Source organism: Nomascus leucogenys, chromosome 22a, assembly GCF_006542625.1.
Source record: "Nomascus leucogenys isolate Asia chromosome 22a, Asia_NLE_v1, whole genome shotgun sequence".
In the NCBI taxonomy this organism is placed as follows: domain Eukaryota; kingdom Metazoa; phylum Chordata; class Mammalia; order Primates; family Hylobatidae; genus Nomascus; species Nomascus leucogenys.
This window is the reverse complement of record NC_044402.1, coordinates 137,723,712-137,867,446: the sequence shown is the minus strand read 5'-3', so window position 1 is coordinate 137,867,446 and position 143,735 is coordinate 137,723,712. Positions and strand designations below refer to the sequence as shown.

The window sequence follows — 143,735 nt, the reverse complement described above, 5'->3', positions numbered from 1 at the left end:
GCCTTGATCTTGAATTTCCAGCCCCCAAAACTGGGATGCACGGATGTCTGTGGTCCAATTTATGGCATTTTGTTAGAGCAGCCTGAAATAAGGGCTCTGTTTGTACAACACTGTAAAGTGAAAGCAACTTGATAGCTAGGTTTGAATACTCCTTGGTGTTTTTGGCAATTAATGTGCATTGATGTTAAACTTTCTTCTACAAAAGTTGAATTCTACATTGTTAGCAAAAAAGATGGTTGCTTGACTCCATATGAAATCTCTTTGTCCCGCCTCTCTGATTAGGAAATGTTTTCATTTAGAAAGCCTAACACAGGCATGAAAATCACACCAGGTCCGTTCCTCCTTCAACAGGAGACTCTGGCTGGGGGACTTCCCTTCTTGGAACCGTGCTGGAATCTGAGGCTCCTCCAACCAGGTCCTCAGGACTGGGAGTTGCTCAATATGTGGAAAAAATGCAGTTTTCTTCTCAAAAAAAAGTGATCCACGTGGTGGTTACCTGTCAGCATTCACTGAAGCCATGGGGAGGGCAGGACTGGAGTCGGCGCTGGGGCCGACCAGGCTCTCTCCATCCTGCTCTGTCACTCTCCCTGTGCTAGTTTATCCCACGAAGACGCCATGCTCCCTGGCTTTCAAGCCTTTGCCGTGTGAGGCCCTCCCATGAACCCTACTGGGGCAGGGATGGCAATGCCCCAGGCCATGCGGGAGGGGTCAGGCAAGGCCACATTCCACAGGAAGCCTGGTGCCCAGAGAGCTGCCCGGCAAGGTGGGGCCAGCAGGAGCTGCCGCAGCTGGTAGGAACCCGGAAACCAAGTCCAGGGAGAGTGCCAGCCAGTTCTCACCCAGCCACACCTGCCTGCCATGGGGCCGTTGGGCCTGCCCAGGTCGAGAGGCTTTTGTAAGCCCACCCACCCCTCAGGAGCTCTTTCCTTCATCGGGCACCTGAGTCAGCGCTGCCCACGGCAAGCCTGGGTGGGAGGGCCCAGATCCAGCATTGCATTTATTGTTGGTGAGCGACCCTGGGGCTCTGTTGTTTATGGCCGCTTGTGCTTATGCCAGTGTCCCCGCCCTGGGGCTCCTGCACCCGAGCATGGCGCCAGGCGAGCTGGGGACTCTGCCCGGTGCCGGAGCCTGTGCCTCCCTGGGCTGAGAGGTCCTCCTTACCCAGACTCCTGGGGAGGTACACAGCTACTCTCACACAATAGCATAGATTTTGTTTCTCTGCAAAAAAGGAAAACCCCAATTGCTGGTGCTGGTGTGTGGAAAGAGATGAAAGTAAGGAGAGTTTAAAAAAAAAAGGCTAGTTCTTTGACAGAAAATTGCTTTATGAATCACTTTAATCTTGAATGCATTGATTATCATCTGAAGGCACCACTCAAATGTTCACTGAAATTGTGTTTCATGTGATGCAATGAATTATATGCTATATAATTACACGCAAATTTTTGGGATTTGAGAAAAGTATCAGATGCAACACTTTAAATGCCCAGGGTGGAAAGCATCTAACTTTTTATGTGTGTGTCTTCCTTTTCCCCAAGGGACCAAGGGCTCTCTTGAGGGGAGGAATTATTATTATTATTATTATTTTTTGAGACGGAGTCTCGCTCTGTCGCCCAGGCTGGAGTGCAACGGCGCAATCTCGGCTCACTGCAAGCTCTGCAAGGGGAGGAATTATTTTGTATGTCTTTGTGTCTTCACCCCGTGCCTGACCCAGTGCTGAATATTTAGAGGTGCTTAATAAATGCTTATTAAGCGATTAATTCAGAAGGTACATGAGCCTTGGTTTTTGCTCTGCCTTCAGCGTTCTGGGGGAGTGTTGGGATAGACAAAATGTACCCCCAGAAAACAAGATAAGAACATCTGGTACACAGCCACGTTAATAGTTGTAAAATATACCTGTGTTTCCTTACGCTATGGCATGTCCCAGCCGCAATGATTTTCTTCCCACTCCACCAGCTCTGCTTCCTCCCAACCCTTCTCTCCCAGGTGCCCCAGATCCCCCAAGGCTGCTGCTGTCTGTATACACTGGGATATGTGGGCTGGAGACTGAGCCAAGAGTCCAGGTGTCCTCTGGCTCCTTTGGTCTGTTCTCCAGGTGGGCATTGAGGCCTCCACTGGACACTGTCCCCTTCTTCACCAGCGTAGCCCTCTCCCATGGACACTGTCGTCATTGTTGACCACACTGGCTGCCTCTGGCTGGAGACCCAGAATAGCGCTGCCATCTCTGGAGTCCCCAGGTGCCCCAGCCAAGCGGCCTTTCTAAGAGAAAAGGGATGGCGCCTCCTTTTTGGCTTTGGTATCTGTGCTTTGTCAATGAATGGCTGATTGTTCCTGTGGGGTGTGGTGACCCAGCCTGAGGAGGTAGCCCCAAGATGGTGAGGGGCGGTGCAGAGGAAGGAGGAAGTGATGGGCGCAGGAGCCCCGAGGGGCCCGTGAAGGGGTGGAGCAGGAGAGCTGCTGGGAGGGAGGCAGGCTGGGCAGCAGGCTCAGGAAGGCCTGGGAGTTAAGAGTATTCTTCCCTGGGCAGTTCTGAGAGACACAGGCATGGACATTCCTGCTGCTTCCAATCATGTTTAGGCAGCTGGACTGTTTCTTTGGATGGGACTGTGTGTGGTATGGGGTGCAAGAGGAGGCTTCCAATACTGTTTCAGAGGCAGGAGGACAACTGACTTTGAGGATAGCCATGCCCCAGGGGCTGGATCTCCGGAGGGAGCCAAGGGCAGGGTCAAGAGGAAAGAGGTAGGAAGCAATGAGAAAAGATAACAATTTGTAAACTTCACTATTGCACAGTTTTAGAAATATAAACAATTTGGCTTGATTTCCAAAACACAATCTGAGAGGACTTAAGATAGCCATGCTCAAGCTTTAAGGCACAATGGTAAAGACTTCACATCAAGATGACAGATGGCTCAGTAGCTGTATCTAGTCTGTCTGCAGCTCCATTAAATGCAGTCAAGAAGTTTTTAAGTTATAAACCCACAAAAAATAAAGAGATGGGAGAGGATCCTTCAAACAATGAGTGGGCCAGGTGCAGGGGCTCACGCCTGTAAGTCCAGCACTTTGGGAGGCTGAGGTGGGAGGATCGCTTGAGCCCAGGAGTTCGAGACCAGCATAGGCAACATGGTGAGACCCTGTATCAACAAAAAATACAAAAATTAGCTGGGTGTGGTGGTGTGTGCCTGTGGTCCCAGCTACTCAGGAGGCTGAGACAGAAGGATTGCCTGAGCCCAGTAGTTTGAAGCTGCAGTGAGCTATGATAATGCCCCTGTACTCAGCCTGGATGACAGAGCAAGGTCCTGTCTCAAAACAAAAACAAAATAAAAACAAAGAAAAACCAACTCCCAACTCCCCATCTCCCCTCAAAAAAAAAAAAATAAGCAATTTCAACAGATGTTGGGAAAGTGGAGAGCAGAAGAGGGCGTTTGGTGGAGGTGCCTCATATGAACACTTGCAGGGGGCAGAGCCCTGCAGAGCCCAGAGACGCCCAGAATTCAGAGAGCCAGATGTGGAGAAGGCTGTGGGCCTGAAACAGGGGCACCACCCCATTCTCCTCTCCCTGGGGTACTTGGCATTTACCTATTCCTTCTCCGCAGCCCCTGACTATCCCACCTTCCCCTGCAAATTCAACCAACCAACCAATTAACCAACCAACTAGTCCAACCAACTAACTAAGCATTCTACTCTAAGGAAATTTAATGGGTTATTTTGGGAGGTCTAGAAGTTATTTTGGAAGGCACCGGTATTCCAGAGCCAAGCCCTGTGCAGTTGGACATTTCCTGACCCCTCCCCTGGACCCTGGTCCTGGGATCCTGAGCTGTTGTTTGCACTAGTGCCATCACCCGAAGTGAGATCTACCAGCTATTGGCCTCTCTCCCAGGCAGCTTCTATTACCTGCTCGAATAAATGAACAGACAGCCAGGGACTGCCAGACACTTAAACTGGCAATGTGGAGGAGAGCAGAAGAAAACACTCAGAAAGAAATGCAGAGGAAACGAGCATAAAGGCTGATGTGCCAGCCTTGGAGGTGGGCCACTCCGATCTCCTTCCAAGGGAGCCTGCAGCTCACAGGCAGCTCTGACTGAGTGCCTTCAGGTTCCGCCCTGCTTCTGAGCCAAGGCCACATGCTCTGCCAGCAGCCCCCAGCCAAAGATGGAGAACAGCAGTGGTACAAGGGCCACCCATCCCCAGCTCTGTGTGGCTTCTCTGAGGATATTGTTGCACCAGAGCTCCCTGATGGGCTGGCGGAGGCTCTTCCCACCATCACAGTCCTTCATCCCTCTCCTTACATAGGTGTTACACCTATACTAATGTCTAAAGATGTTGCTTTTGCTTTTGTTTGCAGAGGACCTAAGAATTGGGTTTAGGAGCTGGATTTCCCACTGCCTGGTTGGCAAGGGAGACTTTAGCCTAAGTGGTATGGGGCTATGGATTGTCCCCGGCACAAGACAGTGGCCCAGCAGTAACAATTTTAATGGCGGTGACTTGGACAAATGTCCCACTCAAGAGGGAAAGCCCTGAAGAGTGTGATGATTCGATCTTTTGAAACATACAGAGGCAACAGTGCACATGAGGAGAGTGAAAATGGCTGGCTATTACAGCATTGCATTTAATTCTGCATTCACTTCCCAGATATGTAATTGGGGTCAATATATTTGGCAGTGGGTTCGGCACCTGTGCTGGATCTTGGAGTATGGAATAAGAACAATTGTGATGAGGAAGACCAAGTAGAGTGCTCTGAAGTTCCACTCCCCACCCACCATGACAGTGAATCACAATTCCATACTCTGGAAGGGAGGAGGATACATCAGGCTCAGCCTTGGAGATTTTAAGAGTGCAGGATTGGTGGTCAGACCCACCACATCATATAGCTGAGTGTGCCTGGGGCAGTCCATTTTCACATGGAAATGGCACAGCTGGCATGGAGCCTGAACAGGACCAGAGGACATAAGTGAGCTATACAAGCAGTGGTCCCAGATGACCACGTCCCCTGCCACGCTGGGCCAGTGCCCTCCCCCAGCTAGCATCAACAGCCCTGTGGGTGGGTCTGATAGGCTCTGGCAGAGGAGAAACAAAAAGCTGAAGCCTGGTTTACAGATGGTTCAGCTCAGAATCTGGAGGCAGGCTGGAAAGGCTCCTTCTCCCTTTGATCTTAATCATCACAGGCTTTTCTGCCAACACATCTCATTCTCTCTGACTCTGTCTTCTTGTCTGCTTTGCAGATGACCCAACTCTCCCTCCCTCCTCGCACACATACACACAACCAGCAAGAACAATAATAAAAAAGAAATCAAACAAACCCTCAAACCCCATCTAAATAAGCAACTTAGATGAATTTTGTAAAAAGATAATTTATGAAGCATGAATAGAGGGCTGTGAAAATAGAACAGTCACCATGAGAAGGTGCAGGGAAATTAAAAGTGTGGGAAAAATATCAGTACAAGTATTGGAAGAGAAGTAGGAGAAATCTCCCAGAAAATAGTACAAAAAGACCAAGAAATAAAGAATATGGGAGAAAAGCCACAAAGGCTCAAGCCAGAAGCTCTGATGTTTGACTATCCGCAGTTTCAGAGACTACAATGGGGGACAGCCGCTCTCTCTCCCTGATGTGGCACTTGCACTTCCCTGCTCCTCTCCCAGATCTCTTTCCAGGAAGGGCCCTGTGACCCTTCTGATGGGTAAACGTTGGAAGGTTACTGGGCAGGGGCAGCCCTGTCTTTCTTCCTCTTCAGAGGGAACTGCCTCCTGCTAGGAGCATTTTCTGCTCTGTCCCCCGTCAGGAGGTCTGCTGTGACCACAGTGCCACTGAAACTGGGTGGATGAGTCAGCCCAGTTCTGGAGCTGTGTGATTTCTGAATCTGTCTTATTTCTGGAACCATAACATTTCTGGAGCTGTCTCATTTCTGGAGTTGTGTCATTTCTGGAGCTGTCCTGTTTGTGGAGCTGTGTCATTTCTGGAGCTGTCCTGTTTCTGGAGCTGTCCTGTTTCTGGAGCTGTCCTGTTTGTGGAGCTGTCCTGTTTCTGGAGCTGTCTTGTTTCTGGAGCCGTCCTGTTTCTGGAGCTGTCCTGTTTGTGGAGCTGTGTCATTTCTGGAGCTGTCCTGTTTCTGGAGCTGTCCTGTTTCTGGAGCTGTCCTGTTTGTGGAGCTGTCCTGTTTCTGGAGCTGTCTTGTTTCTGGAGCCGTCCTGTTTCTGGAGCTGTCCTGTTTCTGGAGCTGTCTTTTTTCTGGAGCTGTCTTGTTTCTGGAGCTGTCCAGTTTCTGGAGCTGTCCTGTTTCTGGAGCTGTGTCATTTCTGGAGCTGTCTTGTTTCTGGAGCTGTCCTGTTTCTGGAGCTGTCCTGTTTCTGGAGCTGTGTCATTTCTGGAGCTGTCTTGTTTCTGGAGCTGTCTTGTTTCTGGAACTGTCCTTTTTCTGGAGCTGTCCTGTTTCTGGAGCTGTCCTGTTTCTGGAGCTGTCTCATTTGGTTTTCGCCATGAGGCACATCCTCCATCTTGGCCTCCCCCGGTAATATAGATGATGTTTTCTATCTCCCATCTGGAACTTTCTTGTTTTTCAATTTGTTCTAAATTTGTCCTCCCATGCCTCAGAAAGACAACAAGCAAGACCAGGGAGAATGGAGGGGAAGGCATTTTAAATGACAGAAAGAGAGTGTGACAAAGATCACTCATGAATAAATAAATACTAGACTTCTCAGAATCCTCACCAGCAGCACTGGATGCCAGAAGCCAACAGAGCAAGTTCTAAAGGAAAAGTCCTTTAGTTTATGACACCCTTAAACTCAGTATTCAACACCCTTAAACTTTTGCTCAAGTGTGAGGAAATAACAAAGATTTTCTCACGCGTGGACGAGCTAAGCAAGTTTACCTCTCATGCATCTTTCCATGGGAGGTGAATGGAGGACATTCTCCCAAAAGAGAAGAAATTAAATCAAGAAAGAGCCAGACCTGACTTCTAGCAGTTGGTGCATTTGATTGTAAGAGCACAATACTCTCTGCAAGGATGGTGGCAGTGGGGCACAGGCTGGAGGGAAAGGCTGAGAGGAAGTCTCTGGGAAAGGAGGAAAGAGTAAAAGAGATAAAGCAATTGAGATGCTGGAGGGTCTTGAAAAGATATAAGGCAATTAGCGGAGTGCAAAAAGGACTCATGTCCAGAGACAATTCCTTTTTAGTTGCATTGTTGGCTTTCCGGAGAAGGAAATGCAACACCAGCACCCTACTCAGCTGTGCAGTGACACACATTTACATGGCGTGTGTGATATCTTTGTGTAGCAGTGACAGGTTTTTAACTTTTAGATCCAATTTTTGGGCAATTTACTCCATATGGAAACAGCATTGAATGTTAATATTACCAAATTTTTAAAAATAATAAAATAAGAGCAATGATTCCACAGAGTGGGGTGGTGGAAGGTGCTGAGGAGGGGCAGAGGGAAGATGAGGGCATCATGTCCTGTTATAACATGGGATTCAAGAGGCATAGCAAGAGTTAATGGTTGGTTGTTTTAGGCTCTTTTTCCTTATCTTTTCTTTTCCTTTTCTTTCTTTTCTTTTTTTTTTTTTTTTTTTTTTTTGAGACAGGCTCTTGCTCTATCATCCAAGCTGGAGTGCAGTGGTCCAATCAGGGCTTACTGCAGCCTTGACCTCCTGGGCTTAAGAGATCCTCCCACCTTGGCCTCCCAAAGTTCTGGAATTACAGGCGTGAGCCACCTTGCCTGGCCACACTTTCAATCTATTAATGCAAGTCATTCAATTCTGGGAAGTTTTCTTGTGTCATTTCTTTAATAATTTCTTCTCTCCATTTTGAGGCTTCTGGGATAGATCGATCCTTTAATAGTCTTATCTTTTCCCCTCCATTGTAAATTCCCTTTATTTTTGTTCAGCCTTCTTGGAGATTTTCTCAACATTATTGTTTATCTTTTTTGCTATTTTTTTTTTTTTGATATGGAGTCCTGCTGTGTTGCCCAGGGTAGAGTGCAGCGGAGTGATCTGGGCTCACTGCAACCTCTGCCTCCCAGGTTCAAGCAATTCTTCCTGCCTCAGCCTCCTAAATCGCTGGGATTACAGGCTCCCACCACCACACCTGGCTAATTTTTGTATTTTTCAGTAGAGACAGGGTTTCACCATTTTGGCCAGGCCGATTTTGAATTCCTGACCTCAGGTGATCCGCCCACCTTGGCTTCCCAAAGTGCTGGGGTTACAGGTGTGAGCCACTGTGCCCGGCCTATTTTTTTGCTTTCGATCCTTGTATTTTTAACTAAAGTGGCAGTTAAATATTCTGCCTTTAAAAAAATTTAAAATAACATCCTGCTCTTGTTTTAAGAATGCATTATTTTTCTTTCTTTGAGGTTATAAAATATAGTGTTTTTTGAAGGTTTATTCTCTCTTTATTGCTTACTTTAACTCCTCTCCCTCCCCATTTGTTGATTGTCCTTGGTCTTTGACTTCTATGGCAGGCACATATGTAAATTTGGGGCCTCAGGATGCTGGTGGGAGGGTTTCTAAACATGAGTAACTTGGGCTTTACTGCAGGGTGAGCTGCAGGCCAACTGGCTTGTTCGTTAGGAACCCCCAGTGGTCAATCTCTGTGGCTGTTTTCTCTGGAGCAGTTTGGTTTCTGTATAAAAGGACTCTCTGATTGCCAGCTGGGTTGGGGCAAGGGCTACTGGTGATCTGGGTGAGACGGCAGGACTGGGAATTTCCATGCTCGGCATGCACAGTTTCCTGGCCTGCTGGGTTTCAGTCCAGCCACTCTTTTCTCCCGATGTGCCTGCAGGTTTGGTTCCTTTGGTTCACTTTCCCCAGAGAATAAACCTCCTGTGTCAGCATCTCGGGGCTACCTGGGTGTGGAACCCAGGCCAGAGGGCTCCTTGTTCAGATGTTTACACCATGCGCTATTTCCAGCAACCCCTGCCCTCGCCGCCTGGGTGGAGGATCCACAGGCTACGTCACCTGCAGTTACCTGCACAGGTACCTGTCACCTGCAGTTCCCAAGCCTTCCTGGATTTGCTTCTCATTGTTCTCTCTCCCACTGGCCTTAAGTCCCACCCTCTCTGGCCCTGCTGTGAGTTTCCCATTCATTTACCTGCTTCCTGCTTTCATGTTGTGAACTGGGGTTGTAAATATCTTTTGTGTCCCTATTTCCCCGTTCTCCTTGCTAAAACGTGCTTTTCGAGAAAAGTTGGGAGTGGAAAAGCTTCTACTCCAGTATCTTAAAACTGGGACTCCCCTGTGTATTTTTTTAAATTAGAAATTTAAAAATAAAATGTAACAGCGCGTTCCTTCTCTGCAGTCATGCCTGCTTTGACGGGGTTTATCATGCAGCCTGGCCCCAGAGTTTAAGTACAGCAGCTCCTTTCTTCCTCAAATCCAGGCACAAAGTGGCCTGCGGGGCTGTGGGGCTGTCTCCCCAGGGTACCTGAACAGTTAGGTCTGAGAGGCTCAGAGTGGATGGGGGCCTTGATGGGCTCGCGTTGTGGATGGATGGTTGGCAGACACCATCTGGAGCTGGCAGCCTGTGGGTCACTCTGGCGATGACCGACGCCTTAGCAAGCTGTCCTGGATAGGCACAGCATCCACTGGGCTCCTGGGTCCCCCAAAGCTGTTCTGTGGAGTGACTTTTCTCTGGTCCACTGACCGTGGCTGACTCTGGGGCTGCCCACAGAAATGGGCTCAGGTGCTTAGCCCCCAGCCAGTGCTGCTTCTCTGACCCTCCCCATGGCCCATTTGAGTTCCTGTCCTCACTGGGCAAGGTGCCATGGGACCCCTTCTAAGGGTGACACCCTCTCTTAGTTTCCTGTGGCTGCCATAACAAATCACCATGAACGTGACGGTTTAGAAAAACAGAAATGTATTTTCTCACAGTTTTAGAGTCCCAAAGTCTGAGATCGAGGTGTGGGCAGGGCTGTGCTTCCTCCAGAGACTCTGGAGGAGAATCCTGCCTGCCTCTTCCGGCTCTGGTGGCTCTGGTGTTGCCTGGCTCCAATCTCTCCATTTTCACAGGGTCTTCCCCTCCTGCTGCCCTTGCAGGCCCTCTCTCTTCCCTTTCTCTAAGGACACTATTTGTGGATTTAGGGCCCACCCAGGCAGTCTAGGAAAATCTCATCTCAATTTTTTTTTTTTTTTTTTAAGATAAAGTCTCACTTTGTCGCCCAGGCTAGAGTGCAGTGGCGCAATCTTGGCTCACTGCAACCTCCTCCTCCCGGGTTCAAGCGAATCTCGTGCCTCAGCCTCCCAAGTGGCTGGGATTACAGGCGTGTGCCACCACGCCTGGCTAATTATTTGTGTTTTTAGTAGAGATGGGGTTTCACCACGTTGGCCAGGCTGGTCTCAAACTCCTGACCTCAGGCGATCCACCCGCCTCGGCCTCCCAAAGTGCTGGGATTACCCGCGTGAGCCACCGCGCCTGGCCTTGAAATTCTTAATTAAACATGCAAAGACCCATTTTCCAAATATGGCCATATTCTGCGGTTTAGGGATTAGAACATGGATATACCTTTCTGGGGCCACCATTCAACCCATGGCACCCTCTAAACTCCTAACACATCCTCCTTTTGGCCTAATCCCTGTGGAGTGAGTTTTCTGCAGAGTCTTACTGATGACTATGAAGGAAACAGCCACCTTGATGGATCTCCAGGGGACCGTTCTGTTCCTGGGCACTCACAGGTGGGATAGTCAACGGTAGGAAGGGGTGGCCTCTTCATTTGCCTTCATTTAGCAGACGTTTACCCTCCACGTGGCACAGAGCAGGTGCAGCGGTGGGGCAGCTTCTCTTCGAGGTGTATCTGTTTTTCCCTTAGGATGGCTCTGCTGCCTGAATCAATCTTCAGGCTCATAAACCCTCGGCTGGATCCTACACTGCTCTTGCTCCCTCCTGGGGCTGGCCTTCCTCCGGGGTTGACCAGCTGCCTGGCATGGCCACACCCCCCACCCCATGAACCACTCTTTGAACACCCAGTCCCTGGTGACAAAGCAGGAATTCGGTGCCCCTCCTGGGTGAGCATTTCAACAGGGCAGAGCTGTACTCCAAGGAAGAGGCCAGCATGATAATTTTCAGCCGTGTGTAAAGTGAGAAGGGAGCATTTTGGCGAGGGGGTATGTACTACTGAAGTTAAGGTAATAAAAATACACACGAACCCTTAAAAGGAATAGTAAAAATAAAACAGCAAAGAAAGAGCAGAAACTAGATAAAGGAAAGGGGTGGGGGGAGAGTGTACCAGAAACACTATATTTGTCCTCAAAAGTGCTAACATTTTCTGTTTGGAGCCTGTTGCCTAGTGAAATTCCACAACCGGGGCGTCATTCCTGCTGCGTGCAGGCTTCTCCAGAAGCCTCATGAGACCAAGGCCTTCTACTATTTTAATATATGGGTCAATGGAAAACAGTTGGAAATCAGGTAGTTGGTTAAAATTTCACTGGCCAGGCCCTTGTTTGAATAGACATATTTATAATTCAGTTAATGATCTAGTAAAATTACACCAAGAGGTGGTTAGAAAATTTAGGGATTTTTTTTATTTTGGAGAGGAGAAGAGGAGGGGTCAGAAATGTCCAGCTGGGAAGGCACTGAAAGACCCTGTAGCCCACCCCTCCCTTGTTGATGAGCCAGGGGACAGAATTGAGACCTGTCCTCAGGTCTTCTGGCTCCAGCTTCTGTCCCACTTCCCTGGCAGAGGTCTCAACTCTCCAAACGTGTTTTGCTTCAGAGAAAAAATTTGCTCCGACATTTAAAAATTCAAATCTCACAAAAAAGGTGGAATTTCTAGCTCCTCTGAAAATGCTGGAAGTTCTGCTGCCTGTGACACTCTCCCTGTAAGGGTGGGCCGGCACAGCCATGCAGAAGCCAGGGGACCACCGTCCGCCTGCCCTGCAGCCCCATGGGATTTGAGTCCTGTGGTGGCAGAGGAAAGCAGCTCACCCTTAGTTCAGCTGCACCTCACCCAGCAAAGACGGCCCCTACAGGTCCTAAAGGGGCGAGGGACGCAGCCAGGGAAGCTTCTCGCAGACTCTCTGAGGTCTCTGGTCATTGTTGACTCCCAGGGACCTGACCCCTTTGCACGCCTTCGTTTATTATCTCCTGGGGTGACGTGGGAGCACGTGGGGCATGAGGAAGGAGGGCTCGGGAGCACCCCTGAATATGGCCATTACTGGCATCGTGAGCCTCTCCCACCACTTCCTGCCACTCCCACTCGCTTTCTAGCTGCCCGGAAATGTTTGTGGTTCTCTGCATCTACCACAGGTTTCCAGGGCCCACGCCGTGGCTCTCACAGTCCCCTCTGCTGGGATGTCCTGCCCCCGCACGGCTGCTCCATTTGAATAACTCCTACACATCCTTCCAGACCCAGATTAGGTGTCTTCTTCTCCAGGGAGGCTTTTATGACCCCAGCTGACCAGACTGAATTAGACCTTCAGGGGTGGAGTTGGGGAAGGGGTGGGGGGTGGCGGTGGAGGGGAGCTAGTAGTTTTAATAAGCCCCCAGCTGGCTCTGATGGGCAGCCAGGCTTGCCAGCACTGCTGTGCTCAAAGCATCCCGCAAAGCCTGTGCTTATTTATTTACTTTTGTAAGCTTCATCAGTTCTTCCAATTTTCACCCGGAAAATGATCCTTCAAACTCAGCCTCTGGATAAGACACCCCGAAATGGACAGGCCTAATGTGAAACATAGGTGCTTGATTGGGTTGGGCTATGATCGTCTGTAGAAGGTTGAGTAAATGGGTGTCCAGTGTCTTATTTGTAGCTCAGAGAGACCACCTGCTGGCTACAGTGGTAAGAACTGATGTCTCCTCCAGGTGCTTTTGATGGGCCAGGTATGTTCCAATTACTTTAAGTGTTATGCATGCATGCACTCTGCACTGCACCCTTATGTGCAAGTGTGACTATTATCCTTATTTTACAGAGAAACACAGTGAGTCTGGGGAGGTTCAGTACTTGACCCCAGGTGACTTATCACACCTGGGATTTGATCCAGACCCTTTGGCTTACACCTGTCTTAGGTCTGGCTCCCTGGAAACAGTGCCTGAGACAAATTCTCAGTGCGAGTGACTGATCAAGGGATACGGATGCTGTGGGAGAAGCTGGTACAGGAGGGAGGGGAGCGGGAGAGGTTGGGGAGGAAGTGGGGTGAGGGGGTGCAGGGGAAGTGCAGCCGAGCCGGCGCTCATGGAGCACAGGAGCATTCATTAGATTCTCCCCATAGTGCTTGGCAGCCTTCCCTCTGCCAGTCTTTGGCTTTGAACCTTCCTTGGAGGGGGACATACTTCTTGGGACCTCTGGGGAGGGGCTGCTGTGGCTCAGGGATGATTCTCCAGGGAAGGCTACCTGTGCAAGTGCTTAGCAGCACCTGCAGCAGCTGGGAGATTGGCTCTCCCGTGGACAATGAATCCTAGGGGCTGGTGGGGGGGGGGCGGGTAGCCAATGACGTGGCCGTCACAGCCCTCATCCTTAGCCATGATACAGAGTGCAGAGCTGTAAGCCATCCCAGCAGCTCTCAGCCTGGCCCAGACAGTTCTGGAAAGGGAATGTTCCTGGGCTTTTTTTTCCTGTGCTCCAGAATCTCCACTGTGGTTGCCATCAATAGACACGATTACCAGGCACCTCTCTCTGGCGGCACCTGGATGGGCTTCCTTCCTTGGGAGTCTGAAGGTGGCAAAAGGGCGCAGAGGATGTCCTGAGAGGGTAAAGCCCTTCCCCTGCACTGAGAGTCACACGCAGGCGTCTGTGTTCTGCACCTTTACCCCATGGCACAGTCTGGCACACGGTAACTCTCAGGGACATCTTAGTGCCATGAATGAATGAGTAAAGCAATGATGCCATCAACCTTATTGCCACCAAGTTCCTGGCCATGCTGCTCTCCAGAACGCCTACTGGGCAAACTTGAGGCCTCGTTATCTTCTCCTTCACTGTCTCTCTAAGAAACAGGCTTGCAGCCCACTCACCACCCCTCCCAGAGTTTGGTTGGCAGATTTGATGCAGGTCTTGGGTGTCTGCACAAGTGATCATGTGTGTTTCCTGGGGATGCAGACTGCCAACGTGCAGGTGAGAAGCCACAGGCCAGTTTTCCAATGCCCAGTGACCCCGCTCGGGGCTGGAGAGGCGAGTCAAGGAGACAGCGAGGTAGGGATGCTCATGCATGGTTACAGTTACTGTTTACAGCTTCTCGGCCATTCGTGGCTGCAGCCAGTGGAAAAAGGACTTCACCATTGCTTATAAACCATGAATCAGTGTCCGCCTTTGCTAACGGCTTCCTTGGTGAGTATCTCATTCACTTTGCCCCTGAGGGAGGATGGGGGGTAGCTGGAACAAGGTGCGTCTGTGCCATTTCCTGTGAACGGCTGCCTGGCAGTTGTCTGCTCATCAACCCCAACGCAGTGCTCCGACCCCTCCCGGTCTGTGGCCGAGGTGGGCGGGTGGGAGGTGAGCCTGGCTCCTCTGCTTGCCTGCCTCCCCACTTACTCACTACCGTGTCATCTACCCGGGGCCTGTCCCCGCCCACTTGCCGATGGCATCCCAGACCTGGGACGGCCTGGCAGGGAGCCCATGTTCCTGTTCCTCCCTTCCCTTCCCCAGAACCTTCTTTATCTACCCCAGAGAGCCAGCATTCCTTCCTGCAGGGGCTCATCCTCCTGCAGTGCTGTGGTCAGCAGGGGGCTGGACACAGAGAGGTGAACGCTCATGTCCTGTCTGCGAGAGGCACATGGTCTTATCACAGTGTGCACAAGTGATGACACGGAGGTCGGGCACACTCCTGCTGGCAGCCCTGTTGCAGGAGGGCATCACTCTGTCTGGGGTGCCAAGGACGGCTGCACAGTGGAAGTGATAAGTGTCTAGGTGAAGAAGAGGGAGAGGATGTTCCAGGCAAAGAGAACAGTATGAATGGCTGTGAAGTTCCAAGGCTCTTTATTTGCTACATGTGCTAAGACATTCTGTGGCCTTCAATCTCTTCTGTTTACTCCTCTCAACCAATCTCCATGATAACCCTGGGAGGCCAGAAAGATGAGGGCATTATTGTCCTTTCACCACAGAGAAATTGGAGGTCAGATGGAGTAGCCAACAATCCACATCCTCTCCTTCAGACCAGTGACAGCCCCCAGCCTGCAGTCTGCCCCCCAATTCTCCATTGCTGGGTCAATGCACAAGACGCATGATTTCATTTCATTCCATTTCACTTCATCTCATCTCACTTTATTCCCCTTGCCTCCTGCTCCCCAGCTCTAGGCAACTACTGACCTTTCTGTCTTTACAGGTTTGCCTATTAGAACATTGCATAGGAATGGAATCATAGAACACATGATATTTTGTGACTGCCTTCTTTCACTTGGCATAATGTTTCCAAGGTTCATCCACATTGTAGTGTGTATCAATACTTCATTCTTTTTAATAGATGACTAATATTCCATTGCATGGATGTAACACATTTTGATCATTCATCACTTGATGGACATTTGGGTTGTTTCTACTTTTTGCCTATTGTGATAATGCTACTAAAATAAACATTTTTTTGTTTTGCTTTTGTGTGAACATTTGTTTTCAATGCTTTTGAGTGTATACCTAGGAGTGGAATTGCTGGGTCATAGGATAACTCTATGTTGATCCTCTGGAGGAAGTGCCATGAGGTGGCTGCAGCATTTTACATTCCCACCAGCAGTGTGTGGGAGTTCCAGTTTCTCTGTATTCTCATTAATACTTGTTATCTAAGTCATCCTAGTGAATTGGAAGTGGTAGTTCTTTGTGGTTTTGATTTGTCATTCTCTGATGACTAGTGACATTGGGCATCTTTTCATACACTTATTGGCCATTTGTACATCTCCTTTGGAGAAATGTCTATTTAGGCACTTTGCCCATTTTACAAATTGGGCTTTTTATTTTTTATTGAGTTGTGAGAAATCATGATTTATTCTAGATATAAATCTCTCATGAGATATGTGATTTGCAAGTATTTTTTCCCATTCTGTGAGGTGTCTTTTCACTTTCTTAAAAGTGTCTTTTGAAACACAATAGTTTTGAAATTTGATGAAGTCCAATTTTTCTATTTTTACATTTGTTGCTTTTTTTATGTGTCATATCTAAAAAAAAAAACCATTGGCTAATCTAAGGTTGTGAAGATTTACCCCTGTATCTGTTTCTAGGAGCTTTATAGTTTTAGCTCTTATGGATAGGTTTTTTTTCTTTTCGAGACAGGATCTTGCTCCGTGGTCCAGGCCGGAGTGCAGTGGTGCGATCACAGTGCAGCTTCAACCTCCTGGGCTCCAGCTTCTCCCACCTCAGCCTCCTGAGTAGCTGAAACTACATGTGTGTGCTACCATGCATGGCTAATTTTTTAATGCTTTTGTAGAGACATGGTCTCACCATGTTGCCCAGGCTGGTCTCGAACTTTTGGGCTCAAGTGATCCTCCCACCTTGGCCTCCAAAAGCATTAAGATTGTAGAAATGAGCCACTGCATCAAGCCACATTTAGGTCTTTGATTCATTTTGAGTTAATTTTTGTATATGACGTGAGGTAGGGATCAAAGTTCATTCTTTTGGATGTGGATATCTTGTTTTCCCAAGAATGATGGAAAAGACAACTGTTTCCCTTGGAGTTGTTTTAGTGCTCTTGTTGAACATAAATGTAAAGGTTTAGTTACCAATTAAACATAAATGTAAGAGTCTATTGCTGGATCTTTTTGGATTCATTAATCTATATGTCTATCTTTATGTAAGTCCCATATGCTCTTGATTCCTGTTGGTTTGTAGTAAGTTTTGGAATCAGGAAGAGTGAGTCCTTCAGCTCTGCTCTACTTTTACATGATATTCTGGGTACCTTGTGAATTTTAGAATCAGTTTGTCAAGTTCAATGAAGAACTTAGCTCTTTTCTTTCTTGTTATAGATCCAAATTTCTGACATCCTGATCATCTTAAGCCAAAGAAATAAGCTCAGAATGGCAATGGAAGAAGTGTTAAGAATGTCAGATGCTAGGTCGGGTATGGTGGCTCACACTTGTAATCCCAGCACTTTGGGAGGCCGAGGCGGGCGGATCATGAGGTCAGGAGATCGAGACCACGGTGAAACCCCATCTCTACTAAAAATACAAAAAAATTAGCCAGGCGTGGTGGCGGGCGCCTGTAGTCCCAGCTACTCAGAGAGGCTGAGGCAGGAGAATGGCGTGAACCCGGGAGACGGAGCTTGCAGTGAGCCGAGATTGCGCCACTGCACTCCAGCCTGGGCGACAGAGCGAGACTCCATCTCAAAAATAAATAAATAAATAAATAAATAAATAAATAAATAAATAAATAAAATAAAATAAAAAAGTCAGATGCTATAGAGACAGAGGCACAGGAAGCATAGTCAAGAGGTGAGGGAGTGGTGCAAGCTGAGGGACTCCAGTGAGCATGGGCCCTGCCTCCTGGCTGGGTGCCTTCTTTCTGGGTTATAAGTGGATTTGGGGCACCAACAATCCCCAGAGTCCCACAGGGCTGCTCAGCAGCCTTTGCAAAAAATTCTCACTAAGGTAGGGACACACTTATGTTTATTTTGGGGCTAATAGGATAAAAGAATTTTGCCTTCAACCCTGTCTTTATTCTGCCTGTAATTTTTGTATCTGAAACTTGAGTTTCATATGTGTTCAGTATCTTGGAGACTTGTGATCTCAAGCAATTGTATAGAAGCTTCAACTGTTTGCATCTTGGATATGGGCTGAGGGCTGGAAAGCCAACAAGGACAAAAGGGTGGAAGAAGCCTGTTTCTTTCCCCATGAACATTGCAGGGATGTGACTCAGTGTCACTTAGGTGATATGCATGACATGAGGGAAAAACCAAGGCTGATTTACAATACGGAAGAAGCATCATTATAGTGTGTCTTCTACCAAAGATCGAAATAGTAAAAAAAAAAAAAAAAAAAAAAAGTAAAAACATTTTGAGGCTGAAAATATAGAGAAAAAGTCAATGTTCTCCTCAGGAAGTTTGTGGTTGAGGGTTTGAGAGTATGCAGCAGCCCACACCGAGAACCACAGAAAGATGAGAAGGTCATCAATAGAGCCAGGACTGGCAGGGAGCTGGAGGCTGAGGCTCTGCAGTGGATCTGCAGCTAGACCTTCCTGTGCCAGTCATGGTCTCTTCTTGCCTCAGTTTCCTCATCTGTAGGATGAAGATTTGCACTAGATGCTTCTCAGGAGGCTTTCAATGATGAAATTTTTGAATTCTGTGGATTGACACATTTTGGTGTGAGATGAAGCTCTCCTATTGCACCAGTGATTCAAAGAGACTCATGGGAAAGTGGAGGCTCAAGACACTCATCAGAAGACTGAGTGGGGAACTCAGCACTTGCTTCCTTTACCACCTGCCAACATCCAATCAAATTGTGAGGAGAAATGGTTTTGGTTGGCAAAGCATTTGTTCAATGCTAGGAATTGAGGAAGCTTGATTTTCTCCAGCTCCTTTACAGAATAATCCCAGTAAACGCCCTGATATTTTAAGAGGAGGGAGAGGGCTGGAGAGTTGAGAAAGAGTTATGAATAGAGGAAGGATGCACAATGACTGCTTGGGGCTGTGGGGCTCTCTGCCCAGGCCCATCTAAATCTCAAGCAACTTTATGACTGAACTCTGGGTCTGTTTGAAGTCTGTCTTCATCTTCCCCCCCTTGGGAGTTTGTGCAGGGCTCAACTGTCTGGGTTCAAATCTCAGTTTTGTCACTTATTAGAACAGTGAGGTTGGGCAGATTTCTTAACTGCTCCAAGCCTCATTTTCCTCATCTGTAGATGTCAATGGTGACAAGAGTGTCTCATGGTGTTGTGGTGAGGTTAGAGAAGGCAAAGCATGTGATGTTCCCACCATTGAGCCTGCACTCTGCTGATCATTGCCACTTGATGGAGGTGGCAGGGTCCCCCACAGAATGCACAGAGCCTATAGCAGATGAGGCTTCCTGACCTTGGGGCCACTTTCCAGAGAGTAGGGCTCCCCCATGATGATGAGTCAGGGAGGCACCTGGTGGCAGAGAAGGAGTTGGCATTGTTGGGTAGTGAAGAACACCAACACCAAAACCGAACCTCAAACCAGAAACAAGACCTGAAACTCAGCTTGCCTGCTATCCTGCCATTAACCAAGCAGATCAGAGGGGACAGAACTGCATCTTTGCAGAGACTCACAGCCATGCAGGAACTTTAGGGACTGGGATGGATAGCCACCTTGCAGGAGATGAGGGTAGGACTTCACATCAAAGGGATGAACTGAAGCCACCCTAGAATGGCTGAGGGGCCACTGTGCTGCACTACATGGCCTTTCACAGCCAGAGTAGAGACATCATTGAACCCACTGGTAAGGCATGTGGGAAGGGCTGCTTGGCACAACCTCATAGACATCTGGAAGAACAAGTGTGGGAACTGACATTGACAATGATGAGGCATGAATTGGTGGTTTTCAGCTACTGAGTCCTAATTCCCTTGGAGCTGTGTAATGTCCGTGTCTGAGAAGTGGGAGTGAACAACAGTGATTCCTTGGCCTGCCCACCATTCAGGACTCATAAAGCTCATCCCAAATGTCCATCTTCAGGAGAATGAGGGCCAGTGAGGCATGACCTGGCCTCACATCTCTGAAGGCTGGTTCTTGGAGCAAGCATGGTCTTGCTCTCCTCCCCTTCCACAGGGATGGCTGTGACTTTTGTATACTCTAGCCCATTTCTGTTTTGAAATTGTTGAATTTTATCAACAGCTACCTACAGAAGATTTGTTCATTATGTCTTTTCTTGGCCACCATATTTTTTAATGGCAAGTTAAATCAAAAGAAGTCTTAAATGGTATTGTGATTTGTTCCCTCCCTCCCTCCCTCTCTCTCTTTCTCTTCCTTCCTTTCTTTTTTCTCTTCTTTTCTTTCTTCTTTCTTTCTTTTTTCTTTCTCTTTCCTTCCTTCCTTTCTTCCTTCCTTCCTTTCTTTCTCTCTCCTTCCTTCCTTCCTTCCCTCCCTCCTTCCTTTTCTTCTTTAGATGGAGTTTCGTTCTTGTTGCCTAGGCTGGAGTGCAATGGCACAATCTCTGCTCACTGCAACCTCTGCCTCCCGGGTTCAAGTGATTCTCCAGCTTCAGGCTCCCAAGTAGCTGGGATTACAGGCATGTGCCACCACATCTGGCTAATAATGTTTGTTTTTTAGTAGAGACCGTGTTTCACCATGTTAGTCAGGCTGGTCTCGAACTCCTGACCTCAGGTGATCCACCTGCCTTGGCCTCCCAAAGTGCTGGGATTACAGGGATGAGCCACTGCACCCGGCCCAAGTAGAATCATTTCTTTTAGAAAATAAGGGCTTTTACTAGACTTTTAGATTTAACTAGAAGTTTCAAAGAGCTCAATCCAGATTTTGGGGTACAGATTAAAAGTGAAGAGTAGAATTAGACCTGAAGAGGCACAAGACAATGTATTTTGGGAAAAGAGAGGATGTGGAAAGAGAAGATCCTTATGTTTTAGGAAACTGTCTTCCACCATCTTTGCAGTACACAGCTGTTGCCATGGTACTACTAACCTGGTCTGTTAGTGAGCTCTGCTGTGATAACAAACAACCCCCAAATCTCAATGACTTTGAATATTGAACATTTCTTTCTTCCTTATGTTACACAAAAAGTGGCCTTGGATTCGCCAACAGCTGGGCAGCTGCAGCTGGACTCCAGGAATCCAGTATCCTGGAAAAACAGCTCCTATTTCATATATGCTCATTCTGTAGCATGTAGAAAGGGGAGTTAGGGAGTTGCAGAAATTTGTGATGTGTTTCTCATATATCACATTTTCTCAAGTTCCATTGGCTCAAGCTAGTCACATGGTCAAGGCTGGCAGTGCGATAAAGAATTAAAATCTAGGCCGGGCACGGTGGCTCATGTCTGTAATCCCAGCACTTTGGTAGGCTGAGGTGGGTGGGGTGGTGGATCACCTGAGGTCAGGAGTTTGAGACCAAACTGACCAACATGGTGAAACCCCATCTCAGCTAAAAATACAAAATTAGCCGGGCGTGGTGGCACATGACTTTAATCCCAGATACTTGGGAGGCTGAGGCACAAGAATCGCTTGAACCTGGGAGGCGGAGGTTGCAATGAGCCAAGATCGCACCATTGCACTCCAGCTTGGGCAACAAGGCAACAAGAGCGAAACTCTGTCTCAAAAAAAAAAAAAAAAAGAATTAAAATCTGCATAAAGGTGGGTTCGGTAAATCAATGATGATTGGAGGGAATATATAATCTTCTACCAGGCAGGAGCACACATGGTAAAGGAACAATCATACCCTCCGCCACACTCAGCAGGTTGTCCTTTATTTCCTGTAAACAGGGGAAAAGTCACAGATACTGGAAATTTCAGATTGGCTTCACATGGTGGATGGGACGCTCACCAGACTGAATCCCTACAGTTAATATAGTGCCTACTGCGTAAAAGGTATGTTGAAAGAGTTAAAGAATGATGGAATGCAGACACAGTTGAGATGATCGTGTGTCCTGTTCTTTAGTAGTTGTTTTATTTGTGCTGTCTCAGATTTTAAAACACAAAAGCCACAGTTAATTTCATTCACAAAATATGGTACGTCTGGGGAGCAACTCTCCAAATTATCTTTTGGATTTCTTTCCTAAGTAGGAAAATTTTCTGGGAACACAGAATGGCTGTTCATTTAGGATTAATGGAAAGCAGATATTTAGTCTTCAGAACCTTCCCTAACTAAGCCCGTTTCTTAGAAGAATGATGAAAAACACCTTTGGAAGGCATATTGGCATGGCACAGCTAAAACTACCGGTACATGTAAATATCAGGAATGACCTGTGAACAGCATGGGTCTCCTTGGCAGGCAGTTCTAGTCCATAGGCAATGTCCCAAGCCACTTCACAGTCTCTTCAAATTACCAAGGATGGGATTTGGTTATAAGTTTGTAATGAGGTTGGAATCTGTTTCAGAAAACACAATCTATCTGTTTTACTTATGACTGAGGGACTCAGTAGAATAAGCACAGATGAGAAAAAGGCATTTTAAAATAAATTTCTTCTTGCTTCAGCTTCCTATAGGGCAAATCCTTAAAACCGAGACACCAAGGCAGAAAAATACGCCTTGGAGACTGCACCCAATTTCCTTCTACTGCTGTTTTGAAGGGTATGGTGGATTTCAAGAATGTGCCAATCCTTTGCTTTTTTTTCTTTCTGTTTTAAAATGGTAAAAAGGACACGTGTATATAAATTTATGTCAGAAAGTTTTAAACTTTAAGCCCAAAATTCCATCTCCCCAAATTGTAAAGTAGTGCTTGGGAACAAATAAACTTGATACTGTTTCTAGGACTCTTTTCCCCAATTTTTCCACCCTTTAATCATCTTCAGAAATTTTGAAAACGAATTATTTGACAGGGAGCTACATTTAAAAAAATCTTTGTCTTGATTTTCTTTTTAAAAAGGGATTTAAAAAATAAACCACAATCCAGCAACCCTCTGTCTTTCTTGAAGCCACTTTAACTCTTTTCACTTTTTCTGTCATTTTCCTCCCTGTGAAATGCTTATCCTGTTCATCTCAGCTTCTCCATTTATAAATATCTCTGACTTCCTTCTACGGGAATGAGCATTTCCTTGTCTTATGTCAGCCATTCCTCTCTCCCTGATAATTCTATCACAAGTGTTGTTTAAAGAATTCTTCAGTGTTTACATGATCACGAGAGCTAAAACGACCTCTTCTTTGGTTTGCTTGCTTGTGCATGTATATATATATATATATTTCCCCCAAACTCTTCAATAATCATTAAATGCAACACTGACCCGTCTGCTTTCTAAATTCACGGAGGCCTCCCTTTTGGGACCCCCCCATCCTCTCATTCTGGGCCTGGCTCATTGATCTTGACCTTGTGCCCACTGCATTAGCAGTTGTTCTTTCTCATGTATTGGAAATGCACTGTCTCTGCGTCTTCTCTGGGATCCCTCTCTTCTAGAATCTTTGTTTTCCTTTTTCCTGATTTCTCTCTCAACTTGGTTTTACACATCCTTGGTGTAACACAGCCTTTAGTGAACTTCTGAGCAAAGATAATGAACGGATAACAACTTTTGACATCTTACCTAGTAGTGAATTTGATTACTGGTTGGATGTAAAAGTTTTGGTTGGAAATACTTTCTTTCCAGGCTTTCAAAGGCATTGCTCCATGGGCTCTTTCCTTCCAGTGCTGCTGATGAGAATGTCTGATAGCTTTTCCGATTCCTGATGCTTTGTATAAACCCATGCAATCTTGTTTTTCTTTTTAACTTTCTGTAAGTTGTTAGGATTTTCTCTTTATTATCAGTGTTGTGAAATGTGACAGGGATGTTTCCTCATGAGAATTCTTCTTCATTCACTGTTTCACTGTTTGATCGGGAAACTTACACTGTCCAATCCTGGGAATTTTTCCATATTATTTATTTGATCATTTCCTTCTTGTTGTTTTCTGTTCTCTCATTCTATCACTTTTGTTTCTCAGATATTGGACCTCCTGGATGAGCCTGTAATTTTCTAGGCTTTCCTGATTTATTATCGCTCCTTGACTTTTTATTATACTTTCTCAGGGATTTTCTCAAGTTAATCTAAAAACTTCTATTGACTTTTAATTTTTGCTATGGTATTTTTGATTTCTAAAAGATTTCTTTTCTTTCTTTCTTTCTTTTTTTTTTTTTTTTTTTGAGATGGAGGCTCACTCTGTTGCCCAGGCTGGAGTGCAGTGGCTTGAGCTTGACTCACTGCAACTTCCACCTGCCAGGTTCAAGCGATTCTCCTGCCTCAGCCTCCAGAGTAGCTGGGATTACAGGTGCCTGCCACCACGCCGGGCACGGTGGCTCATGCCTGTAATCCCAGCACTTTAGGAGACTGAGGTCGGTGGATTGCTTGAGGTCAGTTCTAGACTACCCTGGCCAACATGGTGAAACCACATCTCTATTAAAACTACAAAAAAGATTTCTTATTCTGTAAATGTTCTCATTTCAAAAGTAACGTTCCTGTCTTGTTTCATGGATTAGTATTTTTTCTTTGATCCCTGTGAATATTGTTTCCCTGTAGAACAGTTTTCTCTTTTTTCTGTATTGTCTATTTCCTCCAAGTCTGTTGGCCCTCCCTCTCTCTCTCCCTCCCTTTCTCTCTCCCTTTCTTCCTCCCTTCCTCCTTTCCTTCCCTCTTTTCTTTTTTAGATGGAGTTTCACTCTTGCTGCCCAGGCTGGAGTGCAATGGTGTAATCGTGGCTCACAAACCTCCGCCTCCTGGATTCAAGCAATTCTCCTGCCTCAGCCTCCTGAGTAGCTCGGATTACAGGTGCCCACCACCATGCCCGGTTATTTTTTGTGTTTTTAGTAGAGATGGGGTCTCACCATGTTGGTCAAGCTGGTCTTGAACTCCTGACCTCAGGTGATCTGCCCCCCTCGCCCTCGCAAATTGTTGGGATTACAGGCATGAGCCACAGTGCCCGGACTTCTTTCCTTCTTTCATTTACATTTCTGCTGCTTATTTAGGGATATCCCTAGAGGGTGTGATTGGCTGTTCATATTTGAGAATGAGTCCCTGAAAAGCTAGTCAGAGCTCTGTATTTACGGGTGGGACTTGGTGGGTAGTGAGTTTCCCAATGGCTGAAGACTTACCTATTTTTTTCAGGGTGGTGGTTGGGGGGAGACCTTATATATTATCATCTTCTATCTTTTCTTTTGGTCCAGTCACTTTCTCCATGGAGGAACTTTCCCATTTCTGCTGGTAGAGTGGTACAGATTGAATTGTGTCCTCCCAGAAAGATGTGTTCAAGTCTTAGCCTCTAGTACCTCGGAATGTGACCTTATTTGGAAATGAGGTCATTGCAGATGTAATTATTTAGACGATGATGACGTCATGCTGGAGTAGGGGGGCTTAATCAAATATGACCGGCGTCCTTACAGACGGGGAGAGACAGACACAGAGGAGAACACTGTGGGAAGACAGACAAAGGGAGAAGCCTTATGGAGATGGAGGCTGAGATCAGAGTGACGTGGCCCCAAGCTAAGGGGCTCTGGGGGAAGCAGAGAGGGAGCCTCCCCTAGAAGCCTGGAGGGAGTGGGGCCCCGCCAACGCCTTGATTTCAGACTCCCAGCCTCCAGAACAGTAAGAAATAAGTTTCTATTGTTCTAGGTGACCCTGTTTGTAGCACGTTGTTACAGCAGCCCTAGCAAACTAACACAGAGAGTGTGTGTGCCCACTGCTGCCCAAGATGCTGGCCAATGGGACGGGAGCTTGGCGGGTAAGCACTTTCCCGAACCCCCTCCAGTTCCCGGGAAGCACTTTCCCGAACCTCCTCCACTTCTGGTGAAGCACTTTCCTGAACCCCGCCTCCGCTTCTGCGCCTGCTGTAGGTCTCCCCGGGCCCTGTTCTGTGCTTGTTGTCCCCGGGTCTGGAGCTTCTCTGGTTTAATTGCTCTTGAGATTAATCCCAGGGTGAGGAAGGAGGAGTGGTCAGCGTGGGGTGGGGACCTAGGGGCCTAAGTCCTCCCTACTGAAACTCCCCACTCATCCCTGTGCTTTCAGCCTCAGCTCAGTCTTGGAAAATAACGGGAGCCTCCAGTTCCTGAGCGATCTGTTATCACTGCAGATCGGATTTCCAGTTTACAGGTTCCTCAGGGCTTCCTCCCAGGTGGAAGTGAGGGCGCCCTCTTCTGGCGTCTCCAGCATCCGCCCGGCCCGTCTCGGCCGGCCCCTTAGCCCCGGTTCTCCGCGGGTCTGCAATGAGATCCTTGAGGTCCACGCCTGCTTCATCTTGGCGTCACCTCCACTTCCTAAGGCAGGGCTTCCCCCACACAATAGCCCCTCAGTGCACATTTGTTGAGTAAGTGAAGGAATGAAGGAGTTGAGATGACTTTGAAGCTAAAATGAGTAGACATCTGACTTTGTGCCTAAGAGAAAATTCTTCCTAAGGCTAAGATGGTTAAATAAAGGAACAGATCCACCCATCCTTTACACATGGAAATTTATATTTCAAACTGAAAAAGGCCAAATTGGCACTTTGGTGTCATCCTATAATTATAAAACCAAACATCTCCTTGCTAAAATTTTTGAATTCCAATCAACTGCAAAAAGTTTCTTGGATCGTCTCACATTTGGGCTTGACATCCTTAAAATTAATCAGCTGAGCGTGGTTTATAGCTCACAAAAATCTAGGGAAAATGTTTTTTTTTTTTTTTTTTTTTTTTTTTGAGGCAGAGTCTTGCTCTGTCACCCAGGCTGGAGTGCAGTGGTGCGATCTTGGCTCACTGCAACCTCCGCCTCCCGGGTTGAAGTGATTCTCCTCAGCCTTCCTGAGTAGCTGGGATTACAGGCACTCGCCACTACGCCCCGACTAATTTTTTTTGTATTTTTAGTAGAGACGGGGTTTCACCACGTTGGTCAGGCTGGTCTCGAACTCCTGACCTCATGATCTGCCCACCTCGGCCTCCCAAAGTGCTGGTATTACAGATGTGAGCCACCGCGCCCGGCCAGGAAAATGCTATGTTTTTAACTGGGCAATTTTACACCGATTTTTCCTAGAGCCAGCTAAAAGCTGGCACATTCTCTTTAATGCAATCTTCTCATCCTCCCCGAATGTCTGGGTTCACATGTCTCCCCAAAATTAATCATTCAAGATGAATGTAAAATTGTTTGTTAGACTTTTCTTTGCAAGAATGTTTATTTTCATAAGGTGTTTCCCATACACTCAAAGACTCACTTTAGGACCCCTGGTCCTCGCCCATGTCTCCCTGGGTTGACGCTTTAGGAAACATATTTGATATCTACTTTATATTTCAGGCTTTTGTGCTACTCAGAAACAAAGACTTCCCTTCCTGCCTGTTTTACTTATTTATTTATTTTTTTGAGACCGAGTTTTGCTCTTTTTGCCCAGGCTGGAGTGCAATGGCATGATCTCGGCTCACTGTAACCTCCACCTCCTGTGTTCAAGTGATTCTCCTGCCTCAGACTCCTGAGAAGCTGGGATTACAGGTGCCTGCCCCCACACCCAGCAAATTTTTGTATTTTTAGCTGAGATAGAGTTTCACCATGTTGGCTAGGCTGGTCTTGAACTCCTGACCTCAGGTGATCCACCCATCTCAGCCTCCCAATCCTGCCTGTTTTGATGAGAAAAGTGTTTTTAAGAAAAGTCAAGGAAAATCAAGAATAGCTACACTTTTACCACAGCAGCAGAAATCATGGAATTACAGTGGGAATTAGTGTAATGGCTTGACTGATCTGCTAGTCCAGGACTTATTTCAGAAATGTGTCTTCTTCGAACAGATTGTGTTAGTGCGTCAGGCAGGACTTCTTTGGTTGTAAGTGTTGGGAACTTAACTTGAACTAGTATAGAAAGGATGTCTGGAATCAGGGAGCCGATTGCATTCTCTTTCTCTCCTCTCCACTTCTCTCTGCTTTAATCTCCCTGGCTGGCTTCCTCCAAATGGTAGCAAATATGGCAGCTCCTGGTATTATCAGAGAGGGCTCAAGACTGGCTGGCTCTAAGATGTAAGCAGGCAGACCTGGGGATGAGCTTACCAACTCTGGATCACCTGGTAGAGGAGATGCTAGAAGGTTCTTCCAGAAGATGGCAGCTCTCATTTGAACCCCTGGTCAAAGTAGGGGATGGGCATTCCTGAAATAAGAGAAGTGTTGGTCTAAACACATGACCCAACAGCTCTCTGTGCATGGCTGGCACTACGTTTTCCTTCATAGCCTGGTGTGTTTTAGTAGCATAAAGTGAAGTGCTATTTGGTTTTAGACTCGAAAATCGCAGAAACAGCATCATTTGTGCAGTAGAATAGAGTAAGAAAGATTCACACCAACATGTCCATATGAAGCGCTTAGGGAATGGAGAGGGGCAGCTGGTCCATCCTTGTTCCCGAACCCGGGTCTCAGTGGGGCTGAATCTAAAGGTGGGAGCTTTGAAATGTGCAAATTGGGGCAGGGAAAGAAGTTGAGGCTAGAAATGAGAAAGAGACGAATATGGTTGATGCAGCCCAGATCCCTGGGGGGTTATTGCTGGATGATTCTGGACATTATTGAGCACAGCTACCACTCACTCTGCAGAAGAGAAAACCGAGTTGCAGGAAGCTTAGGTGACGTGCCCAAAACCTGTGGTGAGTTAGTAGCAAAGAAGGCACTAGGGCCTCATTCCCAGAGATCCGCTCAACTTTCCACTCTGACACTCGAGGAGGTTTAAAACAGGCACAGGGATGGAATGAGAAACCCCAGCTGCCCTCTGGCTGTGGGGTCAGTGGAAGCCTCAAGTCCTCTTCCTTGATTGGGCTTCTCATCCTTCTTGTCTTGAAACAGGCCTAGTTGCCTCAGTGGAGCATTTTACTTTAAGCTGATTTTGGAATCTCACATACCTCCTCTTCAATAAGAAGAAACTCCAGCCTCACTGCAGCAAGCAAATCTATTAACATGATTGCAGATCCATCACTGGGAGCTTGTTGGGAGGGTGAGAAGAGTGGACTTGAGCTGGCCCTTCAGGAATATCTCCCAGGATATCCCAGCATAAACCCTCTGGTCTATTCTGGGAGGCAGGGAAACAGGAGCCTGTATTGGAGAGACTGAACTTAGGAACGCACTGCACAGCAGCAATCCAGGGCTTAGAGGACAAAGATCGAGGCACCCTTCAGCAACTGTCTGGATGCTGGGATGCAGGGTGTGGCAGATGCTGCTGCTGTGGCCGCAACTTCCCTTTGAGTCCCGGAGACTGTGATGGAACTCGGATGCTGAGTCCGTTACACAGTCTGCCGCTGCCTCTCAACATTCAGGGAGCTGGAGTCTTCATATTGGCTTCTCTATGACTGTGTGTGTGTTCAAGTTCCTTCTAGCAGAGCCTGAGACTGGGTGCTGTGCAAGTGATTACTGAGGGAGAGCTCCCAAGGGAAACCTAGAAGGAAGGTAGGAAGAAGGATGAGGGCAGGAGAAGAAGCCAGGCAAGGAGTGGGTTCTGAGAAGTCAGGCTGGTCCCATGGGGGGTGCTCTGCAGTGGGAATCCTCTTGCCAAGTTTTTCTGGCCCAGAGGCAATGGACTGGAGTGTCATACCCCACATCAGACATCACTGGCTGTGGGCCACTCCAAGGGAGATGGGCTATAACCCTGTACTAGTTATCAACTGCTGTGTAACAAATTGTCACAAACTTAGCAATTTATGACAACATGCACTTAGTATCTTGGGTCAGGAGTTCGGATTGGCTTCACTGGGTCCTTTGCTGGGGTCTCGGAGGCTGAAACCTTGGTTTAGGAGACTACATTTCTTTCTGAAACACTGAGTCTTTTCAAAGCTCACGTAGATGTTGGCAGAAGTCAGGCCCTTGTGGTTGTCGAGTTGGGGTTCCTGCTTCCTTGCTTGTTAGGAGCTACTCTCAGCTCCCAGAGGCCCCCACATTTCCTTGCCATTGGCCCTCACAGGATGGCAGCTCACTTTGTCAAGGCCAGTGTCTTAGTCCATTTGGATGGTTGTAACAGAATGTCATAAACTTGGTGGCTTAAACAACAGAAATTGATTTCTCACATTTGGGAGTTTGAGAAGCCCAAGATCAAAGTGCCCGCAGATTCCGTGTCTGGAGAGGTCCTGCTTCCTGACTCAGGCACGGCCCCTTCCCTCTGTGTCCTCACGTGGTGGGAGAATGGAGCAGTCTCTCCATGTCCTCTTTTATAAGGCACTGATCCCATTCATCAAGGCTTCTCCTCTATGACCCAATAACCTCCCAAAGGCCCCATCTCCCAATATCATCACTTTGGGGGTTAGAATTTCAACATATGAATTTTTGGGGGACATGACATCCAGACCCCAGCAGCCAGCAAGATCATCTCTCCCTGCCATTTCCTAAGACAGAGTCTTCTGTGATCCCCGGGTGACTTCCCGCGACCCAACTGTAACCTAATTCAGGGAAGGACACCATTCATTTTTGTAGTGTTCAAAGGCTGGAATCAGAGCTCAGCTTCCATTTGCACTCAAGGAGGGAGGATTACACAAAGGCTTGACTCCTGGGGGTCATCTTAGAATTCCACCCACCTCACGCACCGCAACGTGTCCAGAAGAGACAGTTCCCAGCATCCATGAACAGTCCTCCAGGAAAGGGCGTGGGTGTGAACCACTAGCATTTGACTCTCATCTGAGGGGGGTCTTGCAGAGGCACCCATGGGACATTCCACACTGTCCTTGCCCACAGGAGAAAGGCCAGCCAAAGTCTCAGAAAATCACCATCCCTCAGGCCACCTTCCAATCCCACAGCCATGTATCTGGATGGGGAGGCCTCATCCCCATCAGGGCCACAGCTACAAGGGAGCTTGGAAAATGGAGTTCTGAACTTGCTAACTTGTGTAGTTAAGGGAAAGATAAAGGAAGAAAATGGGAAGAGGTGCCAAGAGCCAGTTCAAGCCTGCAGTGAAGGGGAAACAGAATTGAGAGATTCCATGACGTATGAGGTGAATTGAGAGATTCAGTGACTCACGAGGTCCCACCGATGGCCGGGCCTAGATCCAGGACTCAGGACGTTTAGGGCAGCTCGAACTTTTGAGGTTGTTTTCCTCCTGGGATCAGGTAGCAGAGAGGAACTGGAAATGTAAGTGGGAATCCACATACTCGTGATTAAGGAAGAAAGCTGCCATAGCACCCACATTCTCTCTTGTTAGCACAAGGGAGGTTTACCACGAGTTTCTGGAAGTTTCTAGAGCCACGGGCAGTGCTGAAGAGGATCTGGATCATCAATGATTAGGTGCAGCTAAATATTAAAGAGTATGGTTTCCTACTGAATGGGAGCTTTTATTTCTTTAAATCATGTTCTAAATGATTTCTTGCCCTTGCTATTTAAATATAGCCATCCATTGGTATCCATGGGGGATTGATTCCAGGATCCTCCATGGATACCCAAATCCACAGAGGCCCCAATCCCTGAAATAAGGTGGTGTGGTATTTGCACATAACCTACGCACATCCTTCTGTGTACTTCAAGCCATCTCTAGATTACTTATAATACCCAATACGGTGTAAATGCCATGTAAACAGTTGTTATACTGTGTCATTTAGAGAATGATGACAAGGAAAAACATCTGTACATGTTCAGTATAGATGCAATCATCTACTTTTAAAAAACATTTTTGGGCCGGGCGCGGTGGCTCACGCCTGTAATCTCAGCACTTTGGGAGGCCGAGACGGGCGGATCACGAGGTCAGGAGATCGAGACCATCTTGGCTAACACGGTGAAATCCCGTTTCTACTAAAAAATACAAAAAATTAGCCGGGCGTGTTGGCGGGCGCCTGTATTCCCAGCTACTCGGAAGGCTGAGGCAGGAGAATGGCGTGAACCCAGGAGGCGGAGCTTGCAGTGAGCTGAGATCGCGCCACTGCACTCCAACCTGGGGAACGGGACACAGCGAGACTCCGTCTCAAAAAACAAAAAAAATTTTTTTTTGAACCACAGTTGATTAAATCCATGGATGCAGAACCCATGGATACGAGGTCGACTGTAATAGAAACTTTTAATACCAAGGAATGCATGTGCCTAGCGATTTTGCGAAAAAGAGTGTATTTGTATTTGAAAGAAACTGTGGAGTGGAAACATCTAAAACGTGCTTGTTCAGTTAACCTCAGTTTGCTGAGCTGCTTGGAGCATGGGGTTTTAATCGAAGATTGTCTTCTTTGCAGCAGACAATGTTCTGGGAGAAATAGTCCTCCTTAGTGCTGAAGTTGCAGACTCTAAACAAGGGGGTGGCAGCAAGTATCCCCGGTCTCTGTAGCGGCTTGAGTCCATGCCTGCACTGTGCAGAGAGGATCAGGGCAGAGAACTGGATGTTCCTGGAGGGGCATATTGTCCTTCTACATGTCATGCAGGCAGCGCAGTTCTACACTCGGAGCCTCTGCTCAGCGTGTCTTGACCTACAAACCCCATAATTCGGGTTCCATCCTTGTTCCCTACCCCAGTGCTCTGCAAGTGAACCCTTTGGTGCAGAGATGGGTTGGGCCCCTTTATGGTAGAGGAAGGGAGCCCTGGAGCTGCAGAGGGGAGCAGGCATTCTCTCTGGGGTGCTGTCTCCTTTCTTCCCTAAATTGGAGGGAGATAATCCATGGAAAGGAGTTAATGATTTCTTCACTCTTCAAACTTGGTTCGGAAGGATCTCTTGGTCAAAAAGACCCTTTCGGATGTATCTTGATATTTCACATTAATGGACTTCTCATAAGGACCACATGATGGGAGAGCAGTGAAAAGTTTGGGGATGGCCAAGGCTGGGTTGTCATTTGAGCTCTGCTACTAACCCAGACCGGACATTGACGATGTCACTTACTCTCTCGGAACTTTTCTTTTCTTTTTCTTTTTTCTTTTCTTTTTTTCTCTTCTCTTCTCTTCTTTTCTTTCTTTCTTTCCTTTCTCTCTTTTTTGGAGTCTCACTCTGTTGCCCAGGCTGGAGTGTAGTGGTGCCATCTTGGCTCACTGCAACCTCTGCCTCCTGGGTTCAAGCGATTATCCTGCCTCAGCCTCCCAAATAGCTGGGACTACAACACCTGCCACCACGCCTGGCTATATACTTTTAGTAGAGACGGGGTTTCACCATGTTGGCCAGGCTGGTCTCCAACTCCTGACCTTGTGATCTGCCTGCCTCAGCCTCCCAAAGTGCTGGGATTACAGGCATAAGTCACCGTGCCCAGCCTGTTTCTTTCATCTATAAAATGGGACTACAATTTCACCTAATAAAAAAAAGACATCTTTCTATTTAAAAGGGCTTAGGGTGTTGATGTTTGTGATAAAGGAGAGAATGTATATTGAAGTGTTTTGAAATGTGCAAAGCTTTCTAGAAACTGAAGTTCTTACTCAAGAATTTTCCCGAATCTTTGGCAAGATAACCATTTTCATTACCCCTGTCTGTGCCTAGAATGGGCCTATAAGTGCCACAATCAGAATCATTAGATACAGAAATTAAAAGAAATGTGGCCTCCTTTTTTTTGCCTTTTCACTGGTGAACAGAGCTTTGGTTAACAGAAAACCAAGGCGATTTTAATTGCTGGTTTTTCTATTTGAAGGGGGAGGTTATTAGTAGAAGTCTCAATTCAGAAACTTCAAGAAGAAATGGGAGGGTGTGGTGAGGGTAAGGGGGGACTGCATTTCCTGTTTTCCTTTCAGATGGTGTTGGAAAACATTGCAGGAAAACCATGGATACCCACGAAGAAATTCCAAAATTTATTCTTTTTGACGCCAAGGGCCCAGCCCAAAAGGTGACGAGTAGGAGTGGTCAATTTTTTTTTTAAGAGTTGGGGCTTGCAGGAGTCCAGCTAAACGCTTGTAGGGTGAAGACAGAATTCAGAGGGTGACATCAGCCTGAGCGGGGGCCAGAAGAAACAGAGTGGAGGAGTCTGGTTTCATTTACAGTTTTGGGTCAGTTCTGCAGTGAGGAGGGGGAGAGGAGGGGTCGGGGAGGGAGGAGGAGGAGGAGCTGGAGGAAGCCCTGACTGGTATCCCTGGCCCCAGTCCAGTTTGGAGCTCAGTATTCCACCAAAGGCTGTTCAGTTCTCCTGGGCTCCAGCCTCCTGCAAGGACTGCAAGAGTTTTCCTCCGCAGCTCTGAGTCTCCACTTTTTTGGTGGAGAAAGGCTGCAAAAAGAGAAAGAGAAGCAGTGAGTGGGAAAAGTATGCATCCTATTCAAACCTAATTGAATCGAGGCGCCCAGGGACACACGCCTTCAGGTTTGCTCAGGGGTGAGTGTGATTTCTCTTCTGTTTTTCCAGGTTTGGGGCTAGAAGGAAATGCTCTCAACCTGAAGTGATCCTTTCTAGGTAGAGTTAGTGGCTCTTATGCTCATGCTGTTCGCCAGTTTTCTGTACATGTTTTAGTTCTTTGGAAGATTTCGCTGATTTTTCTTTCTCACTTTGTGGCAATGGGATTTCCTTAACTTGGTTAAGGTCATGGTTGCCTAAGAGCGTGAGCACTTTTCCACCGCGTGTCTGTGGCTGCTACACGCGCCCTGTGCATTCCGGGCGGCAGCGTGTTTCAGCCCATGATTTATTTAAGTTACCGCCGCCTTCTAAAACCCATCCGGGATCCACTTTGTTTGCAGAAGCGTCTTTGCTGAGACTAGAATAGCTCCCTGCCGAGCCTCCGCTGGGAGATGTTCTCTGAGCTCTCTGGGTGGTGACACTAGGTCAGGGTGCAACAACCTGAGTGGGTTTTCTGCCCAGGGCCGCCCATGGGAAGGTGCTGGTGGAGCACATTTGCTGCTTTCACGAGATTGGAGTAACTCTGGTGCCCAGGATCAGGGCCAAGTAAAGGGTCGCTTAGTCATTGCCATCAAGCTTTCGTCTTTTCAGGAACCTGAAGTCTCTGTTGGAGACTTTGTCCCTTGGGGTTGCTTAAAGGAGTTGCAGGGGTCAGAGGAGAAGAAGGAATTGGGCATTTGGGCGGCATGCTGAATGTCTGAGGCAGGTCCACTGGGCCCTGCTGGGGCCAGCCCATGCTGCACAGAGGTGAGGCCAGTGCCAAGCTGGGAGGCCCCGAGGGCTGTTTCCTGGCCCGGAGGATGCAGGGTGGGGCTCGGGTCCTCTCTTGCTGTGGATGGAACACGTTCACTGACAGTGGCCAGCCTGTTTGGGGAACCTGTTTCAAGGGGCCTATTATGTTAGATAATGAATGGGGATTGAAGTATGGGTGGGGTCACTGGGAGGGACTAGGGAGTGGTTGAAGAAAAATCTGCCTTCACAGGAAGCCCCAGGAGCCAGTTTCGAGGCCGGTGCAGACCCCAGGAGCAACCCCCTCTGAGCGCAGGGGAGTCTGCTGTGCCGGATGGGGAGGCAGGGCTGTGGCCCCGGCTGATCGGCTTCTCTCCCCGCATACAGCTCACCCCGATGAGGACCACAGGGTGCTAGAGCTGCAGGGTGCTCAGAGCTCACGGGGATGGTGGATGCTCAACCTGGGATACCCCAGCTCCCCAGGGTCCCATTCTTACCACTGTAAAAAACTGAACCGAAATGGCTTTAAAATCGAAGTTACATTGCACCTAAGCAAAACTATATTGAAAACTGAGTGGGTGGCCGTTGATGACATTACTGGGACTTCGGAGGTTTTTGTTGGGCTAAAGATAATGGAAGAGATTTTTGGTCAGAAGCCGCTGATGTAGTCGTTTCCTGGTTTTCAAAATGAGCAACCAGGAGCTCTGAGATGCCGAATTCCTTGCCCAGGCCAGGGAGCGAGTGTCTGAGATTGCCGTAAAATCCTTCCCCATTGCAGGAGAGCAGACGAGCCAGCGACGGAGGATCCCAGATAATTCACATCTAGTTGGGAAAACTGCTTTGGGCTCACTAAGACTCTACCAATGAACCGAGAAAGAAGGGAGGTGGACGGTGGGGCGGGGGCATCGGCTCTGTGACCGGAATACCGGGGCCAGCCGCCCTGCTCAGGCCACCTCCTGGGGGTGGAGGGCCCTGAAGGAGGGGATTTGAATGCTCTTCTTTCTGAAGTGGGCTTGTAGCTGAGGATGAAAGCCTGGGGTGGGGAAGCGGGGCTTTTACAAAGATCAGGATCTAGGAAGGGCTGCCTGTCTGGACTTCTTTGTTTAGGGGGTTTCTTGCTACCCAGAGGTTTAGTTCTCTCCTTTCCTCACTCATGGTTGAGAGAAGCCAGGAAACAGACACTGAGTGGAGGGGAGGGCTTGGGAAGGAATTCCATGTTGGGGTGAAGTGAGGCTGTCCTGGCTTTTCCTATCCAGGCACTGGAGGGTGTTGCCACAGCACCTTTCTGGGAGGTGGCTGGGGAAGCCTCTCTAGAATGTTAGCCCTTGGCCCCGCTCTCCCCCTGCTTGGCAGGGCGCGTGTTCCACCCCACCATGGTTGTGGCCCACAGGTGAGGGGACGTGTGGCGAATGTCCAAACCTGGGGTCTGAATGATATTTTTGATACAAGGTAGGCACCCTTCTGAAAAATTGTCTTTACTTCACACTTCATTTTATTTCTAAAGCGTTCAGGACTCAGCAAATTGCACTGACTTTATCATAAGTGCCTTTTGTGATTTCCTATCCTAGAACTTAATACGTCCCCGATGAGAAAGTAGGAAGAAGCTCCTCTCTTCAGTCGATTGTTGATTTGTGGTTCCAATGAGGCTGCTCATCCTGACCTTAGTTTCAGGAACGGAACCCACAGACGTGGATGCCTAAAGCCGGCTTGAAACAAGACCGCCTTCTTTGGAAGCTTCGGAAGCTGGCAGTGACTTTTTGCCAGCGAGGAGGCTTCATTTGTTTCCTTGCTCAGAGTGTTTAGACAACTGGATCAAGTGTAGTCTTCACCAGCGGTTGATATCACCTCCCACTTATATGTGAAATTCCATGTTTAGGATTTAAAATTCACCGCCAAGTCGTGAATACTATCGCGTGACACTTCCTTGCAGGCGCAGTAACAGCGTTAGCAAAAAATTTTATTTGAAAGTTCAGTTTTGTCACTGCTCTTTTTGGAAGAAGCTGAAAATCTGGTATCTCTTGAGGGAAGAATCGCAGGCGGTTTCCATCTGGTGGGTTTGTTGTGTACCAGGCAGCTTTTCCACCCTGATTTACGGGAGCAAACTTTTCACGGTGTCCTGGCTGCAGCAAGCAGGCAGTAAAAAACACATCACTGCTACATAAATAGCTGACGATTTGAGGAGGGACCTGACATTTAAAGAAAATTCTATTAGCTCTAGCTAAGGAAATGAAAGCCGCAAACCATCCAAATTTTAAAGCAGGGGAGCTTTAAAGTTTCCTGCTAATTCAGACAGCCATGAACTAGACAAGAACGGTTATCTTCATTCTTCCATTTCCAGATATGGCTTCTCTGTTTCCACTGTAAAACTTCAGTGGAATTCAGTGTAAAAATTCAGTGCAAAGAAAGGACAGTCCTACTCTTTAAATAAAAGATGTTGCTTGCCCCCTCTAATGTGTGGTCATGAATGTCTTATTTTCAGGGAGTATTCCGCAGGTCCTGATTTTGCAGAGACGTTCCCTTCAACAATTCACTTTGTTAATTTTGAAAAATATAATTTTTAATACATTCTGGTCTTATAGTCCATTTTGGGAAAGAGATGAAATTTTGAGGGCTGGGCACTGTGGCTCATCTCTGTAATCCCAGCACTTTGGGAGGCTGAGGTGGGCGGATTGCTTGAGCCCAGGAATTTGAGACAGGCCTGGGCAACACAGGGAGACCTTGTCTCTACAAAAGCATTTTAAAAAATTAGCCAGGCATGGTGGCATGCGCCTGTAATCTCAGCTACGAGGCTGAGGTGGGAGGATCACTTGGGCCTGGGAGGTTGAGGCTGCAGTGAGCCGTGACTATGCCACTGCACTTCAGAGCCTGGGCGACAGAACAAGACCCTGTCTCAGAAAAAAAAAAAAAAAAAGAAAAGAAAAAAAAGAAAAGAAATTTTGAGTTAGCACGTTCATCCTGGTCTGTTTGTGAAAAGGCAGTTTGGCTTTCCTTCCTCTAGAGGGAGGTGTAGCTCTGCAAGCTTCAGAAAAATCTCTGAAGTGGTGCCTGGAGTCTCCCAGGGTGGGGTTTCATGGTTTGCAGTGACTCAGTGATGACCATCTCAGCGAGCTTGCGGGCAACTTTAGGACTGATATTTCAATACATGATTATCATTATTGTATTTATTGTGGCTGTTCATAATAACTGAAGTGGACATACGTTAGAGCTTTGTTTTTCTTCTCTGCTCAGGTGCGAGTGTATTGAGATGAAATTGTGCCATCAAAGGAGGCATCTTTGTTCCCAAACAATTGCATTACAAGGGCATTCAGCAAATAAGACATTTTATAGGAAGCATTTTACCCATATCTAATTACAGAGGTTTAAATGAACAGTCGGGTGCTTGAGAACCAAAGTCAGTTTGCATATTCACGCCATTGTGTATCCCTGTGGAATTACCGGATTTTAGAACTGCAAGGGTGTCCATGACATGTCCTTTGATACTTTCCCCTAATGGACAATGGGTTTTAACATACTTTTAAAAATTCACACAAGCTATAATTATGAATGTCTCATCTTAAATATTTATTAATACAAATATATATTACTGACTCTCAGATTTATGTCTGTTAGCTTGAGATAACCAGCATTAAGACCCTGAGGGAGAGAATTCTAGCTCAGAGCAAAAAAACCCAAAAAACAAAAACCTAACCCTTTGGCTGGTCTTTGTGTTCTCATGTTTACTTAAGTTTAACAAGACCTGTTGTGCATCACTGCCTTGAGCGTTGAGGTTCAGGGAGGGGAGATATACCTAATGCTAAATGATGAGTTGATGGGTGCAGCACACCAACATGGCACATGTATACATATGTAACAAACCTGCACGTTGTGCACATGTACCCTAAAACTTCAAGTATCATAATAATAAAATGAAAATTAAAAAATTTAGAAAAGAGAATACATTCTTGGGGAATATAAAAAAAAAGACTAAGACATAGCCCCCTCTCTTCTGGTTGGCAAACATATCATTTCTGCTTGGCTAATTGAAATATCAGAAAAACTACTACCTTGGTGGATGGTTTCTCCAAGCCCTTTATGCTTCAGATGAAGAAAGAGAGCTCAGAGGGGTATGCCCGGTGACAGGGCCACAGAGCTAGTAGCAGAAGTGTCTGATGTTTCCAATACGCAGACATCTTGGAATGTGGACATTTCAAGGGGGACAAGCCTTTAAGAGTGTATTTTAGGGTGTCATGTGGAGAAAGTTACTCTTCCCATTCCCAGTCTGCCTTGGAGTGGCCTTTTTTAAGTTGATTCAGCAGAGGAGTAACTGTTTAAAAAAATCTGGAAGGAAAAAGGAGAGAAGAAAAAAACAAATACGAAAAGTTCTGCCAAACCCTCTCCCAAAGGCAAATTGTTAGTCTTGTAGGGGTCTGGCTGCATTTAGCATAGTATGAGCCTACTGTTCTCCTGAAGTTTAAACTCATGAAATACAGAGAAACATTTGAGAATTGCGAGTGGCCAGGGAAAAGTACAATGGGAAATGTTTCTGTGAAACCCCCTGTGTGTGCTATACATTAGATTTTCAGGAACCCGGAGCAGCAGGAATTGGCCACTGGAAGGAAGAGCTCATGGCTCGGTTTAATTTCAAAATTAAAAATTGAACAGCAGCTGGAGTTGACTCAGATCTCAAGGGAAACCATTCCAGGAAACTGGTTTTTCACTTCTGGAATCTTCATTAGTTGATTCAGCAGCCCAGGGCCTGTACCCAGAGTTAGCGCCAACTCAGCTAAACCCACAGCTGGCCCGGCGGTGCACCAGGGTGCTCTGTTTCTAATCGGGGCTGCAGAAAACCCATCACTCATCAGAGCCCAGGGCAACAGATGGGAGACAGCAGTTGCAGGACTACGGCCTGTTTGAGCAACAGGCAAGGAGCCTCCTTTTACTCAAAAGGGAGGCTGGGAGAGATTGGCTGACCACTGCTGACAGAGGCAGTAAGGAAGTAGAAGTTCCCAGGTTATCGCAATAAATCCAGCATGGATGATATTTTATCAGATGCTCCAACTTGATTTTTGAAAAGGCTTCTATTTTCAAGAATAATTTTATCTTCTCTACTTGATTATGAATTAGACTAGAAAACAGACAAAATATCTAACTTTCCTTTTTACAATGAGAGCACCTTTCAGCCACTTTAATCATTTACAATGGAACACCACAGTTTTGGAAAGGTCAGTAGCACCCTAGTTCATTGCCAAGAAGGAAAAGACAGGAATAAGTGCCAAGCTCCGATTTGGATCCAGCAGCGTCATGTGGCAAGGAGTTGGAATGGAGTGGGCATTTGTGCAATATTTGTTGAAGCATTTTCTAATGCACCTTCTTTAACGTTGAAATGGAACTAGTCTCTGCCTGATGTTTATAATTAGCAGTATAAGTGCAGACAAAGTCTCGTCTGGCTGCTGTATATTTCAGAATGTGGAATGTGTTTTACATTTGCATGGTGGCGTCTAGCTTTTCAAATCACACCAGATATGGAACTTTCTGCTTCATGGTTATTATCTTCAATGCTAGGAATATGTTTTAGAGTATTTTTTTCAAATATCTGGGCAATTAATCTGGAGTTTCTTAATTGCCTTTGTAATGGGAAGGAGACCCACCACTGGGGAGCTTGGCCTAAGCCTGGCCGGAGGTCGGCGTGTTCTTACAGGCGCTCTCATTCACAGAGCGGGGGCATTGCTAGAGGATGTCCAGGCCCTCTCTTTCTGCATTGCTTTGTTAGAATCCACGAGTTGCAGAACAGGTGTTCCTTTGTTAGATTTTACCAGGAAGAGCTGAAGATCTTGAATTGGCTACTCCATACCTAACAAGGACCCCAGTAAGTGACAAAGGACCCCAGTAAGTGACAAAGGAGGTCTAGTTACCCTGCCTGACGAGAAGAGTTTTAAAATGTTGCTATCAAAGGATACACATTCTCTTTTTTTTTTTTTTTTTTTTTTTTTTTTTTTTTTTTTTTTTTTTTTTTTACATGTAATGTGAGTTTTAATATGTATCTTCCTGTTATTTCCTGACCATTAATGTATTAGCTTAGTTTCTCCTATGCTCCCCCCCCCCCCCCCCCCACATCCCGATGTGATTTCCTTCTGTCATGGTTCTCATGCAAAGGATACACATTCTGTTTGAGTCAAACAGATTATTGTTCTAGAGTATTTTCATAAAATAGAAATTTGAAGGCCAGGTGTAGTGGCTCATGCCTGTAATCCCAGCACTTTGGGAGGCCAGGGCAGGAGGATCCCTTGGGCCCAAGAGTTTGAGACCAGCCTGGGCAATATAGGGAGATCTTGTCTCTACCAAAATTCAAAAAAAATTAGCCAGGCCTGGTGGCACACACCTGTAGTCCTAGTTACTTGGGAGGCTGAGGTGGGAGGATTGCTTGATCTCAGGAAGGTGAGGCTGCAGTAAGCGCTGATCACGCCACTGCATTCCAACCTGGACAACAGAGCTATAGTCTGTCTCAAAAAAAAAAAAAAAAAAAAAAAGGAAAAAAGAAAAAAGAAATATGAAATCCAAGTTGTTAAATAAACAGTAAAAAACCAAAATTTGCTGTATTTCTTTGGAGGTTTCTTGGAGCTGTTCCAAAACATTTACTTTTCAGGATTCTCCTCTGGGTCTTTCAAACAGCAAGAGCATATTAAATCCCACTCTCCTCCTACCCAAACTGCAGGACTTAATAAATCCTTTCTTAGCTTCCTCCCTGAGGAAAAGAATGGGGACTCCTTTCCCAGGATTCAGGCAAAAAGAGAGAGAAAGAGTGAGAAAAAGAGAAATAAATGGGGTGCTCCTTCTTGCAGTCTAGGAACGGGCGTGGCAAAGGCAAGGGTGGATGAGTGCCTCAAATTTACTGAAATTTGACTTTTTATTTCACAGTCGGTGTGCACAGCTCTCCCACTGTGGTCTTTGACTATTTCCACTGCTCCCATTTTAAACAGGACAATTAGGAACTAACAGAAGTCCCAGAACTTGATAGGAGGGACAGGCTGATTTTAAAAAGCAGTGCTTGGAGAAAACCAAATAAATGACTTCAAAATGGGAGCTCTGGATTTATTTGAGTCTTTGTTTTAAAATTATTTCCTTGTGTGCATGTGTGTGTGTCTCTTTCTTAAAAAAGATTTCCAGACATGGAAAATGAAAAAGGTTTTGAATAGGCTAAATGAAAACTAATTTACAGAACTGCAAAATAGCTTGGGAAATCATATTCATTGGAATATGATTGAATATGATTTCAGGTTGAAGGGCCATGTAGGGCAACCTTTGTAATGAAAGGTATCCTTTTAAATTTTGAAGGGATAGAAACTAAATGGAAAAAGGCACCTCAAATCCTTTTTAGAATGAGGCAGAGTAAACAAAAAAATGAATAATCCTAAATAGAAAGATGAGAATGAAAATGTGATGAATGTCTTTTATTGAATCTGTTGCCTTTAGGACATAGAATCTAGGATGAAGAAACAGACCCCTTCCAGCCCAAGGGTCTCAAGCAGCCAATTCTGAGTCTTTTTTTTTCATATTTGAAAGAATGATAGCAGCAGCCGACTTCTACTGACGTAGAATCTGTGGTGTGTCACCACCAAGGAAGTCTATTTTTTCCCCAAAAGACGTGGGGAGTTTCCTTGAGATCTGGGCCAAATCTGGCACAGCCTCTAGGGTTTCCCGGGATTCTTCCCACGAGCTTTGGAAATGCTAACTTGGGTTAGGATTCTGGTTCTATCTTGTTTTTATCTATGTAGCTTTGAACAATCACTTTGCCTTGCTGGGGTTTCAACTTCTCAGCTATAAAATGGAGGGAAATCAGCCATCGGGTGGTTGGGAGGAGGGCGTGAAATCCCACCCACAAGACAGAAGCCCAGGAAACATTACCAGCACTCTCCTCTCTCCTTCCTCTGGGAGGGTGGTGTCGGAGAATGAGTGGGAAATGGCTGCCTCATTGCCCCTCGTTGAAGAAGGTGGGTGGTCATTTGGGGAGATGGTGTTTGACATCTTTTAATAATCTAAATGAAAAAGTTCTCCAAAATTTGCTGCCAGGGAATTTCGTTTTTTTATAAATGGAGACTCCAGGACATGATAAACAATAAAAGAGAGTTAATTGCAAACGAAAATATCAGCAAATATTCAACAGCTGGGCTAGGAGCCCACGAGCCACAAGACCTGCTTCCCGCATGATGCCAGGAAAGTGTGGGGCCAAAGGCGTTTTTCCCACCTGGGAATTCAGCTCAGTCAAACCATATGGGTTCTGAGTCATCAGTGGAGCCTGGATAACGCATTGTCCTACAGGCATCATCTCCCGTCCTTTTCAGAGCTGGAAGGGCTCCTTTCCTTCTCTTCCCTCCCCTCCTCTTCCCTCAATATCTGGATATATTCTGGATAAAATAATTCCTGTGCACAGTGTATTTATCCCATTACTTTGTGTTCCAATGGGAAGTATCTCCACGGAGGGGGCTACTCCTCTAAAGATTCACATCTTGAAAATAAAAATCTTTCTCTACATATGATTTTCAATGAACTAAAAGTTTATTTTACTCAGAATGGTTGAAGTAAGTGAGTGATGTCTTAGAAAGACTTCCTGGATTTTATTTTGTAACTATTTAGATTGTATTGAGCACTCCGGAAGATGAGAAAGGTAATTTTGGAATTGCTCCAGAGTGAGCCCACTCAATGCTTTATATGTGACAGAATCAGTGGATTCAAAGGCGTTCACTGTGTGAGGTATGGGAATGGTTAAGAAAACCATTAGCAAAACCTGCTCAAGGCATAATTCACTTGTGCTCTTTGTCAATGCTCCCTGCAGAGGCGTCTGCAGCTCTTCCCATCCCAGACTCAACAGTGAGGGGACAGCTCTCATCACGTCCTATTTTTTCCACCTGGATTACAAAGCCAAATGCTTTACAAAGAGGCTCTATAATACTCTTGTGTTATCATTCACAAACAAAAATACCACTTAAAATCATGCCTCTTGAACATGGATTAAACATTTACAGTAATCGAACTGGATCTTCCAGAAGATTTGCATTAAAATTTTTAATTGAAGCAGCGATGCTTAAACTTTGGGGGGTGAGGAGTGGCACAACTGCCTTTTAGATTCACATACAAACATGGAGGCTTATCCCCAGAAAAACCCTCATCCATAGATGCAATTTTGCACTCAACTGTGAGAGGATCATAGACTCTTTGAATCTGTTGATCCCGTATTAAAACATTGATCTAGACCAATTACAATAATACCGGTTGTTTTGGAAAGAACAGGCCATTTTCTTGGAAAGAATCTAGCAGGAAGCTTATCTTTGCTAAAAAAAAAATTGACGCCCAAGCTTGATAGAAAGAATCAAGAATAGCACATATAAAATGTACTTTTATATTATTCTAAAGTGTATATCATTATTTAATTGAGGTCATACAAAAAATTAGATACTACAATTGCTTTTTTTTTATTTAAAGAAACACTCAGGAATGGGTCTAACAGACTGTAGGGAAGAAAGGTAGAGCTTGCTGGAAAAGTCTGGAAGGTTCCCAGGGTTGCATGGGCTTGAGGGATTCCTAGAGAGTGAAGGGGCAAAGTTGGGGCTGTGGCACGGTGGGGGTAGGGTCATCCTAAGTGGAGGGAGGAGAACAGGCAGTCCAGCCTGTCGGGGGTCCCTGAGCCCTGCTGTGCTGCGACCGGGCTAAAACTTGGGAGCATTGTCAAACCACAGCACAAGCACTGGAGACGGCTCTTCTACATCGTATTAACATATATCCATGTCCAAAAGGTGGTGACCATTGCAAGGCAAAAAAATCGGGCTGAGCTTTTGCAATACTGCCATTATCACCACTCATTGCTGTCACTTTGTTGCAGAAAAAAATCTGTTCTGTTGATAACTGGCCTCCTGAGCATCATTAGAACAGCATTCCTTTCTCACTGTTGATACGTTTCCAAGAGACTGCTGTATTGACAGGTGGTTCTATTTTAGCTGCTGAGATCATGCCTTCAAGTTCTCAGAATCTGAATCACAGGGTAGATTTGTTTCATCACAGGTAGTACTTTTTGTTGACTTTCTTTGGAAATCCAAAGCCACATGGGTCCTGGTGTTCATTCCCTTGTTTATGGCTTCATCTGTCTCCATCTCACCAATTTTTGGCGGGTCAGGCTTAGGGCCCACACTGTGTTCTGTCTTCCTCATAGCTGGGCCACAAGATTTGGACTCCAGCTTCTCCCTCTGGGCCTGACCTCAGGCAGGAGGAATTTCAGGGCAAATCCACGGGACTGAGCTTCAGGTTTCCTTTGCACGCACTTAGCTCCTGTCCTTGACTGGCAGCCTCAATAACTCTCTGTGGCTCTCCCTGTACCTTTGCTAAGTGGTCCATCTGGGCACTAGTCCGCTGCTCCATTCATGACAAAGTTACATCACTTATTAGCCGGACAGACTCTTCTTTGCTGTCAATCTTCAGATGGCAAGGCTGAGAACATTAGATCATCCTCATCCCTGATTTCATTAGCTATATGGGGAAAATGGAATTCCTGTGCTACACAACAGACAACCATAAAGACTTGCAGAGCCCATGGGGGCACCTGTGGAGAGAGGAAGGTTAAGATAGAGATACAAAAGCTCGGGCCTTGGGTGGAGCCGATTCCAAAGCTCAGAGGATGCTTGTCAGGGCAGAAGCCATGTTTGCACCAGTTCTGAATGCTCATATTAGATTCTTTCCCACTTTCATGAGACTCTGATCTTCTTTGCCAAACCCTAACATTTTGCATGACATATATTCTTTTCTTATTTCTTTCCAAATCTTATTTAGAAGTAAGGGCAAACATTGTGTTATTTGAATACAGCGGCACGTAGACACACTTTAGGATGTTTAGTTGTACTGTTTTCTCCTAGTAGCTCTTAAACTTTATCACACCTCAAAAAAGAGATGCTGCACTTACATCATTCCTGTTAAATTGATGGTTGTGTTTTAGGGGTAGTTACCCATGCTTTTAAAACCTGGCAAATGATATTTCCTGTCCTCATTTCTATTTTAATTGTGGTAAAAATCATATAACAAAACATACTATCTTGACTATATTTAAGCGTACAGTACAGCAGTGTTAACTACATGCACCTTGTGGTACAACAAATATCTGCAACTTTTTGATCTTGCAAAACAGAAGCTCTGTACCTATGGAGCAGTAACTACAACTGCCCACCTCCTGACAGCCCATGGCCAACACCATTCTAAGTTCTTTTTCTAAGACTTTGACTACTTTAAATACCTTCACATAAATGGAATTATAAAGTAATATATTTGTCTTTTAGTGACTGACTTATTTCACTCAGCATAATATCCTCAAGATTCATCCATGTTGTAGAAGATAAAAGGATTTCCTTCTTTTATAAGGCTGAATAATATTCCTTGTATGTGGCATGTATAAGACTTAATATAATATAGTAGGCCGTGCACAGTGGCTCACTCCTGTAATCCCAGCACTTAGGAAGGCTAAGGTGGAAGGATCTCTTGAGCTCAGGAGCTCAAGACCAGCCTGGGCAACATGGCAAAACCTTGTCTCTACTAAAAATACAAAACTTAGCTGGGTGGGGTGGTATGTGCCTACAGTCCCATTTACTCAGGAGGCTGAGAAGGAAGGATTGCTTGGGCCTGGGAGGTTGAGGCTGCAGTGAGCTGTGATCTTGCCACTGCACTCCAGTCTGGGTGACAGAGTGAGACCCTGTCTCAAAAAAGAAAAAAAAATTACAGCATAAGTGGTGTAATAACAGTGCAAAGTCCTAGGAGAACTGTAGGAATAGCAGTTAATGAATTTAACAAATATTTATTATACACCTGCAATGATACAGACAGGCATTTTGCCATACTCTATGCTCAGAGTGTGGCTGAGCTTCACAGTCCCGGAAGACTCTTTGTGATAAAGCGGCCTTGGAAATCTGTAATCAATTTCATAATTGCAAAAAATTCCATTGTATATGTATATATACATATATATACTTAACCAAGGAAGAAAAAACATGTGCACTAAAAACTATAAAACACTGTTGAAATGAATTAATTTCTTTATTCATCTCATCTATTGATGGACTTTTAAGTTGTTTCCACCTTTTGGATATTACAAATAATGCTGAAATGAACATGGGTGTGCAAATATATCTTTAAGATCCTGTTTTCACTTCTTTTGGATATACCCAAAAGTGGGATAGATGAATTGTATGATAATTCTGTTTTCAGTTTTTTGAGGAACATTCATACGATGGAGGCTATCCTTTCCCCACTGAGTGGCTTTATTGAAGCTCAAAGATCATATATATGAGGTTTTATTTCTGGGCTCCCTATTCTGTTCCATTGGTTCATATGTCTGTCTTTAAGTCAGCATCATATTGATTCATTACTGTCATTTTGTAATATGCTTTGAAATTATAAGTGTGAGGTCTCAAGCTTTGCTATTTTCCACCCCTTCATTCTGTTAATGTGGTGTATCACGTTGATTGGTTTTCATACGTTGAAACATCCTTGCGTTCTAGAAATAAATTCCACTTGGTTATAGTGTATAATCCTTTTAATGTGCTGTTGATTTGGTCAGCTAGTATTTTGTTGAGAATTTTTGCATCAGTGTTCATCAGGGATATTGGTCTGTATTTTTCTTTTCAATATTGGCCTTATAAAAATGAGTTTGGGAGTGTTACTTCCTCTTTAATGTTTTTGAGAAAAGTTTGAGAAGCATTAGTGTTAATTCTTCCTTAAGTGTTTGGAAGAATTTTCCAGGAGAGACATCTGGTCCTGGGCTTTTTTTTTTTTTTTTTTTTTTTTTTTGTGGAAGATTTTTGATTACTGATTCAACCCCATACTAGTTTTAAGTCTGTTTTTTTATTGCTTCATGATTGAGTCTTGGTGGATTATATATTTCAAGCAAATATCTATTTTTTTCTAGGTTATCCAGCTTCTTGGTGTGTTATTTTCCTCACTTCTTACAGATCTCATGGAGTCTTGGCAGTCTTTCCAAAGTCTTGTATAAACAATTTCACGTGCCTGATTTGCTCTCATTTCCCCTTGCTTTCTTCAGGGAATTGTCAAATTATTCCTGATGCGGGGGATATAAAACCAATTTAGAAGCATTTGGAGTTTTAGAATTATAAGATGAAAAAAGTCACATTTCAAAATCTGACATATACTTGATAACCAGAAAGATGTTTTTGATTTTCACTCACACTGATGCTGAATGCCTTTACATGCTGTAATCTGTGAAACAGACTTCTTTTTAACCTTCAAACCCTAACAGTGAAATTATGATGATAACTCAATCTCCCTAGATTATGTGTATTTCAGTTTCTTAAGTCAAATAGAATTTCTAATTTAACCGTAGTCTACACTATATCATTTCCAATATCAAATAGTACTTCCTGAAACTCAGTATAAGGAAAAATGACAATATTAACTAGTGTCATGAAAGTTCACGCTGATAATGAGATTGAGTCTGGTCCTTCCCCTGGGCTTCTCTGGGGAGATGTCAGTCATCTACCCATTCTAATTCTCTCACTTGGTCACAGGGAGGTGGTGAGCTCCACCATCAAGGGACATGGGTCCCACTTACAGTTAATGGAGTCTGAGAGAACAGGTATTTGCAAACCCAGTGACCTGGGCTCAGTGGAGGCCTGGGCAGGTGGAGATGTCTTTGGTTGCTGCTTCAGAGAACTAAGAGCTTAGCAAAATTAGACATGGAGAGGAATAGCCCATGAAATATGTTTGGGAAATTCTGGGTTAAATCAAGTACAGCAGGTTTCTTTACTTTATTTTTCAGAACTGCTATACATTAAGGTATATTGTAACTGTTCCAGAAGGAGGCTTGGTATTCAGCACTTTCCAAACTGCGTTTCTCATGGAACGCCTGTTTTTCCCCTTAGAACATCTAATGGAATGGGTGTTCCATGGAATGTGCTTTGGGAAATGCTGATGAAACCTACGTTGTTGGAGAATGGTAGTTAGAGTTCACTTACCATCCATTCTGTGTCAGGCATTTACCAAACAGCCTGCCACATGCTCTCCACAGAGGGCTGGAAGAGAGGCATGGCTATCATTGTTCTGTGCTACAGAGGAGGAAACGGAGCCTTTGAGCAAGTATACCACCTGCCTGAGGTAGGGTGTGGTGGATCCAGGATCCAGATTTATCTGATTCCAAGCACCTTGTTTTTCCCCAACATCACTGGCTCCTTTTCTGATTCCGAAAATGCCCAAATTCAGGCTGGTGAACTTGATCGAAAAGTTGCTATGGAATCATGGGGTTTTCATGGAGAAGTAAAAATGCTCTTCTTATCCTCTCATCTTATGAACCCTCAGTGTTGCAGGTGCTATTGAGCACCAAGGTGTCTTTGAATAGTTGTGCACCTTGGCCACTTATTTTCTGCACCCCCATTTTTTCCTGTAAGAATGAGGATCAGCATCTACCTCTAAGGATAATGTAAAGATAAATAAGATACATTACGAAAAATTATGAAAAACTGCAATTATCACATAGTAGATGCTGAATAACTTTTGATAACATAGCACCCAAAACAGCGGTTTGATAACATCCTAGCCTACCTGTGTCGCCAATGTCCTTGTTCCCCAGTACTGTTACCCAAACCTCTGAAAAGGGAACCCCTGACCAGAGAGCTCCAAACTGGGGAACCCCTGGCCAATCTGGGTAAGAAGAGTCACTGACATGCACATCATTGCAAAATGAAAATGAGCTTCTTGTTCAAATGTTTTAAGAATTCCAAGACGGCAACATCAAAGCATCAAACTGAGCATGGGGCCCTTCAGGGCACAGACCCTGTCTGTGGTCTAAGAAAAAGTTAAGGGAAACCAGAATCCTGCGTCAAGGAGAGGAGAAAAAAGATGCTGTCCTGGCAAGGGGACTTCAGCCTAGTCAGAAAGACCTAGGGTAGCTCTCTGGAGGGGTCTTAAGGGAGACCCCAGCCCCCAAGCTGATCTCTTAGATTGGAGATTGGAGAGTGAAGAGGCTGTCACAAAATCATGTGGTAGGAAGAAAAGGTGTTGGCAGGGGAAAGGTCTGATGATGCACACTACTGAGCTCATGTGAATGTGAACTTGGCTGGTGGGGCATCATGTGTGCGGCCCCCAGAGGCACGTGGGTATGGGAGACTGTGCATCAGGGCAGTTAGCCTCCAGGTCTGGCTTCACAGTCTTACTAATTAAATCACCCTGGGCTCATTCCGTTGTGAGATTGGAGGTTGGCATATGGCAGATTTTCCTTGGAGGAAAAGTGCTAAATATTAATAGAGAATATGGACAAGGCTTGACATGGTCCCAGCTGCTGTGGTTGGGTTGCATTTGGTATAATTTGGGCAAAGCCCATTCTCTCCATAAACTGAAGCTTTCCTCTGAGGTTCTTTTAAACACGCCTTACAAACTTAAGCTGGGTGTCAAAATCTGACACCTTTTGTGCCTATGAGTGCTTTTACTCCTGACCCATTTCCGTTCTGCTCTTTGCTTAGGAATATGCTATTTCCAAATCGCTGCCTACGTCACTTTGGGAGGAAAAGAAGGTTTAATTGCATAGCTTTTAGCTGTGGCCAAAGTAATAGTCACTAGATTCAAAAATTCTCATTTATATGTTTAATCAAAACTATCTTTCATAATGGATAAATTTTTCATTCATTAGTAATTTGAAAAAGGAAGAGAATATTTTCAGATTGTGGAGAAACTACTATGAATGCCTATTTTTTAATAATGTAATTGTGTTCTTTGAAATATGTTTAAGAATGACCAGAGAGGAGAGGGAGCAGTGTCATTACAGGTGATCTATGTTCTGCTAATAAGAAGAGGTCTAATGTCTCCTTAGACAGAGAGCTCTGCCTATTCACTTCTCATTCACCTATGCTTTACCTCCCTCCCACCTTCCCTCCTCCCTTCCTCCCTCTCTCCCTCTCCTTCTCTCCCTCTTTCTTTCTTTCTCTTTCTCTTTCTTTCTTTCTTTCTCTTTCTTTCTTCCTTTCTTTCTTTCTTTCTTTCCTTCCTTCTCTTCTCCTTCTTTTTCTTCTTCTGCTTCTTTCTCTTCTTCTCCTTCCTTCCTTCCATCCTTCGTTCCTTCCTTCCCTCCTTCCCTCCCTCTCTCCTTCCTTTCTTTCCCTTCCTTATCAGGGGACCTGCCCGGATAATCACGTAGGTTCTTTTCTATTTTCCTAAGCGTCTACTGGCTTGAGAAATAAAGGGACAGAGTACAAAAGAGAGAAATTTTAAAGCTGGGCATCCAGGGGAGACATCACACATTGGTAGGATCCATGATGCCCCACAAGCCACAAAAACCAGCAAGTTTTTATTAGGGATTTTCAAAAGGGGAGGGAGTGTGCAAATAGGTGTGGGTGACAGACATCAAGTACTTAACAGGGTAATAGAATATCACAAGGCAAGTGGAAGCAGGGCAAGATCACGGGACCACAGGACCGAGGTGAAATTAAAATTGCTAATGAAGTTTTGGGCACCATTGTCATTGATAACATCTTATCAGGAGACAGGGTTTTGAGATCAACTGGTCTGACCAAAATTTATTAGATGGGAATTTCCTCTTCCTAATAAGCCTGGGAGCGCTATGGGAGACTGGAGTTTATTTCACCCCTGCAGTCTCAACCGTAAGAGACAGGTACGCCCTGGGGAAGCCAGTTCAGAGACCTACCCCTAGGTGTGCATTCTCTTTCTCAGGGATGTTCCATGCTGAGAAAAAGAATTCAGTGATATTTCTCCCATTTGCTTTTGAAAGAAGAGAAATATGGCTCTGTTCTGCCAGGCTCACTGGCAGTCAGAGTTTAAGGTTATCTCTCTTATTCCCTGAACAATTGCTGTTATCCTGTTCTTTTTTCAGGGTGCCCACATTTCATATTGCTCAAACACACATGCTGTATAATTTTTGTAGTTAACGCAATTATTACAGGGTCCTGGAAGGATATACATCCTCCTCAACTGACGGGATTAAGAGATTAAAGTAAAGACAGGCACAGGAAATCACAAGAGTATTGACTGGGGAAGTGATAAGTGTCCATGAAATCTTTACAGTTTATGTTTAGAGATAGCAGTAAAGACAGGCATAAGAAATTACAAAAGTATTAATTTGGGGAACTAATAAATATCCATAAAATCTTCACAATCCACGTTCTTCTGCCATGGCTTCAGCCAGTCCCTCCGTTTGGGGTCCCTGACTTCCCGCAACACTTCTTTCCCTTCCTTCACTTCCTTCACTTCTTCCTTCCCTTCCTTCACTTCTTCTTTCCTTCCCTTCCCTTACCTCCCTTCCCTTCCCCTTCCCCTCCCTTCCCCTTCCCCTTTCCTTTCCCCTTTCCTTTCCCTTCCCCTTCCCCTTCCCTTCCCTTCCCTTCCCTCCCCTCCCCTCCCTCCCTCCCTCCTCCCTCCCTCCCTCCTTCCTTCCTTCCTTCCTTCCTTCCTTCCTTCCTTCCTTCCTCCCTTCCTTCCATATATGCATATATGTGAGCATGTATGTATCTGTATCTATTTTTGTCTATCTATCTATCTATCTATCTATCTATCTTCTATCATCTATCTAACTATTTATCATCCATCCTTTTGCTGCTGGTTCAAAGAATGAATCAGATACAAAGTCCTCTTGGAAGTCTAAAAAGGACATAGAAAACATGGGATTTTGAGGGATTTTGCATAATGAGAGTCAAAAACTGATCATTCCCTTTGCCCTGTTTTCTCTTTTAGGTTCATATTTGGTGCTTAGACAAATTCAAAATGAGGAAACATCGGCACTTGCCCTTAGTGGCCGTCTTTTGCCTCTTTCTCTCAGGCTTTCCCACAACTCATGCCCAGCAGCAGCAGCAAGCAGGTAAGAGCCAGAAATGTCCTTGATTTTGTAAAAAGGAATATCATTCTTTGATTTTAGATCTTAGACATCAGGTGCTGACATAGAGCTTACACATATTTTTAAGGTAGCTAAGCCATTTATTATAGGATAGTTACAGGATTTATAGACCTTTTCAGATACTCTTTATCCAGTGAGAGATGACCTATTTTTATTAAAACTTGGGTTTGGTATCTTGGAATTGGCTTGAAAATGATTTGTTTTTACATTGGATGTGAACGGAAAGTTTGTATCTCAAATGTTTTACCACCTGAAGGGACTTTCCACATTTCTGGCATTGGCTGGTCTCTGAGCACATAAAGTAGGGAGAAATCAATGATTGAAAGTAAAAACTATTTTCCCTGAAAAAAACAAAGATCACCCTCTCTCTCTAACTCCAGATGCAGAAAGGCATTTTTCATCTAGGATCATTGGATCTTTAAGATTTCTCTTTCCCAAAACGAGTTAGAAACATGGATTCTAATTAACTCTATTAAAAATTTGATTCCAGAGTTTTAGAAAAGTGGGAAATGCTTCATGCATTGCAAGCTGGAAAGGACTGAGGTGGGTCTCCCTCTCCTTGATCCAGAGAGCTGGGCCTCTGAGGGATTCTTCCTCCAGGCCAGGTTGCTCTTAGATGGAGGGAAGTCTAGTGTCACTTCAGCGGAAGAAGAACGTGGGTTGGGGCATCAGGTGAGCTCGAGGTAAGTAGAGTCCAGGAGCAAGCCTGGCTCGCAGCTGTAGAAGGGCACCTCCTGGGGCCACTGAGAGCCTGATACCCTGAGCTCCTACCCTTGAGGGAGAACTGGGTTCATCTGGAAATGAGATAGATAATGTTTGACATCTATGAAGACTTTTCTGGCTCTGAAAAATATGCAGTAACTAGTAGAGTACTGTTTGTTCATGCTCAAAAATCTGGAAAAAATAAGTCTTTTCCCTTCTCTACATTTATACAGGTCCTCCTCACTTAAATAACATGTATTTATTATATTCATTTTTCATGCAAATTACCCAAAGCATTGGGGGTTAGTGAATGGAAAATAGCAATTTTTACTTTTCCTTTTTTGTCAAGGCCCAGTTTCATATTCCAAACTAAAGAATGAATTTATAAAATGATGGTTGGTTGTCTGTGATAAGACTTCCTTCTGGTTTAATCAGGTGGGTCTTGGGGCTCAAACTGCCATGGGGAATCATGCTTGAGTTAAAGACAGCCCAGGAAATTGCTTCCCCAATCTGGAGCATGCTACTGGCCCATTCATGATGGTCTCTGAATATGGAACTTGGGCTAGTGACTGGGCACCAGCAGCTATTGAGTGCATGGGCCCAGGTCCCTGGTTCCCAGGTAAGTGAGTCTACCTTCCTGTATCACCAGTGAGGTGTGAAGGGTTTAGTAACAACAGTATAGTGTAAACCAAATTTGTTAGGAAGGCTTTGCACTGATAGGAAATAATTGCTTACATAGTAGAAAAATCTAAACCAATGTCTTTTTTTAAAGATGTCAAAAATGGTGCGGCTGCTGATATAATATTTCTAGTGGATTCCTCTTGGACCATTGGAGAGGAACATTTCCAACTTGTTCGAGAGTTTCTATATGATGTTGTAAAATCCTTAGCTGTGGGAGAAAATGATTTCCATTTTGCTCTGGTCCAGTTCAACGGAAACCCACATACCGAGTTCCTGTTAAATACGTATCGTACTAAACAAGAAGTCCTTTCTCATATTTCCAACATGTCTTATATTGGGGGAACCAATCAGACTGGAAAAGGATTAGAATACATAATGCAAAGCCACCTCACCAAGGCTGCTGGAAGCCGGGCCGGTGACGGAGTCCCTCAGGTTATCGTAGTGTTAACTGATGGACACTCGAAGGATGGCCTTGCTCTGCCCTCAGCGGAACTTAAGTCTGCTGATGTTAACGTGTTTTCAATTGGAGTTGAGGACGCAGATGAAGGAGCGTTAAAAGAAATAGCAAGTGAACCGCTCAATATGCATGTGTTCAACCTAGAGAATTTTACCTCACTTCATGACATAGTAGGAAACTTAGTGTCCTGTGTGCATTCATCCGTGAGTCCAGAAAGGGCTGGGGACACGGAAACCCTTAAAGACATCACAGGTAATGGCAATGCCACCAAGCTACGCCCTGCCCTGCTGTTCTTGGGAGATGAGCTTGGCAACTGCTGGCCTTAAAGCAACAGCTAGGATGGCACGCGGGCCAGGGAAGAGATGAATGTTCACAGGTTTAAAAACAAAGGTTTGATTTGGAATATTCTTCCATAGTCTTCTCCCCAAGTAGGGCGTTCACCTACATACAACAAGAGTCTTTTCTTAAACAACTAATATTTTCACTCTAAAAAAACCCACATTCTAATGTCATGATCCCACAAAATACCTCTGCCTTCCTTAGAAAAGAAAGCCTCAGAGTGGTGAGGTGTGCATCTGATCAAACTCCTCTATCTGGTGTTGGGATCTGTTTCCTTTAAGGAAAGCTTCCTGTTGGAGAGTGCATGAACTGAGATGGGAGCGAGGGCATCTTTTTTTGTGTCCAGTGGACTAGCAGAGAGCTTCTCTCTTCTACTCTACAGAGTTAATTTAAGAGTGTTGGTAGAATTGGAATTACAAGAAACCTCAGCTATGATCCATTCTAGATCGATTTGGAAGAAATTGAGTCCTGGATGGTTAGCGACAGCTGGAGCTGGAGGCTGTGCATTTGGGCTGTGGGTCTGGTCTTCTTACTTCTCCTCCATGCAGTAATCATGGCTTTGCCCACAGAGACTCTTCTAATTCTAATGGCGTTGATGAGAGCCACTCTGGAAGTATTGAGAGCACATGGACATTGCATCAATGTGTCATGTGCAGTTGCATGTACAAAGCTAATTGGCCGACAAGTTATTTAACCAGTTAAGCCTGTTAGCTCTCCTTCCAGGGCTAAGTGCCTAAATGGCCAGTGGGGAAGGAATTTGACAAGTACAATTTCAAACTGTACCATACCACAGCAACTGTGATGAGTGCCCACAGCTTACTCATCAGTGATGGGCAGAGCAGAGGGACCTCTCCTTGTTAGAAAATGAGTCCATGCAGCCATCTGATAGTGGGTAGCAGAGAATTCTGAGTGGAATGAGCAGGAAATGAGAGAAGAATCCAGGGGGAGAGTTGAGCTCCAGAAAGGAGACACACATGTTCTCTGAGATGGAGGGAAGGGATGAGAAAAGGGGCTGTGTTTCCAAGATATTCAGGTGGATAAGAGGCACATTGAGAGAGTTCAAGTTGAGTTGACATCCGTCATCTCAATAAAGGAGGGAAGCAGTGGGGCTTGTGGGCTTGGAGGGATTGAAGTTATTTTTGATCAGCTGCTATAGACATGTGAAGAGGGGTCACAAAACACTCAGGAAGAAACTGCTGATTTGAAGTGGCGTCCAGTTGCTATCAGAGATTATGAGTCAGTGGGTGTCTCCATTAGTGTGGATCCCTGCCTTTCTGCAGATATCTCAGGCACTCCCAGGATCAAAGGAGTTCCCAGAACTGGAACTTGCAAAGACGGAACAATAGAGAGGACAGAAGAAAATTTTCTCAGTAAGGAAATCCAGAGTAGTAGCTAGTAAATTCCTGAAATAGCCTGCCATGGCATCCTAGCTGCATGGGGAGCTAATGAGAGCTGGAATGGGCCAGGAGACCTCTGAAGACCCAAAGGATGAGAGGCCAGGGCTCGGAAGGAGAACCCTGGAGACAGCTGAGTGTGCAAGTTGGAGACACTGCTGGTGTGTAGAAAGGGAAACCTCTGAGGGCCAATCACAGGGCTGGAGGAGTTTCCAATGGTGCTCAGTGTGGTCCTCAGATGTGTAGGAACTATAGACAGCCAGCCACTGCAGAAACAAGAGAGGCTGGTGCTCACAAAGGTTGTCCATACAGACCTTAAAGTCTGGAGATGACCACAGAGCCTGCCATGTGGACACAGGCTGAACATAATGTAACTAAATCATGTAGGAAGGTTGGAGACTCTTCCGTGTATTTAGTAGGCATGAGGAAGTGGATAATTCTTTGAATCAAAAAAAAAAAATGAGTGGGCAACCACATGGCATAGGGGAACTGATCATAGGAAGCAAGATTTATGAATAGATTTTTCTCCTACACTTTTAAAAGTGGTTACCACCAAGATGGCCATTGAGACAGGAGGTAGGAAGTGAAGTGACTGATGGAGAGTCAGTTTCTTGTGAATACACATGGATGGTGGGGCAAGAAAAAGAGAGTTGAGGCTTGGAGGCCTCACTCTACAGGACCACATGGGAAGGACAGCAGAAGAATTGCAAGATTGCAATCAGAATAATGGAGCAGTTGCAGAGAAGCAGTACCAGATGTCAGTATTTCATAACAAGGATTCAGAAAGCAGGAGCTGAAGAGAGATGACCCAACATCAGCAGAAAGGAACCAGCTGTCTTGGGCAGGCAGAGCTTGGTGAAGAAGAGGGTTTCAGAACTAGCCAGCCCCAGGGTGTTTCAAAGTTTGTTCATAAAATGGTTTTCCTAGTGGTTACCCCTGATTTCAGCTTTAACGGGGCTGGCAGTGCTGATGCCCTGACCTGTGGGTCTACTTCTCAATAGGAAAGAGTGAGAGGCAGTTCAAACACTGCAAAGTGTTCCCTGCTTCCAAATGACAAGCCTCACCCCTGGCATTACCACACAGGCATCAGTCCTGCCAAATGACAGGAAAAGGTGGGTGTCCCCAACAGCACCCCAAACCACTCAGGTTACCAGGAAATGACAAGAGGTTATCTACAATGAACTGCACTGCTTGCTACCATAGTCTCAGTATCATTAATTCCCTGATCCATCACATTTTGGAATATTGGGATAATAACAAAGACCTATCAAAAAATAGTGAAAGGGGCTCATGCCTATAATCCCAGCACTTCGGGAGGCTGAGTTGGGAGGATCATCTGAGGTCAGGAGTTTGAGACCAGCCTGGCCAACATGGTGAAACCCCGTCTCTACCAAAAATACAAAAATCAGCCAGGTGTAGTGGTGGGCACCTGTAATCCCGGGAGGCTGAGGCAGGAGAATCCTTTGAATCCGGGAGGTGGAGGTTGCAGTGAGCCAAGATCGTGACACTGCACTCTAGCCTGGGTGACAAGAGTGAAACTCTGTCTAAAACAAACAAACAAACAAACAGTGAAAGGGACCAGTAGAGAAATGGAACATTTTTTATTGATGTTTTGTTATACTCACAAAAATAGCTGAGTTTGCCTTTATGTTTAACCATTATGTAAGGGACAAACAATGAGATCGCCATAGTGAATGCTAAATGAACCTACCAACATCGTGGGTGTTTCCACACAGATGATAAAACCTTTGTTTTTATGCCAAGAAAGCATCTCTGTCTTCTAGTGTCCAAGCCACTAGCAGCACCAGGGCAGAAAATTAATCCATTCATGTGTCTTTTCTAATTAACATCACTCTGCAATTCCTCCTAGTACCACGTCCCACTGCATGTTCCACGGCAAAAACAGAATAATAATCCTAGGAAGAACAATACATCTCTGCTTATAGTTTTTTGGAAAGCCAGTTAGAAGGGCATTATAGAGATTGCTAATTAGTTATGGCTGCCTCTTCTTACTACGTGTCTGCTAGATAACTTCCCCATAGAGTGTTCTTGATTATAAAACACACATATGTGTAAAATATGATTGATCACCACTGTTGTCAATGAACTCTACTCAAATAATCAATCTCTAATGGTTGTGTTTTTAAAAATCCCTCTATCATTCTTTAAAAAAATGGATATACCTGGGATACAAAACCTTTATTTTAAAACAAAACCTAAAGGCGACAGGGAGGATTTTGGCATCGGCTTTCTTTTCTCTGTAAAGGATGAAGATTTTTAAAATTTGTAAAATATATCTACGATTTTGTGTTTTGCATAGGAAATAAGAATGTGAACTTGTTTTTCTTAATGAAAGGAGGCATCACATGAGCTAAGAAAGGCATTGTGCCCACATCAGTGAGCTCAGGAAAAGAGCTTCCAGGGATGTCGAAGGAAACTGTGAATTCTCCTTTGACACTGTAAAACTTTTCTGTAGAAAACACCACAGAGGATGTGATACGCAAAGCATAGAAGCAGAAAACCAGACAACTTTAAAGCTTTTAAACTGTGCATAGATCTGATTCCTTGTAACATTAACATCGGTCATTGGTCCGCCTTGCTGTACACAAGCACACATGGCCCCTGTGCGCCCTCGAGGCTTCAGCTCTCCTGAATAACAAAGCATGCCCTTGTATGCCCCATTATTGTGTGTGTAAGAGGATAATGTTGTTATTCAGTGATGACAAATTATCCAACATGTTTCTATGACTGGCCATTGTAGATGTTCAGTCTTTGAGAAGAGAATGTTCAAGGATTTTCCCTCAGGCTCCATTTATCTTATTTGCACAACTATAAATTTCAACCCAAAAGTAAGTTACAAATGGAGAAGAAATAGTGTTATCCTGCGACTTAGGGATCATTTTTAAAAACGTGACTGTATTGATCATATTTAATCCTTCTTTTAAAAGTCTTGATGTTTAAAATATGTTTAAGATGTGGCAAACCCTTCTGTGTCCTTTGAGGTCATTGGTTTAGGCCTGGGAAATGTTGAGGAATTTTGTGGGATTTGTGGAGCCTCTGTATTATACAATGATGTAGGCCATCTCTATGGCCTTCTGTGTAATTCACACCCCCTGGCACCACGCTGTCTTGAAGATCCTTCAGGAATCTTATATTTTGGCTGAACAGTGGCAAATGCTTTGGGCTCCAATCAAAGGCCCAGTCTCATACAAAACTTTTGTGTGGCAATTACTAAAAACACAAGATCTTAATTATTGTAGCACAACAATTATCCTACTCATTGTATCTTATAAGAAGGATTGTGATAGCAATGTTGCCAGGTTAATATATTTCCCTATGCAAAGAATTAATCTGCAAATATATTGTCAGGAACTTTCGTGTATATTAGGAAGGGAAGAGAGCAGTTCCAACCCTGGCAATCTCTGTTTCAGTTCACACAATGAGAAGAGCTTGGGTAAGAGTGCAGTTTCACTAGAGCAGAACTCTTCAATTTTGTGAGACAAGCTTTGTCTCCTTTTCTACCGTGAGAACAAAAACAATTTTGTTGGCACAAGGAAACATTAATTTTAAATATAAAATGTTCACTGTCATTGAAAAGATCAGAGATCAGAGTGAATGGTCTTACCTACAATATTACCATCATTTAAAAAGATACCCTGAGTGCAGTTTTCTGGAATCCCAGAATATAAATACATAAGCTCGCATATAACCTCTTCTTGTCCCTAACACATACTTAAGTTATCAAAAACATCGACTAGAGTAATTGTGCTCCTCCTTGAGTTTAAATCAGCCAAATTTAAACATTCGAATGGAGGCTGGGAAATCTCCGGCCCTGACTTTTAGATTTCTCGATCCCTATTCCTCCCTCAGGGCTGCTATGTAACCCGGTTCTCAGTATCAGGTTGGGAATTCTCCGTTCGCCGTTATGGGGGAGAAAAGAGGTCTTGGTCAGCTGTTTTCCTGCCCTTCGTATAACCCCAGGCTAATTCTGATCCGGGTTTACTCAATGCTCATGGTCCTTCTAGGTAACTAGTTTAGGAGGTCATAAAAACAAGGTTGGATAATTATGTCATGACTGGTTTCATATCACTCTGCTTAACATTGTTCTGCATTAAGTGACTGAATATAGAGGCAATGACAAAATAAATGAACAAAACATCCTGCCCAATCCCGACCTGCATTTGAGTTTTATGCAACTAAACATCATTCGAGAAAAAAAAAAACAACAAAAATTTCATCAAAGTATTTTTTACGTGAAAACTTTAAATGTAGTTTGAGTTCTGATTCACAAAGTTGCATGTACAAGGTCATTTTGGTTTTTAAAGAAAAGAAGAAGAAACAATAGTTGCTTAAGGCATCCAGCAACATACTGGGCTGAGGAATCACCAAATCGTGACTCTGTTTTGTAGCTGTGGATTTGTATAAAAAATTATTCTAATCATTTGAGGAGGCAGGAGAAATGACCAAAAATTAGAAATCATCTCTAAAGTTTTGTTAACCTACTCATTGATTTTCCCTGGTAGGTTTGGTAGTGGACCATTCATGCAACTACTTTTCCCTCCAAATTTAGTGGAAATTTCTAGAATATGTACCCAAGATTGTCCCCTCAGAAAAGTGAATACGATGTTTGGAAATTTAGCTATGAGGATGGCACAAATGAAAAATTGCTATAAATGTCCCTTTTTTACACTATGATTTCTAAGAGGTTGCCTCTTATCCATTCAGAATGCAGAACTGAAAGAGAATTTCACATTTCTTCATCAACATGTGTTTTGTTTGCCCATATTTCGTGTTTCTTATTGGTTTCCAAAGAAACATGTCAGAACACTGAATAATGCATGTGGTCACTTGTTCTAATGCTTTCACATTTTTTGCATTTCTTTCTTTTAAAGCACAAGACTCTGCTGACATTATTTTCCTTATTGATGGATCAAACAACACCGGAAGTGTCAATTTCGCAGTCATTCTCGACTTCCTTATAAATCTCCTTGAGAAACTCCCAATTGGAACTCAGCAGATCCGAGTGGGGGTGGTCCAGTTTAGCGATGAGCCCAGAACCATGTTCTCCTTGGACACCTACTCCACCAAGGCCCAGGTTCTGGGTGCAGTGAAAGCCCTCGGGTTTGCTGGTGGGGAGTTGGCCAATATTGGCCTCGCCCTTGATTTCGTGGTGGAGAACCACTTCACCCGGGCAGGGGGCAGCCGCGTGGAGGAAGGGGTTCCCCAGGTGCTGGTCCTCATAAGTGCCGGGCCTTCTAGTGACGAGATTCGCTACGGGGTGGTAGCACTGAAGCAGGCTAGCGTGTTCTCATTCGGCCTCGGAGCCCAGGCCGCCTCCAGGGCAGAGCTTCAGCACATAGCTACCGATGACAACTTGGTGTTTACTGTCCCGGAATTCCGTAGCTTTGGGGACCTCCAGGAGAAATTACTGCCGTACATTGTTGGCGTGGCCCAAAGGCACATTGTCTTGAAACCGCCAACCATTGTCACACAAGGTATGTATCCTCTTCTCACCATCTGTGTGGGAGTGGGGTGTTGTGTGTGTTGGTTTACATAGACGTAAGGTGGGTACCAGCATGATTCGCCACAGGAGAAGCTGTAAGTACCCACAGTCCAGTCCTTCCCTGATGAGCTGGGTCCTGGATGTCACGTTTGTGATTGTTGCAGTGTGCGGAAAAACTAAAGAGCAATGAGTGAGTGAAAGCTCTTAGGAGAGTATGAGTTGCTGAGAAAGCGTGCTTTTAAGGCTAATTCAACAAACCCGTTGCTTTGAGATTATTAAACGTCACCGTATTAACTACTTATAATCCAGTCTTCCTAAAAACGGGCTTGAGGGGCTCATTACAGTTCTGAGAAAGATTTACTCCAGGACCATGGCATTGGGCTCTAAAAGTCAGTGTTAGAACTGTGCTCATACACAAAGTGTCTTTCCAAAAGCAAAGATGGAGCGAGGGTGTCTCCTCAAAGTCGTTTTGTGCTAGGGTGCTGAGAGTTACACTTCTGAAGGTAAGAAATAACAGTGCAATCACTTGATGGAATATTTCTGAAGTTTTTTTTTGTTTGCTGTTCTTGTAAAGTGTAGGAGTAATTCTCCCGAGTGGCAGTATTAGTATACAGGCTCCAATGGAGTGCCTTTGGCAAAACAGCCAACTGGAGTGGTTTAAAAAACAAAAAAACCAGCCAAGTCACATAACAAATATGCACTTAACAAACATAGGAGGTGTGGTGGGGGCATCAGGATGCATAGCCTCCTCTACCTTTTGAACTGTTTTCTGAGCCATCAGTCACTTTTCAGACCTATCAATTTCATTACCTAGGTCAGGCCAGTAGGATGCCATTTGGTAAATCAGGGACACAGTGGCCCCCAACAGTTTCCAGAAACACCCAACTCACTTCCAGTGTTGCTTACACACTGGGATGCTCTGACGAGATTAGTCCTTGACTATAAGACCTTGTTCTTCATTGTCCTTCCAGAGTATGGGCTCAATGAAAACTGGTGAGTTGATACCGAGGCTCCTATAAGACTCTGATTATCATCTGCAACCAATCATCTAAATTTTCTTGGGTGAAATAACACATTGTCACAGCTCTTATTGGCTAACTTTATAAGTAAAGTCTGGGTCTACAAGATAAATATTGTAATAAGATACTTCTTTACCCGTTGTATCAATTACAGTTGATAAAGGGAGGTTTTCCTTTGATAAAGCAGTGACAATAATTTAAAAATAACCCTTTTGGAGAATATACCATTGTATGAAATTAAGAGTAGAATATTTTAAAGTCTTAATTAAAAATATCACTATCTATTTATTTAAGGAACTGACATCTACTTAATAGTGCCTTGCTAATCATTAGTTCTAGGTGCTGCATTCATGTAAAGGCAACATCACCACATTTCCTTACAAGGGTTACAAAATTCACACTGAGTTAGCTCGAACTTGCTTCAAATGATTTTAAACCACGGCTTTTGTTGTAATAAAAATTGCAGGTAGAAAGCTCAGGCTATGGCATCTCTACTTAATCTGTACATTGGAACTGTGACCTGGCAAGAAAAGTGTATGTGAGCGTTGCCTTCTGGAGAAGGCTGTGTCTGGCATTTATTTAAGTTTGAAAGGCCAATTCCGTGTGGCTTAGCTTTTGCTGCATACCGTTTTCCAGCTTTTCCTCTTACTTGATGGGACCATAAAATTGGCCCAAATCCTTCAGATGAGCTAATAGAGAGACTAGAATTTTGAGCGTAACGTTCTGAATGCAAATGGACATTGAGAAGCAATGGAAACACAGCGTGCAGGACTGCCTGCCCGGTGCCTGGAGCCGCTCACGCTCATTCCATCATGGTGCCGTTTTGTGACTCTGGCAATTAAGAAAACAATCAAGTGAAAATTTACGACCTGCTGAGGTTTCTCTGAGCTTGCATACTATTGGTTTGCATCCCAAAGTATAGAAGCCCAGAGATTTCCCTATGTTTTGCAAACATCAACGATGCAACACGGCTGTAGATGGGAAAGCTGGTCTCTGGTCCTGGGTCTTATGTGGACCTGCCACGTGATCCTGAGCAGGTCATGCAACCTCTCTGGGTTTTGATTTCTTGAATTTATGACAAAGAAGTTGCACCAGGTGAAGATATGTCTGTACCAGGAGAAGTTTCAACTTTTTAATGAAAATGGGCAGCACATGACCCTTGTTTCAGATTTTCCCTAGCTAAGTAGAGTTTCAACCCCTTGATTACAAACATCATGTTTAATATCAATGATTAACTTGTAAATATTCAACAAATATCCTTGACTACCTGGCATGTGCCAGACACTATGCCAAGCACTGGAAATATGGTGCTGTTTAATGAGACAGATGTGGCTGCTTGTCTGTTACAGGATAATGGGGAAAGAGATAATAATAATATAAACTAGTGACCAGGCAAAATGTTCTGAGCATGATAAGTTGCATTGGGGCACTCAACAGGGCTGTGATAGGAAGACTGGGGAAGGGAATTTTAGATCAGGTGGACGGAAGGCCCTGAGAAGGTGTGGGACCGAAGGCAGATGAGCATGTGGAGAGCAGGCGGAAGAGTGGTCCAGGCAGAAGGAAGAGCAGGAGGGGTGGCCCTGCAACACAAAGGTGCTTAGTCCCTTCCCAGAACTGTCAGAACGCAGTGTAGCTGGAGCACACTGAACAGGGAGCCTGAGGTTCAGGCTCCCTGGATGCGTGGAAGCTGGAGAAGCAGCTGCTGCAGGGGGATGAGAAGCCACAGGGAGTGGAACCTGTGGGTTGGGAGCCAATGGCAGAGGAAGGTAGGATGTGGGTTAGGGGTGGGGGCAGGGGCTCTCCTCTGAGGGCTTCTATTTTCTCAGAGACAGATGAGGAGGCCTTGGAGGCAGTGGCAGAGGGCTGAGCAGAGAGCACAGCCATGAGACAGTCACTCTGGAGGACAGGACAGCCAACTTCCCAGGGAGGCGTGGGAGGATGGTGGGCAGGCACAGGTCTCCTGATGGGGGTTTGGAGTTCCGAGCGTGGCATGCATGTACCTGGTTGTGTGGTCTTCTCCAGGAATGTCCACTGCTTGGGTGATGCATGAGGAAGACTGTGGGCCTGATGGAGGCTTTGTCAGGAGAGTCTGATGGAGGTGCAGGGCTGAGGCATGGAGGAAAACAGAAAGAGCCACGGGAGGAGGGCTGAAGAGGGTTGTGCCATGTTGGCGAGGAGTAGCAGGACCTTCAAGTTCATCTCCCAACAAGGCAGTGAAGTCAGGCCCTGCAGAGCCACATTAAAGAGAAAAGACAGCTGTGTTTGGGTTGATATTTATGTCAGGTGGAAGGAAGTGCATATGCATCCCTGACGTGGCTCACGGAAGAGTCAGCTGTGAGAATCCCAAGGTTTTTATCACTGGGTCAGAGGAGATTCATGGTGCAGCCCCCAGAGAAATGAAATGATTCTGCAAAGGCTAGGTGACTTGCGTCAGAGTCATGAAGCGAACATAGGAATTCAGTTATTCTTCCAGTTACTCAATATTTTTCAGTGTTTATTGTATTTGGCTAAGCATGGTTCTAGGCATACCATCTGTTATGAGCTCCCACGACTTGAATAAAAATCAAACGTAAATGACCTCTTACCTAATCAAAGGGGACTCTGGGACAGAGCCTCTGGGAACCAGAGGTGCATTTCAGGGTTCCCAGAGGTGAATCCATGTTGGGTGCAAGGAGACTAGGCCACTTGTTTCATCAGATCTGGAAGGTATTCCTTCTCGCTGGCTCATCGGGAAAAGTTTTAGTGATGCAGCAGTAGAGGGAGGGAAAACATGGGAGGGGAGGGGATGATATTTATCTTCTCCCACCCCAAGGGTTGTGCCATTGCTGGTACTTATAAAGAAGAATATAACAATCTGGGCCACTTGGTATAGGAGCAAGAAGCTTCTCATGTCATTGTTATATGAGTATTTGTCTATTTTTCTGTCATGTATGATATACATAGTAAATACATGAGTGGTAGATTCATGGTATAGCATATATGGAATTTATATGTGTCTATATACATGTATGTGTGTATCTATCTATATACGTATATATATATATATTCTCTCTAATGGTACAAAGGTATAAGAAGTCTTCTAGAGATCTACACATTAGTTTTATCTGCAAAAATATTTTAAATCAAAATGAAGGGGTAGCCCAGAGAGACAGCATGTTCTAAATTGAAGGAAGGAAAGCCCGGAATGGATGTTCATAACAATGACCATGCAATATTGAGGAAAGATTCAATGATGTTCTGCACACATTGTTACACCAGTAGGCAACTGTGTTATTGTATTAAGGACGTTGGTGCATAACATGTTACCCTTCTCTTAGAACATAGACCTCGTCTTGATGCTACAGGTGAGCACCCAGATGAGGCACTGCTGTCCTAAAATGATTTCTTAAGGCATGTATCAGCGATTCTCACCCGAGGCATCATGCTCCCAACCTCTGGCCCAAACAACTAGAAATGAACTGCATTTCAAAAATGTTTCCAGGCTAGATGTGGTGGTTCACGCTTGTAATCCCAGCACTTTGGGAGGCTGAGGCAGGTGGATTACTCAAGGTCAGGAGTTTGAGACCAGTCTGACCAGCATGGTGAAACCCCATCTCTACCAAACCAAACCAAACCAAACAAAACAAAACAAAAATTAGCCAGGCATGGTGGTGCGTGCCTGTAATCCCAGCTACTCAGGAGGCTGAGGTGGGAGAATCACTTGAACCCAGGAAGTGGAGGTTGCAGTGAGCTGAGATCGTGCCACTGTACTCCAGCCTGGGTGATAGTGTGAGACTCTGTCCTAAAATAAAAATAAAAATAAAAATAAAAATAAAAATACATTCTAGAAGGTAGCTCTGATTTTTAGAAAGTTCTACCTTACCTTCATCCCAAACTTTGTTTCCTTTGTCTGCTTTTACAAAATCAACTTGCCATGCAATCTATCTGATGGTATATAGTAACAGAGGACTATTTTGCAAACAGTCCATCTCAGGTTTAATCATTTATGTTCCTCTACCTCTTGGAAACTCTGTCAGGTTTCTGGGTTAGGAGTTGTGGTCTTAACAGAGTTCATGGTTCTTGCAATATGGGTGGGGTGCCTACACATGGATACAGCAGTTCACAGTCCCTGTGAGACAGTGATCTTATTGAGATGTTTTTGCTTTATGGTTTGCCTTTAAGTTATCACTGTCATATATATTACTTAGGATCTTTAAAAACAGGTTTGTTTTTTTTTTTTGGAGATGAAATCTCGCTCTATCACCCAGGCTGGAGTGCAGTGGTGCAATCCTGGCTTACTGGAACCTCCTCCTTCCAGGTTCAAGCAATTCTCATGCCTCATCCTCCCAAGTAGCTGAGATTACAGGTGTCTGCCCCTACTCTCGGCTAATTTTTGTATTTTTAGTAAAGATGGGGTTTCCCCTTGTTGGCCAGGCCAGTCTTGAGCTCCTGAACTCAGGTGATCCACCTGCCTCGACCTCCCAAAGTGCTGGTATTACAGGCGTAAGCCACTGTGCCTGGCCAAAACACAGGTCTCTTAAGTGAAAAACGTTTGCGGCACTTGCTGGCTTTGATGCTATTTTCCTTTTCATAAGTTTTATGTTAACTAATTCTTTCATCTGTCAAATGAAGACATGGAATATAGAACTGAAGAGAACAGGGATGTGCAGCCTCTTTCAGCTTTTGCACTTGACAATGAGCATTTTGAAATCAAGACTGTGAGGCAACAGGTTCTCTGAGCAGACATTGGTGGTTTCTTTAATTATTCAAGCAATGACTTCACTCTGGCCAAGTTGTATATTTATGGCAGAAAAGAACTTATTGAATTTTCAGTGACAGCATGCAAAACAGGTGGCTACTAAAACTAAATTTGTTTTTGTGCAACTATTTTGTAAAAAGTACTGACTGGGCAAGGTGGAAGGTGAGCCAGCTTTCCTCCAGCAGGTGGGGGGGCAACTGTAACTTATGTGTTTATTAGGACAAATTCCCTTTGGGGTGGCCCTGTGGTCACATTGGCCACAGTAAATGAGGGTGTCCTTTAAATGGAGTAAGCTTTCTAGAAAGTCATTGTTGATTGTGCTTGGTAAGGCCATTCTAATTGCCTTATAATGTTGCCACCTACAGTCATTGAAGTCAACAAGAGAGACATAGTCTTCCTGGTGGATGGCTCATCCGCGCTGGGACTGGCCAACTTCAATGCCATCCGAGACTTCATTGCTAAAGTCATCCAGAGGCTGGAAATCGGACAGGATCTTATCCAGGTGGCAGTGGCCCAGTATGCAGACACTGTGAGGCCCGAATTTTTTTTCAATACCCATCCAACAAAAAGGGAAGTCATAACCGCTGTGCGGAAAATGAAGCCCCTGGACGGTTCGGCCCTGTACACGGGCTCCGCTCTAGACTTTGTTCGTAACAACCTGTTCACGAGTTCAGCCGGCTACCGGGCTGCTGAGGGGATTCCTAAGCTTTTGGTGCTGATCACAGGTGGTAAGTCCCTAGATGAAATCAGCCAGCCTGCCCAGGAGCTGAAGAGAAGCAGCATAATGGCCTTTGCCATCGGGAACAAGGGTGCCGATCAGGCTGAGCTGGAAGAGATCGCTTTTGACTCCTCCCTGGTGTTCATCCCGGCCGAGTTCCGAGCTGCCCCATTGCAAGGCATGCTGCCTGGCTTGCTGGCACCTCTCAGGACCCTCTCTGGAACCCCTGAAGGTATGGTGGTGATGGCTTCAGACACACAATGGGGTGGTCTTCAGGCAGGATCTTTGAGAACAAAACAAAATGAAGTGTGTTAGTGTTTAACTAAGAGACAACAAATGATGAAAACAGCAGCAACGAACATGATTTATTTCAGGTTTCCTTTTGCACTGGGTTGAGGATTGTATGGTTTACAATGTCATGCAATAAAATTTCATGTGATAAGAACCATATGATTTAAATCATAGGACCATGGGCCACCTGTCTTTGAAGCTTCTGGCCGAGGAGGTCACTTGTCAGATCTCTGTGTTCTTCTGTTTCTACTGGTGATTTCTGTCCAGTCTCCTCCCCATCACCAGGATGTAGCTTTCCTTTCCGGAGTTGTCCATCTACTTCTAAATAGCCCCAGTCTGAGCTGTTTAGGGCACAGTGTCCTCAGCTTTTAATCCTTCTCTTCTCTCTCATTAAGGGATTACCCTCAATGGGAAAGCATATTGAATGGCTAAGTGTGGAGTTCAAACCCAGTGGTTCTTCAAATCCCTCATTTAATATGATTGCCAGTGGAGAGTTATTTTTAAAGACATTATATAGATCTATGTGCTAATGAGTTGAAGAAATACAATTCACCGTCCTTAATGAAGAGAAGATGAGTGTCACAGAATGATGCTTTCCCCCCTTGCAGACTTGATCACTAGAGGATTGCCTGATGCATGACCCATACTGCCTGGATGCATGCTTTCTCTTCAGACTCCCTGGTCTTCTAAATCCATCTCTTTCTCTCTCTCTTTTAAAATTTTTCTTAAAACTTTTAATCCACACTTTGATAGCCAAAGTTCAACTTAGGATGCAATTAGTTGTGAGGTCTAAATTACAGTAGGGCATCAGGGAAGAAATAAAAAATAAAATTTTAAAGGCACATGCTAAATGTGTTGGGTCAAATACACTATTTTGAGAATTATGCTTTTTATTCTTGATGTGTATAACTTTGGCCAAGCCTAGCAACTAGTCTCTTTCTATTTTGCTGTGTATTTATGGTCCCATCATCTCACTTTGGGGGAATTCCCCTGTTGGATGATTGCCTAGCAAGGCTGTGACTTCCTAATAGGAGAAGAGTCCCAGTAGAGAATGACAAACAAGGAAGTCCGAAGAAGACTTCAATATGAGACCAGCCTACTTTTGCTATTTTTTTTAGCCTTAAGGAACTCGTGTTCTCAGGTTAGTGAGGGCTAACTGCTTCTGAGCTATGGATGGAAGACCCTCTGTTAGTGGGTAGAGGTGAGCCCCAGAGGATCCAGCCAGGCACACTTAAACCTGGCTGGGATGAGTGATGTGGACTGATGCAGCACCTTCATAGAATTCATTTTTAGGGAAGGAGTGTTTGGTTTCAAGGATTCTGATCACTTTTGTTGTTTGTAAACATTCTAACTTTGATGTTGTAGCTCTCTTTGAGCCAACTTGGTTTTGTAAACTCGGCTACCAATATGTCTCACAAACACCAGCCACTACCAGAGGAAAATATGCAGCTATCTGCCATATTTTACAAGATGGACATGCTTTGCCACGCTGACTTTCTCTGTGTTCTAAATGTTGGCATGTGTGCCCGTGTTGTAGGCACACATGATAAAACTCTCCGTGGTTGTGTATGTCTCACTTTGTTTTCTGTGCTTCACTGCAGTTCACGCAAACAAAAGGGATATCATCTTTCTTTTGGATGGATCAGCCAACGTTGGAAAAACCAATTTCCCTTATGTGCGCGACTTTGTAATGAACCTAGTTAACAGCCTTGATGTTGGAAATGACAATATTCGTGTTGGTTTAGTACAATTTAGTGACACTCCTGTAACGGAGTTCTCTTTAAACACATACCAGACCAAGTCAGATATCCTTGGTCACCTGAGGCAGCTGCAGCTCCAGGGAGGTTCGGGCCTGAACACAGGCTCAGCCCTAAGCTATGTCCATGCCAACCACTTCACGGAAGCTGGCGGCAGCAGGATCCGTGAACACGTGCCACAGCTCCTGCTTCTACTCACAGCTGGGCAGTCTGAGGACTCCTATTTGCAAGCTGCCAACGCCTTGACACGCGCAGGCATCCTGACTTTTTGTGTGGGAGCTAGCCAGGCAAATAAGGCAGAGCTTGAGCAGATTGCTTTTAACCCAAGCCTGGTGTATCTCATGGATGATTTCAGCTCCCTGCCAGCTTTGCCTCAGCAGCTGATTCAGCCCCTAACCACATATGTTAGTGGAGGTGTGGAGGAAGTACCACTCGCCCAGCCAGGTAAACCTCCCCTGTTGCCGGGAACTCCCTCTCCTTCCTCAGACACCACCCTGGTGGGTAGTTGGCCAGTCTGAACTCAAGAGCATTGTGGACTATAGAAAGACAATTGGCTCCCTTCCATTGAAATAGTTTGAATGGGGACTTGAGACACTGTACCAGCAAGGTTGGACTCTGTCTAAAGGGTGTTCACGAAGGAAAGTCTAGAACATCCAGCTTATGTTCTGTCCATTTTGCCTCACCCTTTATTCAGAAGGATTTTTTTCCCTCTAATGACTGTGAGGATTCTGGAGTTCGAATCCAGAGTTGGGGATCATGGGGTGGAGAGAGACAGAGAGAGATTTTTCTTACATGAATATGCCTTGGGATTATTTAAACACTGAAATTGTATTTTTACATGATTTTTAAATGTTCAACATCTGCTGTATCTAGAAAATTATTTGTTATAAAACAAACAAAGGGTGCATCTTCATTCAATGGTAAAATGATTTCTAGGGGAAGCCTAACTTATTGTTATTACTGCAAATTATTATGGTGGTAAGATATGGTTGTATTAGATCTACCAGTCTGCTAACATCACACAGATTAATGGCAAGACTAAACCAATTGAAACCTAATCAAAATAGTTCTAAGAATTGTTTGAACTGAGAATGATATTTACATTACACATTGTGGCACCATAGGGCCTGTCGTCTGTGTTTCCTATTGTCTCATTACAACAGATTGGGAAGCATTGACAAGGAGCCTGACCTACACAGCAGTAATGGGCACTATTGTGGGTCTTGGCCCGTAACCTCAAATTTAATGATTTGATCATTCAATTACAGCAGATTCATGGCAACCCAGTTATCTTTGAGTGGTTGACCCATATCAGCCCCCCATTTATTTTTAGAGATTGACATCAATTTTTTTAAGCAAAAGTATATTAAGGGCCATGTTTTCAATACTTTTATTTGTAACAGTTTGAAAATGCTGCCTGTTTTCCTGGAGCAATTGCCACCTGATGTAAGAACACAACCCGGTGGGGCTTTTCCCTGGCTTGCTTTATTTAAGAAGCATGATGCTAGATGGGATAGGCTGTTCTAGTTACTAGTTTTGCAAATATGCACTGCTTTGAAATAGGACATTTTCAAGACAAGTGGTATGAATTTGGGTTTTCTCTTCTCTTGCTGGCACAGTGGTCATCAGATGAGTTTCACCAACTCCTGTTGTCAAATGGTGCTGGGCTGAAGTCGCTTTGGTGCCTGTTATGCTCTCGTCCCTCATTGTATCCTAATCTATCTTCCTTGCAGAGAGCAAGCGAGATATTCTGTTCCTCTTTGATGGCTCAGCCAATCTTGTGGGCCAGTTCCCTGTTGTCCGTGACTTTCTCTACAAGATTATCGATGAGCTCGATGTGAAGCCAGATGGGACCCGAATTGCAGTGGCTCAGTACAGCGATGATGTCAAGGTGGAGTCCCGTTTCGATGAGCACCAGAGTAAGCCTGAGATCCTGAATCTTGTGAAGAGAATGAAGATCAAGACGGGCAAAGCCCTCAACCTGGGCTACGCCCTGGACTATGCACAGAGGTACATTTTTGTGAAGTCTGCTGGCAGCCGGATCGAGGATGGAGTGCTTCAGTTCCTGGTGCTGCTGGTCGCAGGAAGGTCATCTGACCGTGTGGATGGGCCAGCAAGTAACCTGAAGCAGAGTGGGGTCGTGCCTTTCATCTTCCAAGCCAAGAACGCGGACCCTGCTGAGTTAGAGCAGATCGTGCTGTCTCCAGCGTTTATCCTGGCTGCCGAGTCGCTTCCCAAGATTGGAGATCTTCAACCACAGATCGTGAATCTCTTAAAATCAGTGCACAACGGAGCGCCAGCACCAGGTACGGTAGAGAAATGCTAGTTGCTCTGCCACTCAGTTCTCTAATGCGTGAGTTGAGGGTAGGCTGCTGGCCACTGGTCCTCAGATAGAAGCCCTCCTTGAGTTTACAGGAAAGGTGGAAAATTAATCACCTGCTGGTTTCAGCAGGAACAATAGAATATGAGATTTCTTTCCTTACTTTGATTCTCTAGCTGCTCTCTCAGGAGAATCAGGGTGAGTATTTTTAAGGGCATTAGGTTATTTCATAGTAAGACATGTTATAAAGATTTAGATATCAGTGGTTAAAATCCTTTTTCAAAAACAGTTTTTACTGAATGCATAATAAAAGCCGTATCATATGGTTACATTATACCTAAAACAGCCTTCATCTTCATATTCACCCAATGCTTTTATATTGTTATAATTCCTTCATTACACTCATTAAAAATTAAAGGATTAGAAGAGGCAGATAAATTTCCATCATAAACTCTGCATTAAAATCCCCCAACTGCTAATTGACACTGCCATGACTTTTCATTTAACCACTTTAATTTAATGATAAAAATGCAGTGAAGAGAGTAATTTCCCCTGTACGCCTTTCGATGAAAAGTGAAGACTCCAGAGCCTCTCCTTTGACTACGGAGCCCATTGGCCGTTGGCTTGGGATGGTAACTCCGACATCTGGTTTCCATTTCCTCCCATTAACCCACTTGTGACTTGCAGCAACTCACTTGAAACCTCCCATCGATAAAATGCTAGTGGTTGTGCAGGTGCTGCCATCTCATATCTCTCCTCCCATCCCAAGTTTTTTCTTGAATACATCTTTGAAAGCTAACAACACTCTTCAAGCATTGAAAAGTTCCAAAATAAAAGGGGTCCCTATATTGGTGTATTAGTTTCCCATTGCTGTTATAACAAAGTAACACAAATTTAGTGGCCAAAAACAAAACAGGCCAGGTGCGGTGGCTCACACCTGTAATCCCAGCACTCTGGGAGGCCGAGGGGGGCCCATTACCTGAGGTCAGGAGTTGGAGACCAGCCTGACCAACATGGTGAAACCCCGTCTCTACCAAAAATACAAAAATTAGCCAGGTGTGGTGGCGGGTGCCTGTAATCCCAGCTACTCTGGAGGCTGAGGCAGGAGAATCACTTGAACCCACAAGGCAGAGGTTGCAGTAAGCTGAGATTGCACCACTGCACTCTAGCCTGGGCGACAAGAGCGAAACTCTGTCCACCCCCCGCCCCCTCCACCACAAAACAACAACAACAACAACAACAAAAACAAAAAACCTTATTATCTGACAGTTTTGAAGGCTGGAAATTGGAAACCAGTGTCGATAAGCTAAAATCAAGGTGTCAACAGGCTGTGTTCTTTCTGCAGGTTCTAAGGGATTCTCCATTTGCTCACCTTTTCCAGCCTCCAGGGACTGCCTGCATTCCTTGCCTCCTGGCCCCATCCTCCATCCTCATTGCCAGCAGCTTGGCACTTTCTCTCCTCTCTGACTTCTGTTTCCATCCTTACATCTTCTCTCTAACTCTGACCCTCTTACTCCCTCTTATAAGGACACTTGTGATTGATTATATTGGGCCAACCTGGCTAATTCCAGGGTAGTCCCCCCATCCCCAAATCCTTAACTGAATCACATCTGCAAAGTCCTTTTCTCAAGTTCAGGGATTTGGACTTGGACATCCTTCGGGTGCTGTTATGCAGCCCACCTCGTTGATATGAAGTTGTTGCTCTGATGTCCTATGTGAGTTACCAGGCTGTCCTCCCAGTTTCAGGCGAAAAGGACGTGGTGTTTCTGCTTGATGGCTCTGAGGGCGTCAGGAGCGGCTTCCCTCTGTTGAAAGAGTTTGTCCAGAGAGTGGTGGAAAGCCTGGATGTGGGCCAGGACCGGGTCCGCGTGGCCGTCGTGCAGTACAGCGACCGGACCAGGCCCGAGTTCTACCTGAATTCATACATGAACCAGCAGGATGTCGTCAACGCTGTCCGCCAGCTGACCCTGCTGGGAGGGCCGACCCCCAACACCGGGGCCGCCCTGGAGTTTGTCCTAAGGAACATGCTGGTCAGCTCTGCGGGAAGCAGGATAACAGAAGGCGTGCCCCAGCTGCTGATCGTCCTCACGGCCGACAGGTCTGGGGATGATGTGCGGAACCCCTCCGTGGTCGTGAAGAGGGGCGGGGCTGTGCCCATTGGCATTGGCATAGGGAACGCTGACATCACCGAGATGCAGACCATCTCCTTCATCCCAGACTTTGCCGTGGCCATTCCCACCTTTCGCCAGCTGGGGACTGTCCAACAGGTCATCTCTGAGAGGGTGACCCAGCTCACCCGTGAGGAGCTGAGCAGGCTGCAGCCGGTGTTGCAGCCTCTACCGAGCCCAGGTACGCAGGGAACTCTTTGCATCCTCACTCGGTGTCATTGTCTGGGGCTACTTGTCTGGACTGTGGGCCACAAGGTGTTCTCAATTTTGCTTTTCCTGCCATATGAAGTGAAAACTAAAATTACAGGAAAATTTAGGAACCCACATGCCCTTTTTGGCCTCGATGGGCAGAAATGGCAGAGGTTCAAGGGGGGGAGATGCTAAGATTCATGTTTTGGGGCAAATTAAATTCTCCAAAAGGGACATATATGCAGCTTGGAGTTCAGGACTCCTTAACTTTGCATGAAGGCTTCTGTCTAGATATCTGAACGGAGGGGCCATCTAACTGATAATGCCTGTTCCATATCAGTCCTGTGCCCCCTGGTAGGTTTGGTCAGCAGCCTTCTGTGAGGCAGGAAGGAGTCTGACCAGGGACTCTCTGCAAGCTGGGACATAGACTCTGAAATATTGATATCTCCAGAGCCAAGGTGTGAAGATAATTTTGACTTTGCTTGGTGCTGAGAAGTGTCTTAACTGGCAGGAAGGCCACCTGGCTCTTATGACCATAGTTTATTCTATTTTCTTCTTCCTGTTCCCTCTTTCTAGGCCTGGTACAATAAACTAAAAAATGGTGGGAGCCCTGGTGCTGAGAAGGAAGGAGGAAAGATATATCCACCTCTCAATAAATGCTCTCCAAGGGCCACTCTCCCGGGGCACTCAGGTGGGGGGGCTCACAGCGGCGAAGGAGGCAGATGCGGCCTTGCTCCCTCATATGCACTCACTCGCCTGCTCTTCCAAGAGGAGAGAAAAGAAGGAAAGGCGGGGAGGAGCGGAGGAAGGAGTAAAAGCAAGTGAAAGGAAATCACCGCAGGATACAGTGGGTGATGAGGGTGGTGAGGATGACTATTTGGGTGCAACTGAGAGGGGCTTGGTTTCTCCTCGCTGGTGTCTGGGGGAGAGAGCAGTGTGGCCCACCAGGTTTCTGTGGGATGTTCCTAAGCATTTATGATCAGATAAATTTGGTCAACAGTGGGATAAACAAAGTGAAAGAGGCTTTCTTTCTTTCTAATTAATGTGCTTTGTGCGTCTCCAACACAAGAAAGGAAATGCAACATTTCCAAAATGTATCTGCCTCCAGGAGGCCTCTGTTATGCTGTGTCTTGGCCCCAGGTTGCCGAGAACGGACTTTGGGAATATTGTCACAGTGCGGGTGCAGCTTCTGTTGTCAGGAACGCATATTTCCTCAACCTTGTGGCTCTTTGCCCACTCACTCTCCTGCGCTCCAGAACGGCCTCCCTCTTTCCCCCTTCTCCCCATTCGGAGGCTTCTCTCGCACCTCTCCTGACCCAGCTGACTCTCAGCTGGTAATCTCAAATCCTATTTCTCCAAGAAAATGCAAGTAAACCCGAAGAGAGCTGTCCCTGGCCACATCGTCCCACGGTTCCTTAGGTGGCCTGTCTCCGCTTCCTCAGCTCCCTTTCCTCTCATCTGCTCAGTGGCACCATTTGCAGTTCCCTTTCTTGCTTTTGTGTCACCCTTTCTCCACTGTACTGGATGGTTCCATCCATGATAAAATGCGTTGCTTCTTCTCTCTTAAACACCCTCTCTGATGCTCCACTTCCCCTGCCAGCAGCACCTGTCTCCTTCTAAAGACTTATCTATACTCTAAAGTTCCTTTCCTCTCATCCTCTCTGAGCCCACCCTACTTAGTCATTCATCCTTGCTCCTCCCCCAAGTGCTCCAGTTGAGGTCACTCCATCTGACAAGGTCCCTGCCTCTGGTGAAGCCCAGTGGCTGACCCTCGGGTCCCTGAGCAGCGCCTGATGCAGTGCAGGTCGCCTCCTTCCCAAGCACCATCCTCGCTAGTGCCGATGCAGCTCTTCTGATTCCGCCTCCGTCGGGTTTTTCATCCTTTGTGCCCCTTCTCTCTGATGTGTAAACACTGAAATGCCCAGGACTCCCACTTCTTGGACTTTTAACAGTGGTGGTTGGTGTTAGGATCCTCTGCCTGTGACTCCATGACAAACTGGGTGGTGGCTCATGAACGCTAAGAATTTGGTGACGATGAAGGTGAAACCATGCTCACATTTGTTTCGCAGGTGTTGGCGGCAAGAGGGACGTGGTCTTTCTCATCGATGGGTCCCAACGTGCCGGGCCTGAGTTCCAGTACATCCGCACCCTCATAGAGAGGCTGGTTGACTACCTGGACGTGGGCTTCGACACCACCCGGGTGGCCGTCATCCAGTTCAGCGATGATCCCAAGGTGGAGTTCCTGCTGAACGCCCATTCCAGCAAGGATGAAGTGCAGAACGCGGTGCAGCGGCTGAGGCCCAAGGGAGGGCGGCAGATCAACGTGGGCAGTGCCCTGGAGTACGTGTCCAGGAACATCTTCAAGAGGCCCCTGGGGAGCCGCATTGAAGAGGGTGTCCCGCAGTTCCTGGTCCTCATCTCATCCGGAAAGTCTGACGATGAGGTGGACGACCCGGCGGTGGAGCTCAAGCAGTTTGGTGTGGCCCCTTTCACGATCGCCAGGAACGCAGACCAGGAGGAGCTGGTGAAGATCTCGCTGAGCCCCGAGTATGTGTTCTCGGTGAGCACCTTCCGGGAGCTGCCCAGCCTGGAGCAGAAACTGCTGACGCCCATCACGACCCTGACCTCAGAGCAGATCCAGAAGCTCTTGGCCAGCACTCGCTATCCACCTCCAGGTGAGATGGGGGCGTCAGAGGTTCTCCTTGGAGCACTTTCCATATGAACAATAACAGGCTCAAAGGCCATGGTACTCATAGTAAATTAAATTAAAATAAAGGTTGTATGCCCTTACCTTTATGGTTGTTTATTTTGAGACAGGGTCTGGCTCTGTTGTCCAGGCTGGAGTGCAGTGGCATGATCATAACTCATTTTAACCTCTGCCTTCTGGGCTCAAGCCAACCTCCCACTTCAGCCTCCTGAGTAGCTAGGACTACAGGTTCATACCACCACGCCCGGCTAATTTTTGTATTTTTTGTGGAGACGGGGTTTCGCCATGTTGGCCAGGCTGGTCTCGAGCCCCTGAGCTCAAGTGATCCACCTGCTGTGGCCTCCCAAAGTGCTGGGATTACAGGCATGAGACACTGCGCCCAGCGCCTTTATGTTCTTTATGCCCACCAGCCAGACCCCACCAGGACACACCTGCGATTGAACAAGTTGGGTCTATTGCTCATGGCATCCAGGGAGAATGCATACCGTGGCAAAGCATGGGGGCGTCTCCATAGGAGGGTGGCCAGAAGGAATGGGGGGACTTGAGCTAGTGGCAGGTCATTTTGTGGAAGGCTTAAAAAAAAGGAACTTTGGCCTGGCTTGGATGTTGTCAAGATGTGGAGGTGATTCTGTAGCTGTATCTTAAGTCTTCCCTAGAAGCAGGATGGCCTTGGTATAGATTGGTAGAGAAGAGCAGTCACTCTTATTAACCAGGACAGGGGGTGTTTTTGTCCTTTTTGTGGTTTGCACCATGTTTTTCTTTTTGTCTGTGTTCAGATAGGGTTACAATGTGGTCTTATTTTCATCTTGCCCCATCGTGATCACAGAGTAGCCATGTCTGTTGTGGCGGTTCTGTGAGATCATGTGTGCTCAACAGGAGAACCCCAAGGCCGTGTGTGCTGGACCAGCTCCCCAGTGTGGGGGCTGATTCTCTCTTTCTTAGAGTAAACAGCTCCATCACAAGAGCTGCTCAGCTTCCGCTGTGCTGCATTTACACTGTAAATAGCCCAATTGTGTATGAGGCAAAGGGCAGGTTGAAATGTGTGGAGTAGCAACATAAAAGTTTAATAAAATAGCATCTGAGGAGTACCTAAAATTCTAACTAATAGGAAAACATGGCTCATCTTTCTCAGGATCTTTTGATTAATTTTATTGTTAAAAATGCACTAGGCCGGGCGTGGTGGCTCACGCCTGTAATCCCAGCACTTTGGGAGGCCAAGGCGGACTGATCACGAGGCCAGGAGTTCGAAACCAGCCCGGTCAATATGGTGAAACCCCATCTCTACTCAAAATACAAAAATTAGCTGGGCGTGGTGGCGCACACCTGTAGTCTCAGCTACTCGGGAGGCTGAAGCAGAAGAATCACTTGGACCTGGGAGGCGGAGGTTGCAGTGAGCCGAGATCGCACCACTGCACTCCAGCCTGGGTGACAGAGCAAGACTCCATCTCAAAAACAAACAAACAAACAAACATTTAAACCAGTTATTTAATTAAATATTTTTAAAAATGCACTAATGTAAAGAAAATGAGTCAGGGTGGGTGGGGGAAGCTGGGCATGGCGGCTCATGCCTATAATTCCAGCACTTTGGGAGGCTGAGGCAGGAGGATCACTTGGGCCCAGCAGTTCAAGACCAGCCTGGGCAACATAGTGAGACCCTCATCTCAAAAAATAAAAAAAATTTTTTTAATGAAATTAAAAAAATAAAGGCACGGGCATGGTGGTTCAAGTCTGTAGTTCCAGCTGCTTGGAGGATGATGAGGGAGGATTGCTTGAGCCTGGGAGGTCAAGGCTGCAGTGAGCTGTGATTGTGCAACTGCACTCCAGCCTGGCAGATAGAAAGAGACCATGTCTCAGGAAAAAAAAAAAAAAAAAGAAAGAAAAGGAAATAGAGGAATAATAGTGAAAAATAAAAACTTTGTATAAATCCTAGAGATGTGTGAGCAAAAAGGAAGTACGAGGACACAAATGCCTGGGGAGCGTTAATGTGACCCCTTGGATATGGCACTGTGTTATACATACCCTGCCCCCATGGGCTGAGCCTGGGCAGCATGCTTGGATGGTGTTGGGCTCCTCAGGGGTCTCGCTTGCTAAATGATGGCCTTGGACAAGGTGAGGACCTTTAGCCTCAGCTGTTTCTCTTCTTGTACAACAAAGATATAGACCCCAGTGGCACTGGTCTCTTCTAGTAGCAACAGTTCATGATTCTGTAGATTATGGTAGCCCAAGATTGATTTCTAAAGGCTGCTTACATTTTAGAAATCAGTAGTAACTCAGACCACAATGCCAAAATTTAAATAGAGTAAATTCAGAAAGACACGTTTTGGATAACATCAAATATTTCAAGAAGCAGAAATAGTTTTGGTGTAAAAGGTCCAATTTTTAATGGCTAATTTCAAAAAGCCCAAGATACAAACAACACATGCATCTTGGGATATAATCTTAAGGTTGATTAAGATTATGGTGCAAGGTGCACACCAAACCCGGGCGAGGGCTACTTACACACTGAACGTTTCCCTTTTTCTTCTTTGATCTGCAGCAGTTGAGAGTGATGCTGCAGACATCGTCTTTCTGATCGACAGCTCTGAGGGAGTTAGGCCAGATGGCTTTGCGCATATTCGAGATTTTGTTAGCAGGATTGTTCGAAGACTCAACATTGGCCCCAGTAAAGTGAGAGTTGGGGTCGTGCAGTTCAGCAATGATGTCTTCCCAGAATTCTACCTGAAGACCTACAGATCCCAGGCCCCAGTGCTGGATGCCATACGGCGCCTGAGGCTCAGAGGGGGGTCCCCACTGAACACTGGCAAGGCTCTCGAATTTGTGGCAAGAAACCTCTTTGTTAAGTCTGCAGGGAGTCGCATAGAAGACGGGGTGCCCCAACACCTGGTCCTGGTCCTGGGTGGAAAATCCCAGGACGACGTGTCCAGGTTTGCCCAGGTGATCCGTTCCTCGGGGATTGTGAGTTTAGGGGTAGGAGACCGGAACATCGACAGAACAGAGCTGCAGACCATCACCAATGACCCCAGACTGGTCTTCACAGTGCGAGAGTTCAGAGAGCTTCCCAACATAGAAGAAAGAATCATGAACTCGTTTGGACCCTCCGCGGCCACTCCTGCACCTCCAGGGGTGGACACCCCTTCTCCTTCACGGCCAGGTACGCACTGTGTGACCCATGACTACAGAGTGTGACATCAACATTTTTTTTTTTTAGTTAAAAAAGTAATCAGTAGTCATTTTAAATAATTTTCTTCTCTCTGGGTTGTTTCTTCAGATAATATTAGAAATTAAATACTGGAAAAGTAGTTCCATTGAAATTGCAGAAGGAAGCATATTATTGATCTTCCATCACTCCTGAGACTAATCATAGCCCCATTGAAATGTTCTGTAGTGTGGCTCTGAGATAATTACAAACTCATTGACTCTCAGAATAGGATGGCATCTTTGAAATCAGCCAGTCCATGCCCCACTGAACATGACTTTGAAGTTGGCCCATGCCCAGTGGCCAGATGCCCACCATAGTCCAGGTCCTCTCATTCCTTGGCCTGATGGGACCATCAGGGAGCACCTTCCTGGAAGACTTTCAGCCGTCCACCTCAGCTTCTACCCCGTACTCCTGGTTCTCGCCTTTGGGGCTGCAAGAGCAAAGTGGATCTCTCCACCAGCCCATGTTTTTCCTTGTCCCTCCTCCAGGCAATCGCCATGTAGACATCTGAACAAACCATTAGGGTTGGTTCTTCAAGGGGGAGCAGTATGCCTGTTTTCCTGGCTCACTGCTCCCCACCAGGCTGCCCGTGGCACATCTCACATCCCTCACACTGTCTCTCATGCTTCCTCCTCTCTACTCCAGTCTCAATTGCTTAATTATAATCAAGAAATTACCCTCCACACCACTGATATTCAGCCAGCTCCTACAAAGCTCTCAGACCATCATCCAAAGATTAATGGGGTCTCTTCCTATTTTCCAATCTGTTTCTCCCAGTCCTTCCTTGCTCTTCCCCTAACACACCTCTCTTCACTTCCAGGAACCATTTAAAATTCTTGACCACAAAGGAAACTTCTAGTGGCATTTCCTAAAACACCTGAGGTCACAAATGTCAAAACCAGGTCCCTATTGAATTCTTGTCACAATGCCATTTTGCCTGGGATAACTGAAGTTCTCTGTCACTGAGTTTTCACAGAGTGTGACATCAAATAATTTTTCTCCTTTCCTTTTTGTTTAGAGGATGTATCATTCATCTTCTTGTATTTAGCATGTTTGGGAGCTGAAAATTCAGGAGCTACAGACTAGAGAGGCATGGATTTGAGTGAAGATTTCACTGTGAATAAATTATTAGGAATGTCTTATTTCAGTTATTTAATTTTACCTTTTGTGTATTTATGTTCTGTGTCTAGAAACCCAATCTCTCCTTATTTTCACTTTAATCACTTCTAGAGAAGAAGAAAGCAGACATTGTGTTCCTGTTGGATGGTTCCATCAACTTCAGGAGGGACAGTTTCCAGGAAGTGCTTCGTTTTGTGTCTGAAATCGTGGACACGGTTTATGAAGATGGCGACTCCATCCAAGTGGGGCTCGTCCAGTACAACTCTGACCCCACTGATGAATTCTTCCTGAAGGACTTCTCCACCAAGAGGCAGATTATTGACGCCATCAACAAAGTGGTCTACAAAGGGGGAAGGCACGCCAACACGAAGGTGGGCCTTGAGCACCTGCGGGTGAACCACTTCGTGCCGGAGGCAGGCAGCCGCCTGGACCAGCGGGTCCCTCAGATTGCCTTTGTGATCACGGGAGGGAAGTCGGTGGAAGATGCACAGGACGTGAGCCTGGCCCTCACCCAGAGGGGGGTCAAAGTGTTTGCTGTTGGAGTGAGGAATATCGACTCGGAGGAGGTCGGAAAGATAGCGTCCAACAGCGCCACGGCGTTCCGCGTGGGCAACGTCCAGGAGCTGTCTGAACTGAGCGAGCAAGTTTTGGAAACTTTGCATGATGCGATGCACGAAACCCTGTGCCCTGGTGTAACTGATGCTGCCAAAGGTACCTCCCATTATGTGCATATTTTCCATCCTTTCCTGTTGATGTTTGTGCCTCTTTAGCTGTCTGGTCCCTGGCGCTGACCTCTGGAGTCCTTAGGCATTTGGTTGCTTCACACATTTACTTATACCCACCTGGACTGGTCCTGACACCCACCTCACCACTACCTAGGGCGTTCTTCCAAGATAAGAGTAGAAGTCTATCCTATTTTGCTTTTATAAGATTTACTTTTCTCCCCTATTCCTTAATCCCTCAAACAATTCAGATTTATTGATTCCTGTGTCTAATTATAGATGTATTAGATCAAGTATTTGAGATCAGAATATTTGATTTTTAAGTGCTTTTAATTTAAAGCACAAACTTGGGGTGCATCTAAACACCGATGCTGTATCATCACACCAAAGTTAATGAACAACACCAAAAAAGCCAACTTTTTAAAGTAGCTTACTATTTGGCACCTAACAGCTACCCTCATTTCTCTCTGTGAGAGAGGTGGATCGAATTGCTTCTCAAAGCTCACACACACAGGTCTCATTTTGCACTTGAGTGCGATGCCCTGGTCCTCTGCCTGGGTTGTCCCTGTTGCTGGTATAAGTAGAGTTCATCTCCTCAGCCCCAGCTGAGAACTCATCACCTGTATTTCTCCTTTCCAGCTTGTAATCTGGATGTGATTCTGGGGTTTGATGGTTCTAGAGACCAGAATGTTTTTGTGGCCCAGAAGGGCTTCGAGTCCAAGGTGGACGCCATCTTGAACAGAATCAGCCAGATGCACAGGGTCAGCTGTAGCGGCGGCCGCTCGCCCACCGTGCGTGTGTCAGTGGTGGCCAACACGCCCTCGGGCCCGGTGGAGGCCTTTGACTTTGACGAGTACCAGCCAGAGATGCTCGAGAAGTTCCGGAGCATGCGCAGCCAGCACCCCTATGTCCTCACGGCGGACACCCTGAAGGTCTATCAGAACAAGTTCAGACAGTCCTCGCCGGACAGCGTGAAGGTCCGTGGGGCCCGTTGGTTCAGGTGCTCCCTGGGCAATTTCCAGATTTTTACTGGAAAGGAGGAAGCCCCTTCCAAGTTAAATCCTCTTCATGGTTAACTGGCTTGTTAGTGTCTGTATGGAAAAGGCCTTACTTATTAACTGATCTAATGTCATGTCCTGTCTTCCTCATTTTGGTAGTCTTACTTAAACTCTAAAAAAATCCTGGAAATCAGTAGTTTAACTTGAATGAGTTGAATTTGTGATTGATTTATGTTTAATTATAGTCCAGTCAGGTATGTTCTCCACTTTCATTTCTCTGTGTGTATGTGTGCGTACATGCATGTGTGTATATACGTGCATAGATATTGTATAGACACACACCCCATGTGAGTTTGCTAGGGATCATCATGAAGTACTACAGCCTGGCTGGCTTTTGCAACAGACATTTGTTTTCTCACAGTCTCGGAGGCTTGACATCCTCGAGGTGTCGGCAGGGCTGTTTCTCTTGAGTCCTCTCTGCTTGGCTTGTAGTCAGGGGTCTTCTCCCTGTGTCTCCACATGGCTTTCTCTCTGTGCGTGTCTGTGTCCAAATCTCCTTTTCTAAAAGGACATCAGTCATACTAGATTAGGGTTCACTCTAATGACCTCATTAACCTTAATTACCTCTTTAAAGACCCTATCTCCAAATACAGTCCCATTCGTATGGTACTGGGGGTTAGGACTTAACATACAAGTTTTGAGGGTACGCAATTTAGCCCATAACACATGCACACATGCACACACACAAGCACCCACAGACATGCACCCACACACATGCATGCACACACATGCACCCATACACATGCACACACATGCATGCACGCATACGCACCCACATACATGCACACCCACACACCCATACATGCACACACACATGTGCACACACATACATGCACACACGCATACACAATACACCCACACGCACACATATGCACCCACACACATGCACACACATGCACGCACACATATGCATACGATTTGCAGAAACTACGCCTTAGAAATATGAGAATGAGATAAATTGTTTTTATTGTCATTGCTGCTTGTCTTTTTTTTAAATAAATTAAGCACTCAAATATACTCCTCCATTTTAAGTGCAATATCAAAATCTTGTGAACATGGGTAATCATTCCTCAACTTGGGCCCTCAGTTTCCTTAAGTGTAAAATGAAGGGTTTGACACAGCGAATCTCTCAGTTTTCTATCAGCAGTCTGCAACAATCCTTTTTAGTTTGCCTGGGATTTGACAGCTCTCTTATCTTCAGGTGATCATTCATTTTACTGATGGAGCAGATGGAGATCTGGCTGATTTACACAGAGCATCTGAGGACCTCCGCCAAGAAGGTAGGTGCCGAGGCTTTCTAAATATGAGAAGTAAACCCCGGTGAGGCGGGATGCACTGCTCTGCTGGAGAGAAACCTCTCTGCTAATGCAGTGCCCCAAGGGAGCAGCGTGTCTTGGGAGACTCTTCATCCCAGCGTCATGGCCCTTCATCACCTGCTTGGAGCTGTGGGATGGAGCTAACAAAAATTCCTTCTGTACTTAGCTTTACTGCTGTGTTGTGGCTGTTCAGGTGATAGAATGTTCAGAAAGCATGATGCTTTTGCAAAGATCATGAAATATTGATTCATTTAACTTCATCATATAAACTAGGAATTAATTACTAATAAAAATACATTGCTCTATTTTTGGTTTGCAGTTATCACAGTTCAACATTTAATAACGATACACTCAAATAATACAAAGAAAATAATGTAAGCAATGATGTACCAAACATAAGGTGACAGCCATGCCTGTTATCAGATGTGACCTTTGACTCTTCACTTGCTTTGGTGTTTGGTAGCACTGACTATCAGAAAGTGGATGCCATTACAGAGGTGCAATTTATCCTAAGAACGTTCTATTTATTAGCTTACTTTTCCCAAGCAATGGAGATGAGGCTGCTATTATCTGATTTTGGAGGTGTTAGTATTTCAATACTTCCCACAGCATACTCGTGTTACAGAGGGCCTGAGTTTGAGAACTCATGCATGAATACACTTCATGGATGCCACTTCCTATATTTTTAGTAATAGGTTTAGTTATCGACATACCAGAAACAATTATTCAGCAGAGTCCAAAGTCTGAGTATTTCAACTATTCAGAGTAGCCAATTAACTTGATTAAATGTATTTAAGTTAAAAGCTAAATTTTACACTGAAGTTTTCTTTAAAAACGTAGTCAGGAAAAAAGGACATTGCATTTTCCATGCGCCTAGGTGAGCTGTATTAAATGTGTCTTTCTTTGCAGGTGTCCGTGCCTTGATCCTGGTGGGCCTCGAACGAGTGGCCAACTTGGAGCGGCTAATGCATCTGGAGTTTGGGCGAGGGTTCATGTATGACAGGCCTCTGAGGCTTAACTTGCTGGACTTGGATTATGAACTAGCAGAGCAGCTTGTGAGTTTTTTTATGTCTTTATACACAAACCACATCTTTTGGCATTTCAAGAGAATGAAGTTAATTATCACTAGGTGAATGGGGGAGGGGTGCCTTGGTGGATAATTAAATTTATTTAATTCGCTTGGGAACTGCCTTGTTGCCATAACACGTGTGAATCTGGAAATGGAGATGGCAAACCGCTGGAAATCCAGCGAGCTGGAAGGGGATCCTGGGTGCGCTGAGGTTGTGGCCTTAGCATTTTCTCTGCTCCCTTAGCAACTTCCTCTTTAAACACCATTGCTGGAATGCAAACCATCGAGATTGGCCATCCTCAAATAGGAAACCGTGTCAAGAGCATCTGAAATCTTGCATGATAAAAACAAGAATGTGCAGGAAAAGAAAGGCTGTTTCTGGGTGGAGAAGTGCTTTAATTGCCCTTTCTAGTTTCCCTCTGTGTCAATGAAGCTCCCTCTGAGGCTTCCTAATTCTCCCCAGGGCCAGCCTCTCTCAGATGGAGGTGTGACCTCCTGGGTTTAGACTGGGGATGGAGCTTTTGGGAGATGTGGGGCTGAGCTGCGAACTCAGACATTCTTTGGTGGTAGCAACAGTGGACTGTGGCTATGAGAATGGGATGAATGGACCCGGCTCCTTCCTTTCTTCCATACTTCTTTGCAGGGCTAGAATCAGGATTTTTTTATTGGTGGAAGTAGGTTGAGTTAGCTCACAAATCTGGGATATGGGAGAAAGGGAAAGCTCTTGGAAGCTCATTGGAAGAAACTGCATGTTCCCACCATTAGTTTAGCAGATGGAAATGTATTTGGGCACGCCCTTTCCCACACAAGGTCAGGGGCAGGATGGGATGAGAATGTAGGGGGTGTCTGTGTGACCTGGAGTTGAGAAGCTTGTGGCTCCGAGGCCAGGACCACTTGTGCCTGCTCCCACCACGGCTGCTCTGGAGGCCTCTTTCTGGGCTGGTACCACATCCCATGACTCTCACCCTGGTTCCAAGGAAGGGTGGTCATGGATATCTGTTCTGGAACCACCTTCAGTCTTGGCCATCTGCCATTTGCTTGGCTTTGCACTTTGGAACTGGAACATATGTAAGTTATAGTTAAGATTTGATGACAGAAACTTCTAGAAATAAGGTCCAGCCTGCAGTGACATTGTGGATAAGATCTATCTTACTTTGGTTGTTCTTTACTTTCCCATTGGTGACTTCCCACCTGCACCCTGACTGCCAGGAGCTGGGCCCTCCTAATTTTACTGGCCAGTCGTCCAGCAAATGTCACCCGGAGGTACTTCGTCTCGCACCGTGAAACCCCCACGCATCCGATTTTGACCCTTAAAGCACATTTGTGATTTTCTGCTGGGCATTTCTTGAGATCTGAACATTTGGTTTCTCTTCCTTTTGGTAGGACAACATTGCTGAGAAAGCTTGCTGTGGGGTTCCCTGCAAGTGCTCTGGGCAGAGGGGAGACCGCGGGCCCATCGGCAGCATCGGGCCAAAGGTACGGTGGCTTTACCCTTGCCCACCCCTGAGATGAGGTGTCAGAAGTCCGACATTACTTTGGTGGGGTAATTTCTCTAACAGGAGAGTGTGGAGATGAAGGAGGAGATGAGAGACCATTTCTTATGTTAGAAGGAGGAGCTCTGAGAGGCAGACCATGTGCTGCTCTGCTGGGGCCTGTTCCAGTGAAGATGGTTCAGGCGGGACCCTCCTTTTGCACAGGATAAGGGGATCTGTGCTTTAACATCTTGGTCCTTCATTTCATAAAATAATGTTAAAGGGAGCTGGCATCCCTGACAGAAGCCTGGCTGCAAATGGCAGCTGGAAGTCATAGCATTTGCTCTGAGTCAGTAGGAACGAACAGGCTTTCTTGGCAGAGCAGGAACCTTAGAGATCCTGATAGAGAGAATCATAATATGGCATACCGAGGGGAAAAGCAGTAACAGGGAAAGCCATGCTGAGTTTTAGTGCTGCTCTGCCAAATGAATCGGGGACCACGGGGATCCTTGCTCCCGAACAAAGAAGACCACGGGATTGAACAAAGGACCCGATTTACTTTGTTTCAGGGTATTCCTGGAGAAGATGGCTACCGAGGCTATCCTGGTGATGAGGGTGGACCCGTAAGTAAAAATTGTTTTAGTCCCTAAAATTTCACCCCCTCCTTGATCCTTACCCATTGGGATTGCATTGTGGATTTCATCATTTGTTCAGTTGCTGATGGCTTTCCCTTTGGGAGAAAAATTAATTTCTAATTTTCTTAACAACTTTGCTCAGATGTCTAAGTACAATAATTGAAGTATGACAACTGTGGGCATGAAGGGTGGGATTTGTTCTTACTCTATTTCAGAAGGAGGGATTAATTGGTTTCTGAGCCGGAGGGACACCGAATTTGCACACCCAGTATCTACTAGATTAGGACATGCAAGTAGAGATGGGAGTGAGCTGAGGGGCGGGGACACAGCAGGAGACCTCACCAGGGCTTTAGGGGTTACCCCATTAAGGGCAGTCCCCAGAGGGAATGTTACTGGATCAGATCATCGGTGTCTGAGGGTCTTGGGGATGGACAGACCCCAGTAGCAGAGTCCATGGGAGCAATGCCTGGGACAGATGCCTGTCTGGGGAACTTTGGGACCCTAGATCAAGGTCCAGACCTGGGATAGGGGACAGAGGGGCTCACGAAGAACAGCGTGGTCACCAGGGCCCAGCCGGCAGGGCTCAGCTAGAGAACTGGGAATCAAGCGTCACTTGGAGGAGCTGTCAGGCCAGTGGGTCTTCCCGGGATTCAGCACCCACAGAGACACGGTGCTGGGGGCCACCCACCCTCACCCCGCAGGGCAGTGCTGTCTGCGCTGCTACCCTCCCAGATCTCATTCCCTTCAGGGAAATTGCAGGTTCCAGGCCAGGCCTCATGCAGGGGCCCAAGAGGCTCCCTGGCTCACATAGCCTGGATCGGCGTTCCCCATGGTGAAATCTGCTTTCTGCTGCATGCTGTCCACAGTACCCTTCACGCTGCTGCGAGCCCAGCAGAGACAGGGTGATGAAGGGCTCCAGCTTGCAAAATGCCTTTGTCACTCACAACAGGGTGAGCGAGGTCCGCCTGGTGTGAACGGCACTCAAGGTTTCCAGGGCTGCCCGGGCCAGAGAGGAGTAAAGGTGAGGCGTGGGTGATGGGGGTGCTAGCGTGGGGAGGGGTCAGGTGACTCGCAGTTTCTCCAGATGCTGCCAGGGAGGGAGGCCACCGGTCCAGGCTTCTTGACCTCAGCATTCAGCAGCCCGTGACCTCTCATTGGAAGGCAGTTCTGAGCAGGGTGGGTTCAGGAGCAGGGGCTGCAGCTGGTGGGAAGCCTGAGAACGGAGAAATAGTTTCCTATGGAAACATGAAGAAGCCAGGAAACCCTCACAAGGAGAGAACATGGGCCAGGGTGGAGGGGAGGCTGGTGCCCACCGCCCCGCCCTGGACCGGGGGAGCAGTCAGGGAAGGGAGAGGAGTGAGAGGACAGCAGGTGGGTTGAAGGCTGGTGAACTTCCTTCTCTGTTTGCTGAAGTTTGAAGGCAGGTGCTGAAGGGAAGGGCTGCAAAGTTACAAAGTCAGCTCCTTGCCCTGGGTTTTGCGGCCCACCCCCCGGCCCAGGGAGCCAAGACCACCCAAGTGTTCAGTTCCAGTTTCAGTTTTAAAACATCGCACGTGGTGGTGAGAGAGGAACCCAAAGGGGTGGGACTCTAATATTAAATTTTCAGACACTGCAGCATTCAAATGGGGTGGAGCGGCGGAGCAGCCCTTGGCCTCTTCTGCCTGAGGGACCAGCCCCGCAGGAAGAACTAATGCTTCCCCTGTCCCCTTGCCTTCCAGGGCTCTCGGGGATTCCCAGGAGAGAAGGTATGCGAGCTTGGTTTTGTTTCATAAATGGAAAACTCTCCCAGTATTTCTCATTTCTTCCTTTGCCAGAATAGCTTTCTATACTTACCTGTCTGCCTTGTTCCCTCTTAGGGCGAAGTAGGAGAAATTGGACTGGATGGTCTGGATGGTGAAGATGTAAGTGATTTTACTCTAAGTCCAGACTGCTTTTGGTTCTGAAGATTCCAGAAACTAACAATTCAGTCTATGGTAGAAATTGCAGCAGGTGTGACCTTTAATCCTTGTCTTTGGCAGGGAGACAAAGGATTGCCTGGTTCTTCTGGAGAGAAAGGGAATCCTGGAAGAAGGGTAGGTGTATTTCCACAGTGCTGCTATTATGGAAAGAATATCAACATTTCATTTAGGGAATACTTATTTTCTTTCCGCATATATGTCAAGCCCGCTTCCTCCAGGCAGCCTTCCCTGACCTCCCCTGTGGGTGCACCCATGACATCCCCTCTCAGCTCTGACACATTACAGTACATATTCTTGTTTCGAGATCACATCCCATAGGGCAGGGACTGAGTTTGTTTTGTTATAAATAAATCTCCAATGCCTGGCACAAAGTGAGTCCCCAATAAATATTCATGGATTTACTAAACGAATAAAAAATATGTGGAAGTGAATTTGCCTTCATGGTGAATGAGTAAATTGTAAACATTGTTCTAGTTAAGATTTATGAATTGAAGAATGTGATTTTTAGGGTGAGATAAAAATGAAAATATCTCGTTTTTAGCATCCACTTGTGCTTTTTCTTTAGGGTGATAAAGGGCCTCGAGGGGAGAAAGGAGAAAGAGGAGACGTTGGGATTCGAGGGGACCCGGTAAAGAAGATTTCTTTATTGATGATTTCAGACCTGAGCCTGGGGAAGAGGGTTGTTGGGAAAGTGGGATGAAAGGAAGAATTCTACTTTCGAAATTGCTTTAAAACATGTTGATAAAATATGTGGTTTGTCTTTTTCTTGCAGTTTGGGGGTTTGGGGAGATGTATTTGTTCTCTTGCTAACCAGATAATCATTTGCAAGTCCTGTTATACAAATATCTGAGAAGTTTCCAAAAATGTGGTATCAGGGCATTTTAAATTTGCTTCTGGAAAAGAGAAGAGTTTGCAGCTTTTCTCATTTTGTGGCTCTGTAAAACCTTTAAGCAAATGAACAGTACAAGCTAGCCTCTTCCTCCAGTCCATCCTGCCTCTGTGGCCAAGGATAAGCAAGAGTGAGCCCGGGGCATCCTCCTCCCTGGGGAAGAACCATTGCACCTGTTTGGGGCTAAGAGTGCTTTGCTGATCCCGTGATTGGGTTCTGTAAGACCTGCATGGATGTTACCTGGATTGGCTGTGGCGGAAGGGCTTGTCCCTCGAAGCCTTGCATGCAGGCCCTTGCTAATATTTCCCTGACCATCCAGTCCAGTGGCAGCTGCTTTCCTTCCATATGTGGCTCATTTCCCTTTCCCATGTCGCTTTCAGGGTAACCCAGGACAAGACAGCCAGGAGAGAGGACCCAAAGGAGAAACCGGTGACCTCGGCCCCATGGTAGGGCGCTGCACATTCCTAGACTCTCCCTGTACTAAGGGCAAGAGAAAGGACACGCTCCTCGGCTCATCAGCAGCCACAGAGGCCAAAGACATGGCCTTTAACACTGCAGAGTAGCCTAAGATTAGGAGCAGAGTCCCCGTGAAGGAAGTCTCCGTGGGGAACCAGTGTGACCCTTGCCAAGTGGGGCTTCTCAGCGGAATCTGTGCCTCTTAGATATTTACGGAAGGTGCTTGTTAAGCCAAAGGCTTATAGAGGTGGGAGTGTACTGAAGTCCGGTGCATCCTGCAAAGTGTGCAACTATCCTGCAGACGGGCTCTTCCTCTGTGAATCGACCCCTTTCCCTGCAATGTCTTGTGCAGCATTTCAGAGCTAGACATTCTTCTCTGCAGATGAGAATCTCATGCCAATTTTCCCCACACCAGGGTGTCCCAGGGAGAGATGGAGTACCTGGAGGACCCGGAGAAACTGGGAAGAATGTGAGTGCCATTAGGGCTCTGGGGGCCTCTTTGACAATACTTAGTGCCATAAGATCTGCCCAACGTGACCTGGTGCATGGTTACTCCACAGCTCTTTACTGAGTGAATGTAAAAGGATTTCTGAAACGGTTGTTACTCCAATCTATTTTCATTCTTATAATTTCCTTGGTGCTTCATCTCTTCTCTCTCCCCAATTCTTGCTCTCCCCAAAAACATACTGAACAGATGCTTTTAAAAATAATATCTTCGCTACTTTCAAATATCGGGCTGGGTTTGATCCAACTAAATATTTAAGAAACTCAAATGGAAATCCTGATACTGGGAGAGGGAGGGAATAAAGGGCAAGAAGGCTGAGGGGGTTGTGGATTTGTTGTTTGTGTAACTATCTGTGGGTTTTTTGGGGTTGCTGTAAGTGAAATAACAAAACTAGATTTCTTTCTTTTCTGGTGTATTGCATCTTGCAATTTCAAGATATTTCAGAAGTGTCTGTAGGAGAATAGTTCCTTGTATGCCTAATCCTCAGTCTTGTTGAAGAAATGCTAAAGTCAAAGTGATGTGAATGATACTTCTGAAGCCATCCAAAAGCTTCCAGGGTCCCTGGGCACAGACAGCATCTGCCTTGTAGCTGGGAGAAGACCCCTGCTCAGGGAGGCAGTGGTGTAGAAGTTTGTAAACCCTCAGAGGAAATTCAGGATGCTGGTGGGTGCCTAGGAGAGGTCTCTGCTCAGAAATGGACAGAGCACAAAGGCTGCAAGCTGGGGCTGGGTGCTGGGAACTGGGCCCTCAGCCACGCCCTGAGGGGCAGTGGCTCGTTCAGCCCCAGCCCTTGGGCCAGTAGAGTACGCTGGGGTGAGGGGCTTTCAAAAGGAGCAACTCACCAAAATGAAATGAAGGACTATGGGCATCATTTTGCTTTGAAAATTCAGAAGAAAATAGAAATTTTGAAAATATCATTTAAAAAAGTTTGAGCACTATTTATTTATTTATTTATTTTTAATAAATTTTAAAGACCTGGATCAACTGCTTGGAAGTGAGCATTATTTTTGAATAATGCTATATAATGAAAAAGAAGCTATATAATGAAAAAGAAGAAATACTCATCAAATGTTACAATGGGCTCTGCCTATGAGCCAAAACTTGGTTTCATGAAATGACTTAAAATTGAGTAGTTCATACAATTAATTTCAATTCTACACACAAGATGGAAACTGGATTTGAATTCGGTTTCAGTCACGGGCTCTTGAGGACTCAGTTCTTCCTTTTGTGGCCTAATGGCCTGCTATCCCTTCCCTTAGGACCACAGTGCCAGGCTCAGGCCAAGCTGAAATGTGTCCCTCCCACTGGGCTTCGGCATGCCTACATCCCCTTTTTAGGGTCTCCGCAGGCAGCCTCTGGCCTGAGCAATGCATCACCGAGTGCTGGTGCACTCTCATGGAACTCTAGCGTGTCTCTTTCGGGAGGGGCCAGGCCAGATTGTTGCTTTGTAGAGGAGAAGAGTGTCCCCGTGTCTCAAATTTTCCATGGAAGGTGGCCAAGATCTTCCATTGAAGCAGGTGACATTACAGCGAATAATGGCAAACTGGTCACCGCAGATCACTGGGCTGGTCCATTGGAAGCGGAGAGTGAGGTTCCTAGGTTGATGTAGCAGATGACTGAGCCCCACAACAGAGCTAGCCGGTCACAGCCTCTGCAACACCAACCCTAACTTTGCAAAGACCGCCCAGGACATTCATAAAGTCCCACCTCAAACCTTTCCACTGCCGAGGAAACAATTTTGAGGTGGAAATTAATGGATTACTTGTGAAGTAAGCCCACATGTTTGAACTAAAGGTCACCTCTGGAGCATCCAGGAAGATGTTGCCAAGTCATGAGCCCTACCTAAGTACACGAGACGTTTAGGTGCACATGTGTGCGCTTCAGATATTTTACTTAACTGAGTGTGTGTTGTGTTTGGCCGGGATCACTTGGAGAACCTGGGACTCCCTTCCATTATAATTAATGTATTTCATGACTTCTCACTACAGTTGGGAAGATGGAAGAAAAATAGACAGGTTGACATTCCCTGTTCACATTCCTCGTTTGAAACTGGCTGGGATCGTGCAGCCAAAAGGAGTCATTATTTTGCTTGGCAGGTCTGCAGTAATTCTCAAAACTTCCATTGGGTGATTAACAGGAGCAGCAAGGAAGCGAAACTTCACCCGGATGAGGGTGGAGGAAGGGTGTCTGTGTGTGCGAGTTTCCCCAGGGCTGATGAGGCGTGGTTTCTTGTTCTTGGCACAATGTGGGTGCTTGGGAAGATTCCCCTGAGTAACTGCAGAATAAGAGGGTGAAGTCTGAAAGAGCTCTAGGCCCCATGCCCAGCGTCCCATGCTCCCCCTCACAGTTTGTGGGACTTTTTCTTCCACAGGGTGGCTTTGGCCGAAGGGGACCCCCCGGAGCTAAGGTGAGCCTCATGGAGTGCCCCCGGGAGACTGTCTTCAAACAGCCCAGATGCCACCCAGCCCAGGAGTGAAAAATACTCTCTCCTGTGAACCCAAAGCTTCGGAGACAGATCCCAATCAATTTAGAAAGTTTATTTTGCCAAGGTTAAGGACATGCCCGTGACACAGCCTCAGGAGGCCCTGATGACACCTGCCCAAGGTGTTCGGGGCACAGCTTGGTTTTACACATTTTAGGGAGACACGAGACATCAATCAGTATGTGTGAGATGTACATTGGTTCGGTCCAGAAAGGTGGGACAACTCGAGGCAGGGGAGGAGGCTTCCAGGTCATAGGTAGATAAGAGACAAAAGGTTGCATTCTTTTGAGTCTCTGATTAGCCTTTTGCTGAATACACAGTTTACGAGAACAGTCACCTGTGCCTTAGTTATGCTTAGTGAAAAATAGGGCGAAGGAAGCAACTGGATATGCCTTTGTTTCCCCTGAGCAGAGGGATGACTTTCAGTTCTGTCTGTCCTTTGTCCACAAGGAATTTCTCTGTGGGCAGAATGTGAGGGAGGTATGCAGCTTAAGAAAAAAAAAAAAAAAATCTGGCCGGGCACGGTGGCTGACGCCTGTAATCCCAGCACTTTGGGAGGCTGAGGCAGGCGGTTCACCTGAGGTCGGGAGTTCGAGACTAGCCTGACCAATATGGAGAAACCCCATCTCTACTAAAAATACAAAATAGCCAGGCGTGGTGGTGCATGCCTGTAATCCCAGCTACTCAGGAGCCTGAGGCAAGAGAATCGCTTGAACCCGGGAGGTGGAGGTTGCAGTGAGCCAAGATCACGCCATTGCACTCCAGCCTGGGCAACAAGAGTGAAACTCCATCTCAAAAAAAAAAAAAAAAAAAAACTTTATAGCTATCTTTTTTAAGAATAGAATGGGAGGCAGCTCTGTCTGATGCAGTTCCCAGCTTGACTTTTCCCTTTGGCTTAGTGATTTTGGGGTTCTAAGATTTGTTTTTCTTTCATCCTCCTTGGGCTGTCATGGCTCCCAAGGCTCTTTCAGTCGTCTCCTTCAACTTAGCCTCTTCTGCAGAGTCTAGAGAAAATGGTGCCCAGTGGGGACTTGGGGTCCAAGTGCAGGAAACATGATTGAGGCAGTAGTGTCCCGGGTGGGCGCCTCTTCCACAACATGCCCACCTATCTGGCCATCAGCAACCCACAACTTCCCAGTGCCTCAGTCCTCTGCTTTAGGTCTAAATGATCCTTGTTTCACAAAGCTGTCCGAGGAGAGGTGAGGCAAGAGTGAGGAACAGCTGTAGAAGTGCAGGGAGACAGCTGGCTCCTGTGTTCACTGTCTCGCCCTGGGGTTACCACTTTGATCATCTGTTACCTCTGGAAGAGCTGAGTTTTCCCTGGTTGCTTTCCAAGTCCCTGGCCCAGAAATGACTGTAGAGCAAAGAGCTGACGTTGACAGGAGCCATCCTGACTCCTCCCTGCATCTTCTCTTATTTCAAAGGGCAACAAGGGCGGTCCTGGCCAGCCGGGCTTTGAGGGAGAGCAGGGGACAAGAGGTGCACAGGTGAGTGCTTCCTTGTGTGACTGTGTGCCCTCTGATATTTCACAAATCATTTTAAAAATGATTAGGTGGCATTTATATCTGGAAAGTTAACCATTTTAAAGTGGCATTTAGTACTTCCACAATGCTGTGCAATCATCACCTCTATCTAGGTTCAATACATCTCGAAGGAGACCTGTACCCATTAGCAGTCACTCCCCATCACTCTCCACCCCAAGTCCCTGGCAACCACTAATCTCTCTCTCTTTATGGATTTGCCCACTCTGGACATTTTGTATAAATGGAATCGTTTACTAGGTAGCTTTGTGTGTGTGGCTTGACAGAGCATCACGTTCTTGAGCTTCATCCACATCGCAGCATGTAGAAGCACTTCATTCCTTTTCATGGCGGAAGGATACTCTGCTGTGTGGCTACGGCACACTTTGTTTATCCACTCATTGGTTGATGGACATTTAGGTTGTTTCCACCTTCTGGCAATTGTGAATGATGCTTCTGTGAAGATTCTCCTACACGTTTTTGTTTGAATGCTTGCTGCTTGTATACATTTTAAGCTTACTTGCCTGTTCACGTTCTGGATTGAGGCAGCTGCTACTGCAGCTAAGACAGGAGAATTGTGGGTTTTGATGGCCTTTTTTGGCCAGCAGAAGTGAGGCTCCAGGCCCTGTGGGATGGGCAGATGCCATGCAGAGGCGTCTCACAGAAAGTCACCTCATTAGCACTCACGATGGCCTTTTCCTTCCTCAGGGCCCAGCTGGTCCTGCTGGTCCTCCAGGGCTGATAGGAGAACAAGGCATTTCTGGACCTCGGGTAAGCCTGTCCTAATACCAGCCCCCTCGCTAGCTGAACAGAGGGAACATTGCCAAGCGGGCTGAGAGTTTCTCGGATGATGCTATTGTAGACAGATCTCCCTTTAGCTCTCCTCTTTGGCAACAAAAACCCCAGATTTAACCTCAGGCCTTGCAGTGACTGGCTACTTCACTCCAAGAGAGTAAGAGTTTCCTTTTTTGGTGTTCCAGGGGCCTCTAAGTCTCAATTCTGCCCCTTCCAAGTGTAGGCCCCTGGGTGGAAATCACGGGTTATGCCTCAGGATGGAATCGTGGAAAATCTAAATCTACCAAAATGCTTAGATTATGCAAGGTGTTTCACCTTTGGTCCCTGGAGATAGCCCTTGTGCTTACATATTTTGTATAGTGAGTGCCTCAAGTTCACCCTTGAGTTCAGCACAGAAGATGGCCCTTGAACTTGCTGTGACTGCAGATGTTATTTTGCATTGTAGCTATCAGCAATGATGAGCAGAGACACATTGTCATTGCTGGGCTAGGATCAGGTGTCATGGAATTACATATTCGGGTTTCCCTCATGTCTGAGATGATATTGAGGGAGGCATCCTATCATTTATTACCAAAAAATGACTAATAAACTGGTAACAAGCTTAATATGTTGCTACATAAATGCACAAAAATATTTTATGGTGGAAGCAGGCAAGAACTTGCTTAGAAAGTCCTTCTCTAGCTTGAAAGCTGATAAATACATATTTTTGGAGGTTTTTAAAAAACATTTACTTGTAATGAATCAACAATTTAAGATGGTATAGATGCAAAGCTATTCAAATAGTTATCCAGTAGCTCCAGAAACATTTGTTAATTTGCACTTTTTCACCATCTATTTTATGTTATTTCTGGGCTGGGTAGACTGTACTACATTTTAAGAGTTAATTTCATCCATTAGTTTATTCATTCACCTAACAGGCTTTAACATACCCATATGTACCAGGTGCTCAGTGTGAGGGTGTGAAAAGGGAGGCAGAATAAAGTCACGTAAAATCTGGGAGCTTGCCGTCCTGTCAGGAACCTAGGATATGTACATTAATAACTGCAACATGCATTAATTTGTGAAAACTGGCACTGAGAGGTAATACTCATGTTTTAAATTTGTGCATGCCAGTTCTGTGCATGTTTATATTTGAGTCTGTAGCCCTGTGCTCAGAGCTGAGTGCTTGGGATTTGCAGGTGGGACAGGTCCCATGCCCCTGGCGGGCTCTGACCTCCATGCAGGGGAGAGTCAGGCTTCAGAGACAACTTTGCCTGGATGGTTGACCCCTTGACTGACACATTCCTCCCCTCCTGCTCCAGGGAAGCGGAGGTGCCGCTGGTGCTCCTGGAGAACGAGGCAGAACCGGTCCTCTGGGAAGAAAGGTTTGTCTTGAGAAGGGTAGAGCTTTCCTGAGGACAGGGACCAGCCAGGCACACATACCCCTCTCCCTCTTTGGTCAGTCTGTCTGTCCCTCCTCTTCAGTACTACTGGTTCCCACTCCAGCCTCTCCTATTGATCACAGCTTGGCCAGTGGGAACACTGTCCCCTGACAATCTCCACCATAATTCCCACCACCATCCCTGCCACCAGCCATCCCTGCTCAGAGGGCTGGCTTTCTCCTGGCCACAGCCCTCCATCAGCTGCCGGGTTTTCTGCTCCTCTCTTGCTTGACTTGTGCTGATAATGCAGCACCCTCTGAGCCATCAGAGAAGCTGGGCAGTGCTTGGCACACTTTCAGTATAATATGGAATGAGCCGTCTTTAAACATGGGCAGTGCACACACAGCGGCTCAGCTAATCACATTTAGATCATCCAAGAGCCCCGACCCTGACTATTCTGGATAACAGCAAGTCTGCTGTATGAAGGCTGCCTGGGAAGCTCCTTTCTATCAGCTTTGAGATAAATTACGATTTGTCATAACCAGTCTGAAAAGACTGCATATTCTCTGTAAAAGAAATGAGTTCCTGTGAATCCACGATGGTCTCTGCCTGGAGAGTGTTTTGGGGTTTTATGTTGGCTCAATGCCCACCGCCTTCCATGCCTTCTTCTCCCAGCCGTTACTCTCTCTTCTCATCAGCCTGTCCCCCGTGCCATGCTGGTGGAAAGGACACACACCCTCCTGGATTCTTTTCCAGGAGTTTGCACATGAATGTTGCAATTTAGAAAATCATTCCACTGAAATCTCCAAGGTGAAGTCAGCATGTTGCAGCACCCTTACCTAGAACAAAAGCATGGCTTGGCATCACACTGTGAGCCAGCCTTGGGCCACAGGGTCTCAGCCATGTCTCTCGTGTCTAGGGTGAGCCCGGAGAGCCAGGACCAAAAGGAGGAATCGGGAACCGGGGCCCTCGTGGGGAGACGGTAAGGTCACAGCGCACTCGGGGTCAGGCTGTCGCTGACTCTTTGCTGGAAGGTGCAGGAAGCCAGGAGAGGGTTCCAAATAAAGATGAGCCTTGCTTCTTGTATTACTGGGGATACGGCTGCAAATAGTGAAACTTGCTCACCCACGGCAAATTAATTTAACAAGTTTCATTTTATTGGCAGGGGTAGAGAGGTGGGGTGGGCTGTGGGTAGAGACATTTTTTCCCCTGTGTTTTTCCTGATACAAGGGAATGTAGAGGCGAATGAAGTTCAAACCACCTTCATCTTAGGTCCCACAAATGCTTTGCAAGCATAACTAGATGAAGCTTTTCTGCAAAAAAGTAAATGTCATTTGGGTTAAAGTGGAATTGGATTTGATTAGGTCTCAGTCCAGATGGAAACAATTTGTTTTGAATGAGACATCTTAGGAATAGAAATTATTACCTCAGTAACTCATTTTTTAAATGCTATTTAAAAACGCCCCAACAACTCACCGACAACAATTTTGTAATGTACATTTCTACGTTACAAAAGAATAAAGTAATCTACGGTCCATTGTGACTTTTTCCAAAAGGAGTCGTGACACCTAAACACTATATAAAAGGACCAGGTTGATCTGACTGTTTTAATCCCAAGCATTAAAATATTTTTCTTTCTTGCATTTTTGTCTTTTCAACTAACTGAAGTTTAAAAACAAATCTGTATTACTTTTAATCTCAGAAGCACAGGGAAAAATTGAGACTTTAAAGTCTATTCAAACAATTGAAGGAAATCTCTTCCTGATTCTGTTTCTATTAATTTGGGTCAACAGATCTCTAGTTGTCGATATCTGTTGAAAACTGTAAATTAACGAAGTGGCAATTCCTACATATGTTAGAGATAGTAATGTACAAGTCACACAAGTTCTTCTGATTCTTTTGAAATAATTAATGATGTCCAGTTCTGAATGCTCCTCATGAGACAGCAACAGGAACAGATCTGAGCATGCTGGGGGGAGGTGCTGGAAAGGAGGGGGGTCTAGGGGTGATGACTTGGAAGGAAGGGAAGGGGTATGGGGAGGGGGAATATAACTTGAGCCTGAAAGACGGAGTTCGGTGTTTTGGTTTTGAAATAGAAACAAAGACCCATGGATGCAGAGAATCAAAGTAACCATCAAGATTCCTGTCAATTCTAAGATTCTTGGGGTTGATGAGTCTTTGATTCTACATCCAAACAGAATCTTTTCTAAAAGCAACCAGCAGTTCTTTCTATGTTAGTCTGCCAGTGCCATTTTGCTACAGGAGTCCTTTGAGCCCACCGCCTACAGAAATGGTCTCGTTCACACTTGGAGGATAGGACAGGAGCAGGAAGTGTGCCTACTCCTGTACCTTAGTCTGCAAACATTTCAGGAGCTCAAGGATCCACTTCTCAGGGCAGCAGCAGGGCAGAGACGGTGGTTATGGTGTGCCAGGCATGGCGACCTACAGTCATATCTCTTTCCCACTCTTAGGGAGATGATGGGAGAGACGGAGTTGGCAGTGAAGGACGCAGAGGCAAAAAAGTACGTATCTGCTGAGGATTATCCAAGTGTCTTTGCTGCCAGGAGGCTCCAAGGACAACTTCTGATGTGTTTTAAAAGAATCATTTCTTTAAAAATTGTCTTTGTATTTGAGTGAGTGTTTTCTTTTGATGACTCAGCAGACATTTCTTTCTTTCAAGGTCAATTTATTTTAGATGAATTTAAATTAGAACCAAGTATTAAATAACATATTTATCTTTTATAGGGAGAAAGAGGATTCCCTGGATACCCAGGACCAAAGGTAAATAATCCCTGGTCGGTGAAGCATCATCATGATTTTGGGATGGCTCTGGTATGTCCATGGACTGAGAATCAGAATATCTTGGCATTAGCCTTGGGTCAGCCACTCAGTTAACCGGGCTACCCTGAGAAAGACCCTTCCTTCCCTAAAACACTCTCTCATCTGTCAAGTGGAGGTCACAACACATACATGTCCTGGTGCTTATGAGATTTAAATAAAATAAACTGCAATCAAAGTACTCTGTAAGCTGTGAAATGCTATAACCTATATGATAGTGTAGGTTATATACTATACTAACTAGTATATAGGTTATATACTATACTAACTAGTATATAGGTTATATACTATACTAACTAGTATATAGGTTATATACTATACTAACTAGTATATAGGTTATATACTATACATGATTAAATAAATTAAGACTATCTGTAAATACCACAAATATACTAGTAACCGACCGGAAAAGTGAATCAAAGCTAACCACTTGGCTGCCCTGGAAAAGTGTGACCCACACGTCCCCTGGATGTCTTGCCCCACGGACCCTCAGTGAGATCTTCTGTTCCAGAGCTTACTGTGCCACTTCTCGGCTTTCTTCCCAGGGTAACCCAGGTGAGCCTGGGCTAAATGGAACAGCAGGACCCAAAGGCATCAGAGGCCGAAGGGTAAGTTTGCCTGGGCCTTGGCTGCAGGTGAGGAATGAGAATGTATATCTCAATGTGATTAACTGCTGAGGCTTTGACAATTATCCTTCACTTGCATCCTGGCCAGGGATAGCACAGGGTGGAAGGAAGGGAATCCTGAGCCCCAGACCAATGTCCTCAGGGCACCACCATGGCTGTGGTCCATGGCTCTCCTCCTGTAGGTGTATTCCTCTTCCTCCAACTCACCTCCAGGGTCACCAGCCCAGCTCACTCCAGGCACAGCACCCACCTACAGTCTCAAGTCTCATTATGGGTGACTGGGAAGTCTGTGCAGTCACTTTGGGCCATGCCCACCCAGACGGCCAGGCAACGGGAGTGAATGAGGCATGGAAACTGCTTCTGAAGCCTCTGGGCTTCAAGCGAGCCAGGCCAAGGCCATGGGCTCCTCAGACTACTGGTGCTGAGATTCCTCTTCCTTAAGCTACTTTTGGCCCTGATAGCTCTTTTCTTTTTATTCTTTGTGTGTGTGTGTGTGTGTGGGTGGGTGGGTGTGTGACAAGGTCTCACTCTGTTGCCAAGGTCTCAGTCTGTCATCTGGGCTGGAGTGCAGTGGTGCCATCTTGGCTCACTGCAACCTCCATCTCCTGGGATCAAGCGATCCTCCCACCTCAGCCTCCCAAAGTGCTGGGATTACATGCATGAGACACCACACCTGGCCAGATTATTCTTCAATGGATGTTTACTCACCCTCTTAAAATGGCAGAGTCTTCAGTTAGCAAATTGTGGCCTAGATCTGGGTAAATGTTGCTAACAGTTATTTTCAGCCTGAAATGTAGTTTAAAAGGAAACATAATTATCCTATTAATTTGATCAGTGAAGACAGTCAAACTAGATCATTTAATATCCCAAAGAGCTTTAAAACATTGGATGATTATCTACACTGAACACATGAGCTAATTCATTGTCTGTTACCTATTCTCCTGGGAGTCCTTAGTAATCATATTAATGGTACTTGGGAAAGCATCTGTCTTACCTTAGCCTGGCAGAGAACACAATCCCTCGATAGTAGGTGGGGGACTCCCATTGGCTTTGTTGAGGTTGCTTGTCCCTAAACTTGAATTTAAGAGACATTTTAGCTCCCTTAAAGTGAGAGATTTCTCATGGTGATGGAGTCCCTTGGGTTAGATCACTTTTACCGTCCCTTCCAACTATAGGAGCCTTAAATTCTCCACTTTCTGACACAACTGAACAATCTTTGTTCTGCTCCCTCTAGGGAAATTCGGGACCTCCGGGGATAGTTGGACAGAAGGGAGACCCTGGCTACCCAGGACCAGCTGTAAGTATTTATCCAGTTCTGACCCAGCCACCTGGGGCTGGCTGCTTTACACGTGGTCCCTGAAAACTTCCCACCATCTGCTTTGCTCACAAGAAAATGTGCTCTCTTTGTATTTGCTTGGTTGTCAAACCACCTCTCTGACATCATGATGCAGCAAAGAGATTTTGAATTTTAGAGTAACAAGAAACTTTAAAAAAATAGGTGTCATGAGATATCCTGTCATCTAGAGAGTATTGTAATTTGCCTTTATATAAAGTTTCCTGGCATAGGTTCATTTGAAGTTTGTGTAGAGGAGAAACCAAAGAGGGGAAATCTAAATGCCTTTTGCTTGCATCTTGTAGAAGCAGTGCAATTATGCCCAGCCTTGGTTTGACAATGCTTCCTTTGATCTATGAAATCCCCAAGGGAGCTCCTGATTTGTGGTTAAAGCCCGCTAGTCATGCTGCCACCAAGAGCCAGGAGGCCATCCTCCCACAGCCCTTCCAAACCTCTTTATTGCTAATACCTTTGTTTTCTTATTTGAATTTCTCCATATGTTGTCCCTCAATATTGAAATTGATGAGTTTCAAAAAATAATGGAAAAGATAATTCAGGAGTTGGAAAATCATTCCTAGAAGGAAAGGTTCAGGGCTTAGTTTGGTTGAATTAGGGAAAAGAAGGCTGGTCAGGTGGGTCTGATTGCTGTCTTTAAGTAGGTGAAGTGTTACCGGGAGCACATTAAGCCAGTTCCTACAGAAGACCAAGCAGGCAGAAGTAGCCCCCTGGAAAGACAACTAACGGCCCATGAGATGCCTGCTGGGCTGTCAGGGTGGTGAGGTTTAGGGACGGGACACCAAGGGAAGCCTCGAGTCAGTCCCTAGAGCTCCTCGGGCTGGAATTCAGCTGGGATGCATTAGACACGGAGGGAACGAGGGCAGCTCAATGATCTCTCACTGCCCCTTCGGCAGGGGACGGCGTATCAAGCAAGTCTGTGAAAGGGAGCTCTTTTCTCAAGAGAAGTAGAATCTAGACCCAAGCTCACTCGTGGGCTTTACATGGATTGGTGGTGAGCTTCCTGGTTTCAGAACATGAGACTATTTCAAAAGCCAAATGACCTCCCAGGGAAACACGTTTGCTCTCAGAATCTTCTCTCTTTTGTTTTGAAAGGGATAAAATCAGGTTTAGAGGGAGAAGCTGTAAACAATCAAGGTTATCCATGGGCCCCTTTGTCTTGCTCTGTGTATTTCTGGGGGCCAAAGACTGTTTATTCGAATTCCCCATCTGCTGTACCTCTCAGCCTTTCGTTCCTTGGTTTTACAGGGTCCCAAGGGCAACAGAGGCGACTCCATTGATGTAAGTTGCATGTGTCCAGAATGACATTACCTCATGAGCCTTTGATTTGCTCTCTTTACATATTCTTTTATTTTCTTTTAAAGCAATGTGCCCTCATCCAAAGCATCAAAGATAAATGCCGTAAGTACATGATTTTCTGTTGTCTCACAATGCATATTTTTACATTCGAAATTCTCACATGGTAGAGTAGTCTCTCACCCTTTCTTCTCTTTGCTTCTTTTCTAGCTTGCTGTTATGGTAAGTTGATATTGGTGACTTTCTCCTAAGGAAAGGAAGCCTCCCTTTTGTAGTAAGTACAGTTTGTCTTTAACCCTCCACCCTCCACTTTCCACAGGGCCCCTGGAGTGCCCCGTCTTCCCAACAGAACTAGCCTTTGCTTTAGACACCTCTGAGGGGGTCAACCAAGACACTTTCGGCCGGATGCGAGATGTGGTCTTGAGTATTGTGAATGACCTGACCATTGCTGAGAGCAACTGCCCACGGGGGGCCCGGGTGGCCGTGGTCACCTACAACAACGAGGTGACCACGGAGATCCGGTTTGCTGACTCTAAGAGGAAGTCGGTCCTCCTGGACAAGATTAAGAACCTTCAGGTGGCTCTGACATCCAAACAGCCGAGTCTGGAGACCGCCATGTCATTTGTGGCCAGGAACACATTTAAGCGTGTGAGGAACGGATTCCTAATGAGGAAAGTGGCTGTTTTCTTCAGCAACACGCCCACAAGAGCATCCCCACAGCTCAGAGAGGCTGTGCTCAAGCTCTCAGATGCAGGGATCACCCCCTTGTTCCTTACAAGCCAGGAAGACCGGCAGCTCATCAACGCTTTGCAGGTCTGTGCTCTGTGGGTGCTGTTGGCATCTCCCTTTCTTCTGGGGCTCTGGGAAGGTTCTCAGACACGTCCATGCTCCTTGGTGGCTTCATGTCCCATAGCTCCTAAAACGTCCCCAGTGAGGCCATCTGCCTGAGAACTTCTCTTGTGAGGTCTCCAGGACAGCCTCGTGGCTCCAGCACTACACGGACCCCTACATGCCTGCAGCACTGCCCGCAGGTCACTCCTCACATGTTGACAGCTCTTGCCGGTTAGTGATGCTAGTGTTGGTGACACCCTCTATCTAGTAACAAGGTGGTGTGACTTGTTTGCTTTATTCATGAGGACCTGGACTTTTGGATCAGTCCTGTCTCCTCCCAAGATGGCCCCCGTGCACACTCTGAGCTGTGTCTTACTGTGTACTGGGCATTTGCTTCCCATACTGGCTGGTGAGGTTTGTATCATCAGTCTCACCTCATGGATAGGAAGATCCTGCTGTTAGTGAGGTGCTTGTGAGAGGCTAGGACCCTAGTCCATTAGACTCTGAAACCCATGTGCTGATAATACCCATTCCACTCTCCGCTGTGTCCCAATCGGCCCTGAAGGTGAATATCCAGGGTGGCCCTGGAGCCCTGCAGTCTCTTAGTGAGGTCCCCAAAACTATGCCGACTCAGCACCCCCAATCTACACCACTGTGCAAAGCTTTCTTCAGTCAGGCCCCAAGGGTTAGCCCACGGAGAAGCCAAGTGTCCCTTGTAATTCTTGGGAATCCAGGGTTGAAGTTGGGCTACCAGCCATGTGCTCTTGATGGGGGGGTTTATTCACATAAATATGTCCTTGTGTGGGCTGAGGGACCCAGAACCACATGAGTTTCTTAGCATGGTTTCAACAAGATCAAAAAATTATTTGTTCATTAATTATTTGCTCATTCATTCCAACTAGCTATTTGTTAAATGAATAATTACTAATCGTGTGCCAGGGGCTGCGATAGACAGGATTCTTTGCACCCACTGGGAGTGATTTTGTTACTTGCTTTAATCACACCTGAGAGGGTGGGGAAGGGATGGAACTCCCATATTGTTGCTAAAAAAAACGATAAGATTAAGTTCCTACTATTTGCCAGAGGATACACCAGGTACTAACATTTATTATCTAATTTAACCCTCCAAATGACACCATTAGGAAGGTATTACCCCCCATTTTACAGCTGAAAAAAACTGAACCCCATTTGCATGGGATATGAACTCCAGCTCACCCTACTAGAATAAAACCTATGTCTTTCCATTATACTCAGAGCCTAGCCCCACCCCCAAATGAGAAGATATTCCCAATACTGCCCTATTGGGAAGTTAATCTATTGTATTGATGTGGCTTTGATTTACTCCTCTGCCATATTTTCAGATATTACTGATCATGTACGCCCCTACCAAAATTGTTCTTTTGTTTAAACCAGATCAATAACACAGCAGTGGGGCATGCGCTTGTCCTGCCTGCAGGGAGAGACCTCACAGACTTCCTGGAGAATGTCCTCACGTGTCATGTTTGCTTGGGTAAGCTGTTTCTCTAACAAGAAGATCTGCTCAGCTGCAATTGCAAAACATAATATCCATAGGAGAGTGAGGGAATAATGATGATCTGTAAAAAGAGCTTGAGTTCAATTGATTCACAAAGCCTCATATTTACCAGTGTAAATACTATTGCAGCAATTTCTATATTAAAAATGAACCGGCCGGGCGCGGTGGCTCACGCTTGTAATCCCAGCACTTTGGGAGGCCGAGGCAGGCGGATCACGAGGTCAGGAGATCGAGACCACGGTGAAACCCCGTCTCTACTAAAAATACAAAAAATTGGCCGGGCGTGGTGGCGGGCGCCTGTAGTCCCAGCTGTTCGGAGAGGCTGAGGCAGGAGAATGGCGTGAACCCGGGAGGCGGAGCTTGCGGTGAGCCGAGATTGCGCCACTGCACTCCAGCCTGGGCGACAGAGCAAGACTCTGTCTCAAAAAAAAAAAAAAAAATGAACCTCCCAAAACAGCTTCTCTTTGATGGGGGATAATTCATTTTATAGGTAACAAAGGAGGAGGCAGTTTCTGCTTAAGTTTAGACATTAGAATCTAGAATGAAAATATTTGGCACTAGTGACTTTCTAGAACATACTTCTTCAAAGAGTGGCAAAGAAGTAAGATAATTTTTCATTTCTTTAAAAAATGCCAGCACATGGTATACTACAAAGATTTTAGGTTACTGATTTGTTTCATCTACTAAGTATTAGGTGATAGAAACTGAAAACTGGCCGTAATCAAATCAAGGCAGCAAGATATAAATCAGTTTTCGTTGTGATCTTTTTTTTTTTTAGGCAGAGTCTCGCTCTTGTCGCCTAGGCTGGAGTGCAGTGGGGCACAATCTTGGCTCACTGCAACCTCTGCTTCCTGGGTTCAAGCGATTCTCCTGCCTCAGCCTCCCTAGTAGCTGGGACTACAGGCATGTGCCATCAGGCCCAGCTAATTTTTGTATTTTTAGTAGAGACAGGGTTTCACCATGTTGGCCAGGATGATCTCGATCTCTTGACCTCGTGATCCACCTGCCTCGGCCTCCCAAAGTGCTGGGATTACAGGCATGAGCCACTGCTTCCGGCCCGCTTTTGATCTTATGTGATCATTTTAATTACCCAAGTCTCCCAGCAGATTGATGAGCTGTGTATCCTGCTGTGGGTGTCACAGAACAAATAGGCTGCCATGCTTCTTTCTAGACATCTGCAACATCGACCCATCCTGCGGATTTGGCAGTTGGAGGCCTTCCTTCAGGGACAGGAGAGCGGCAGGGAGCGATGTGGACATCGACATGGCTTTCATCTTAGACAGCGCTGAGACCACCACCCTATTCCAGTTCAATGAGATGAAGAAGTACATAGCGTACCTGGTCAGACAACTGGACATGAGCCCAGACCCCAAGGCCTCCCAGCACTTCGCCAGAGTGGCCGTTGTGCAGCACGCGCCCTCTGAGTCTGTGGGCAGTGCCAGCATGCCACCTGTGAAGGTGGAATTCTCCCTGACTGACTATGGCTCCAAGGAGAAGCTGGTGGACTTCCTCAGCAGGGGAATGACACAGTTGCAGGGAACCAGGGCCTTGGGCAGTGCCATTGAATACACCATAGAGAATGTCTTTGAAAGTGCTCCAAACCCACGGGACCTGAAAATTGTGGTCCTGATGCTGACGGGCGAGGTGCAGGAGCAGCAGCTGGAGGAGGCCCAGAGAGTCATCCTGCAGGCCAAATGCAAGGGCTACTTCTTCGTGGTCCTGGGCATTGGCAGGAAGGTGAACATCAAGGAGGTGTACACCTTCGCCAGTGAGCCAAACGACGTCTTCTTCAAATTAGTGGACAAGTCCACCGAGCTCAATGAGGAGCCTTTGATGCGCTTCGGGAGGCTGTTGCCGTCCTTTGTCAGCAGTAAGTCCTGCGTGGCACAGCATGTGCCCTGGCCTGGCTTTATGCTCGGGCCAAGAGAAGTGTGGGAACAGTCGTGGAAAAGACAACCGATGTGTTGACAGGAACTGTTTCGTTCATTTAACAGACACCTGCCATATGCCACAAATGCTTTTAGGAGCCAGAGTAAGCAGGGAACATGCAGACAGAATCCTCGCTGTCATTGACTCCTTTATTCCACCACATTTGACCAAGCATCACCTAGTCATAAGGCACTCTTGGTGTCCTTAACAGTTTACAAGTGGGTGGGCAAATGGATCAAATGCACATTTATCACGCATGACATAATAGGCTGGCATGTCACAAGAGAAGTGATTTCTGTTAGGGGCACCGGGGAAAGCTTCTAGAAAGAGTTGCTTTGATCTGGGCTCAGCCACCAGCCCCATGCTTGGATACCACTGGGTCTTTGCTCATGGGGCTCCACCTCCCTGGAATGCTCTCCACCGCACTTTAACAGCAAACCCATATCATCTTCAAAGCTCAATTCCAATGGCTTCTGCTTGCCATGAAGGCGCCTGCTCCCAAGGCCTGCTCATGGTTAATCCGGACACCCTACTTAGGGCATCTATTACCTGGCCTGTTGATCATTTGTTTGTGGGTCTGTGGTCCCCTAGACTGCTCTTTGAGGAAGTGCAGCCTATTATAGTTTCCAGAGCCTTTGTACAGTGTGCAGCCCAGGGTCAGTACAGGCAAGGCTTGGAACAAATGAGGGGGATTTATAAAGTATAAATAAACATATATATGCTAAATGTTTATTATTTAAGGGAATGTTGAGGTCTATGAAAACAGTGTTCACATTTGTGAAGGTCTGGCCCCCAAAAGATTCAAGGAAAAATGTGGAGAAAAGGTAAGCCCCCAGGGTCACCCACAGGTCACTATTCCTGTCTTCCAAAGATTAAAAACAAAAGCTTTGTTCAACAAAGCATTGAGAAAATCTGAAAAGCGGTTAGATTATAATCTGATGTCCAAGGGTCTAGAACTTGTTAAACTCTCCACTTGATTTTTCTTCTATCCCTGTCTTCTCTCTCATGTTGGATAAATATATATTTAACTTAATCACCCAAATACTGCCAAATAGAACATATTGGCTTACCACGTTTTATGGATCAAATGCCATCATACTTTATGTTTAAAATCACTGGACGTAGTTTGTCTGATATAGTTAATTCAACAATAATTATGGGCTAAATGCTATGTGATTCATTTAACTTGTTGACAGATTAATTTTAATTTTCATGTTATTAGCGTGCAGTTCAATTGTTTTCTTTGTTTTTTTCTTTAGGTGAAAATGCTTTTTACTTGTCCCCAGATATCAAGAAACAGTGTGATTGGTTCCAAGGGGACCAACCCACAAAAAACCTTGTGAAGTTTGGTCACAAACAAGTGTAAGTGATTATAATTATTGTCTTAAAAATTGTAGCACTGCAGGGAATGCACAGGTCCTCCAACTAACTCCTGACTTTATGGGATGAGGACCTTGAAATCCAGAAAATGTGACTTCCCGAAGGTAATGTGGGTCATGCTTCTCAAATAATCTGTTTTATCAGTTAGCTTTTGCCACGTAACAAGCTACCCAAAACTTAGTGGCTTAAAACAATAATCACCTATCTGTTTGCTTACTTAATTAATTTATTTAGAGACAGAGTCTTGCTGTTTTGCCCAGGCTGGAGTGCAGTTGTGCAATCTTGGCTCACTGCAACTTCTGCCTCCTGGGTTCAAGCAATTCTTGTGCTTCAGCCTCCCGAGTACCTGGGACTACGGGTGCAAGCCTCCATGCCTGGCTAATTTTTGTATTTTTTTTTCAGTAGAGATGGGGTTTCGCCTTGTTGTCCAGGCTGGTCTAGAACTCTTGAACTCAAATGATCTGCCTACCTCAGCCTCCCAAAGTACTGGGATTATAGGCATGAGCCACTGGGCCTGGCCAACAACCATTTATTTAATTTGCAATTCTGTGGGTTAGCAATTTTTGTCTGCGCTCAACTGGGTGGTTCTTCAGTTTTCTACTTGGATCCCTTATGTTTGTGGTCACCTGCTTCTCAGCTATAGAGCTGCTGGTCTAGAATGGTCTCAGCTGGGCTGGCTCATCTTTGCTCCACGTGGTCTCTCATTCTCAGCAGGCTAGCTTGGGTTTGTTCACAAGGTGACCTGGCAGGGTTCCCTGAGAGAAGACAGAAGTGTGCAAGGCCTCTTACAACCTAGGTTAGAGCTGGCACACTGTTACTTCTGCCACATTCTATTGGCCAAAGCATGTCCAAAGGCTAAACTAGATTTAAGAGTGGAAAACTAGGCTTGACGGAAGGACTTGCCACATTACGTTGTAAAGGGCATGGGCAGAGAGAAGGTAGATAATTGAGACCATATGTCCAAACAATCTACCGTATCTGTTGTGAAATGATTACATAACAGAAGGATTGGATACACCAAAAAATGGACTCCATATCTTCTTAAAATTATTAATGCTGTGATAACATGTAATGATGGTAATAATAGGAAGCCGTGTGCATGTTCTATGAAGACTGAGGGGAGGGGTGGGAGTGGGCAGGACTGTGGCACCCACGCTGATGCTGATGCTGATGCCTGGCCTGTGTGCCGTGGTTCATGCCCTGCTCCATCTTGAGTGCCAACCCTAGGAGCAAAGAGGGCAGTGGGGCCATGTGACAGAGGGCTAGCTGGGGTGATGTGGCTGCTGTGAACTGAGCTCCTGTAGTGTGTCAGCAATGTGTGCTCCTTAAGAGAACGTCACAGTGTGTCATGCTTTGGAGGGAAGTGCAGATTCTGCAGATTCTGAACTTCGTACACAGACGAGATGTGAATGCAAATGATCCTCCAAAAATGACTATCTGGCTTACTACTGGCTGACTCTCAAGATGGGGAAAGAGAGTCCATCTCCCCCTACTGCAGACCCTTCTCTCTATCACCACTTAAGTCCTTCAGCTCTTTCTTTTGACCTCAGAAGGAGTGGCTTTAAATCTCAGCATAGCAAGAATGAATATCATTGCTAAGGCAACTAGGACCCTTATCGTGGCACTGGTTGCTTCATTTAGCTTTGTAGCATCTGTTTTTCTAGGCTCTAATGATTCGTATTTTTTCTCTGAAACATTCCCCAAAATTAGCTCAACCTTTTTATGTTTAGGAAAACAGAATGAATGAAGTAACCTAGTATTTGATGTCTTATGATATTAACTTGAAAATATATGAATACTTCCTAGGACATGTAGCAAGATATGACTATAAAATAATATATTTTCTTCGAAGATCAAGAAAGCTATGAAGTATGGGTCCGTGTTGTTATGTCTGTTTGATTAGGTTGCTATTCTCTCTAGATATTGGTAATAGATCAAGAAATTGTAAAAAAAAAATACACATACACAAAAATTAAGAGAAATAAAAAATATATATACTCAATAATAAGCCCTGGGAGCAAAACAGTACATGCTAACTTTATAATTTTCCAGCTCAACATAGCATTTGATTGAGTGGATATTTTCTTATAATGTAAGTAGCTAACTACTGATTTCATTTAATTTTTGGTGTATGTTTTGTTGGTTAATTGCTATAATGAGAACTTGTTGGATATTATTTATTATTGTCTCTTACTTTCTCTCTGCCTTTATTTTAGAAATTAAAAGATGTTTTTGTAGAACAGTATAAGCTTCATTTTTAATGATTCTATTTTTCAATATGCTGTTCCATATCTTTTTTTAGGGAGGCACAGATCCTTAAAAGAAGGAATTTAATATATACACTGCTATACATAATCTATAAAAACTATTGCATGCATTTTGCTAAAGGAAATTTAATGTAACTCATGGGGTTATGTCTTTATTTATTTTAGACAGCAGGCAAAAGTAGAGGTAATATTTAATTTGTCTTAACAGAAATGTTCCAAATAACGTTACTTCAAGTCCTACATCCAACCCAGTGACGACAACGAAGCCGGTGACTACGACGAAGCCGGTGACCACCACAACAAATCCTGTAACTATTGTAAATCAGCCGTCTGCGAAGCCAGCCGCTGCAAAGCCGGCCCCTGCGAAACCAGCCCCTGCAAAACCTGTGGCTGCCAAGCCTGTGGCCACAAAGACGGCCACTGTTAGACCCCCAGTGGTGGTGAAGCCAGCAACGGCAGCGAAGCCTGTAGCAGCAAAGCCAGCAGCCGTAAGACCCCCCGCTGCTGCTGCTGCAAAACCAGTGGCGACCAAGCCTGAGGCCCCTAGGCCACAGGCAGCGAAACCAGCTGCCACCAAGCCAGACATCACAAAGCCCGTGGGTAAGAAAGCCCTTGCTAGGGCTGCCATCTTGTGACATCCTCATTTACTGCTCCAGGGTGTGTTCCTCAAAGCCTGCATGTAACACACTCAGAATACAGTCCTTGATCTGGGCTTGTACAGCTGGATGATGTATTTTAAGAGGTGTTGGTTAGGGATTCCAGCCTCTGCCGCCTGTTTTCTCCCACTCCCCATCCTGTGCCCTCAATCCTGTCTTGGGGTGGAGACGGGAAGCTCTCATTATGTCTGGAATGTCAGTGGGGGCACAGCTCACCTCATCTGGAAATTGAGTTGTCTTAAACTAAAGGGAAAAGGTTCCATGTCGAAATAGGGTTTTAGCCCCTATTTAGGGAGTGAGAGAGACAGAAAGAAAAAGCCTGCAGTTGGTTCTTAGGCAGCAAGGCATCTGTTTCTGGGCTGGTGTATGGAGCCGGACTTGCCTACCTTAGAATATGCCTTGAAAAGGTCTGGGGGAGCCCTTTGCAACTGCAAACTTTGTCTCTGCCTCATACCCATGGAAAAGGGGCCCTAAGCTGTGTGCTGTGGCGATATTGGGTGTTCAGTCCAGCAGCCTGAAAAGTCAGAGCCTGGACCATCAGTCATTCTCCAAGGCTGAAATCTATGCTCATACTGACCATGAGAAAAATATTGAAAGTAATGGCAAAAACCAATTACTCAGAACCAACTTAATATATTTGAGACTGAATTAGATACAAAAGGTAGATGGCTTTAATGAGACCAAGAATATGTTATTTTATCATTTTCTTAAAGAAGATACTGGAAGACACTACCGAATGTCACAAGCTGTAAAGGAAGGCTCATGATAAAATGGAAATTATCTTCATTTTATGAACAGTATGAAAGAGAGAAGGCAGAATTCCTTTAAAAGAATTTCATGTCATACCCTAACATTTTATGACTTAATATATTTTAAATTATGGGGCTCATTTTCTAGCAAACACAACTTATGATTAGTAGGCTGGGCCCTGCATTTCCAAAGTATCTGCTTAACAGTGGAGATTTTTAATAGAAAAAAATATAGTTGATGAATAATGAGATTTTTCATTACTGTGAATTTCACATTTCATGTATGAGAGCAGTATCTTTTAGGGGCTTGAACAGAAATTAGTTCCTCGCCTCACCTACATTTCAAGTCAATTTGTCTGTTAACACATCCCTTTCAGATTTCCTCTCTCGCTCATGCACAATAGTCACGGAGGATTTTATTTTTTATCTTCACACTCTGATCTATCTTCCAGTTAAGGTGTCCCGCGAAGTCCAGGTGTTTGAGATAACAGAGAACAGCGCCAAACTCCACTGGGAGAGGCCTGAGCCCCCCGGTCCTTATTTTTATGACCTCACCATCACCTCAGCCCATGATCAGTCCCTGGTTCTGAAGCAGAACCTTACAGTCACGGACCGCGTCATCGGAGGCCTGCTCGCTGGGCAGACATACCACGTGGCCGTGGTCTGCTACCTGAGGTCTCAAGTCAGAGCCACATACCATGGAAGTTTCAGTACAAGTAAGTACATGATCAGTACAAGTCAGTACCTGATTTCTATGTAAAGTATCAAATAGGACACAAAGGAGACACTTACTTATTGAATCTATTCTGAAATAACCACAAATTACAAAAACAACAACAACAAGAAACCAACTCAGCCTGGGTGCTTTGGTGGCACCCTAAGTTTATAAAACACAGAATGGAAATGGGATTCCCTGTGGGATGCAGTCCCGCCCTCTGGGTCCTGGGCTACTTTATGGAGGAAGCCAGATCCATGTCGCCTGAGAACAGCCCTTTCCAACATTGCACCTGGGGAACATGGCCACGTCTCCCGGCGAGGGCTCCTGGTTACCCACCACCCTGTCCAGGTTTCCATGTTCAGGAAAACAGCCAGTCACTGGCCCCTTAGGGAGTAATGGAGGTGTCCCTGAAGTCTCACTGCCCCGGGGGTGGAGGATGTCGATAGCTGAGTCTCCCTGCCCTGATCTTACCATAGTTGGGCTCTGCCCTTGGCTGGCTGTTGTCCCCAGGTCTCCCCCATTTCACTGAGGCCTGCACTTCAGTGCTGTTGCAGCTTTTCTTAATTAGTCATGGTCCCCTCTCTCATCTTTCTAAATTCTTCTGGGTTCCCCCCTCCCATTCTTCTTGACCCCCACTGCTCCAGGAATGTGAAGGGAAGGCTCCTCTTTTCTTCAGGCCAATGCTATTCAGATCAAGGAACCAGCTTGAGGAAAGAGAATTCCCACCAGTGCCATGGATTAGGCCCATAGAGATATGAGTCCAAAGACCCGGTCAACCCTAGGGCTCTATTTTCCTGGACAGCAGCAGAAGAGGCTGTGTGGGAGGTGAGAGGATTTGTTCAGAAGTTCAGGGATCACCTCCCGTCGCTTATTAGCACGTGGATCCAACTCGCAACCCACAGCATAAGTCGTGGATGTAGAGGTGTCTTGGTTCTGTGTCTTTCAATTGCTGCTCCCCCACATAAGACATCAATCACAGCAGGCAACCTTGTATCAGTCACTAAGATTCCCAAGCCCTCCTGTTTCTGATTTACCTACGAGTTGCATATGTTTTTCTTTTATAGAGAAATCTCAGCCCCCACCCCCACAGCCAGCAAGGTCAGCTTCTAGTTCAACCATCAATCTAATGGTGAGCACAGAACCGTTGGCTCTCACTGAAACAGGTGAGTTGTGAAACTATTAGGTCCATTAATGGCACTAAGAAAATAACCATCCAAAAATGTTAAAGCTTTGGAAGCCTTGATTCCAATTTACCTTCCTGGGTTCTAAGTCTTAGCCCAGGCATGACTTCTATGGGGAAAAGGTCCACATCAGCTCTGTGCAGCCCAACATCATCTTATTCTGCATAATCCCAGGTGTAAATGGAGTCTTACTTTACCTGTGACCAGACCCAGTGAAAATTTGATGGGAGGTGCTTTTGGGGCTATCGCCAGAATTCACGTATCCATTAGTCATTTCTCCTGTGCCTCATACTGGGACTCGAGTTGATTTGTGGTCTGTGATGCTGTGAAGATTGGCGTTTCATTTACTTAGTGATTTAATCCAATAAAAAAACTGCTTAGAAGAATACCAGACAAATCTGGCTGGAATCCATGAAATGCATGGGTTTGGATCTGACCTATGGGGTGTTCTGGTCCTGACATCCTAAGCACACACCCCAGCTTAGTGTGTGAGTCTGTGATACTCTCTCTCATGTGCTTGAGCCCCAGAGTGTGTGCATGGTCTGTGCTAAGTTAGTGACTGGTTAGGTGTAATTCAGGAACTGACAGCTGTTACTTGTTTTTGTTCTTGGGCAGCAAAAGTCTGAGAGACCTGGAATGTCTCACTCAGCAGAATGTGGACTTGGCTTGTTCATCCATGAGAAAGTGATTATTAAAATAGTTGATAGGCTCAGCAAAGAATGACGGTACTAACATAAAAAATGGAAATGCCATGGGAATTTAGATATAATATGTTTTATAGACCTGAAGCAAAGCTTTCTGCTAACTAGGGGACAATTCATTATTTTTTGGTGTATCATCTACCGTCAGGAGGAGGAAAGCATTTCTCTTCACAATGCTCATTTCTGTAATTGATTTTAAAGGTGTTTGTTGAGTGGGCCTGTTAGGTGACCCCACCAGGACGCTTGAGCTCAAAGAGAAGCCACAGAGAACAGTAGGTTTTCCCCAAAGGTGTGCGTTAGGACAGATTCAACTCTAACTTCAAAGTTGCTGAAATCTGTGTGTGTCATTTCTCACTCGTTGGTTAACTTCACCCTGAATACAGTGTGGGAAATAGAAAATTTTTAGCCAATTTAGTGCTTCATTGAGAGAAAAAGACTTGGAGTAAACTAGAGATCAGAGATCGATAATAAGTAAACTAGACAGCAAGATTTGGGGATGTTTTTGATTCTCTTATGTGTGGTCCAAAAGGGACAAGACTGTATAAACAGTGCTTAGTTAATATAAACAACAAAATCTTTAAGCAAGGGTCTGGCTGGGCTGTTTTGTTTTTCTTTTCCTTTTTTTTAAATATATATATTGAGTTGTGAGGTTCAGAATTAAGAAGGTGCTTTTGATCCAGACATTCAACACTGAGATCGCCTGTCTACCTGTAATAAAGAGAAAAGAGTTTTTGAAACTGGGACTTGTGTTTCTTTCAAGGCTACAAGTAGTTGATACAGATGAATCTAAATAAAACCTTTCTCCTTCATACTAATTGTGGCATAACCCTCAGACCCAGGATGTGAATGTCCTCTCACCATTTCACGTGTGTGTGTCTGTGTATGTATGTGTGTACACATGCATATGTGTGTTTTCCTGCCCAGAGTGAAGACATAAATTACTTCTTTAAAAAAAAAAAAAAAAGAACAAGGCTCTGCATAATTGATCTCTGAGCTCTTAAACTTAATTATTTCATAGAAACAAAACAAGCACTTAACCTGCCTTGGCCTGATGAATATATGTTGGCGTACATACAGTCATATGCCATTTTTGAGAGCTCATTTTGAATTACTAGGTTGGTGCGAAAGTAATTGAGGTTTTGCCACTGAAAGTAATGGCAGCAACTGGAATTACTTTCCCACCAACCTAATAAATGGGACATTTACTTAAAAATGCCTAAAATTCAAAATGGATAACCAGAATTAGGAGAGGAATGCTTATCCTACCCATCCACCCCAACCTCTCTTTCTCCCTTCCTCACCTTCTCCTATAATTGTCATTTTAACCATTTCCCCTGGGGTGGGGGGGAAAATCTTTTAATGGTTTTTATATATTTGGATATAGAAAAAGGAGTGACAATGAATCACTCTTTATTAAATAACTTAAAAAAGATAGTACCTGCATGCCTACTCAGTAGTTGCATGTGTATTTTGCATCCAAATTCCAATGACCACAATATGCATTATTTCTCCAAATACACATTTTCTAGACCATTCAGGCAAAATGAAGTTTTTAAAATATATATTTTTATATTTGCATGTGTCCATTTTAATTCCTCTTACTTTCTGCAGCATCCATTAATTAGAAACATGTTTACAGAGATGGGTCCCTTTCTTAGTATTAAATAGTAGATACTACTGTTTGCTTTTTTACTTCTGTGAATAAAAGATACTGTCTTAAGAACCTGTATTTTTCATAGTTTATGACGTTGGATTCTGGGAACCTGGTGTCCTGTGTTTGAATCTGTGAAGGAATTTGTAGGCAGAAACACTCTGAAATGAAAAGTTTCCTAGTCCTGGGCACCTAAGGCAGGGGAAGAGGAGAGGACCAGTGTTACCATTGGTTTTCATTTGCATATGTTAATATTTGCCCATTTTGACAATCACATTGAATAGATGCTTGTTTATCAGGAATTTGAGTCAGGCATGTAATGTGAGGGCAATCTGGTTAGGGCATTTTTTGTCCTCCACAAGATCTGGCCCTGTTTGGTGTGTGGCAGGGAGACTCTTGCCTTTGAGATGAAGGTTGATTCTGTTAACAGACCTTGATTCCATTAATATACTTAGCACATTGTTAGCAACCACACAGGATTCCGGCTTTGCAATATTACATGATTTCATTTTAAATGGTTAATGTTTGTATTTTTTTAAATAAAACCAAATGAACCCCCACAAAATATCTCACCCTGCTTTTTGCTTTGCTCAGCATCTAAAAGAGTTATACTCCAACCACTTTTCTGTCACACATCTGCTTCCTGTAAATGGCAGTGAGCAGCAATGGATCTTTCATTCATTACCATGGCTTCCTGAAAGCATGGGTGTGCTGGACCTTTCTGCCACCTGCTTTGTTGCTGCTGATTTTGACAGTCCTATGTAGTTGCTAATTTTGGTTTTAGGCTTTTGTTACCACCTCCCTCTTCTCCCTTCTCGTTTTAGCTAAGGAAGCTTTGGATAGGTATTTTCTATGTGTATTACTATTAAAGCTAAGACTCTGGAATTTCTAAACAACAACAACAAAAATCTAACTTAAAATTTACTTTTTGCAATATTACAAAATGAATCCTAAATTATTGGCTTAATCACATGTGTTAAAGAAGTTTCAATGCAGAAACTAGACAAAACAACTAACAAAATCATCATGTCCTTTATTATTTATTCTTGAAATTAGCAATCTGTGGAACTGATCACATTTTGTCTGAGTAGACATGACTGGGCCAATTGTATAGCCCTGAAGGAACCATCATTTTGTGTTTACTAACGTTTTACTTATTGATTCTAAGATGCACAATTTTATTCCCATTGGGACACTTCTGAAACTGAAATGTGACTTAGAATTGACAACATATCATGGTCTATTGGTAGTATTTTGTGTTACTTAGTGGAACATAAGATAATAGTGCATCATAAAATTAAGGTCTCTTATATTGGATAGAATACAGTATTTGGTTGGCCATGTTCCATGTGAATATATGTCCTTGATCAGCATAAAATGGTATATTTGGGGGAAATACCTGACTTTATGTTAATAATAATTTAAAGAACAAACTAATCCCATGGCTGAAGTAAGTTAAATAGCTACAGGGATCTAGGAAATGGTCCTCTCCAGGCTGTCTGTTGTTCATCACTGTGTGAGGATGTTTTCTGGTTAGTTGCCGTGTGTAGGTTATGATGAGCCCAAAGGAGAGTTTTTTATCCTGAAGTCTTAAAAAATAGAAGTCTGTTGGTCAAGATCTGAAAGAGTAAAGGGTCCAAAATTTAACCACAGCTACATTTTAAAATAAAGTTAAAAATTGGCTGGGTGTGATGGCTCATGCCTCTAATCCCTACACTTTGGGAGGCCGAGGCAGGGGGATCACTTGAGGTCAGGAGTTCGAGACCAGCCTGGCCAACATGGTGAAACCCCGTCTCTACTAAAAATGCAAACATTAGCCGAGCATGGTGGCTCATGCCTGTAATCCAGCTACTCAGGAGGCTGAGGCGGGAGAATCACTTGAACCTGGGAGGCAGAGGTTGCAGTGAGCTGAGATCATACCACTGCATTCCAGCCTGGGTAACAGAGTGAGACTCAGTCTCTAAATAAATAAATAAATAAATAAAGTAAGTTAAAAATTTAGTAAGTTTCCTTGGTACCCTTTGAACTGACCAATGCTCAAAATGTAGACGGCGGAAAGTGTTTTCATTCAGGCAAATCATACCTGCATCCAAGGTATGGAAGTACTTTATACCATAACAACAATGCCGAGTGAGAAGGTGATTGAATTTTCTTGTTTTGGGCACCATTAAACTGATGAGGAACATGTTGATGATTGCAGCATAAACACCTCTCAGTCTGTCTTCCTTCAGTTTGCTCAAGGAAGTACTTACATAGTGATTTGGAAATCAATACGTTTGGGAAATGTCAAAGCCGATGCCTTTAAAAATGCTTTGAAACACTATGGGAATATCAAACTATGAAAAAGAAAAGATTTTCCAATCAATATGTTTTCCACTTTGAAGAATACATATATTTTTTGCTGATTATAAAGTTAATAGATATGCATTGTCAAGCATTCAGGATGTACAGAGAAATATGTTTAACGATTCTCATTGTGACAGCATTGCTGGCTTTTGATGAAAACCAGTAGTGACCCAAAGCATAGCCTTCCTATTTTTTTCTATGAATATTATTGCTTGTGGGAAGGTGCATGCGTTGCACATGCGCATCCACTCCCGCACATCTTTATTACAAGAATGGACTGTGGTGCTTAGGGTGCCTTGTGCCCCACTGTTTTTGAATGGTTGTTGTTAGGATGTTCTAGGCACCTGTGGCTTATGGGAACAGGTGGGATTCCCAGAACAGGGCTTTAACCTCACACTGTGCTTGCCTCCGTTTCTCCTCTTCTATTTGGATGCTTTCCTGAAGCCCAGTGACCAATAGTAAGGAAGTTTCAGCAGACAGTGGGTCTGAGTCAGGTAGCCTTTCACCCCTCTGTTCTCCAAGCAAACTTCTTTACATTGTTTTTTTTTTTTTTTACATTGTTATTCTAATTTAGGAAGCCGGGGAAGGTTGTGGATCATTTTCATTCCTTATTGTCTTTTAGGCTCCCGCTAGGTTCTCAATAATAAGGAAGAGCAAATTAAGGAAGACTCAGCCAAGCACTCCTCTCAGATAAAGAGAAGGCTCTAGCTTCCTATAGATTATGCCTGGGGGCAAACTCATTTCAGAGGGAAAAGATGAACAACTATTGCATCCAAAGACGGGTTGTTCTAGGGAAAAGTCCAGGTTAAGTTCAACGAGGGCCAGCCATCTCCCTTTGTACTCCAGGACATTTAAATACTTTTTTTTTTTTTTTTTTGCTTTAAAACAGTTGCTTTAACATATGCACTCATAGCTGAGGAGAGTCCAGCCAAAATGACGTGTCTCAGAAGTCAAGATTATGTGGAGTTTGCATTAGAAGCCTTCTTAAGAACATAAAATCCACCGTTTTTGTGCTTCAGAAGTAGAGAAGTCCAGAAGTCCAGGTTTTTGTCTTTGAATAGTGCTGGATTCTCACCTCACTAATATATTTCTCTTGGTTTTCCAAATATCTGCTTGTCCACAGTAACAGTGTCCTTATTTTCCACTAGTAAATCTTACAGGGTCTCAGTAGTGACTGTCACTGAAATAAGGACAGAAAACGCCAGTATCATGGTGTGGAACTGGAGGGTTAGGGTGGGGACCCAAGGAAGCTGGAGAAGCCAATCAGACAGGGAGTGGAGCACGCTGCTGTGAGGCCACTCAGGGGCTGGGTGTCCGTGGCTCTGGGCAGACCTCTCGTGACTGGTTCAGCAGAGCCCAGGGGACTGGGAACTGAACAGCTAAACACAGATGGTCAGGACTGAAGTGCACTTGAAACAAACAAAATAGAGCAAATAGGGTCCATTGGCCAACGGTCTGGGAAGGAAGGAAGAATAGGGAGATCATGTGACGCCGGCCTCACACTAACAGGGAACCCATCGGTAAATGAGGAATAAGTTTTGATGGTTAAATAACCTTGCCTTGTCAGTTCTCTCCAGGACCTTCCTTGAAAGCCAGGCATTTTCCTTCAGTTATTGGCATATTTGAGAGAAAGAAGGTTGTTTTTGTAAATTGTCTTCATTTTATTCTGACTTCCTGGAGTCTTCAAAGGCTCTCGGGGGGACCACTGGCTTTCTGGGCCCTGAGAGGGTCTGTGACTAGGAGGTGTTGTAACTGTGGAGCCACCAGCCACCAGCCTGGAATTTGGGTGACAGCAGCAACGAGGAAATGTTTTAGACCGATTCTGAGCCTCAGTCCTGTGCACCTTTGAGTCTGGTCCATCGTGGGTGATCCAAGCTATGATTATCCACTGAAGACTTAGGTTTTCCTTGTCCTTTTTGGTATCTATCGGAAGCAAAGATGCTCACCACCTCCGCAGCTGTGAGGAGCCTGCCTCGCTGGGGACAAAGGAGATGGAGAAGCATCTCTTTGTAGGGGAGAGCTGGATAATTCCAGCCTGTTAGCTACTCACAGGAACATGCAGAATTATTGGCTCCAGGAAGTTTTGGAAAAAGAAGGTTTACGTTTTCGAACTTACAGATAACAGTTGACATCAATGCTTCTCTTTCCCAGAACAATCTGGAGTTTGCCAGAAAACTCTGTAAACAGGAGTCGTGCTGTGTGTGAACTGTAAACTCTTCTCTCCAGGCGTCGAGGGGACCTTTGCTTTACTTTGCAGCTGGGCTACATCAGACGTGTGCATTTAAAACATAAACTTCCTTAACTGGGAAAAGAATGCTTCTCTGTCTTCAAAATAGCTCTGCTATGTGACATTTTTGCCGCATGAATTTTACATCAGTGCTAGCTCTTCGTTTTAAGTGTTTCATTTGGCAGGTCACAAAGGCCCTTGGCTACCACACATGCGTGCATACACACACACACACACACACACACACACACATAATCATAAAGGATTTTCTTTTCTGCTTTACCTTTAATTTTCAGTCTACTTGGCTTGTAATAAAAGGTAGAGCCTTATTTTTGAACTATATTCCAACAGAATCGAATTTCCATTTTGCCAAGAAATATAAAACCCTGAGGTTTTAAAATTCAGTTTCTTTTCTGGGGATTTAACATGGAAGGATTTGGAGGGCAAATGGCCCAGTGATTGGAAAGGGGAAAAACAATTCATTTCATTTAAAATTATTCAATAACCTTTGCCAGCATTTGGGATTCTGAGTGCTGTTTATGAAGCCCTTTCATTGATATAATTTCATCTATCTCTCACAATGCTGTAAGCAATTCCTATGTCCATATGGCAGTGAGGAAATGGAGATTCAAGCAGGTTAAGGGAGTTTTCACCTGGAAGCTCTTGCTTTTTTTCCTTCTGCCACAGTAAGGTCATCAGACTGTCAGCCCCAGGACCGGGAGCAGAGTAACACGCATGTTCTCATCAATGTCCTTTTCTCATGTTTTTATTAAAGATATATGCAAGTTGCCGAAAGACGAAGGAACTTGCAGGGATTTCATATTAAAATGGTACTATGATCCAAACACCCAAAGCTGTGCAAGATTCTGGTATGGAGGTTGTGGTGGAAACGAAAACAAATTTGGATCACAGAAAGAATGTGAAAAGGTTTGCGCTCCTGGTAAGTAATTTCTTCCTTGTATTTATGGCTTTTGCAAATAAGAGATTCAGGTCAATAAGTCACCTTGAAAAATACTAGAAGTGCAATGATTATGATACATATGAAAAAGAAGATAAATTGTATCCTCAGATAAGGAACAGGTTCAAATACAACCCGTGAAATTTCTTTTTGAATTCCTATTTTGGGTTTCTAAAAACATATTGTCCCTTGTCATTCTTCAGAAATGTTACTAAGTTGCTGTTATTTGTAAAATATTGCACCAAAAATGATTCCTGGGAAGATAATATAATGAACAACTACAGATAACACCAAAGATAAATACCCCCCACAAATTTATATTTTAAATAGTTTTGCTTCCTATAAATAACAATGTTGTCACTGGGGCCATCCAGTATCTCCATTATATTGCGCAGTTCAACTGGTAATAAAATAAACACTTTGAACAGAGCCTGGGGTCAGTGCCAGAATGGGGAGAGTTCAGTTTGTATAAAGCCCTGGTAGATGGTGCAGGGCAAAAGAATGGAATCAGATTTCCTAGACATCCCCGGGCCCTGGGGCCCCAGGCCAAGAAGGTCACAGAGGGCCATTGATGGTACTGAGTAGAAAAGTGAGACAGGTGATGGAGACCAGAGGCTGCGGGACTGTGTCGTGATAACGACAGTGCCCTTTTGGGTCAGTAATATGGCTTTTCCTCTCTTCTCTTGACTCCTCACCTCACCCCACCCACCCCCTCTCTCGACGCTCAGTGCTCGCCAAACCCGGAGTCATCAGTGTGATGGGAACCTAAGCGTGGCTGGCCAACATCATATACCTCTTGAAGAAGAAGGAGTCAGCCATTGCCAACTTGTCTCTGTAGAAGCTCCGGGTGTAGATTCCCTTGCACTGCATCATTTCATGCTTTGATTTACACTCAAACTCGGGAGGGAACATCCTGCTGCATGACCTATCAGTATGGTGCTAATGTGTCTGTGGACCCTCGCTCTCCGTCTCCAGGCAGTTCTCTCGAATACTTTGAATGTTGTGTAACAGTTAGCCACTGCTGGTGTTTATGTGAACATTCCCATCAATCCAAATTCCCTCTGGAGTTTCATGTTATGCCTGTTGCAGGCAAATGTAAAGTCTAGAAAATAATGCAAATGTCACAGCTGCTCTATATACTTTTGCTTGGTTCATTTTTTTTTCCCTTTTAGTTAAGCATGACTTTAGATGGGAAGCCTGTGTATCATGGAGAAACAAGAGACCAACTTTTTCATTCCCTGCCCCCAATTTCCTGGATTAGATTTCAAGCTAATTTTCTTTTTCTAAAGCCTCTAACAAATGATCTAGTTCAGAAGGAAGCAAAATCCCTTAATCTATGTGCACCGTTGGGACCAATGCCTTAATTAAAGAATTAAAAAAAGTTGTAATAGAGAATATTTTTGGCATTCCTCTAATGTTGTGTGTGTGTTTTTTTTGTGCAGGGGGGAAGGGATTTAATTTTAATTTTAAAATTTTTAGGAAATTTATACAAAGAAACTTTTTAATAAAGTATATTGAAAGTCTCCTGGGTGTGGCGTTTTTGGCTGTCTTGTTTCCATAGCAGCGATTGTCAGAATCACCCCTAGGCTGGGGAAACTGGGTTTGGTTCTGGCCCCATGGACCTGTGCAACACCCTTTCATTTCCAGTGGAGGAGGCAGAAGAGCTTTATCAGCCAGTGTGCAAAGAGACTGGGTGGAGACAAGCATCCCCCGCTTTGTGGATTCAGCCCCACACGCTCCAGTGCTCCATGGCCAAGCAGAAGGTGTTCCTGCTGTTGGGTCCCGGCAGTGTTTCTGATTTTTCAGAGCTAGGCTGGCTTCCATCTTTCCCTCTGACTCTTGGTTGGCCCTCAGAGCCTCAGCCTCCTCCTGTCTTCCTCTCCACAGTGATCCTTTCCCAAGGGGTTGATTTGCTCCCTCTCACAATGGCTGAGAGATTCAGTGTTGCCCCATGACCTGCAACCCCTTTCCTGGAGTCTCAAAGACAAAGCACAAGGTCTTTCATTTTTTAATTTTTCTTAAAGACTTTTTTTTTTCTCTCTTCACAAATAATACAAGAAACCAACAAATACATATTCAGATGGCACTTGAGTTCCACCTACGAAGGAAACAACTGATTGGATAAAATACATATGTCCTGACAAGTGCTGAGGGTAGAATTACAGGAATCTTGGGTGTCAGCAGAACTGTTTTATGTAAAATCAGGGGATGAATTTGCCAGTTGGTCTATTGGGAAAGGAGAGAGGAGTGTGGCCCTCTTCAGAAGTGCCACTTAGTACTCACAAGGTCACCATGACCTCTTCCCCAGTCCTCTTCTATCTCGGCAGCTACCATGGTGTGCTCAGGTCAGTGTGCTCTGAGCTGTGACCCTTGGTGACCAACCCTGGGATCCGCCAGGCACCCAACACCAGCCTCTTGCAGGAACCTCAGGAGCAGAGAGCTCTGGGCTCAGCTCCCATAGCGACGGGCTGAGTGCTGCACTTCCCAAGGGATCCCCGCCCCCGCCCCCTCGCATTGACTTGATCTGCTATGGACCTAAAATGAGCATCGCAATCTGGGTTTACTTTTTGAGTTCCTCTGGAAGCAGCCCCTGGGACTAAGGATATGGGTGTGAGTAGTTTATTTGGGAGGTGAAGGAAGTCGCTGAGTGGCTGAGAAATGGGGAGTGAGACAAGGAAGGGGAGAGCACTGTTAACAGGTGTGTAGTCAGCATCCACTGTGGGTGCCCAGAGCCTAATCCCTCAGGGAAACCCTGGGAGCACCTGTGGCACTGCACCTCGTAGCCCAGCAGATGGGTGAAGGAGCTCAGTTAGTCACACACCTGTTTCCATGGGTCACTGAGGCATGCATGCTCTGGTCCTCTTGGCTTGCAGGCACACTGGCAAAGGGGCCTTCTGTGGTGTAAGAAAATGTTCTTGGCAAAGACCTGCAGATACTCCCACGTGGAACCTGGGGGAGTAGTCAGGCCCAAGGTACAGGAGTAGGACACCAATATTTGTAACATACCTAGATGGTCTGCTCAAGGCATGTTACAATCGACTGGGGCAGGGCCCATCACTGGGAGACTCACTTCCAAGGGCTCCAGAGATGGAACCCTCTCTCCCTTTCCACCTCCTGTTGCCAGCATGCCTATCCCTGCCATTCTTGGTTCACTCTATCTATGCATTGCTTCTCTGTACGTGTCCCTTGGCTGCTCAAGGTTGCTGGGATAATCACACCCACTGTCTCACCTGACTCAGGAGACACAGGAAGTGACGGAAGTCCAGGTGAGTGGCTGGTCAAGCTGTGTGTGCTGCTAACTCGGGGTAAGGCAAGGTGCTTAGGCGGTGGATGAGCAGTTTTTCCCATTTATTCCCACAGAGCAAATAAAACAAAATCCTTTGTTACATTGTCTGTCCTAACTTAGGGTTCAGCAAAACATGATCTGAGCTGCAGGATTCCTGACCCCTTGACAGCTCATGGATTTCTCTTCCCAAGACGCATCTTCTGCCAGACTATGCCAAGGACTCTGTGTCCTTCCTTGAACCCTGACATGTCCCTGACCCTAATATCCACTGAGCTCTCTCTGGGGAAGCCTCCAGCCTGGCCCGTGGAAGGTGGCCTGCCAATAAAGAACACCTGTTTTGGATTTTGTGACTAAGAAATAAACTTCTATTGAAGTCAGAGACTGAGGTCTTGGGCTGTTCTAGCAGCTGGTGTGACCTTAACGAACACAGCGCACCTTTATCCAGAAGCCTTTGTGGGTCAGGTGCTGTACTAGGTGTTTCACACACATCTTAGGTGGTGCTGTTCAGTAGCGGTCATTGTTCTCGTTTTAGAGATGATGAAACAGAGGGTCAGAGTGGTCCTGTTCACCCAGCTATGTTCTAATGGAGGATCTGGGCAAGTCATGGTGACCCAGAAGCCCTCTCAGAGCTCCAAGGTTGGCTTCTGTGGGACCCTCACTGCCATTCTCTAGATGTTTCTGGCTGTTTCTCTGGAAGTCAGATCTGAGCCATGTGTCTTTTCCCAGAACAAAGCATGCCTTCCGCATGACCCTCCCCAAGACCTTCCATCACTCTTTCTCGGACAGCGAGTCTCTATCCTTCTCCTTCCTTTCATTGTAGTCTTTTCCATCTCTTCTCATTATCCTGAGCTGCTCTGGCTTAGGAAAGAACTTGGAGAAGCTGGGGGCTCTGGCACGCGTTGAGGGCTGGTGCAGAAGGTAGCCTGGGCTGAGCACGGCCTGCCTGGGCTCCAAGGCCAAGTCACGAGGACGTCTATTTGCACTCAACTATGAGCACATCTCAATCCTTTCAACAGCAGTTTTGCTGGGTTTTTAAATATAAGTGCTTTATACTTTTATTCCCTCTTAACGATTTTCTGCATAATTAAAAAGAAATCACAGCACTTATGAATGGGCGCCAGCCTTTTTGTAGACAGCCAATGTTTTGAACCCTCAAGAACCATTTTAAATTTCTTTCCCCATGGCGATTCATTTTTAGGAGATGGTTCGTGTTTTCCTGCCAAATTTCCATTGTTGTCAGATTTCCAGCTGGACCTAGCTGCGCTTCCTGAGCCAGGCTCTCAGGGTTCCACCTATCTGGGTGTGGCTTCTGGAGAAGTTGGGGGCTGCCGACACTGCCAGGCCAGGGGGCCCAGTCCAGAGGCTGCCCTCTGCCATACCCCTCCTCGCTTTAGTTTGGGTCTGAGCTTTGCTGCTGCCTGTGCCTCCCCTTCCCTGGGAGCTGAATACTGATGGTGAGCTGCTGTAAGAGCCATGGGATTCCTGGGGTCTTCCCGTTTTCTTGGAATCTTGCTCTCCAGCATTGGGCCACCCCTCAGCATTCCTGAGATCCCATGCAGAGCCGGTTGATCCTTTTCCGTGATATTCCCGAGTCTTCCACCCAACTTTATGGTGGGCATAAACCTGCTAAAGACCAAAACACCAAAGAAGTAGTATTTTGGAATCTAGTTGTCAAAGCTTGAAGGCATTAGGTCACGAGTGATGGGAAAAGGCCAGCGATTCAAGGGCCTCTGTGCATGACAGGGACACCACCCAAGTATCGCTCAACCTGGAAAACTGATGTTGTTTTCCTGCCTATGTCAGATGCCTCTGTGAAAACCATGCTGCTGTTGCCAAAGGTCATCGAAGAGAAGGTATTTGGGCATCTGCAAAGGGAGCTATCTATGCATGTTTGATTTCAAGAGAATAGTAAATTCCCAGCATTTACATGAATTTTATAAGAGATGTTAGAAATAGAAATAGCACAATAAAAAGAAATTGGCGGAACTCGTGTATCTGGGAAAGAATATTTGTTTTGAAAGACTCCATTTAAAACAGTTACATTTGATAGGAGTTGTAGTTGAAGAAGTTGACTGGTCATTTGTAAACCAGCCTTATGTTGAGTTCCCCGAAAGCAGATCCTGACCAAGTTTTGGCTGCAGTCATTTGTTTGGGAAGGTGTGTGGGAAGCACAAATGAAGCCACTGAGAAGCAAGACAAAGAAGTTGGCAAGTCAAGGGATGGTGCATTAACTAAAAGCATGTTACCCTTGAGAGCAACTGGGGCTCAGTCCCCCTGGAAACCCACTGAGAAAGTGGGGAGAATGCCACGAGGAACAGAAAGCTGGGCGTTTATGGACTGACCCTCATCTCTTTTTGGTTGCAGGTTGTAGTAGTCACCATTCTCCAGAGGGACAGGACTAATAGGATAGATATATACATGAAAGGGAGTTCATTAAGGAGTATTGACTCACACGATCACAAGGTGAAGTCCCACAATAGGTCGTCTGCAATTTGAGGAGCAAGGAAGCCAGTCTGAGTCCCAAAACCTCAAAAGTGGGGAAGCTGGCCGTGCAGCCTTCAGTGTGTGACCGAAGGCCCGAAAGCCCTGGCAAACCACTGGTGTAAGTCCAAGAGTCCAAAAGCTGACGAACTTGGAGTCTGATGTATCAGGGCAGGAAGCATCGAGCATGGGAGAAAGATGAAGGTGGGAAGACTCAGCCAGTGTAGTCCTTCCACGTTCTTCTGCCTGCTTTATTCTGGCTGTGCTGGCATCAGATTAGATAGTGCCCAAACAGACTGAGGTGGGTCTGCCTCTCCCAGTCCACTGACTCAAATGTTAATCTCCCTTGGCAGCACCCTCACAGACACACCCAGGAACAATACTTTGTATCCTTCAATCCAGTCAAGTTGACACTCACAGGGGTTGACCTGGGGGCGTTACACGCCAGCATTTTGAGGCTGCCCTGCACACACTGTTGCTAGAAAAGTCCTCGGCAGAGAAGCAGAGAGATGTGGGCCACTGAGGTGGAGTGCTGTCAGCACACCTGGAACCAGCCAGCACAGCTGCAGGGGAGCTTAGAGGTGGGCCGAGGAGCAAGGCATAAACAGCGTCAGCAATCAGCCAGTTTGAACATGAACCTATAGAAATTGAAGTGTCTTTAACATGAAGTTGATTAGAGAGGGTTGTCTAGATGAGGATGATAATAGAGACATATTGTCCACTCCTGATTACTCTGATGGAAAGAAACGAGGTGATTTATGGATTAAGCACAGCTTCTGAGCTCTTAAACCATAGCCCATGGTATGCCCAGCACTCTACCAGATGGGGGTCGGCAAACTTCTGGTAAAGGACCCTGCCAGTGTCCAGTGGTTTTGGGGCTCCAGCAAGAGCCATCGAGCCTGTGCTGTGTCTGTGAATTTCAGCCGTGGCTAGGGCTGCCCAACTTCCTTGTTCCTTTCCATTTGTGGAACTGAGCCTGATTTGCTAGCCTTCCCATTGTTGCTATAAACTACTCAACATTTTTCCAATGATTCAATTTTCTTCATATGTTAACCAGAGTCAGTTTCTGTCACTTGCTGCCTAGAGCCTGGACGGGTACACAGTCTTTCATTCAATCACTTATTCAGCAAAGATTTGCTGAGCACCTAACATGTGTCAGGTATTAGACAAGGCAATGGGGACAGATGGGTGAACAGCACACACGTCTTCCTCTTGTGTTCCTTACACGGCAAGAGAAGTAGGTGGCAAACACACAGAACCCTCAGTAAATAAGGATGTATGAGCTGCAGTGGAGACTGTCTGATGAGGTACTGCATGTTTAACACAAGGCTTTCTGAAGAGTTGATTTATGGGCTAAAAAAACAAACAAAAAACAAAAAAAAACCAAGAGAGACCAGCACGGTGGTTCATGTCTGTAATCCCAGCACCAAGGGAGACCGAGGAAGGTGGATCACTTAGGAGTTCGGGACCAGCCTAGCCAACATGGTGAGACTGCTCTACTAAAAATACAACAACAACAACAAAATTAGGCGGGCATGGTGGCACATGCTTGTAATCCTAGCTAGTAGGGAGGCTGAGGCAGGAGAACTGCTTGAACCTGGGAGGCAGAGGTTGCAGTGAGCCGAGATCGCGACACTGCACTCCAGCCTGGCAACAGAGCGAGACTCCGTCTTAAGAAACAAAAAACAAACAACAAAATATCCCAAGACGGCCACCTTTGGGAAGACCCGAAGGAAGATTCCAAATCCAGAGAGGGGCTAGACCTGAGATCCTTGGTAGAGAAATGACTGTGACATGTGTGAGAAACAGCAAGATGGCCAGTGTGGCTGGAGCCAAACAAATAAGTGGATAAATTTCTGGAGTTGAAGTCTGAGAGAGAATGGCCAAGTCAGGCCCCAAAACTCTTTCATAACTAACAAGTTGTGGATTTTACTTTAATGTGATAAAAAGCCATTGGGAGCTTTAAGCCGGGCAGTCTTGGGTGTGACACGTGATTCTTTAAGGAGGCGCGGTAGTCAATCAAAAATTCTGTCACGCGTGTTAGAACTTGGGATGCTTATTGAACTTTGAAGCGGTGATATGAGGAAGGCAGTTGAAGTTCAGAAGAGAGGGTGGGGCTAAGGATATACATTCAGCAGTTTGGAAATATACAATATTCAAAGCCTAGATTTATGGTGTGATTTCCTTGTTTGAGAGTGTAGATGAAGAGGGACAGGGAGTCAGGAGAGGCCTGTCTGTGCCCTGGCGGTTAGAGGTTGAGCAGAGAAGACAGGCTTGGTGAAAGAGGCTGAGGAGGAGTGTTTGTAGAAATAAGAAGAGAATCAGTAGAGACAGGTGTCATGCGTGGACAGCGTTGGCAGAAGCTGTGTCAAAATGAACAGAACAGTCACCTGTGCTGAATGCTGCTCATGGTTTAGAAAACAGAGCAGGAAGGAGAGAGTATTCTTGGGGCTGTGGTGTGTAGTGTGTTAGGATGCTCTCAGCAGCCAGGAACTGAAACCCCATCTTGCACTGGCTTAGATCATGAAGTCATTGGTTGTTCCCATTTCACAGAAATCCAGAGCACAGGCTGTGGGGGGAGTCAAAGATGCGATCAAGGACCCAGGTTTTCTCATCTCTCTGGGCTATTTTCACCTTGGGCTCCACTCTTAGGCTAGTAACAAGACAGTCTCATGTGGACAGGATGATATTTAAAGGAAGAAGGAAGACCATCCTTTCTGTGGCTTTTCTCCAGAAAGCTCCCCGGCAGATGTCCCCTGGCATTCCATTGGTTGGAAATGGGTCGCATGCCTCTAAGCTAATGTTGGGAATAAGAATAGAATCCGTGGATCACCTGAGGTCAGGAGTTTGAGACCAGCCTGCCCAACATGGTGAAATCCCGTCTCTACTAAAAATGCAAAAATTAGCCGTGCATGCATGATGGTGCATGCCTATAATCCCAGCTATTTGGGAGGCTGAGGCAGGAGAATCACTTGAACCCAGGAGGTGGAGGTTGCAGTGAGCCCAGATCATGCCACTACACTCCAGCCTGGGTGACAGAGTGAGACTTCATCTCAAAAAAAAAAAAAAAAAAAAAAACAAAACCAAACCAGAATCCCTCTTAAATAAGCCCACCCCTGCGGAGAGGCACAGGAACCTGAGGGCTCTGGTGGGGAGGATATGGGAGGACTGCATTCATCACTGCTCCTGTATAAGTTCATGTGCATGCAGCCGTGACACACAGTCATCAATGACATTTAAGAGCCTGTAGTTCACCCTATATAGGTATAGGTATAGGCATCACCTTCCCTACTAACTCCCCTGATAGTTTCCAAAAGAGGCAAAACAACAGAAACAAAGCTTTCTAGTTTTTGTTTAAGGGAAGCACTTAAAGTAATAAGACTTAATGACACGGAAAGTCTATTGTGGTTTCCTCACTGCGGGACAGGAAAACTGGGTCCTTATGTGACTGTCAACCCGACTGCCTCAACTAGACACTGACTTTGCTGACTCTCTAGATTTGAAGGTTGGGGGTCTGTGCCCACCATCCTAGCCACACTTTTCTCGTGCCTTCTTCATTTGCTGGTGGCCTTCATTAATCCCTGGGCCACGTGTAATGCTTGTGACCTAAGACAGTGATTTGGAAAACAGTATGAAGTTTGAGTACAAGTTTAGTGCTGTGCAGAAGGACCTCAAAAATGTCTCTATCTTTGTTTTTCTGTGAGGCAAAAGAAGACTTTGGCAATAGACTGCCTGGCCCTTATCTATACACAATGAGTCGTTTGTTGAATTTCCCACCTCATAGCGGGGAACGAATGCTACTCAGAGTAAGACGCAACTTCAGGATAAGAAAGATAAATATTAACCATTTCCAGAAAAAACTTATGTGTGTTTAATGATATTCAGAGTAAGGGTCTCAAATTAGAATATATTCTAATTTTGTTTTATTCTATTCTATTCTAGTCTGTTTTAGAATATATTCAGAAAACTGTTTCTTTCCACGAGGTTGCCCTGGAAGAAGCTTGAGCTGAGGCCTGGGTCTGCTTAGCATCAAGCTGTAACCAGCTGGCCAAACAGCTTTGATTTGTGAAGTAAATGTCTGAGGGGAATTTATATGAGTGGCTCTAGGGTCTTTGCCACAAATAAATCACACAGGGATCTCTTTTCCTGAGACGACCGGAATGCAATGGAACAATCGGCTCAAATCCCTGTCCTTATTTGAATTTCAATATAAAAATCCATTTTCACCTACAGCATATTCATAAGCAGATTTCTGTTAGTTCACTTGCCCCTAAAGGGCTCTCTAGGATGGAAATCCGTTCCCGTCCCAGGATCCATGCTCCTGTTCCGTGGCCATGTGATCTGAATTTCTCTTGCCTTTTAAGGAAACAGGCTCTGCTGCTGGCCCTGGTTCAGCCACTGCATTCCAGCCTGCACACATGGAACGCATTGCCTGCCACTGAGCAGGACAGCCTCGCCAGCGTGGCAGAGAGCAGCACTAAAAATAGTGGGGTGCAGCTCAGCAGGCTCTGCCGCACAGCCTGGCTGTCTTCTGTGGAAGTGGAGGCACTGTCTGCGGAGCCTCATCAGGACTCGGCTGATTCCCTTGTTTGGCTGAAGTTGTTACTCAAACCCCAACCCCAATTAATTGTTGATTTACAGAGAAAGGGCACCATCCTGGAGCCTCTCGGGGTCACTCCCTTTGTGAGCTCCCTGAGCGCAAGGCTTAGGCCTCCTTAGGCTCCGGGAGCAGGAATGGGATTCTCACTAGACAATTTCAAAGTAGGTTGAATGTATAATAACAGGGGATGCATTGGCAGCCAGAGCAGCCACTGTGATGATGGCTCAGAGACCACCCTCAGCCTCTGTCCCTTGGGGTTCTTTTGGAGCTCATGGAGCATACTTGGTCTAGGTGGAGTCACAGTCTTGTGTCTTCAATGGCTGGGTGGGTCTCTTGGGCAGAGGAGGAGCAAAGCACTAGGGACTGCTGGGGCTTGAGGCAAATAAGGAAGATGTGTCCATTCTAAAGGCATTCGGGTTTGAAGACTTGAATACACTCCTGCCAAATAAATGTCTTCTGGGCAAATCTGGCCCTTGAGCCACCGGTTTGCAATCTCTGGTTTAGAGGCACTGGGTTAAATGCACCTCTAACTACATGTTTCTGTGTCTGGTCTTCTGCAGAGTGCTGTGCAAAGCTTCATCTGGCCTGGGAATGAATGTTCTTGCCCTTGACAAAAAGATCACTGAATGTGACCCCAATGGAAAGACTGTACAGATGACAGACCTAGGTTTTATAGTGAATGCATAGGTGTTTCAGCGTGAGAGTGGCCGGAGTTGTCTGAAGGTCCGGTTGTGTTAAGTAGGCTGCTTCTATGAAGAATAAGCAGAGTTCTTGACGCAATGCAGATGCGTGTTCTGGATGTGCTGCTGAACCAGTGCCACGAGGAAAGAGGAGACCAAGCTTTATTAGGCACCAGATGCTGAGGAAGCTTCCATAAATGGAGAGCCTGAAGAAAGGAGCTTCTAGAAGGAATGCTTCAGGCCAGGTCCTGCAGCTCAAACTAGCCTTGGAGATTTGGCCTATACTGGTCATCATCCTATCTGGTAATTAAAAAATCCAAGCAGATCCAATAACGATCATGCTATCACAGGTGTATGTGTAAGTTTTAATGTCTGGTAACCATTTTGGTGTGTAGGTAGCAAGCAGTGGTCTGTGCTATGGGATGTGCATCCACAAGGATGAATGCATTAGAGTTTCTGTCTATCTGGCCTAGCAAGGAAAACAGATGTATAAACAATGACTGCTGTGCAAAATGACAGGAGCTTTGATGAAGGCATGCGTGCCATCAAGAGGCCCTCTATGAGCCATGCACTGTGAAAAGCAGAGGGGATAAGAAAATGAAAAATCTAGGCCCTTGCTCTTAAATAGCACTTAGAGACAGATGCACAGGCAAGTAAAGACAAGATAGTATTTGTTCCAATTGAGGTGAGGGTGAAGACTGGGAGTGGAGGAGAAACACATTCAAGTCTACCCAACAGCACCTGGGGAGACTGAGTAGCGGGGCTGGCATTTCATTAGGGCTGAAAGGATGAGACGTCTTTGCACGGTGAGTGCTGTGCACATGCAAACACTTGACGTCTCTGGAGAGAGGGGGCTATTTAGGGAGCATGACCTTTGTCATTGGGGCCCTTCCTGGGATAGTGGAGATGTGGCAGGACAGACAGCTGACGAATAGGTCTTGAAGGGCCCTGTCTGTCATGCAAAGGGGTTTATGTTTAAGACAGCACAGAGAGAGGAACATTGACTAAGTGTTTAGGGAAGCAGAGGACATGATTGCATTTCAGTATCCAAGACAATCTACTCTCCATTTTCCCTTATAATGAACTATTAGGTTTATGTCAAGTGGAGCAGGGAGGCCGTGAACAGTCTAGAGAGAGAGATGTGAAGGCTTTCCTCAGGACTGTAGTCCTGGGCACGGGAAGGGGTGGGGGATTGAAGAGATGGGAAGGAGACAATGAGGGGATCCGGGCTGGTGGTTGGCTGGATGTGTCTGGTGAGGAGAGGGCTGAGCGACAAAGGGGCCCAGCTGTCTGGGTGCATGGTGGAACCGTTCTTGAGACGGGTTGATGAGACACATGATGAGCTATGCAATGGTCAAGAAAATTAATGCATCCTGCTTTTGAGTCTTTATGGGGTACAAGCTAATTAGCCAGCAGTTAGATCCATTCATCCAAGCAGGGGGAGGAAGTTGGCTGGATGCTAGAGATTGGGGAGGAATCCCTACAACACTGAAGCCTTGGATTCCAATGCTGTCACCCAGAGAGAATGTATAGTGAGCAAAGAGAGGCAAGGGCCACTGGGGAGCATCTGCCTTTCGGGACGGACACAGGGATGGGGCCTTCAGCAGGTTTCAAGGGGAATGGAAGAGAGGAAGCGGGAGGTGGGAGGGTGGATTCTGGAAACCAAGAGTGGGGGTGGGAGAGAACATCAAGGAGAATGTGGCCAGCAGTGTCCGGTATTTGGCAGTCCTTCCTCATGAGATCACGGTTGTGTTTCTCTTGACCGATTATGATTCTGCAGCTTGGTTTTCACAAACTCCTGATCTTTCATAGGTATGCCTGTACCACAGTCACGCTGTCTCATTTTCTTGGACACCTATGTCGTTTCTACTTTTTCACTACACAGTGATGGCACACTTTTATCACAACACAGTGATGAGTAACATTTGCATAGGTATTTACCCAGTTCTCTTTTTGTTACTTCAGGACAAATTGCAAGAAATGAAATATGTGTGTCCAAGATGGCTCATGTTTTTAAGTCTTTTGGGATGCATCATCAAACTGCCTGCTAGAGAAGCTACACCAATTTATATTCCCACTAATGGTCTTTTATTTTATTTTATTTTTTGTTTTTGTTTTTGAGACAGAGTCTCACTCTGCCATCCAGGCTAGAGTGCAGTGGTGTGATCTCAGCTCACTGCAACCTCTGCCTCCCAGGTTCAAGTGATTCTCGTGCCTCAGATTCCCGAGTAGCTGAGATTACAGATGCCCATCAGCATGCCTGGCTAATTTTTTGTATTTTTAGTATAGACAGGGTTTCACGAGGTTTCACCATATTGGCCAGGCTGGTTGGTCTCGAACTCCTGGCTTCAAGTGATCCACCCACCTCGGCTTCCCAAAGTGCTGGGAATACAGCCGTGAGCCAATGCACCCGACCCGCTAATGGTCTTTTAAATGTCTCATCTCTCACGTAAAAATATGTTCATTTTTCCTAAATCTTTGCTGCTAATTTGATTTGTGAAATTGATGTTGCATTATTTTGATTGGTTAAAATTACTAGTGAAGTTAAAATTTTAAAGAATTTATTCTAAACAACAACAGCAAAAACAAACAAAACCAAACTAACAGCAACAGAAACAATAGCTCTTCTGGGATGGAGGGGATTGAGGGATTGAGTTTCATGCCTGGCTCACAGTGTCACGTTTAATTCTTCCCACACTGATGGGAGCTTTGCATTTTGTAGATGGGCAACAGAGGCTCAGAGAGGTTTCGTAATTGCCCTTAGTCACACAGCTGCTTTTGAATTCAACCCAGTCTGAAAGTCAGACAAAGAGCTTGGGCGCCCCCCCTTTTTTTTGTCTTTTCTTTTCTTTTTCTTTTTCTTTTTTTTTTTTTTTTTTTTTTTTTTTTGAGATGGAGTCCAACTCTGTCACCCAGGCTGGAGTACAGTGGCGCAATCTCGGCTCACCACAACCCCTCTTCCTGGGTTCAAGCAATTCTCCTGCCTCAGCCTACCAAGTAGCTGGGATTACAGTCATCTGCCACCATGCCTAGTTAATTTTTGTATTTTTAGTAGAGACGAGGTTTCATCATGCTGGTTAGGCTGGTCTCGAACTCCTGACCTCAGGTGATCTACTAGCCTCAGCCTCCCAAAGAGCTGGGATTACAGGTGTGAGCCACCGTGCCCAGACTGTTTTTCTTTTGGCCTATATATTGTTCTACTTTAAAGATTTCTTTACTGATTGAATTATTTTCACAAATATTACTAATTTTAAAGTATCATTTTCTTTTTATTTATATGGTTTTAAATTTTTCTGAACTCATACCTTTTAATTTTTTTTTCCTTACAAAGTTCATCTCTGCTGCTGTGCTTATAAATGTCATCTTTAATTCCAGGTTAAAAAACACTAGAGTGAATGCGGTTTGGGCGTCTGCTCAGCCCCTGTGCCCCTTCTCTGAGAATGGCCCCCTGACATCCCGCCCCACTTCCCTAATGATGTGGGCTCCAGGAGCCAGGTTCTGCTCAATGAACCACAGCAAAGGACAAAATCTGAGGGTTAACTCTACTTTCTAGGAGCAAACTCAATCTCAATAGTCATATTAGGCAGTGGGGCTTAGGAGTGGCTGACGCTCAGAGATGTCAGGCTGTGACTCATACATGGATACTGCAACCTGAAACTGAGAGGCAGCTCACCAGGGTTTCGCTGCCAGGGAAACCTCAAGTGGGGGAACTGAGGACCCAGGGCTCTCAGCGCTCAGGTCATCCTTGGGTTCAAAAACCAATGGGCCAACCGCAGCTCCAAGTGGCCTGCCAAGGAGAAAAAGAGAGGCTGCCAAATATCCCAAACATCAGGGCGCAGCACCACCATGGCGTAACAGCGCCCCTCATGGCGGGATGCCCAGACATGAGCGTTTCCTCCTCTTACCTTGTGAGGGGCGTGGGAGAAGTGGCCATTGGTGTCCACCCAAGTGTTTAGGCTTCTTTTCTTTTTGTTAGGGTCTGGAAGAGCGCCTTATTTGGTTGAAACATGCAGGGACTAGGAGATCTAACAAGGCTGCTCGTGAGTTATACAAGCAGCCCAGAAGCTGTGCAGCAAAAGTCCTGGACTTACTATGAGGTTGATGAGAAGGGAAGGGGAGGCGAGAGCAAAGCCATCTTCATTTCCCAAAGCACTCCAGGTCTTATTCAGTCCCAAGCGGGCCTCTCGTAGAAAGAGCAATGATAGTATATCATAAATTATAATAAATTCACTTTCTACGTCATTTAGCTTGAAATCTTTTCTGTTACTTATAACCACATAGCAAACCATAAGAAATTGTCACCCATATTTTCTCCTAGTATTTTTAAATTTAAATTTTATTTAATTTTAAATTTAAATATCTGAGATGTGGATTTTTTTTTGGAGGGAGGTTTAAGGTAGGAATTTTATTTTTTTTCCAAATTATCAATCAATTGTCCCAGCACCATCTGTTGGTATACTATCACATCATTTTGCTATAAATGGTATTTTGATATTAATTTCCAACATTTGTAGCTCTTATTTTTCTTATTTTATTAAACTTCCTAGTACTTACACATCATGGTGTGGTATTAAGCATTTCTATCTTCACTGAGAATGCCTCATCCATTGTTTTTTGGTATTAGATTCTGAATTTAGATGTTAAGCAATCATGTTACATACTATGTTACATATATTTATGTTAAATATTTTTCTCTTTTAATTTATTGAGTTTTTTACAATTAGGAATAAATGTTGAATTTTATCAAAAGTATTTTTTTTAGATTAGAAGTTCAGAAATGTTCTTCTTTATTTCTTTGACAACTTATTCTAACCTGTTCCTAACTTCTCCTCAAGGCAGAACAATCCTGCTGTGCAATTATTGTAATTGTTGTTTTGAAATATCTAGTGGGTCAGGTTAAGGCTAAACTTCACGTGAGATCACAATATTGCATGACAAGTATGAAACATTCTCTTATTTGACTTTCTGGCAAGTTCGTGAAGAGAGTCACACTTGTCAAAATGCTCCAGGGATTTAATCATCTTTCCAAGGCCTCTCTTAATGCCTTAAATGTTTTGGGATTAAGTCTTGTTGCGAGTCACTGATAATGTCACCAATTTTGTTAACTTTTCCCTTTTCAGTGATAACTGTTCTACCAGACTTTGTGATTCCAGAAGTCCTCTAATAGGACTGTCACCTACCGCACATAATCTTACATCCTTCGAAGAAGTTTGCAGTTAATTTGCATTGTGTTTCTGTTGTATTAATAGCCTCCTCCAATCAGGAAGAGAATGGCTGCGTCTGACATGGCTTGACTGTGTTATGGCAGCTGCAGTGTTAGGCAGAGGAGAAGGCATGGGGGCTAATTTGGCAAGTGGTCAGCTCTTCAGTGAATGTTTTCTGGTTGAGAACAATTTTTGCCTCCCCCTGCCAACTGGTTGCTGAGAACATTCTGATACTTCAGGTTCACTCAGAAACGAGGAGGGAATTGTGTGTTTTTCGGTAGCAATTGGTGTAAATATTTATACAAGGAGAGACCAGGAGAAACGCCACTATGTTAAGAAGGACTCTGAATATTAATAGATGAATGGATAAACAAAATGTGGTCTATCCACACAGTGGAGTATTATTCAGCCTTAAAAAAGTAGGGGATTCTGACCCGTGCTACCTACAACCTGGCTGATCCTTGAAGAGAAGAAAGCGAAATAAGCCGGTCAGAAAGGGACAAATACCGCACGATTCCTCTTATGGGAGCAGCCTGAAATAATCAAATTCATAGGGATAGGAAATAGAATGGTGGTGTCCAAGGGCTGAAAATAAAGGGGTAATGGGGAGTTCGTGTTTAATGGTCATGAAGTTTCAGTTTGGGGAGATGAACTAACTTCTGGAAATGGATGAAGGTGGTGGTTACACAGCAATGTAAATGTGTAAATGTACTTAATGCCACTGAACTGGGCACTTAGAGTTAAGATCTTCACCCCTGCAACCCCCACCAACACACAAGCAAGTGTGACCCTGGGGTGCTCTGCAAGTACAGAGAGAAAGCCATGAAGGACCAGGGATGCCAGGTGGAGTGGGTGCTGTGGTGCACTGTCCAGACCCTCCTTCAGGATGGGACACGCAGTTCTCTCCCGCCAGGAGTGGTGGCTGCTGGTGGCTTCCAGCTGACTCCCTCTCTGAGCGTTACCCTTGGTCCCAGGTCTTATCCAAGATTGTGCCCCTTCCTTGGGGACAGCCTGTGTCCAGTGACTGGTCATTAGTGGGTTCCAAGTCATGGCCCCTCAATTGAGCCAACTCTGAAGCCCTTCCATTCTCAGGACTTCGTCTGAGATCAGCTGAGGCTCCATTCAACTGCACCATAGCCCACCTGTTCTCTGGGCCTGGCCCACTTCTTTCTCCCCATCGGTGGCATTGATGCCATGAGCACATCTCAAGGATTCCATGCCAATCTCCACACTGGCTCAGGGAGCCCAATTGCAGCAGTAAGAAGCACTTAGTAGTGGGTGCCAGGCAGCACTGTGGTGAGTGGGCGGCTGGTGGGGGCTTTTCCAGTGATGTGTGGCATATGTAAGGCATTGCCTCCTGTGTGCCCATACGGTTTGAGTAAAACTACAATAAGGGGGCACAGTGTGAAATCAATGAGTTCATAGTTGACTAGGACCAAAACAACAACATCTCATGCAAATGGGAGATCAAGACTGGAGGCTAGTGGGGTGGAGAAAGCAGACATTTGGGTTTCAGCCATTTTGCACATAACTGTTATTCCTTATTATTCCTCAAAGTCTTTGAGAGCAGGGTTTGGGTTGTGTGTGTGGCCCTCGCAGACCCAGAGAGCCTCTTGCCGAGCACACGTGCACGGCATTGGGAGAGAAGGGGCAGCTGCTACTGCGGGCTGGACAGTGCAGGGCATTAGGGTGTCTCTAGGGATAGTTGTGGTTCTGAGCCAAAGTCCTGCAGTGGGCAAACTTGCCTCCACTGTAAAGACCATCACTTCCATGTCCTAGCTTGAGCAAGGCCGGAAGCCAAGTGTGTGATTTAATGCCAACTTGATGTCACCCGGTCTCCTACTACATAGGAAGTCACAGGGGCCATTGCAACCATTCAGAGGGTCCTTTTAGTCTTTGTCAAGTAGGAACTGGAATCAAAATTGTCATCTTATTGTATCCCTGCCTTTCTGCCTTTCAGTTTTTTTGGCTTTATTCCATAATCATGAGTTTCGACACTATTTTTGTTTTATTTCTCTTGAATCCATGAGATATTTTATTTTTATAACCTTTGAATCCTTTTTAATAACTTCTTCTTGTCCATACCCTTGGTTCATGCTACTGCATTTCACTTTCTAAATTTAAAAGATTTTTAGGTTGCTTAATTGTTGTTTTCATTTCCTTAAAAATTAACTTTGTAAACTTCAGGCTTTGCATTCTTTTTAAAATTTGTTACTGCTATTCCCTTGTTTTCTTTAAAGATTTTGTAGTTTATTATAAGACACACACATGAAATTAGCACATGGGGACCTGCTATGTCTGAGATCCAGCCTACTGAACCCTTCTCAAATTCTTCATGGATATGAGGAAGCTGGGCGAAACCTATGACAAATCATGACTGGTGGGGTCAAGGCAGAGTTTCTCAGGATTTTGGAGCTGATCCACATTTCCTTGAGCATGCAGGACTGTCCTTTAGGAAACAGCTCCTGACGTGCATGAGAGGCCACACCATCTAGGTAACCAGTCACAAGCCAGATGTGACCCAGCCCACCTAGTCACAAGTCAGGTGTGCGAGCATCACTCCACCATTCAGTGGAGTGAAGGCAAGACTTGCCAACACCATGCGACAGCTGACTGATGCCATGGTATGCCCTTGCTCGGGGTATCCTGAAGGACAGCAGAGAAGGAAAGGAGCTCCCAAAGGCAGAACATTGAGCAAGCATCTGTTCACTTGGTATGCAGTAATCCTAATGGGGAGGAAAATAACAACTAAGGGTCACAAGCTAGGTACCCCGCCCTTCTCACATTTACTGCTTTTGTGGTAACCAGGGGTAAAGAAATGGCAGCAGGTGAGGATCTATGCAGATTTATGGGCTATGACACAGGAGTCAGGGACTCAAAAAGAGTAGGATGGGGGGTTAGAGAGGAGGTTTGGGGAAAATGGCCGGTCCTTTTGAAATGAGCCCAAAGCCAAGGATATCTGTACTACATCTGAAAGCTGCAGGGGGTTCTTTCAATAAACAGTGGGTTGGGATGACTCAGCCTGGGATCTTTGTCAGCTTCTTTTCTCCAGTGACCATGGGCTCAAAAAACCATGTGACCCTGCAGCTTAGGATGATGCCTATGAGTGGGACCTGTGATACGGACTCCGCTTCATCACAGCTGGCCTCGCCTTTGCTGCTGCTGTATGAGTGATTTGCCAGCAACCATGACCACCCTGACCTCCTGATCTGGCACATTGGGGACTAACCAATGACCCCATGGGGGAATTGATAGCACTGAACTTAGGCCACTACAAGAGAGCAATGATTTATCTTACTTGGAGTGGACACTTAGTCTGAATGTGGATTTGCTTCTCCTGGTTAGCATGCTGTCTGGACCTCCTTCCATGGATTTACTGAATGCCTTATCCACTGTCCTGGGATGTCACACAGCATTGCTTCTAATTGACGGAATCAGTTTCCAGTAAATGAAGTCCCATTGATCTTATCCTGCACCCATAGCCCAGGAGCAACTGACCTTGTAGAAGAAATAGTGAACCAGTTACAACAGGGTGGGTTATGGTCAAGTAATAAGCAACCCCAAACACAACAAACGTTTATTTCTCACTCACCCTTCAGGTCCAACCCAGCCTGCACTCAGGCTGATGGAGGCTTTGCCTTGACAAATGCTTCCATGGTTACTAAGAAAGGGGAAAAAAGATATGGTAGCTCCTACCCTGGTGTGAGTTAACATGTACCCTTATATGTCATTGGCCAAGTCACCGCAAGGATGAAATTAGCTTCCAGGGTGTGATGAGGGAGAACCAAATGTATATGTGACCTCCTAATGACTAACATAAATGGCTTACTAAAAACTCAGGTCTGCACCAGCTGGGGAACAGCACCATGTCATTTTGTGCATTGTCCTATAGGCTCTGCCTATATTCTCTTAGCCAAAGACCAATATACTAGTGCTGGTTCTTCCATAACTAATAACTATGGGTCTAAACACAAAGAGATGGAAGGAGACAATGGAATTTCCTAGAGGGTTATTGCTGATAATCCAGTTATAGTTTTGTTTTTCTTCTTGTTCCCAAGACACTGAAATCTTTGAGATTTTAGTATCTCTAAGATACTAAAGGGAGGACTGCTTCTACTAGGTCTTAGAATAATGGTTCCATTCATCTATTAGGAAGTGATACTGCTACTTGGCCATTCAGGGTTCATTCTGCTACTAAACCAATCAGCAAAGAAGTGGGTTATGGGGGGCTTGCATGATTGATCATGACCCTCAAGGGCAAATAAGCAATTTGCTTCAAATTGGGTAGAGAGGAGTATAGCTGGAGCCCACGGGATTTCCTGTTATGCCTCCCTGAACCACAAAGCACAGTAATTAAGGCTAATTGAAGACTATTACAATTCCATGGAGGCAGAACCACCAATGACTCATACCCCTTGGCCATGAAGGTTAAGGCTTCTGCCTGGCTGGGAACCAACCAACTTAGGTGCCAAGTCAGGAAAG

General features: G+C 45.4%; 1 protein-coding gene across 4 annotated transcripts; it reads left to right on the top strand.

Moving 5' to 3' along the window:
• Positions 1–33,365: 33,365 nt before the first annotated feature.
• On the top strand, positions 33,366–124,524 carry COL6A3 (collagen type VI alpha 3 chain). Of its 4 annotated transcripts, XM_030802859.1 has the most exons (44): positions 33,366–33,620; positions 52,068–52,191; positions 53,702–54,319; positions 60,693–61,295; positions 67,426–68,010; positions 69,671–70,270; positions 71,560–72,132; positions 73,887–74,495; positions 76,573–77,178; positions 79,747–80,361; positions 81,640–82,239; positions 82,890–83,227; positions 84,510–84,588; positions 85,534–85,679; positions 87,077–87,169; positions 87,735–87,788; positions 88,750–88,821; positions 89,519–89,545; positions 89,657–89,701; positions 89,819–89,872; positions 90,324–90,386; positions 91,028–91,093; positions 91,519–91,572; positions 93,980–94,015; positions 95,515–95,577; positions 96,319–96,381; positions 97,707–97,769; positions 98,686–98,748; positions 100,238–100,288; positions 100,512–100,547; positions 101,150–101,212; positions 102,465–102,527; positions 103,827–103,859; positions 103,943–103,979; positions 104,085–104,096; positions 104,194–104,687; positions 106,119–106,215; positions 107,411–108,109; positions 109,428–109,530; positions 112,024–112,415; positions 113,673–113,936; positions 115,003–115,101; positions 122,820–122,984; positions 123,731–124,524. In XM_030802859.1, exons 2-44 carry the CDS (start codon positions 52,098–52,100, stop codon positions 123,769–123,771), a joined length of 9,531 nt encoding a protein of 3,176 aa, XP_030658719.1. In that variant the 5' UTR covers positions 33,366–33,620; positions 52,068–52,097; the 3' UTR covers positions 123,772–124,524. The 4 variants fall into 4 exon arrangements, with proteins under 4 accessions (XP_030658719.1, XP_030658721.1, XP_030658722.1 ...); XM_030802861.1 differs by lacking the exon at positions 53,702–54,319; XM_030802862.1 differs by lacking the exons at positions 53,702–54,319; positions 60,693–61,295; positions 69,671–70,270 and having other exon boundaries at positions 33,401–33,620.
• Positions 124,525–143,735: the final 19,211 nt, after the last annotated feature.

What these genes read in the sequence shown, in the direction of transcription:
- COL6A3 (XM_030802859.1), top strand. Translation starts at nt 52,098, where the DNA reads ATGAGGAAACATCGGCACTTGCCCTTAGTGGCCGTCTTTTGCCTCTTT. An exon ending in GCAGCCTCTACCGAGCCCAG is followed by an intron (nt 74,496 to 76,572) that starts GTACGCAGGGAA and finishes TTTGTTTCGCAG; the next exon opens with GTGTTGGCGGCAAGAGGGAC. An exon ending in AAGGGAATCCTGGAAGAAGG is followed by an intron (nt 89,873 to 90,323) that starts GTAGGTGTATTT and finishes CTTTTTCTTTAG; the next exon opens with GGTGATAAAGGGCCTCGAGG.